Consider the following 144,179-nt stretch of genomic DNA (forward strand, 5'->3'; position numbering starts at 1 on the left):
TTTTCACATTTATTAAGTTTTAAACATTTATCCATGCTTGGCAGGAGTTTGGTGAGGAACAGCACTGTGTGTTAGTTTGCTGCTGGTGGCTGACTGTGTCCTTAAACTCTGGGTGATGCCGCTGACAGACTGATGTCATGAGATTGTGTTGTATGTGACGCCAGTTTATTGCATTTGGCATGCTATACGTATGCATTTTCATCCTTTCGTGTCCCGGCCGGCATGTCCATGTGGGCCCCAGAAGGGTTACATTTGGGCTTCATATAAGGGTCCCATTTGGGTTGGTCTGCAGTTTCCATGGTGACCCCACATATGTTTGCCCATATCAGAATCAGAATCAGAGATCTGAATATCTCATATTATTTATTCTTGTTATGATCCAAAGGTTTCAGCATATTTAACACAGGGGGCAAAAGGATTCAAATTACAAAATTCTTTATTTTTACTGAACGGTAAGAATAGATTTATCCTATTCTTTACCCTATTCTCAGACCAACCCTGTACAGGACCGTCAGACCTGGCCACATACCGCTACCCCTACCCTAATAAACACAACCCCACAACTAAAGCCTGTCAAAAAGAAACACCAAAAACAGGACATCCGGACTCACCTGGTAAAACAAAAAAACAAAAAAAAAAACCAACGGCTAACAAAAAGCTACGGCCCAGCCCACATACCGCTTCAGAAAGCAGCGCAAACCACTGGGTGCGCGCATCCGGGCGTGCACGTTCTGGAGTGGCATCGTATGGCGTCGGAGGTGGAGCAGGAGGTGAGGCAGAGAGCACAAGAGCCCAGGGCACGTCCAATTTATAGGGTCTATGCCGGCGGGAAGACCAGTTGGCCACCTATTTAAAAAATAGGACCAATGGCCCTGTAGCTTACCAGCCAAGTTAAAGACTTTGGGAAATGTATCCAAATGCCATTTACTATCACCCAGTTCTGTGTATTTATTATATTACAGAAATAGCCCATGTTTTGGTCATATTCCAATCAGATCTGTAAAAAATTCAAATTCCAACTTGATATCATTGATACTTAGTGATTTATAGGATCAATCCACTTCCTATCTGTTATCATGGGAAAATTTGTCAGTCGCACCAAATCCAGAATCAGATCCGGATCAAAATAATTTCAATACCTTGTGTTGACATCATCATACAGAAGCTGTATACAAGTTTGAAGTCAATCAGAACTGGAGTTTCAGAGAAGAAGACAATTGAATTTTTTCCCCATAAGAGCCCATGTTAAATTTTCCGTAAGTTCCCAGATCCAGAAGAAGATCCTTATCAGCATGTGGACATTATGTTTTGGTCATCTCCCCATCAGGGCTGGACTGTAGAAATTTACACTGGATATCATTTATATTTACTGAGTTATTGCATTGATCCACTTCCTATCTCTTATAATGGGGAATTTTTTCAAAGTTGCACCAAATCCAGAATCAGATCCAGATCCAAATAATTTCACTAACTTTTGTTGACATCATAAAGAAGCTGTAAACCAAGTTTGAAGTCAATCGGAATTGTAGTTTTGTAGAGGAAGACGATTGAAATTTTTGCAACGGACGACGGACGACAGACGACGACAATAGCTTACGGCCTGTCAGCTGGTAAGCTAAAAACACAATAAATACATAATATTTTAGAAAAATGTTATCAAGGCAAAAAAAATAACAGAGAGCAATAATCACCCAAAAATATAAAGTAAGAATTACAACAAAAAAAACCACAAAAGACAAAAGGGGGAAAAATAAAGGTGCGTCAGAACATAACAATTCTTCACACCATTTATCCTACGATATTTATCTTTCATGTCATTTGCGATACTTAAATTCTATGTTTTACAAATATCTTAGTTTGCAATACTTTTTATTTTTAATGTAAATAACTGTGCCTTTTACTGATATTTGTTGTTGTTTTACTGATATTTGTTGTCTCTGTAAATTCTTGCACTGAACCTGAGAGTTCTACCGCAATTTCGTTGTACTTGGTACAATGACAATAAAGAGATTCTGATTCTGATTTTGATTCTGATATGGGCAAACACATGTGGGGCCACCATGGAAACAAACCCACATGGGACCCTTATATGCAGCCCAATTGTAACCCTTCTGGGGCCCACATGGACATGCTAGCCAACATGTGTTATTAAACTGGTAGGGATTCAGAATTAGTAATAGCAACAAACTCTTTATCATACTTCAGTGTTCACACGCTAATGTACTGTCCCTATTCAATAAATCTTTGTTTGTAAAAGGACATGTTGTACAGGAACACTTTAAGGAGGATTTAAATACTATGATACTAAAGCAGAAATGCATGAGGTGTCTGTGAATGCACCTCCATATTTCTTCCACTCTGTGTCAGGCTGCCTTTGAATATCCCTGCTTCCTCCACCGGCCTCAGGGTCTCTGCGCACCACCTTTTATAGACCAATCCCCTCCCTCTGTTTGTTTATAAGCCTATTCTCTTATAATAGTATATATAAATATGTGAAACTGTGTAATGGATCGCATTAAACGGGCAGGCATATTGAGGCAGGATTTAATTTGCATGCCAGATTAGCTCACTATTGGTCGGGGCAGTGCCGTAGGGCAGCCTATTCATTAATAGGATCTAGTCTCTTCAAATCCATTAAGTCAATTGAACCCATACATAATCTGATTTCAGAGGCACCATGTAAATGTTGTGCTGGTACGCCTGTTTGAGGACAGGCCTTTGCTCTCCCTTAAGTGCAGCAGCGGAATGTGAAAAAGTGGCTGAATGCACCCGTTTCAAATCAATGAAAAAGCAAAATAAAGTCAGCACCAGTCAGTCATTTTTGGTAAGACTAACATTATATTACCCCTTTTCGGGCATGTAAATGGAACTGTTGTGCTGTTCTTCTGTCTAAGATTGTTAGGATTGTTGATATTTGTATCATGCATGTTTTGCTTGTTCGCATAAATGCATGTTCAGAATAAATCACTAAATCACAAATAGGGATGTAACAATTACCGGTATAACGATAAACCGTGGTAAAATTGCAGACTGTTTAAATTCTAATTATTATAATAACCGTGTTTGATTACTGCACTTCTAGGGGGAAAAACTGCGGTGGCCCAGAGGTGCAACAGGCCAAAAAATTATCCACTAGATGAAAAAAATTATCTACTACAAGAAAAAAAAAGAACAGCCTAAAAAAAATTATCCACTAGATGAAAAAAATTATCTACTACAAGAAAAAAAAGAGAACAGCCCAAAAAAATTATCCACTATAAGAAAAAAAAGAGAACAGCCTAAAAAAATTATCCACTAGATGAAAAAAATTATCTACAAGAAAAAAAAAAAGAACAGCCTAAAAAAATTATCCACTAGATGAAAAAAATTATCTACTTCAAGAAAAAAAAGAGAACAGCCTAAAAAAATTATCCACTATAAGAAAAAAAAGAGAACAGCCTAAAAAAAATTATCCACTACATGAAAAAAATTATCTACTACAAGAAAAAAAAGAGAACAGCCTAAAAAAATTATCCACTAGATGAAAAAAATTATCTACTACAAGAAAAAAAAGAGAACAGCCCAAAAAAAGTTATCCACTGTAAGAAAAAAAAAGAGAACAGCCTAAAATAAATTATCCACTAGATGGGAAAAAAATCCCCTATAAGAAAAAAAAGAGACCAGCCAAAAAAATGATCCACTAAAAGAAAAAAAAAGAGAACAGGCAAAAAAAATTATCTACTAGCCCAAAAAATTATTCACTATAAGAAAAAAAAAAAAGAACAGGTGAAAAAATTTATCTACTATGAGGAAAAAAAAAGAGCAGCCCAAAAAAATATCCACTATAAGAAAAAAAAAACATCATCCACCTTTTCAATTACGGGGGCGCTGTTTACTCGAAAGGTGTCTTGCTTTAAAATTAAGACCACCACAAAAAATAAAAGGATAGGCTGAAAAATTTTAAGGCTTTCGGCTAATGTGGCTAATGCTAAGGAAGTACCCCACCGGAAGTGGAGGTCGTGCGCTAAAAAATAAAGTTATTTTAAAATATAGATATTTCCATTAATATAGTTTGCAAAGCAGTTAAATTATTAAATACGGTTCCAGTGTCTGCTCAAGGTTAGGCATGGGCGTTAAATGGTTAAGGTTAGGGTTAGGGTATGGTTGGGGTTAGTTTTCAGTGGTAAATGGCCCTTGTGTGCACTGTGTGAAGGTTCGTTGCTAAGCTAATGCTAACGCGAAAAGTTGACGGCAACTTTGTGTTATTTTATTTTGAGAGGAGGAGCAGAGGAGCTTCCTGTGGAGCTCCACTATCATGGCATTGCCCATTTGTTTGCAGGTAGACCTCTCCTCCTCAACTCAAACGGAGTGTCTTCACTAACACTAGATCAAGAAGGACATTTTGTGGAGATAAAGATGTGTGCCGTGGTACCGCAGTGCCTTGGCACCTGGCAACGAGCTGAGCTGTGGTACCGAGCCATGGTACGCGGTGCCGTGCTGGGGTACCTGGCACCGAGCCGTGGTACCGCGGTACGTCGCGGCACCAGCCGAGGTGCCACGGCACCTCGCGGCATCAACCGTGGTGCCGCACCAGCCGAGGTGCCACGGTACCCCGCGGCACCAGCCGAGGTGCCACGGCACCAGGTGTCGGTGCCGCAATATGCACTTGCTGTCTCTCAACAAATGGGCGATGCCATGATAGTGGAGCTCCACAGGAAGCTCCTCTTCTCCTCCTCTCAAAATAAAATAATTTTAGAACTTCTTGTAGCGAATATTCATCAAAAATGATATTGAATGTCAGGCAGTTGAACAATTCAACACCGTAATCACACAATTTTTACTCGCACTGGTAGTTCACACAGTTGCCGTCAACTTTTCGCGTTAGCATTAGCTTAGCAACGAACCTTCACACAGTGCACACAAGGGCCATTTACCACTGAAAACTAACCCCAACCATACCCTAACCCTAACCTTAACCATTTAACGCCCATGCCTAACCTTGAGCAGACACTGGAACCGTATTTAATCATTTAACTGCTTTGCAAACTATATTAATGGAAATATCTATATTTTAAAATAACTATTTTTTAGCGCACGACCTCCACTTCCGGTGGGGTACTTCCTTAGCATTAGCCACATTAGCCGAAAGCCTTAAAATTTTTCAGCCTATCCTTTTATTTTTTGTGGTGGCCTTAATTTTAAAGCAAGACACCTTTCGGGAAAACAGCGCCACTGAAATTGAAAAGGTGGATGATGGTTTTTTTTTCTTATAGTGGATATTTTTTGGGGCTGCTCTCTTTTTTTTTCTTATAGTGGATAATTTTTTTAGGCTGTTCTCTTTTTTTCTTGCAGTAGATAATTTTTTTGTCTAGTGGATAATTTTTTTAGGCTGTTCTCTTTTTTTTTCCTTATAGTGGATAATTTTTTTGGGTTGTTTTTCTCTTTTTTTTCTTGTAGATAATTTTTTTCATCTCGTGGATAATTTTTTTAGGCTGTTCTCTTTTTTTTTCTTGTAGTAGATATTTTTTTTCATCTCGTGGATAATTTTTTTAGGCTGTTCTCTTTTTTTTCTTGTAGTAGATAATTTTTTTCATCTAGTGGATAATTTTTTTAGGCTGTTCTCTTTTTTTTTCTTGTAGTAGATAATTTTTTTCGTCTAGTGGATAATTTTTTGGCCTGTTGCACCTCTGGGCCACCGTAAAAAACCCTATGTAAAGATCTGCTTTTATGTCAAATATTTGAGTATTGTTTTAATTTATTACAATTTTGATTTTCTATACCTAATATTTTGAACCAATATTCACTTTTAAAGTCTTTGAAAAGGTTTGTCAAGTATCTTTGTGTTATTCATGCAATAAATTATATGCATTTTTCAAATCAGATTTTATATATTTTTGTGTTTTCTGGCCTTTTAGGTTTTTACAGTTGGTTAAAATGAAAAAAAATAATAGGCAGATGAGATAGATGAAGTTGTGCTGAAAAAAAAAGATACCCAACATGGGTATAGTAAACATTTCTGTATATAGTACATAAAGGCAAAATCAAAAGTACTTAAAAACAGCCAAAATAGGCTCAGACCACTAATGGTTAATACTTGAATGTTCCTGCCAACAGAAGGTACATTGTGCCAATTATTTTATTTTATTTTTTTTGTTTTGTTTTGTTTTGTTTTTTTCAAAATACAACTTGGTTAAATTATTTCAGTGTGCGTATTAGTACTTTTTGAACATTTAGCGCACAATTTCAACAATACCGCAATAATGATAACCGTGATAATTTTGGTCACAATAACCGTGATATGAAATTTTCATATTGTTACATCCCTAATCACAAATCACATATTATTAGATGTAATTCATTTTTTTATACTAAAGCTAAAATATGTAGGCAATTATGGGATCCCCAACTCACAACAGTAAACTCCTACATCTGAAGAGGAGTGCAACATGACATTAAAATCTCCCCTAAAAACCCAGTAAGAGCTTTTTCACTTTATATTTTGTTTCTGTAAAAAAAAAAAAAAAAAAAATCTATCGTGTTTCCAAAGTAAACAAATAACACTGACATTCATGCCAATAAACAATCTTCACATTCATATTTTTCTCATTTCTAGACAAAAAAATCTCATCTCACTTAAAATAAGACATAATCCCCTTGAATTAAACAAAAAAAAAAAATCTTGAATTAAGCAAAACAAAAAAATCTGCCACTGGAACAAGTGAAAATTATCTTGATAAGATTTCTTGAAATAAGATTTTCAGAATCTATTATCTAAAAATAAGTTCTTATATCTCACTGAAAAGTTACTCTTTAGGTGATTGTCTAATTTTAAGTGTGATGAGATATTTTGACAAGAAATGAGAAAAACACACCTGGTAAGATTTAGATTTTTGGAGTGCATGTATTTGAAAAATTAAACATCTTTTCAAGACTCATTAAGCAAAAAACTTTACTGAAGCATTTTTTTTACAGTACAGATTGTACCTAACATTTCGCAAGACCTCCAGAGAGATGTATGATGATATTCAAGATTGTGTGTGTTTTTTTATCTTAGTATGTGCATGCACTTATACAAGCTAAGAGTCTGTCAATCTGAAGATAACTAAAAGCAGCAGACATGCTATTATACAGTACGTCCAAGTAGCATGTGGAATGGGATATATTCACCATATATCATCTTTTTTGAACAGTAAAGATACCAGGTGACCAGACTGAATGAAATTATAGATTAATCTAAGTTTTAACATAAGTTGGAATCTTTAATATAACGTATGTTCACAATTCAGTGCAAAATATAACATACATTTAGTCATTTTTATATATTTTGATATGAAAAAATGATTATCCCTTTAAAATCTGTAAAGTTTGAATCAAAAACATGTGCTCATGTGAAAATTCAGCCTCAGTTTTAACTCCATATCATCAAATGTAATGGTAATGTATTCACTTCCTTCCCTAAAAGACAAAATATACAGCAGTGATTACATTTAAAAAAAAAAAAAAAACATTTACTGCACATATTATTAAAACAAACAGAGACTTTTCAGTGATACTAACTTTGAATGTGATGTGCTGAAAAAACACAAAAATGCACATTAACATACCTAAAATCACAACAATTTCTATCAGCATGTATTAAAAACCTGTTGGGAATGAGGCTATACTGAATATCAATGTATTCATAGGGGTATTTGTGTGAAAACTCAGCCTCAGACTGACTCGACCCACTTACTTAAGCACAAAATACTACAAAATACCCAGAGTATTAAATAAATTATGAAGCCACAAGACAAAAAAAACAGCTCAGACATCTGAAACTCTGCTTCCACAGATTGGAGGCAGTGAATCCCGGCAAACTGACAGCAAAAATAGTGTCTTTATATTGATAACTTTGAAGGTGACTGGTAAAAATGTGAATTATATGTGAAATAGCAAGCTTTAAAAGGGTCATGGGAGCTATTTTTAATGCAGAAAAATACAGAGTGTAGTTCAAGTTTTCCTTCTTCCTCTGTTAAGTGTAGAAAGAGATATAAAAAAAAAAAAAAAAAGGATGTTCTGTGTATATAGAACAGGGGCGTCAAACTAATTTTAATTCAGGGGCCACATTCAGCCCAATATGATTTGAAGTGGTCCGGACTAGTAAAATGACAGTGCAAACAAAAACACAATTACATTAGAATAATGTTTATGTTTACAAAGTTTCATTAAAAACATGAACATGAGCAACCTGAAATGTCTTAAAAAAGAATATGAGTGCAATTTTAACACTATTGCGCATCTGGATTTTTTGTTTGTTTGTTTGACAGATTTTATGGATCATAGGGAATCTATGAATAAACAAAACCTATAGTAACAGGCAGAATATTGGTTAAATTGCATTTACTTCTCTTTTTGTGAAAGGATAGTTTTTAAATGTAAGCATTTTTTAATTTTACCTTTTTTAGAGAGAAAAATTTGTAATCATTATTTGTAGGCGATTTTATTATTATTATTATTATTATTATTATTATTATTATTATTATTATTATTATTATTATTATTATTATTATTTATTTTATTTTATTTATTTTTATTTTACCTTTATTTAACCAGGAAGTCCCATTGAGATTAAGAATCTCTTTTGCAAGGGAGACCTGACCAAGGTAGAAGCCATACAAAGTCCAAACATAAAACACATACATGATACACAATGAACAATGAACAGTAACAACTATTCAACCGTAATGGCATCAAGAAAAACAGTCACATTCCTCCTTCACTGCATTCTCCATGATACTTTTAAAATCATTAATAGAAATGAATGTATGTAGTTTTACAATTTTTTGAAGATTATTCCACGACTATGGTGCGAGGTAAGTCTGTCAGAACTTGGGGAACAGTCAAAAGCAACCACTTGGGGGAATGTAAATATGAACTACTAGAGTTAACAAAAAGAAGATTACCGAGGTATTTTGGGAGTTTACCTGGCAAAGCTTTGTAGATAAACATAAACCAGTGTTTTTGTCTACGACTATGTTACTATATAGCTGTGGTTCCCAACCTTTTTTGGCTCGTGACCCCATTTTAACATCACAAATTTGTGGCGACCCCAAACATTCAAAACAGACATTTTTTTGCTAAAATTAATTTGTCTTTGATCATGTAATAGTTTGCTATAACGTTAATTTTAGATGAAATTTAGTCTATATAATGTATATTATTATGGACGGAGGCAGTAAAGCCAGGTGTAGATTACTGCTCAAAGTGAGAATTTTATTTTCCTTGGTCAGGATATGTACAGTCAGTCCAGCTTGGACTTACAAGGCTGACAATTAATACTGAACAAACAAGAACTCAAACTATGAATTATGAAAGAGCTGCAGCATCTGAAACCGACCACAATGAACATTTGACAGATAAACAGAATCACAGTGCTTCAGTTTCAGAGTTTGTCATGTCTTTTATGGATTGGGATTGTCTCTGTCAACTCATCCTATATTTTCTATTAGTAACTCTTTTTTAATTTTTATCAGTACTAGAAATTTCAGGCGACCCCATGTGGGGTCCCAACCCCAAGGTTGAAAAACACTGCTATATACTATACGATACTGCTTTAGATCAAATTGGTCTGAATGTGGAACCTGAACTAAAATCATTTTAACATCCTTGATTGTTAATATCTTCAGCGTAATTTTTGCATTTCATAAATTCATCGCACAGGCTGGATTGGATCCTGCGGTGGGCCGGTTTTGGCCCGCGAGTCGTATGTTTGACACCAAGGTTCTAATTGTTTTGGATTTTTCATTCTAGTTTAGTTTTATTTAGTTTTGACTTTTTTTTTCTCTAATTCAGTTAGTTTTAATTTGTTTTTAGAGCAGGTTTGCTAGTTTTTATTAGTTTTCATTTTCTTCTAAATGCTTAGTTTTATCTATCTGCTTAGTTTTTTATAACTTTTATCTTCCTTGCTGTCGTATTCAAATAAATCCCAGACAGGACTCTGCTGCTTTCTCCCAACTTTAGTCTCCATGTTTCCAGGTAGAGTGGGGACCAGAAGACGACTGGAAACCACAAGTGATGGACAGTTAAGTGTCGTACGGTGTCGATAGCTAAAATTGCTAGAGCGAAATAAACTAATTTCGAATCAATCCGACATTGACAAAGACGAAAACTAAGGGAATTTTTTTGATAATTTTTATGTTTTAGTTAGTTTTGTAAGCACACAATACAGTTTCAGTTAGTTATTGTTTTTTTTCCCCTTTAATTATAGTTTTTATATATTTCAGTTTATTTATTCATTTTAATGAAAATGTTTTTACAATTCTAGTTTTCGTTATTTCATTAGTTTTCGTTAACGATAATAACCTTGTTTGACACCTGTGATTTAGAAGGATTTCAATGATTCCTTTATGCTACTGTATCCAAGTGTACAGGCAGTATAAGAAACTTAAAACACTACAAAAGTACATTAAAAATGAAACCACCAGGCAAAAAACAAGTAGTGTGTGCAAACGTCTCTTGTAAACATATTAAAGTCTGGTGTCCACAGATCATCAGAGGCAGTGAATCCCATCCACGGTAACAAACTCACGGCTGATGCAGGGGGGCTGAGATGACCTAAATCCTTGTTTGTGAGGCTGGCTGGTCAGAGCTGAGGAGGGGAACACTGCTGGAGGCGCTCAGAAGACAAGACCCGACATAGTCCAGGTCATGCCTGAGCGACCCGACTAGCCCCAGATTTACACACTGTACAAACCCAGGCATCTGAGCCAACAGGGAGCCGCACGTGCACGCACACACACACAGTAACGGAGCGGATATATACGTGCACGCTGTAGATCTGAACAGAGGACAGGGACTCACCATGGGGAAATCTATACAGTTTATAATTGGGGGGAGGCTACAGAAGGAAGAAGAGCACCATAACAAAGCTTCACAAGGGTGTATGAGCCTAAATAGACCTGAATGTCTGAAAGGAGGCTAAAGTGGGACAGTTTCAGGAAAATAAATGTGATGACTGTTGGTACTTCTAGTAGATTTAAAAGGATGATTTCTACTCAGTTACAATCAAGATACTTTCATCATTTACTCCAGTATGTGTTTGTTACACATTACTTACTAGTGTATGTCATTGTGTACTTAGACAATTAAGCTATAAGGCTAACAATATGCAAAGTTATGTATTTCTCTAACTATTGTAAACATTTTGATATAATCTAAGTCTACTATATGGACAAAAGTATTGGGACACTTTGAATTCAGGTGTTTCTTTTCTAACAGGGGTCTGGACTACGAAACAATAATCGCAAATTACATTATGTAGTTTAATTTTGTGATAAATTTCATTGCATTGGTTATAGTTTTGTATAAATTGTTATCTTTGCTTCCAAATTGCCTTAGAGATTGTTTTTACTTAATTTCTCTCAACACTGATTTTGTTTTTTGTTTTTTTGTTTGTTTTTTATCCATGACTGATTTTAAATGTTCTACCTCTAAATTTCGAAAATATTTTTCATGCTTTGACTGTGAATAACAGTTTTCGACCTCAACTAACCATTTACTTTCTTCACATCTCACTGAAGAAGAAAAAATATTCCATTAAAGTTTAAGCAAATATTGATGTTTATAAACTATATGGACAAAAATATTGGGACACACTGAATTCAGGTTTTTTTTCTAACAGGGGACTGGGATGCAAAACAATAATGACAAAAGTCACAATATAGTTTTATATTGTGATAAATATCATTGCATTGGTTAGTTTTGTATAAATTATCTTTGCTTCCAAAATGCCTCAGATGGGTTTTACTTAATATCTCACAGATTGTTTTTATTTTGTATTTTTTTATCCATGACTATGATCTTAAATGTTCTACCTCTAAATTTCTAAAATATTTTTCATGCTCTGACTGTAAATAATACTTTTCTATCACAACTAAGCATTTACTTTCTTCACATCTCACTTAGGAATAAAAATCTCCCATTAAACTTGAAGGAAACATTAATGTTTACAAACTATTAGACAAAAATACTGGAACACATCATGGCTACAGTTTGTAAGATCTCTTGTTCATGCCAATTTGAGATATAAACATCAATTTTAATAATCATCAGTATGATATTTATCACAATATAAAACTATATTATGGCATTTATCATTACTGTTTTCGATCCCAGACCCCTGTTAGAAAAGAAACACCTGAATTCAATGTGTCCCATTACTTTCGTCTATCTTGTGTATGACTTGGGTAATTATGCTACGAGGCTAACAGTATTGTTTTAACCTCTCTGCACTTGCTTTTATTATTTTACCTTCAAAGTTACCCTTTTTTCTTTGTCAAATCAGTTTGTTAACCTATTAACTACGATGTTGTATAAAAAGTTTTATTTTATTCATCTCTGTCCATTTCATTTGGTCGCCTTTAAATGGTGTCATATTGTTAGGAAAACTTTATATATAATGCACATTTCAATGCAGGTGGAAGCATAATGAGCTGCACAAAGTGTGAAATCCAAATATCAGCATTTAGAAGTAAAATTGTAGACAAACTAACTGATTAGAGTAATAATTTTTAATAACGTTTCCGGAAAACAAAGTCAGAATCAAGAATAAATCATAAAATAATCATTCCAGAAACAGATAAAACAGTTGAAATTAAAAGTATATTTATGAAGCACTGCTGGTAATACAACTTCCATTTGTTTCATGAGAGTAAAATTGCACTCAACGTAATACGAACAAAATTTACTTTACCAATAAAAGTGATATCAGATAGCTTAACATCAAACTATGTTATTTCAGACTGATCTCATGAAATCGCGTTGTATGTCACGTAAATTCTTATGGCATTTGGCATGCTATACATCCACATTTTCATCCTTTCGCTTGTTATTCATCGCCATTTGATCTCATGTCAATTTACGCCAAGATTTCCAGTTTACATATCCATAACCACTAACCATGTGGTATTTGACGTAACGTGACCACACGTGGAAAGCTTATAATGCATACTGATAACAAACCAATTAAAAGTGGCGTGTTATCATGACATGCTTTATATTTACGCAGTTCATGATATCACATTGGTTATTTTGACTGAGAGACCCCTGGTGGCAGAAAATATATAATTAACCTGCTTTGAATTTTAGGGCAGATTTTTTTGCTGTTGCCCCTAAAACAAACATTCACATAAATTCACATAAGTACAAACTGTGGGAGAAAATTAAATACATCTCCTTTTCCTCCAGTCGTCAAACTGTACCTCTGTGATTTCTGTGTCAGAGGATTTGTCACCTCCACTGTGAGGTCTTCCTGCTTTTTAAAAACACACAATGGGGGAAAAATTAAATCCTTGGAGGAGGATTTGGACACTTATATAACTCCCCAATTATAAAGTTTTTTTTCCCTCCAAGAAGCCTCGGTGCCCTCCCTTCTGTTTATATGACTCACAAATATCTAATACTGAACTGTGTATAATGCCAGTATGCCCACATGACTGCAGAAAAGGCTCTTTCGCTTTCTGCCCGACTGAGTCAGGCATAATGGGAGGCTTGAAAAGCTGCAAGCTTAAACCAGCGCGGTCTTGACAAAGCCTTGGTGGCTTGCTGGGAGACTGTGCATCCCAGGAAGTTGCCAAAAAACTAATTTTCAAGAGCACTCAGCATAGTCTTAAACCTATCTAGTGGAACCACACCCAGGCTGGACGTTAAATACCTCACTCCTGCATGGACAATTTGCTGACAATGGTGAAGAAAATGACTATGTGAGCAACTATAGCCACCATTTATATTAAAGAGCAAGAATTTGAAGACATATGGTGTATATTTTAATATATTTAACTCTTGTCTGCATTTCTTCTTTAAACCATTCAAATCCATGTGTTAGGGATTCCTTTTGGGGTGATCTGACATGCATTTCTGACTTGAACAACCTTTAAAATACATATATCCTGTCTTATAAAACCATGTTAATGCTGGTCAGTAACACAGCTGAGGTAATTGTGCTTCAAAGTGTCTCTTTATACCTTTTCTCCTTGAAATTCATCATACATAATGACTTTTTTTATGCAGATCCACCTCACAGATTAATAGTTTTAAAAAAAAATAAGCACTGATAGAAACTGAACTAACCTACAATGATAAAATAGCTCAATATGTTCCATTACAACATTATGATATTTGGCTGATTGTATATCTTATTATCATCATCATTATTATTATTATCGTCATTATTATCGTCATCATCATCCTCGTCATCATCATTATTATTATTATTATTATTATTATTATTATTATTATTATTATTATTATTATTATTATTATAAATTAATTCTATATAGCGCTTTTCTAAGTACACAAAGACACTTATTACTTAAATGCAAGACTTTTTCTCGTGATAGAATACTTTTTATTTTTAGGAATGTGCACACTTCTATTCCCACTGAAACTAATGTAAAATACAAGTGTTCAGAGAACGCAAACCTCCGCCAAGTATCCCAAACGGTGTGCATGTGTGGATCAACTATTTCTTTTTAAATTAAACAGTTTCAAGGTTGTTCCATTCAGCAAAAAAAGTTGAACCTTGGTACCAGTCATGTGCATGTCAAATTAGATTAAATTCCAATCAATATTTGATGAGTTGTAATGAAAAATGTGTCGTAAATAGGATTTTCAGTGTTAAATTGAAATGTCCACAGAGTCCACATTCCACAGTGAATGTGGACAATTTTGTACCAGATACAAGATATTGTTATAAGCTACGGGTGGATCAAATTGGAGGCTAATCGGAGTCGTTTTGAATTTTTTATGAATTTTCAGAAATTGCTCAGTGATGAGAGATAGGAACATTTGAGATTTTGTGACCTTGCTGTGACCTTGAACTTTGGCCTACTTGGCCCAAAATTTAATGGGTTGGTCCCAGGGCCTAGGCCTATCTGTGGGGACAATTTGGTAAAGATGGCTGGAATAGTTTTTCCATAAAGTTGCTAACAAACAAACAAACACACAAAGCAAAGTGATCACAATAGCTCCTGGTGGAGGTAACAAGTAAAATGAATAATTTGTGAATAAAACTTCTGTCCGTGTGTAATTGTTTAATCTGTTGGCCATGTGACTGTCAATCGTACCTTTCTGCAATAAAACAGCTTATTAAAAGCATATTTATTTCAGCTTTGACACAAATCAGCGTTGACAGGACATGCTAAATTATTGCCATTTAACATAAACACACAAAACAAGATTACACAAATCCTTTATTGACTTGATGTTATAATATTGTTTGATTGTCCCATCTAATATAATACAACAACATTTGCCAAAACATCAGAGCTTCTATTCAACCTGAGATCTAATTAATGGAGGAAAAATTCAAAGACGGAACACCAGACAATTCCAACCTCAGTCTGTGGATGAACAGCTGCACCACAACTTTGCAATACTACCGCTTTAGTTGTGGGAGAGTTCCTTGCTCCTTTATACAAACATAACATGCTTTTAACTTTTAATCCTCCTCGGCCAAATATAGTATAAGATTCTGTTGAAACTTACTGCCCTATAATTTACACTAGATTGTCTTGACATAAAACTTATTACAAACATTTACATTAGAAAGTACTCATATTATAACGGCACAAGACCATTTGACCTTGAAAAAGTAGGTCAGGGTCATTTATTTTCAATAGGCTTCCGTTCCATGCCAAGATGCTTCCACAGTAAAAAAAAAAAAAAAAAAAAAAAAAAAAGAAAAATTAGTGCAGATCTCAAAGTGTTCTTCAGATAATGTGATTATGTTATTGAATGGACAGACAAACAAAACAATTACAATACCCCTGGGTCGAGGAGTAAAAATGATGCACTGTGGGTTCTTGTCTGCTAAATGGGCATAACTGACACTTTACCATAATAATCGCTTATCGTTTTACCTCTCCCAGATAAGATTTGCATTACAAAATCTCACGAGAGTTCACTGCTGAAAACGAAAAAAGACTCAAAGTACATTTACTCCTGATTTTGCATGTCTTAAAATGTTATTTCATGTCAGAATGTGCAGAAGATTTATGATCTGTGGAAAATGGGTCCAATATTTACTCGCATTTGTGTATGTATAGATCTGTGTATGAATATGTATTTATATATGTGTTATTACCTCCTTACCTTGTATTATGTGTTTATGTAAATCATATTATATTTGTTCATAATAATATAAAGCCTGAAACCAAATTATTTAATAACTATCAGTCATATTGTAGTATAGATATGCTTAGACTAAGAAGGTTATTATTGTTATTAATTATATAAGGAGAAGGGGTGGGAGTTTTTAAGTTATACTTCTTCTCACTGCTTTTCAAATGTGTAATATATGTCCTATGTCTTATGTGAAGTGTTTTATTTTCTTCCGTTTTGACATTCATATTCGAAATAAATACATCAATCAATCAAAAAACATGGGTGCCTTTGGGGCAAAAGAATTGAAATACTCCAGTTTACAGTCTTGGCTTTAGCATCAAACCTTAGCCTCAGATGCTAACAGACTTTTACTGAGGAAATAAAATCACTTCCAAATAAAATAGTTTACATCAACATATTTGGTCACATTACACTGGGTTACAAAAAAATGTTTTTTGCAAGTTGCCTAGGTTTTTTCAGCTGAATTCGGACCATTTTGCACCGCTAAATCCAAAAATTACATCTGTTTTTCTCAATCAGGTCAGGTGTTTTTTGCCAATTTGATTTTGAAAAATTTGATCTTCTCACAATCTGCGCCCAAACTTTATCTTGGTCATCAAGTTTAATACCAAAATAAGATTGGTAAGCACACTTCATGAAACTTGTGACTTGATTCCTGTAAGGTACAATGGTGTATTCACCGCAGATGTAGCAGAATACGTCAGGCTTGTTTTTGCAAGATCTTCTAGTCGAAGCCATTTCATTTACCTGTAATATTAAAAAAACACAATCATAAATTGGCAAAAGTAAAATCTTCAGAACTCGTTTATTGCAAGAAATATGAAAGAATTTTGTATCATATGATGTGAAAATGCCCATAAATGTAAGCAAAAATGTTAAAAAGCCAATATGTAGCATAGTTCAGAAAGCTGACCTGATTGAGCAAAATTAATGTGATTTTTGGATTCAGCACACCAAAATTATCCTAAATCAGCTCAAAAAACTTAAACAATAAATTTGTTGTCGACCAGTGTTATGGATTTCTTAGCTGTATAGAAAGCGGGTTAAGCTAGAAAAATAAACCTGTTAGTTTCATGTTATCCCTTACTTTTTAGTGATTTGATCTTATTGTTTGATTGTACCATCTCATATAATAATATGGTGCAACATAATTATTTGTATTTGACATACAAAAACACACAAATGAGAGCCAAATCTCAATTCTAAAACCTGACCACTGCATCAATTCTTTTCTGGGTGAGTTGGAAAACACATCTGTGTAAAGAATGCCTGGTATTTGCTGTGTTTGTTACTGTGCATATTTTATGATGAACCACAAGTCATCCCGAAAGTCCATTCTCCTTGCACGTCGACTCCAGCCCTCCCTCTCCCCTTCGCCCTCCCTTTCTTCTTATATTTCATCCCACCTTGATGTACCTGTTTGTGTCCGTGGGTGGTCCGGGCTTGCGCTAAAACAAATTCCCTTCCCCCAGTGTCCTGGCAGATCCAGGCATAGAGTACCTGTTTATCCGATTTCAGGAAACGGCTAAAGCTGCCTGCTTGTTTTGCAGTTTGCGTCCGAGGAAAAAAAAGGATCGAGGGTGGGCACGTAGAAGGAGGGGATCATTCAGCAAAAAGTCCCTCAGCCTGGCCTCAGGACCACCTAACCTGTGGCTTCTATTCCTGACCCCATTATTCGTGTGCAGGAGGGGGGGGGATATTACCTTTTTGCCGACAGTGCTTCCCCATATTCCCTGACCCCACAGAGACATTACAGTGGGCAAATATAATGCGGGGTTTCATGAAGCCTGAGCTTATCTGGGCTCTGAAAGTATGTGAGACATGCCTGGGAACAAAAGGCCGTCTCTCAGCCTGGGAGCAGGCCAAAGGGATCTCTTTCAGCGGCCACAGATTGCCCTGTGTTTTCTTAATTGACAGACCCGGCCACATTTGATAGAAATGACATGCAGCTGGCAGGGAGCCCCGGCCTTCCAGGTAGACCACCTTTCAGCAGGAAAATTGTCCTCACTCTACTTCATAAAGGAGTTCGATGGAGGTCTCGGAGTGTGCGTCATCTGCATGTTGTACCACAGCAAGTTCATCCCACTGTGGATTACACCTGTGTGGGAAAAGATGGTTATTCCATAGTGTGGGGAGTGTAGGGTGAACTCACAAAAACCTCACCAGTGATGGCCTTTATGTTGTGTCTCACTTACAACCTAGGTATAAATAGGAAAGAGTATGCACCTCAGGAAGAACTAGAGTCCCTGTTCCGGCAAGGACAGAACAGCGGTGAAATTACAACATCGAGACAGAGGCGTCTAGATCAGGGGTGTCAAACTCATTTTAGTTCAGGGGCCATATTCAGCTAAATTTGATCTGAAGTGGGCCGGACCAGAAAAATAATAACATAATAACCTATAAATAATGACAACTCCAAATTTTTGTCTTTGTTTTAGTGTAAAAAAAAAAAAAAAAAAAAAAAAACATTACGAAAATACTTTTATAAACTATCCAAAAAAAAAAGAAATTTAAATTAAAAAACAAGAAAATTTAGTGCAATTTTAACAATATTATTCCTCAACTTATCATTTCTACATGTGCATTATGGATCAGATCTACAAAGATCTGAAACACTGAGGAACAAGAAGAAAAATTGTTAAAATTGGGCTGAATTTTCTTTAGACATTTCAGGTTCTTCATATTTGTTAAGGTTATTCACATTTTAGTGTTACAGGATAGTTTGTAAGTGTAAATATTTTCATAATTTAATGTTATTTTTTGCACTAAAACAAAGAAAAAAATGAAGTTGTTAATTTTACTTTTTTGACTTAATTCAAGTTTTTTTTTGCTTAATTCAAGATTTTTTTTTTTTGCTTAATTCAAGTTTTTTTGCTAAATTTGAGATTTTTTTTTGCTTAATTGAAGATTTTTTTTTTACTTAATTGAATTTTTTTTTGCTTAATTCAAGATTTTTTGCTAAATGAGATTTTTTTTGCTTAACTGAAGATTTTTTACTTAATTGAAGCTTTTTTTTGCTTAATTGAAGATTTTTTTTTGCTTAATTGAAGATTTTTTTTACTTAATTGAAGATTTTTTTGTCTTAATTCAAGACTTTGTTAAATTTGAGATTTTTTGCTTAATTAAGGATTTGTTTACTTAATTGAAGATTTTTTTTTGGCTCAATTAAAGATTTTTTACTTGAAGATTTTTTTTGGGCTTAATTCCAGATTTTTTCCTTAATTCAAGGTAATTTTTTTTTTTTTTTTTGCTTAAATCAATTCAAGACTAGAATTTTTACACTTTGCAAAAACATCCCAGGGGCTGAACTGGACCCTTTGGTGGGCTGCATTTGGCCCCTGGGGCTCATGTTTGACACCCCTGGTCTAGATGCTTTACTAAAAAATACTAGCATCACACTGAAAATACTGTGTTTTACAATCATAATCTTATCTAGGATTGTCAGCAAAATGAACCAAAATAAGACAAATCAAAGCAAAACATTATTACACATGTTTTTGTTTAATTATACATTTGCATTAATGAGTATGTTGCAGCATATGGGACTGCCCACAAATCCAGGCTTTTTGGAGTGAAGTAATAGATATGATTTTTCATGTTACTGGTATAAAATTATTAATAGATGCCAAACTGTATCTTTGGTTTTGTTCCTGTGAATCATAACCTTATCGAGACCAACCAAGGTTATTATCACCAATGAAAACGAACGAAATGACGAAAACTAAAATTGCAAAAACATTTTCGTTAACTGAAAAAAAAAAAAAAAAAAAAAAAAAAGATAACTGAAACTGTATTGTGAGCTTATAAAACTAACTAAAACATAAAAATTATGGATAAAATTCCCTTCGTTTTCATCTTTGTCAATGTCGGATTGATATCAAAGTGATTTATTTTGCTCCAGCAGTTTTAGCTAGCAGCACCATACGGCACTACACAGCCTGTCATGTCTGGTCACTGGTGGTTTCCAGTCGTCTTCTGGTCCCCACTCTACCTGGAACATACAGACTAAAGCTGGGACACAGCAGCACAGTCCTGTCTGGGATTTACTTAAGTGATGAGTGGGGTCGGGTTTTTTTTGTTTTTTTGTTTTTTTTCTCTCCACTCACTGTGTGTGTGTGTGTGTGTGTGTGTGTGTGTGTGTGTGTGTGTGTGTGTGTGTGTGTGTGTGTGTGTGTGTGTGTGTGTGTGTGTGAGACAGAGTGGAGCTAAATGACAGTGTCAGTGTTAAACTAGCATCCAGGTAAAAACTGGAGCGTTTATCGCCATGAAAAGGCCTTCCAAGACCTTAACTGCACAGTTTAGAAGAGGAGAAAAGAGGAGGATGCAAACTAATCCAATTACAGAGGTATGGAACCTGTTGTAATGTTAAAAAAAAAAAAAAGTTTGACATTACTAGCTACAGGTAGCTGAACTGAAATGAAGCCAAGTTGGCTAATAATGGAACTGGAGATGATTAAGAAATGAGATATCTGCTAAGGTGTGGTTTACTGATGAGGAACTGGGTTATATATGTTTATAAGTGGTTTATATATGTTTGTATGTGGTTTACTGCGGGTTAGCTGGTTTATATATGTTTCTATCTGCTTTAACTGCTGATTAGCTGGGTTATGTATGTTTCTATCTGGTTTACTGCTGGCTGCTTTGTGCATCTCCTCTCACGCTTTGCACATCTTCACACTGTTTTCACGTAAGTGACGTTGTGTATGGATCATCCCCCCCAACCTGCTATAGGGAATTTATACATTGTACTGTACATGTGTTTGTGTCTCTTCTCAGTCAATGAGCTGCCCTAACCCGACCCCTAAATAAAGTGTCCAGAGTAACCTGCTGATTCGCACCTCACTAATTTCTTTGAATAGGATGGTGAGGAAGATAAAATATATGAAATAACTAAAACTAATACTAAAAAACTAAACTAAACTAAAACTAAGCATTCAGAAAAAAATGATAATAAAAACTAGCAAACCTGCTCTAAAAACTAATTTAAACTAACTGAATTAGAGGGAAAAAAAGTCAAAACTAATTAAAACTAAACTATAATTAAAAATCCAAAACTATTATAACCTTGAGACCAACAAATGTATGATCACCTTATGTATGCTACAAGCTAAATATACCATAGCCAAATGTTGGAAATCCACTATTAAACCAAGTGTTAGTGCATGGCTTACAGGACTGTTGAACACTACCACTGGAAAAACTCACCTTTATGTTAAAGGGTAAATCTCTCATCTTTGAGATAATGTGGAGATCTTTTATGGTGTTCTTAAAAGGGGAGGAAAGTATCGGAGGCATGCTCTTTGAATATGTCCATCAACAAACGAGTATTGCAATGTATTTAGTATACGTCTGTTTTGTTTTTTGTTTTATTTGAAACGCGTCTCACTCTGAGACCACTAAGTGAACTCTTGTACCATCAGTGACCTCTAAGGATGATAAAAATGATTTATGTCTTGGACTGTACCAACTATAATGCATGTTACTGCCCTGTCATGTTTGTTATATTGAATATGAGCCTTACAGCGATAATTATGTTTTGCACCTATATCATTTTTTGTATATTAACTGTATTAATTATTTGTTGTAAAGGGACTATTTTCTTTGAAAAAATAAGTACACTTGTGGGGGAAAAAAAAGGGAAAAAATGAGTATGTTGCATTTTACTGCTGTGCATTTTTAACCCTTTATAGGCCACCCAAATACTCTTCTATCTTGTTATTGGAGAACAAAAGAAAACTTTATTACTTGTGAATTTTTTTCAAAATTTTCTATTACCATGTAAAAAAAAAAAAAAAAAAAAAAGAAAAATTAAGGTCAAGGGGGTGGGGTTTAACAACTTCTTCTTCCCACTCCTTTTTGAGCAGTGCAAATTGAATTTATTTTGTTATTACAAGTGTTCATGGCAATTACTATTTTGTCTTGATCATCTTTATTAATGTATTTGCTCAGATATTAGTTCCTAGTACACAAAAAATGTTAATTTCTTTCTTCTGCTCAAAACAAATGAATGCATGAATGAAGTTGCCATATTTGGTTCCTTGCCCATATGTGGAAAAAAAAAAAAAAAATCCAAGTAGTATATATAAAAATACAAGAAAAACACATAAGGTGAAAGGAACATGTATGTTGGAACATTATACTGGAAAAAATGCCCCTTTAAGAACAAGTTTTTTTTAAAAAAAATGAATACGATATTTTTGTTTGAATTAAGCCAAAAAAAATAATAATCTGCCGACAGAAGTGAAAATTATCTTTTTAAAAGTTCTTGAAATAAGATTTTCAAGATCTGTTGTCTACAAATAAGTTCTTATATCTCACTGAAATGTTACTTTTTAGGTGATTATGTCTTATTTTAAGTGTGATGAGATATTTTGACTAGAAATTGGTGAGATTTTGATTTTATCCAGTGTAGAACATCATAAGTGCTGATCCACATCATCCCTTTGAATATCATTCCTTACATTAGTACCATTACTTCATGGTACCGAACAAAGCAGGTACACTCACTGTTCATGCAGAGGTGGACCTTACAAACCCTGGAGACCACAATGGACCTGAGATTGTTGACTCACTGTAACTGTTGCTGTCAGTCTTATGTGTCCAGAAATGACCAAAAATAGTCACTTGCCTGATAAAAGGGTCAAGGTTGGTGCTCTATAGATCATATGTTTGTAGTGTTGCTGTCTTGTAAGAATCACATCCCTGAAAAGTTTTGTGTAGAAAGACAGGCCGGTCAAGAGGGGTTTTATTGACTTCAGGTAAACTTAGGAACAAGAAGGATTTGAAACTCAACCCCTAAAGGAACCCTTCATCCTTTAGTTTCACAAACACTCAAAATCAACACAATTGGAGATATGGTTTTTGATGGACAGGAAAAGTGGAGTAAAAACAGTAGGTTTTGCCCCCAAGATGTAGAATAGAATTATAAAGTTGTATGATGGAAATTATTTACTGAGATCATTCATCACTGGGTACGAACGGATCACTACATTTCATATATTCCTGTATGGAAAGACCCAAAACAGGCACTTTAGGCAAATGATTGAAACAGTACATGATACTAATGCAAAGTAAATGGTAAAAATGCCAAAAATTTTGAGCCATATAAGTGGTTTTCCTTTACTGGGAGAAACAAACAGTGACAATATTGGGTGAATAAAGGATGAAATAAAAATATCTGGATAAGGACAGTGGACATATTGTGCAAACTCCAAAGTCACTTACAAGATTGGACTATATAGAATCAGTTATTTGATATGCTGTTGACTGTATGTTAATTTTCATAGCATGCAGGTACATTAATATTCATATACTTTTGCTTCGTGACCTGAAAGCAAAAAAAAAAAAAAAAAAAAAAAAAAAAGGTTTCCTTATCTGCATCTGACCAACATCAAATTCACTTTGTGGGAGGGAACCAGGCTAAAAAGAATAAAATAAAAAACAAAAGGTGGTGTTTACAGAAGATGACAGGTCAAGGCTGTTGCTAATACTTGTGTAATTACATACAAAGCCATTCATTTGTCTCCTTAAATGTAATTTAATTCTGTCATATTTCTAGTGTAAACACATTAACAGTATATATAGCTTAGTACATAAAGAACTACCACTCCAATTTTTCTTAATTAATATGCGATATCATCATTTATTAGTCTATATAACCCTTCCTTGTTTGTGGTCGGTGCATAATACATCTACATTTAATGCAAGTACTTCCTGATGGGATAGAGTGGTGTGTATGAGGCTTCATAAAACCATATATTCTGCTTCCAGTCTGAGGAAAGCATGTCCTCCACTGGCCATAAGTAGTACTGCACCTTTCTGTTTTGTTTTTTTTCCCCCTCTTTAGATGGTCTGTCAATCAAACCAGACTTACTTTATCTCTGCACTAAACCACTTTCACATAAAATACAAGTGTTTTTAAGCAAACGCAAGAGCAGGTTGTTATCAAATCTTAAAAAAATAATAATAAAAATATAAAAAGATTATACTCTATTTTCACAGCTCATTTTTGTCCAGCAAAAGGATGGAAAAAGACTGAAATTACACACTTATGTCAGCCTAAATATGAGACAATCCTTGAAACGTTCGCTGGTAAATAAAATAGTATCCATACATTTTGATGAAATTAGTACAGCTTGCCCAAATTTTGATCAATATTAAGTCATAAGAGCTTCCCTGCATCTACACACCACAAGGGTATGTGGGTTAAAGGCGGTGTCGGCCGTGAAGTTGATGACCTCTAGCTGTCTGGGGAAATACACTTAGGACTACAACTCCCATCAGGATAAAAAAAAAAACCTGCATTTATTTAGGGCCATTGCATGAGGTGTGAGGGTGTGTAAACAGGAGTGCAAAGAATGACGGTAGTTCTTTGATTTGCATAGATTTACTAGGTGAATATTCTTAATCTTGTAAAATCAACTGGCTTAGGTAGTCTTGAGAAAAGTGCATTATTCTTTAATTTAAGACAAATTTTTAAGAAAGGGAAAATTTCAAGTGACAATCTGGAGTTTTTGCAGTGTATCCCAAATTAAACTGATTTTGGCGCATCTTCAGGGTCTGAATGATCGTACATGGTGGCAAGTACCTGCTTTTTGTGAGCTTAATTTTATAAAATACAACCACAATCCCTTGCTTCCAAGTATTTAACAGTGTGTTTATGGTAGGGCGAAAACACACCAACTCAATTTTCGGTGGTCAGACATCATCGGGCAGTCTGGCGAGGTCGGTGACATGGGTCTGTTTGGTGTGTTCGGAGCAATCGGCCATTGTTAATGCCATCACCATTCTTTTCAGCAGATTCACCATGTGTAATCGGCCGTTACCCGGTTGTTCAGTCTGACCAATCTGATTGGTGGAGCGATAGCCCTTGACTAGCGAATCCGTGAACGAGAAGACCAGAAGGGACAATGATAAACAGCAAGGCACAGACATGTCAACATACAACCTCAACACATCATTTGGGCAACTTTTTTGGAAAATTTTTGGATCATGGATCTGTGGAGCAAAGGACTCGAAGAGCAACTTATCAGCATGGTGGAGGAGAGGTCGACGCTGTTCGCTGTTGCGAGTAAGAAGACCAACTGCTGGTGTCAGATTAAGGAGAAACTGAATATATCCAGTAAGATTTTCTTCTACTTATTTGTCTGTACATCCCACCTTCGTACAATGCGTAGGGCAAAAGGCAAAATGCGAGAGACAGGAAAGAGACGGTAGGTCGAAACATTGCCTCTTTTAATCATATAGCCTAGCTTAACCAATGTGTGGACAATAGCCTGCTTCTATTGCGTTGAAACAGTAGGTGGCAGTGTGGAGGGAATTCTGTTGCTAGCCAACAAACGCGGAAGTCAGAAGACAAACCCTTACGTCATCAACCGAGCAAATGTTCTGTTCATTTGTCTACAATGGCGGCAATACTTGTCTGTTAGCCTGTTTGAGGCAAGGTGAAGAAGAGTGACTTTAGTTGTCCCTGATATAACACCGAGTGGTTCAGTCAGTAAGGCGAGCCTGTACCATACAGATCTGAAGCTTTTTCAGGAGACGACAGGAGCGCAGTCTATGGTCTCGTGGCAATTACTTAACTTCCGTTGTCGGTGTGGTGTTTAGGCCACATCCGTTGTCAGGCACAGATCGCTTTCACACTGCAATAGAGGGAATGCACATACGACAAAACGATATGGAATTTAAGGTATGATTTTACACAAGAACACAGCATAAATTAACGTTACCCGACAAAATGGCAACCACAAATCCAGGTTTCGTTGCCTGGATTCCAGTTATTTCTGTGAATTGCAGCGATCCATTTGCTTCTTCTGTCTTTGGCTTTAGGTCGCCGCTAAAACGATAGCTCCGAGTGCTTTTTAAACCTATTCATGCAATCAATGGCACAACAGCTCTTCCCCAATTTTTAGAATGTTCTAAAGTTTTCACAGTAAACTAGCCAAAGCCGCTACTCATCTCCCTCTTTCTCCCTCTTTCCGTCACTCAGTGGACGTAACCGCGGTGACGTCACATGCATACCCTCTATTTACCGGACTGAAGTCAACGCAGTATGTACCCAGGACTACCTTCTCAGCTGGACTTGAGTACGGTACTTGAGCATGTAACGTTTGCATTTACATTGATAAAATTAAGTGGACTTTGGGTCAAACATGCACAGATACGGACTCAGATACGCAGCGTGAAAGCACCCCAAGTGTTCTTGTGTAAATGCAGGCCTTGGTGGTGTTATTGTGTTGGTTGATACTGTTGTTAATTTAACGTTTATTTATCATATTAGGAGGGGGACAGGTACAGAGTCTTTTTACATCCATTAAAATAGCCAAAAGTACTAAACATTTTCTGTAAAGGACTTTACCAACGCTCATACTGCACTAATGTTGCTTCAAGTGTTGCATATCTTAAAGCTTCAGCATTGTTAGGTTTCCCATATACGAAGTGAAGGTTTGGGACTGAATTAAGGGAAACTAACTGGAAAAACCCCACACAAATACTGGCCAGAAACAGGTTCTAAAAGGTGGTTTGGGTAAAAACCACCACCCACTGACTATCAAAAGGATAGATTTAAAAAAAAAAAAAAAAAAAAAAAGGCACTGGACCAAAAACTAGAGGGAATCCAGGGATCAAGAAGGAAAAATAAAGTCAATAACGACACTGGTCTTTTCTTTAAAAGGTATAACACATGGGGCCCCTTTATCACCTACTTCCACAACTCAAAAACCCTCCAACTTCTTCTGCAAACCAACACTCACTTCATTTTTTGTATCATGTGGGGCTCTAAAAGCAGTAAATCAATGGTCCTTGTTTTGCTCTTTTTTTGAGGGGGGGTGGGTCCTTTTTTTTTTTTTTTTTTTTTTTTTTTTTTTGCTTTGGTTGTTAGGAGTCTGACATTTTTTTCCTGTATTGAAAAATCTTTAATTTAACATGTATTATATCTCTTTGCCCCTATGTAGCTGGGATCGGCTCCAAGCGACCCCCGTGACCCCTAGTGATGATAAAGCAGGTTCAGAAAATGAATGAATGTATCTTCATTCATGCCAGAAAAATCAATAGAAATATTTGATTTAAAAAAGGTATAATACAGGGGGATCAAAACAGAGCTGTTGTCTCCACAGAGGTTAACAACCAAACTGAGCTGTGAGTTTCCTCTTCCTTATATCCACACCCCACACCTGATCGTCTTCAGCTGTGATAGAGCCTCAGCTGCATCCATTCACACCTAATGAACCGAACCTGCAAACAGGATCTACATGGAAGAATCGTTTAGTATTTTCATAAAGTGCTAAAATCTTAACATTAATCTGCAAAATGACAATAATACAGTAGCTTGAGAAGCAAAAAGTTATCAGATCCAAAAGTACAAGCACTAATAAAACAATATGAAAGTCCTGTACGTCACTAATTCTGCATGAAAAACCCAAGTAAAGGAAAAAAAAAAAAAAAAGTACCAACAGCAAAATATAGTAAGTAAAAGAACTGTTTGGTCCTTCTGACTGATACCTAATAATGAAGCATTTTATATCCATTTTCATAAACAGTGATGCCAAATAAATCTAAGGGCTCATCCCTCGATTAATAAGAAAGGAAACAAGATTTTTTTTTTTTTTTTTCTCCGAGGCTTGTTTTTTGTTAAAATATTTGATTTGAAAAGTTATGTGAGAACACTGAGAAAACAATCATGATTTTTTGGAGCTGTTAACAACTGATAGACTGACTGAGCGTTGAAATGATGTTATTCATGTTAGAAGACAAAAAGATGGAGATCACTGGTTTTAATCTTTAAAAATGTGTCATACGTATCATCCATTGTGTTGAATCTCATGTGAAAAGCAACAAAAGCTGTCAGACAAATATAGTGTTAAGAAAAGTATATAACTTGACTGAGATTTAGTGAAATAGAAGTAAAAAGCTGCATAAAATGGGAATATGCAATAAAGTACAAGCACCTCAAACCTAACACACTGCAAAAATCAAAATCTTACCAAGTGTATTTTTCTTATTTCTAGTCAAAATATGTCATCACACTAAAAATAAGACATAATCACCTAAAGAGTAACTTTTCGGTGAGATATAAGAACTTATTTTAAGACAATAGATCTTGAAAATCTTATTTCACTAAATCTTACCAAGATAATTTTCACTTGTTCCATTGGCAGATGTTTTTTGCTTTATTCAAGTAAAAATATCTTCTATTCATTTTTTAAACTTGTTTTCATACTACTTGGATTTTTTTTTTTTTTTTTTTTTTTTTTTTTTGCCACATATGGGCAAGGAATCAAATATGGTAACTTCATTGACCTTGATTTTCTACATGGCAATAGAAAATTTTGACAAATTCACAAGTAATGAAGTCTTGTTTTGTCCTCCAATAACAAGATACAATAGAATTTCTGAGTTCCTGAGATTTTTTTTGCTTGAACTAAGCAAAAAAAAATCTTGAATTAAGCAAAAAGAAAAAAATCTGCCAATGGAACAAATGAAAATTATCTTGGTCAGATTTCTTGAAACAAGATTTTCAAGATCTATTGTCTAAACATAAGTTCTTATATCTAACTTACAAGTCACTGTTTAGGTGATTATGTCTTTTTTTAAGTGTGATGAGATATTTTGACTAGAAATAAGAAAAATATGCTTGGTAAGATTTTGATTTTTGCGATGTTGAAATTATGGTATTCATGTTAGAGGACAAAAGGTTGGAGATTACTGATTTTAATCTTTAACAATGTGTTATACGTATCATCCATTGTCAAATCTCATGTGAAACGCAACAAAAGCTGTCAGATAAATATAGTGTTGTAAAAAGTACATAATCTGACTGTGAGATTTAGTGAAATAGAAGTAAAAAGTTGCATAAAATGGGAATATGCAATAAAGTATAAGCACCTCAAACCTAATAAATACATCTGCCAGTCTCTGTAGGTTTTGTATTATATTTAATTGTCCTGTTTATCCTCAAAAACCACAAGTCGTACTTAAATTTGAGGGTTTGACCACTTCACAATAAGGCCAGTGTTCTGATCTCAAGCCTTCTTTTACCAGAGGCCACATTTTGTGGTTATGCTCAATTTGCCAGCAATATAAACACCACGATTTACGTAACAGAGAATGCATACATAGTAAACATGACGAGGATTCGTAGTGGCAGGAGCATTTTGCCCCCTGACTAATCTGGCTGGCTAAATTGTAAGTAACTGCGTTGAACTTGTGTCCTCCAGCCAGCAGAGATCAGAGTTCAGCATTGTGCCATAATCACAGATCAGATCCTGTTATGCTTAGCGGACGCTGAAAGATACTAGGCTGTCTTATCGTTTACTTTGCAGGGAACAAAGATCTCAGCCAAGACAATGAAAGGCGTCTCTATGACAAGCTCCTTTTTAGCGTTTCAGAGAAAAAAAAAAAAAAAGACTAGTGAACAGTTAAAGTACAATTACAACATCGAATAAAATGAAAGTACTAGCATCGCACTGAAAATACTCAGCTACAAGTCAGTGTTATACAATCAAAATCTTACTTTTATTTAAGTATTGTCAGCAAAATGAACTAAAATATGTCAAGTCAAAGCAAAAATTGCAGTTAAATGGTCCCTGTCACTATTAGACATAAGACGTTTTTGATTAGTTTTACATTTGCATTAATGAGCATATTGAATTGTACTGCTGCGCATATTTAAGGGGGGGTGTTTTAGAAGATCATCATATGTTTATAGCAGTGTTTTTCAACCTTGGGTTCGGGGCCCCTCGTGGGATCGCCTGGAATTCAAATGGGGTCGTCTGAAATTTCTAGTTGATTTTTTTTAATTGATAAAAAGAAAGGAACAAAGGTCCACTAATGAACGGGATCAGGGGCTTGCTGCCCCACACCCTAACCCCAAAAAAATTTGCGAACGGGGTGGATGCATTATCATAAAAGTAATGCAACAAACCTGTATGTGGAGGACGTGGTGGTGGATTATACACACTATATTGCCAAAAGTATTCACTCACCCATCCAAATAATCAGAATCAAGTGTTCCAATCACTTCCATGGCCACAGGTGTATAAAATCAAGCACCGAGGCATGCAGACTGCTTTGACAAACATTTGTGACAGAATGGGTCGCTCTCAGGAGCTCAGTGAATTCCGCCGTGGAACTGTGATAGGATGCCACCTGTGCAACAAATCCAGTCGTGAAATTTCCTCGCTCCTAAATATTTCACAGTCAACTGTCAGCTGTATTATAAGAAAGTGGAAGTGTTTGGGAATGACAGCAACTCAGCCACGAAGTGGTAGGCCACGTAAACTGACGGAGCGGGGTCAGCGGATGCTGAGGCGCATAGTGCGAAGAGGTCGCCAACTTTCTGCAGAGTCAGTAGCTACAGACCTCCAAACTTCATGTGGCCTTCAGATTAGCTCCAGGACAGTGCACAGAGAGCTTCATGGAATGGGTTTCCATGGCCGAGCAGCTGATTCCAAGCCATACATCACCAAGTGCAATGCAAAGCGCTGGATGCAGTGGTGTAAAGCACGCCGCCACTGGACTCTAGAGCAGTGGAGGCACGTTCTCTGGAGTGATGAATCGCGCTTCTCCATCTGGCAATCTGATGGACGGGTCTGGGTTTGGCGGTCGCCAGGAGAACGATACTTGTCGGACCGAATTGTGCCAAGTGTGAAGTTTGGTGGAGGGCGGATTATGGTGTGGGGTTGTTTTTCCAGAGCTGGGCTTGGCCCCTTAGTTCCAGTGAAAGGAACTGGGAATGCTTCAGCATACCAAGACATTTTGGACAATTCCATGCTCCCAACTTTGTGGGAACAGTTTGGAGCCGGCCCCTTCCTCTTCCAACATGACTGTGCACCAGTGCACAAAGCAAGGTCCATAAAGACATGGATGACAGAGTCTGATGTGGATGAACTGGACTGGCCTGCACAGAGTCCTGACCTCAACCCCATAGAACACCTTTGGGATGAATTAGAGCGGAGACTGAGAGCCAGGCCTTCTCGTCCAACATCAGTGGTTGACCTCACAAATGCGCTTCTGGAAGAATGGTCCAAAATTCTCATGAACACACTCCTAAACCTTGTGGACAGCCTTCCCAGAAGAGTTGAAGCTGTTAAAGCTGCAAAGGGTGGACCCACGTCAGATTGAACCCCATAGACTAGGAATGGGATGGCACTGAAATTCATATGCGAGTCAAGGCAGGTGAGCAAATACTTTTGGCAATATAGTGTAGCTTGCGGGTCTTTACGTGGGGTACCGCCCCCATTGAGAAACACTGTAATAGTCCAACCGCTTGCGTTTCAACATGGGGGGAATCTGCTGCATCTACTTTGTACGAATAACCAGTGAGTCTGTGATTTTTCGCGATTTTTTTTTTTTTTTTTTACTCTCCCATCCTGTGCTCACGCCCTCCAGGAGAGTGTCCACATTTCCCTGGGGCAGCTCCCCGGTTGAGAACCACTGGTTTATCACAAACAGTCAAAATCAATACATTTGGAGATGTGTTTTTTTGCTGGACAAGAAAAAAACACCACAATTTCTCAAATCTAGCTAGCTAGCTAGCTAGCTAGCTAGCCAGATAGTTAGCTAAAAGTGAGCTAAAAGCTACCTAGATAGCTAGCTAAAAGGACAAATAATTGAAATGTGAAGTAACTAAACTTGTCACACATATGTAGCGGATTTATCTTTTTTATTTATTTTATAAAATTATTCTTATGTGGTTTTATTGCACCCATTTTATGTACAGCACTTTGTGATTTTTATCTGTGAAAAGTGCTTTATAAATAAACTTTATTTACTTACTTACTTACTTAGCGGAATAAAAAGTACATGAATTGCCTCTAAGATGTAGTGGATTTGAAGTATAAAGTTGCATAAAATGGAACTTCCTTGATGGGTAAAGTTGATCACTAGAGTCCATATTTTTTTCTGGTATGAAAAGACCCAAAACAGACACTAAATTGAATTCAGGAGAATTATTCAAAGGGGAACAAAGATCTCAGCCAGGACAGTGAAAGGGAACTTTTGACAAGCTCCTTTTAGCTATAACAAATAAGATAACACAATATAAATATGACTAGAGTACAGTAAAAGTAAAATATAGACATCATTTGTGACTCTAAAATGTAATATCAAGGCCTCAGCAAAGTGTTTGACAAATTTCTACATTTTCCACTAAATCAATGTTTATTTTGTCATATACGTTACCTGCCCTGTTTGATTTCTGCTTTGTTGCTTCCAGAAAGTCTTGCAGAGAAAGCATTCGGCATTAGTTTACAAATGGAGCGCAAACAACAAAATATGTGTTTAGAGCATGTCTCGGCCTGTAGATTAATGACATTAACGAAGTTTCCATTAGCACAGCGATCGGGGAAGACAGAGGCGTCCATGCGTAAATCCACATGACTGAATCACTGATAAGAGAAAATGAAACACATCTCTATGGGCCAAGAGGGGCCAGGAAACGCCACTCCAAATTAGCCTACAGCCCAATTTGTTGTTACTTCATTAACCGACCAGCATCTGTAGAGCAAGGGAGGGAACTTGTGACCCATCTTTTGCCTAAAAATGCCCTTTTCTGTCCTATTTGGGCCTCCTGAGGACATTCCTTAAAATGGAGAGTTTACTGTCCTGGTTTAAGATTGAGGTGAAAATGGAAAAAAAGGATCATCAGGTTGTGAATCGACATCATAAAGTAATCCAGAGCATGAAGAGATGTGTGTGTTCTTTTAGGTCAGAATTGTCACATTTTCCTATTATGGGCCAGTGGTGGAACTATGTAAGTATTTTAAATATAGTACAAATCAGCCAAAAATTATTTGTACAACAGTCAAGTATTCATAGCAAGTGTGAAATCACTATGTTTTCTGATTTGTGGGAATGAAATCTGAATAAATAAGACATTATTTTTTATGTCAGCAAGTTGAAAATTGCTCGCACATTTCAGAAATCTAGACATTTAACATCTTTGAAAATTATAATATCAGATAATAGATGATTTCCCACAATAGTGAGGTTTAAATCAAATAAACCAAATGCATCAAACTGTCATGTTACTTAATAAATCTGAGTGCAGCAGGATACAAAAAGATAGCAGAACATGTGAAAACTAGACATGTACAGGTTTGTTTCTATGATTTAATAGTGCTCTTAAAAGTGGTGAAATTTACAGAAAATATCTTGTAAATGAGTAAAGGATACATACTTATATCACAACAAATGCCAATTCACTGTCATTCGAGTTAAATACCTGATTTTTGGGAGTGAATGCTGATGTGAATTGTGGTTTTACTCTATTCTTTATTCTTTATGTTTCAAACTTGAAAAACAGTGAGACATTTTAGTAAAACCTGACATGCAACATCCTAGAAAACTATAATATCAGATTATAGATTATTTTGCAAAAACAGTGAAGTATAAAGAAAATAAAATCAATGCAACAAACAGTCATATTACCTAATAAATCTGACTATAACAGAGTACAAAAAGGCATCAACATGTGTAAAAACCAGATGCAAATACAGATTTGTCGCCGTAATTGGTGAAATTTACAGCAAATTTCTTGTAAATGAGATACATATATCACAGCAATTGCCATTTGAGTTAAATACCTGATTTTTGGGAATGAAAGCTAATGTGAATTGTGGTTTTACACTATTTTTTATGTATAGAACTTGAAGAACACTTCCTACATTACAACATCCAAGAAAATTATTTCAGATTATAGATTATTTCCCTAAACAATGAGGTATAAACAAAATAAAATGAATGCTCTCATATTGCCTAATAAATCTGACAAAACCAGTATACAAAAAAACAGATGCAAGTATAGGTTTGTTGCCATAATTGATGAAACTTACAGCAAATTTCTGTTAAATGAGAAAAGGATACATGTACATATTACAGCAAATGCCAAATCACTGTCTTTTGGGAATTAAAAGCTAATTTTTGTGAGTGAAAGCTGAATAAACTAGCCTTAAATTGTGGCTGTAAACTAAAAACACCTTCTAGAGTGAGACATTTCTAGAATAAAGACATACAACATCCTAGAAACTTATTAGCGATTATTTCATATACAGTGAGGCATTAAGAAAATCAAATGACTGCAACAAACTGTCATATTACCTAATAAATCTGACTACGCCAGAGTACAAAAAGGTAGGAACGTGTAAAAACCAGATGCAAATGCATGCCATAGTTGCTGGAATTTACGGCAAATTTTTGTTAAATGAGTAATAGATGCATACATATATCACAGCAAATGCCACATCACTATGTTTTTAGGGTTTAATATCTCATTTTTGTGAGTGAAAGCTAAATAAACTAGCCTTAACCCTGTAAAGCCTGAACCATTAAATCATTGACAGAAAATTCCAGTTCTTTGAAACTAGAGCCTTTATTGGTTCTTCTGAACAACCAAAAGCATTTTTTTCAAATATCAATTTCCATGTATGAGTTTCAATTTTGTGTCATATTTGATACATCAGGTCTCAGTGCTCAAATGTTATTATTTTTGAATAAACAAAAACATAATATAACACAAACATGTCTAAAAAATTGGTAATTCCTTTTCGAAATTGTCAAAGTTCTTCCTCCTTCCTCATTAATGACAGTCTTGTAGTGTCACTGGAAAGGCCTCTGGCGAATGAATTCCTCCCCCTGGTGGATTATCTGTGTATTGCATGTATCTAATTGTATACATCAGGTTTTCAAGAAAAAAATATGACACTGATCACGTAGAGGGCTTAAAAACTCATGTATCAAATATGATACGTTTGGCGTTATAAGGTTCAATTGTGACTGTAAACTAAAAACACTTGCCAAAAAATGAGACATTTCATAAATCTAGTCATACAGCATCCTAGAAATATATAGTATTACATTAGCAATTATTTGACATAACAGTGAGGCGTAAAGAATATTACATAATAAATCTGACAAAAAGGTTGGGCTTTTTTTGCCTTGATTGGTTTAATTTACACCAAATTTCTTGTAAATCAGTAAAGGATATAAATACCTTTTCTGCCACCCTTCAAGTTTTCACCTTAAAAACAGCTTTAGTGTTCACATAGAGCAGTGCTTTTCAACCTTGGTGTCGGGACCCCACGTGGGGTCGCCTGGAATTCAAATGGGGTCGCCTGAAATTTCTAGTAATTGATTAAAAAAATTAAAACTTACTAATAAAAATTTACATTACATAGCAGTGATTTCCAACCTTTTTTGGCTCGTGACCCTATTTCAACATCATAAATTTCAGGCGACCCCAGACATTCAAAACAGAGACATTTTTGGGGGCTACAATTTATTTGTTTTTGATCGTGTAATAGTTTGCTATACTATGTTGCAGATAAATGTTAATTTTAGACAACATTTAGATTATATAATGTAAATTTTTATTAGTAACTTAATTTTTAACCTTTTTTTTTTTTTTTTATAAATTATTAGAAATTTCAGGTGACCCCAGACATTCAAAACCGAGACATTTTTTGGGGCTAAAATGAATTTGTTTGTGATCGTGTAATAGTTTGCTATATGTTGCAAATAAACATTAATTTTAGACAACATTTAGACTATATAATGTAAATTTTTATTAATAAGTTTTAATTTATTTTATTTTTTTTATATATAAATTATTAGAAATTTCAGGCAACGCCAGACATTCAAAACAGAGACTTTTTTTTGGGCTAAAATTAATTTGTTTTTGATCATGTAATAGTTTGCTATAATATGTTGCAAATAAACATTAATTTTAGGCAACATTCTGGCTATATAATGTAAATTTTTATTAGTATGTTTTCATTTTTTATCAATTACTAGAAATTTCAGGCAATCCCATTTGAATTCCAGGTGACCCCACGTGGGGTCCTGACCCCAAGGTTGAAAATCACTGTTATATAGCCTAAATGTTGCCTAAAATTAACGTTTATTTGCAACATAGTACAGCAAACTATTACATGATCAAAAACGAATTAATTTTAGCAAAAAAAAAAAAAAGTTTCTATTTTGAATGTCTGGGGTCTCCAGAAATTTTCAATGTTAAAATGGGGTCATGAGCCAAAAAAGGCTGGGAACCACTGACATAGAGCAATAAAACATTATTAACAATAAAATATACATGTGACATCCTCAAAAGCACATCAGAATATTACTGAATTTACTACATATTTGTGCAGAAAACCACCCACCCTATATTCCATGAGGTGTGGAGTCAGAACATGAGGCCTGTGGTGGATCAGTGGAGGTTCAGGTGGAGGCACAGGGGGCCTTTCCGCTCTTATCTGCTGATGGAACTGGCTGTCTGGGATGGCTAGTTTCTTATCTTCCATGGCCCACTAATATCCACAGGGGACCAACACCGTTTGGCACCCTCAAATCCTTTTTCCTCCACCGGATGGAAAATCAGCCTCGGTGGATCACTGGGGCTCCAGACATAGATGCCATATGGCCCCTTTTTTATACTCAGCGGAGTTGAAGCCTTTGGGATGCACAACATTTTAATGGACACCAGAGGATTGACAATGTGGCTCGTGACAAAAGCAGGCTTGGCAGTTTGTGTTGTTACTGGCACATCACAGGGTTGTTGTTTTTTTTGACACAGAAAATACCCTACACTGTAAAAAAAAAAAAAAAAAAGGGTATTATTCCAGCAGCAGGGGTGCCAAAAAAATACTGTTAAATAACGGAAAATAACCATCTCATAAAAATACGGTAATATTCCATAATTAAAATACAGTTTTTTGCCCTAACTTTACATGAGATTTTGCTTTTTTTTTTACTTTTTAATGTTTAATAAAGAATATTTACATGTATTAAAACAATCAAATTACCTATAAATATATATAGAAATAATTTTCAATGAGAGTAAGTTGTACAACCCACTGATAAAAACTGTATTTGGACAGTTTATCAGTGCTTGTACATGTTATACATTCACAAAAACACATTTATTCAACATTTTTGTTGTGAAACCTTCCATAATTACACAAGATATTTGTCAATTAACAAACAAGTCTTGTTAAACTTACAGAACAAATACTTCTTTTATGGTTAATTGTCAGTAAATTTATCTTGTTTTATTTTTTTATTTTTATTTTTTTACAGTATTAAACTTTTTTAAAAAATTGAAATTTTTGGGTTATTCACAGTTACAGTTTTTTCCTGTTATTTTACATTTGACATGTAAAATCACAGTCTATTTTTGTAATTTCATTGATATTTTCCTGTATCTTAAAAATACAGAAAAAATCTGTAAAATAAACAGTGGAAATTCTGTTAAATTATAGATTTTTTTTACAGTGTAATTTAAACAAAGAGAAGAGGGGAAAAAAAAGTTTTAAAGGCATGATGATGATTTGATTCTGAGTTTCCTTTTGCTCATAAACACCACCTAATCAGATTAAAATTATTACTAAGTACGTGCTTCAATGTTTTTTTTTTTTTTATTTTACTCTTAAGAAATGAAATCACTCCTATACTTCTTAAACTAACTTGTATCACTTATATTTATTTTATTTATTGGATCTTGGAGGGAAGGGTGCAATATATGAATATAATACCTAATTGTGATTATGCTGACTTTAAGATTTTGTGACTGAATTGTTTTGTGATTGTATGTGTCCAAATGTGAATGCAGCAAAGTGTAGCACTGTTGTCCAAAACAAATTTCCCATATGGGACAATAAAGTTTATCCTGATCCTGAATTCATAATTAACCCAAACAGATCCAGCGCTACTTTTGTGTCAGTTCCCAAATGAAATTTTCTCTATATCTAACCTTTCTTAAGTGATTTATCACCATTTATTAGAATATTATCCTCTGTATTTTTGCATTTTACCAGTATAAATCAGGTGTTTTCCGATATTTAATTTACTGTGGAATAGTCTGGAGCAAAATTTAAAAATGTCTTCTTTAGTTTCAACAAAACATTAATCAAATACAAGATCATTTCCAGATTTAATACAATATTTAATCACATTAGAATGCATAATTATATAACATTAATATAACTTAAATTTTGATATTTTATGTACATTCATCTTTCAGTTCTTTATACTTTAAGGTTTTCATATCTTTTTTTTTTTTTTTTTTTTTTTTTTTTACATTGGTTTAAAGCAAAACCAGACAAAATCCCAAACTCATATGCATTTGCATAAAACCTTATTAGATCCAATGCTTTTTTTTTTTTTTTTTTACTACAGCCTGTTTCCCACAGCAGCTTGTCACATAATGCACAGTATGTTGGAAAGGTGTGATACTGAAGTGTATTAGAAAAAAAGGAAAATTTAGATGTTAATTTTTGTTCCCTAAATAACCATGCAGTTTTGCAAATTTTTATGGCAAAAGATGGCACTATATCTTTTGTTTCTTTTATGAGCTTCAAGTACTAGTTAATACCTTTAAAACGATGTATTATTCATGTCTCTATCTTAAACACTTTTTGAATTACAGTATAAAATGTAATCTGGCACTCCCTACAGAACTACGTGACTTGACCCATATAAACATATACAACATCATATTTTCACAGTGTTTCTCAAAAACACAAGGAATATTCCAATATTCATGTTTTTATTTATTTATATAGTGCTTTTAAAGTTACAAAGTACTTTTTTAACACATTTAGGAACAAATTAAAAGATTATTATGATAAAAATATAAACTATGAGTCTTTACTTTCGGATGTTTTGTACTTAATGTCCTTAAAACATGAAGTAGACATCATGTCATTTCATTTATTAATTTATTTGACCGGGACAGTACTCATAAATCAACAGAAGCATAAAGAAACATGTAAATGAACCAGAGTTAGTAAAAAAACAAAAAAAAAAAAAAAAAAAAACTTAATATTGTCTGCTGTCCACGGTCAGGTGTTGAAAAAACACATATAGGAATGAAATCTGTTAAAAGATAAAACAATCCAAGTAAAATTACGATAAAATGCACTTGCACTCTCTTTTTTATGATTGTTTTTTTATGTTATATACCTGTTATGAAGCACTTTGAGTCTGCCTTGTGCATGAAATGCGCTTTAAAAATAAAGTTGAATTGAATTAAATTGAAATTAACTCCTGCATTACTGTGAAAATTTGTATTAAAAATGTGTGAAGTTGTATATATTGCCAATAAGACAGTACTATAATCGACACCGAAAATAAATGTAATTTCTAATTCTGTAATAAACGACTTTGTTTTATTTCTTTTCCATTAAGGATTGTGACTTTGATGCCAAATACAGCATGTTTTTGTGACTTTTTGTGACTGTGACACTATCATACAACATCATAGCGAGACTAAATTGGGTTTAGTTTTGTTCTGATGGTAAATGGTGTTCAGTTGGAGCCCATGACACAAAAGTTTTTTGACTGATGCAAACATCTGTATGTTCTATACACACCTAGAGTTAAGTTTGTCAAAAGGAGATTTTTTGTCATTTAAAGTGATTTCTGCCCATGCACCTTCAGGAAATAGCCTTAGCCGCTTTACAAAACGGTCTGACCCTGACAATATTATCATGAAATTAAAGGAATATGAGCATAACCTGTAATTTATTCAATCAACAGATGGGACATCCATCAATAAAAACACATTTTAATGTATTTTTTACAGCATACAGTACGTTTGAGTCCTGCCTGAGATTCAGAGTGACAGTTTTATTGACATAATTCTTACATAATATGAAATTTTATCCTTTTCCTTTTCCTCAATGCACACACCTTGTCAGTCTTAGCTGTACTGACCATATAACAGCCTAAATGAACTTAATGACCTCATGAGTCTAATAACGGATCTCAAGAGCCTCTTAAACAACACGACTAAGCCGTTCTGCAGCCAAAGGTGACATTAATCACAGAGCAATCACATAAGATCTGAAAATGAAGTGTTGATTGTGTGAAAAAGTACAGGATACTTTATTTTATTTTATTTATTTTTTCCAACTGAAACACAAACTTAAACATGTACAAGGTTAAAATTACAGCTTTTGCAATGATATACAGTCGCGGCAAAAAATGATTAGACCACCCTTGTTTTCTTCAATTTCTTGTTCATTTTAATGCCTGGTACAACTACAGGTACATTTGTTCAGACAAATATAATGATAACAACAAAAATAGCTCATGAGACTTTCATTCCAGAGCTGATATCTATCCATTTTCCATGTTTTCTTGATAATAACCAAATCACTTCAGTTCTTACATCAATATCTATGGCATTGTACTGACAAAAACAGTGCTTTTAGGCATTCAATGTTTTCTTTTGTCTGTTTTAGTCACATGATACACACAGGAGTCAGTACTTGATTGCATAACCATTGTTTTTGATGACTTTTGATGGTCTAATAATTTTTTCCGCGACTGTAGTTCCTGTATTTTTTTCTGGATCTGAGGAAAAGAGAATGAGAAATAAATACATTTGTTCATTTCAATCCTGCAAAAACAACAAACCTATTTGCTCAGTACTGTATATTTTCAATAACATGTATAAAATCGCTCATAAGTGGCTTTTTGTCAATTCAAGATAACAGTGCAGTCATGTGGAAACACTAGTAACATGGTCATGTATGCATTAATTCAATTAATTGGTGATTTGGGTCAGAAAGTTGTTATCTTCAGAAAAAGAAAAAAGGCTCTGTAAGGTTATTTTATAAAGGTTCTTTAATTTTCTAAAACATCTATAATATTTTCAAGGAGAATGAAGTGTTAAATTTTAATGTTTTTAATGTAAAAATAACTGCAAAAAAAAATGAAAATGCATATTTCTTGAAATGTGTTTAGTAAAATTGGCTGTTAATGTTTTACCGTCTTGTGTCATACACACAGGAGTTTGCACTTGATTGCATAACCATTGTTTTTGATGACTTTTGATGATCTAATATTTTTTTCTGTGACTGTAGTTCCTGTATTTTTGATGTATCTGAGGAAAAGAGAATGAGAAATAAATATATTTGTTCATTTCAATCCTGCAAAAACAACAAACCTATTTGCACAGAACTGTACATTTTCAATAACATGTATAAAATAGCTCATAAGTGGCTTTTCGTCAGTTCAAGATCACAATGCATTCATGTGGAAACACTAGTAACATGGTCATGTATGCATTAATTCAATTAATTGGTGATTTGGGTCAGAAAGTTGTTATCTTCAAAAAGAGAAAAAAAGTTCTGTAAGGTTATTTTATAAAGGTTATTTAATTTTCTAAAGCATCTATAACATTTTTGAGAATGAAGAGTTAAGTTTTTAGATGAAATGTAAAAATAACAACAAAAAATGAATAAATAAACTGAAAATGCATATTTCTTTAAATGAATTTAGTAAAATTTGCTGTTAATGTCTTACCGTCTTGTGTCATACACACAGGAGTTAGTGCTTGATTGCATAATCATTGTTTTTGGTGACTTTTGATGGTCTAATATTTTTTTCTTGCCTATTTGTAATTCCTTTATTTTTTTATGTATCTGAGGAAAAGAGAATGAGAAATAAATAAATTTGTTCATTTCAATTCTGCAAAAACAACAAACCTATTTGCTCAGTACTGTACATTTTCAATAACATGTATAAAATAGCTCATAAGTGGCTTTTTGTCAATTCAAGATAACGATGCAGTCATGTGGAAACGCTAGTAACATGGTCATGTATGCATTAATTCAATTAGTTGGTGATTTGGGTCAGAAAGTTGTCATCTTCAAAAAAAGAAAAAAGGCTCTGGAAGGTTATTTTATAAGGGTTCTTTAATTTTCTAAGACATCCACAGCATTTTCAAGGAGAATGAAGAGTTAAGTTTCTAGATGAAATGTAAAAATAACAACAAAAAAAACCCCAAAAAACTGAAAATGCATATTTCTTGAAATGTATTTAGTAAAATTAGCTGTTGTACTTGATTCCATAACCATTGTTTTTGATGACTTTTGATGGTCTAATAATTTTTTCTGCGACTGTAATTCCTTTTTTTTTTTTTTTTTTTTTGTGTCCGAGGAAAAGAGAATGAGAAATAAATACATTTGTTCATTTCAATCCTGCAAAAACAACAAAAAAATGAAAATGCATATTTCTTGAAATGTGTTTTAAAAAATTTGCTGTTAATGTCTTACACACAGGAGTTAGTACTTGATTGCATAACCATTGTTTTTGTTGACTTTTGATGATCTAATAATTTTTTCCACAACTGTACTTATACAGGCTAATGATTGTACAAATGGTGCAACTCTTTTGAACACATTAATAGCATTACAACTCCTTTTCACTGCACGTAATCCCTCTTCCCCCCTTTTTTTCTGTCTAATATAAAAAAAAAAACCCACCCAAAACAGACGCTGACCCTGAATGCATCACACTCTCTGTATAGAAGAACTGGGCCAACACATTCTTCACCAAAGCACTGAATAGTTGGCAGCGGTGCTCTGTTCATTAACAGCAAATGACAAAAAAAAAAGTCCTAATAATGAGATAAACTTCCTGTTACGCAGGTGCTGGTTTGTGGAGTTAGCTGACCATGTGTTTCCTGCCCAGTCTGGGCTTAGGAGAGCAGTAATTATGCAGATGTTAATGGCTCTGACAGTTACGAGTCCTTGGAAAGCTTCGAATGTCACTTCAATTAAACGGCACCACCAAGACGTCCTGGGTGGCATCGTCATTCACTCCACTCACAGGCCGAAAACACAACTGGATCTCCATATAATTCATATAATAGCCTTTTTTTGCCATCACAGACACACTTATAAACGCTGAAAAGGTAGTTAGGACGCCACTATCTTTACACAAGTACATTAACACCTTGAAAATCCCTCCCATTTGAGCCCCTCGTTCTGAAATGTTTATTCATGCAGATTTTAAAATCCAACATTATTTCCTGCTTGATTGATCGACATTTTGATGGCCGCGCTCACAAAGCCACTTTAATGTGTCATTAGTTATGCTTCTCTGGTGGCCAAAAGATGGATCCTTAAGTCCCAGGATCCAATAAGGTTGTATATGAATGGTTGGGGGAGATAAACTACATCAAATAAATGAAAGAACGACTCATTCACTGATGGAAGACGGTTAGGAAAAGTCTGTTAATTAAAAATATGAAAATGAACTAAATCTCTGACAGTTTGGGCTCATCTCTGAACCTCTCTGAGCAGCTGCAGTAATTCTCTCCTCACTTTAGATCAACTTTATTTAATTATTAAGAAGATGAAAAGTAGCTCCAGCCAAATTTTCTGCTTTTTATTCTTTTTAAGCATCTGATATATATTACGTTGCTGGCTGAAGCATAGTTATATTTAGTTGTTCTGGGTTTGCAAATGTATTTAAAGCTTCCATTTGAGTAAAAGTCAAAGCAAAATGTACCTAAAGTTTGAGAAGTCAATTAAATATTTTGTCATATTTTCCATTTAGCAGACAAACTAGTATAAAAAGTATAAAACAACTGTAGTGGACAAAAAAGTGCAATACTTCTCTCAAAAATGTACAAAACACTAGTAGATTTCATAGAGAAAATCTTTAAGTCAAAAGAATTTAATCATCAAAATGTACATAAATAATTAAAAGTAAGTGTTCCTTATGCAGTAAAATGGTCCCTATTGTATATACATGATATTTTTTTTATTTTACAGCTGCATTCACGTGTATGTTGCATTTTGAGCTCATTTTTACCATTTAATGTACTGTTTCTTATTTTAATCTATAGAAATGCATCATATTCTATAAGATAATAACATGTCAGATGGTCCCTTTCATTATTTTACTGTAATATATATGACATTTTTTATTTATCTTATTGCTGCATTCATGTATACGTTGCATTTTGAGCCCATTTTTACCATTTAATGTACTGTTTGTTATTTTATTCTACAGAAATGCATCATATTCTATTAGATAATAACATGTCAAATGATCCCTTTCATTATTTTTTTATAATATATGTGACATTTTTGATTTATCTCATTGTTGCATTCAACTATATGTTGGATTTTAGGTCATTTTAACTATTTAATACACAGTTTTGTACTTTAATTTATAGAGATGCGTCATGTTCTATAACATAATGACATGTCAGATGGTCCCTTTCATTATTTTACTGTGATATATATGACATTTTTTATTTATCTTATTGCTGCATTCATGTATACGTTGCATTTTGAGCCCATTTTTACCATTTAATGTACTGTTTCTTATTTTATTCTACAGAAATGCATCATATTCTATTAGATAATAACATGTCAAATGATCCCTTTCATTATTTTTTATAATATATGTGACATTTTTGATTTATCTCATTGTTACATTCATCTATATGTTGGATTTTAGGTCATTTTAACTATTTAATATACAGTTTTGTACTTTAATTTACAGAAATGTATCATATTCTATAGGATAATAACATGTCAAATGGTCCCTTTCATTATTTTACTGTAATATATGATATTTTTTATTTATCTTATTGCTGCATTCATGTATATGTTGCATTTTGAGTGTATTTTAACTATTTAATGTACAGTTTTTTACTTTAAATTACAGAAATGCATCATATTCTATAAGATAATAACATGTCAAATGGTCCCTTTCATTACTTTACAATAATATATGACATTTTTTATTTATCTAATTGCTGCATTCATGTATATGTGGCATTTGGGCTTATTTTAACTATTTAATATACAGTTTTGTACTTTAATCTACAGACATGCATCATATTCTGTAAGATAATACCATGTCAAACGGTCTCTTTCATAATTTTGCCATAATATAAATGACATTTTTGATTTATCTTATTGCTGCATTCATGTATATGTTGCATTTGGGTTCATTTGAACTATTTAATATACAGTTGTTTCGTACTTTAATCTACAGGAATGCATTATATCCTATAAGATAATAACATGTCAAACAGTCCCTTTCATTATTTTACTATAATATATGACATTTTTTGTTTATCTTATTGCTGCATTCATGTACATGTTGCATTTTGAGTGCATTTTATCTATTTAATATACAGTTTTGTACTTTAATCCACAGAAATGCATCATCCATATGATCACACTGCAAAAAAGGCCCATACAAAATAAGAAAATTTGATTCATTATTGGGTTAAAATGTCTTATTTCAAGTAGAACTATCTGCCAGAGCAATAAGAAAATTGCACTTATGAAGTTTTCTTGAAATAAGACAATGTTATCCAAGGATTATAAAATGCTAAAATTGTTATTTTAAGCAGAATATACTTGTTTCAAGTCTTCATAGTAAGATTTTTTCATACTGTGGTCGTATGAAGATGTAATGACTCAATAGGTAGGTATCGACAAAACTGCATAAAATAGCTAAAAATTTCTTGAGGGCAAACTCATCCGACAACAATGTAGCTTGTTTTGTTATGAATATTACTTAAAATTAGTTGTAGTATCTAAGTGGGGGTTAGGTTAAAATTCTTGGAACAAGCCAAATAATCTTAACAAGATTAAGTCTCAGTAAGTAAATTTAAAAAAAAGAAGATATTTCAAGATACATATTTGATATTCAGGCCAGTTTATCGAAGTCAGATGTTCCTTTTTTGCAGTGTATCATATGTTTATAGCATTGAAAAGCAACACGTTTCGATACACATGGTTTTCGTTGCACTTAAAATGGATAAACAACTAAAAAAAACTCAAATATTTGTCATAAAATAGAATACAATACAATACAATACAATACAATACAATACAATACAATGCTGTTACGGCCATTATACAAATGTACAACGAAATTGAAAGAGACAACTCTCTTGTGGTGCATAGTGCAAAAAAATTTAAAAGAAAAAAAAGTGTAAATATATACAGTATATACAGAATAAAAACAAGCATATCAACCAACCAAGAAACGGTATAAATAATATACATTGCACTTAAATGTACCTCAAATGCATATCTGAGTAAAAGTACTGGAGTTTTATACAGACGACAAATGGCAAAAGTTGTATTTTAATGTAATTTATTAAAAGTTATCAATAAACACATACATTTTTTATATATATTCAACAGTATAGAGTATGTTGTGAGTCCTGCCTGAGGCCCGGAGGGACATTTTTATTGACATACCTGTTATATTATACAAAATTCAATCATTTTCCTCTTCCTAAATGAACACACCTTGTCAGTCTTAGCTGTAATGACGACCGTATAACAGCCTAAATGAACTTAACGACCACATGAGTCTAATAATGAATCTCAAGAGGCTCTTAAACAACACGACTAAGCCGTTCTGCAGCCAAAGGTGAAATTTAGATTTATTCTTAGTTTTAATAAGTATATTACATGCTGCCAGAGGCTGAAACTGCATGCTGAATAAATCAGATAAATCACCTAAGATCAGAAAAATAAAACGGAGCGACTGGTATAAAATGATCACTTGGTATTGATCAATAATTTAGACAAGTGCCAGATTATTGACAGGAAGACAAAATATGTAAGGCCAGCGATGTTAGAAAAATCCCCCCATACTCAATCACTGGAACAGAAATTGCTCCATGGTATATAATAACACAGCGATGTTTCTTTCCCCCCCTCCAGATCAATGCTAATTGAGGTCCTACATGATGAATGTGGTCTGAAACGCTTTTAACCCGCTGACTGCCGACCAGTAGCACGGCACAAACTTTATATATTTATACCAGAACTCTACTGAGATCTAATACTGAGGCTCTTTCACTTCAGTTTGTTATTTTTTACATCAATTCTACTGTATTTCAAAGCACTTTTTGTACTCTATGTTTCGACCCAGCACTTTTATTTCAGTTCCTAAATGACATTTCCTCTATATCTAACCTTTCTGAAGTGATTTATCACCATTTATTTCTAATATTTTCTTCTTTACTTTTTATTTTATCAATATATTATCAGTATCCGTATGAATCAGGTATTTTTCTGTATTTAATATACTGATAATGTAAATGTTCACTGCAGAAATCAAAATCTGTGTAAAAAAAAAAAAGTGTATTTTTCTCATTTCTAGTCAAAATATCTCATCAAACTTAAAATAAGACGTAATCACCTAAAAGAGTAACTTTTCAGTGAGATATAACAACTTATTTTTAGACAATAGATCTTGAAAATCTTATTTTAAGAAATCTTACCAAGATAATTTCCATGTGTTCCATTGGCAGATTTTTTTTACTTGAATTAAATAAAAAAAAAAAAAAAAAATCTTGAATTAAGGAAAAAAAATCTTGAATTAAGGAAAAACATCTGCCAACAGAACAAGTGAAAGTTATGTTGGTAAGATTTCTTGAAATAAGATTTTCAAGCTCTATTGTCTAAAAATAAATTCTTATATCTCACAAGTTACTCTTTAGGTGATTATGTCTTATTTTAAGTGTGATGAGATATTTTGACGAAAAATGAGAAAAATCCACTTGGTAAGATTTAGATTTTTGCAGTGTTCATAAAAGCTCAGGTTAAAGTTTCGGGTTTATTATACCAAAAACAGAAAAAAACAAAAAAAAATTTTAAAAAGTGAATTTTTCAGCAAATATATCACTGACTAAATATAATCCCAGTGTCTCCATCCACTGTCATTGATCCAACTCCATGGGTTTTATGGGTGAATCAATGTTGTAGAAGATGACAGTGTTTCCATGGTAACTACAGAGCCTCTGAACGTCCAAATGGGTCGTATCTGATGACCATGAAAAGATGACAAACTGTATTTTACACCAGTAATTTACATGTATTGATAGGATTAGTGGATCAACAGGTATTAAACATTTTAAATCAGTAGATGGTTTTGGTCAGTGATAGATGTTTGGGTTTTTATGAGTTAATAGTGATTCCTCAGATTTTAATTTAAAAAAATATATGATACATTGTTAGTAAGTATGTAAATGAACCATCACTGTTTCATATCATTTTAACATTATTGCTCAAATAGATAATCTAACACTCTGCATTGCATTTATAATACTAATATATACATTTGTAGGTTAAGAATATATGTTTTCTTTATTAAACTGCTGTCTATAAACTAGCATTAGATGCTAAAACTATAATTATCACAAGGTAAAATGTTCCTACTTTTCATGTAGACAGGTAAAATACAAAATATTTAAATGTATAATTTTACTCATGCATATGTTGATGTTGCAAAGATTTTTTTTTAAAAATCACTTTTTAGTGTTCTACCTCAAGATTTTGTATTTTTCTTAACATGCATTTTATTAATTTTACATTTTAATGAACATATGATCATAAACACAACAATACAACGGTCCAAACAAGCAAAAAACCCTTCTAACCCCCCTTCTCCCACCCTCAATAAGATCTACAGTGAATAAAATAAAATACTGATAATAATATCAGTATGTGCATTACATACTAAGCATACACACATTTCAGTGAACATTAATATGCATACAGACACATATATCCAATGCATCATAAGTCCATAATTCAGTATACTTCAAGATTTCTGAATTGTTCCTGTTACATATCAGTGTCTGTTATAGTCTGACCATAAAGGATAATCTTCAATTTTCACACAGGACTAAAAATCAGAATTTAAACTTTTAATAAATCATGGTTTGACATCAATTCTGAGCATTATAAAGGTTTTTATAGCAGTATTTTTTGTTGGTATCATACAATCCTACTTTAAAATACTTAATACCGCCCATAAAGTTGAAATAATTTTTTCAGACACATTCCTCTTTTTATTCCAATTCATACACATCCGTAATCACCTTTGACCTTATACAATGATTACACACCGAGTCCCACTTTATCTATCAAGAATATATCACATTGTCACGATCATTTCAAGAGAAGAGGGAACATATTTTATTCACACTTAATGGGCAACAGTGTATGTTCATTATTTCTTTTTCCACCAACTACAGTTGCAAAAAAATTATGAGACCACCCTTATTTTCTTCAATTTCTTGTTCATTTTAATGCCTGGTACAACTAAAGGTACATTTGTTTGGACAAATATAATAAAAACAACAAAAACACTGGTCTACAAGGAAAATACTTCCAGAATAAAAGTAATGAAATTTTACCACATGAGAGTCACTGATAAAGAAAAATCAAGTCAAAAATGCTGGTTGGCTGAACTTTCCAAGATACAGCCTTGGGTCAAAATGTGAAATTCAAGAATTAACGAGAGAATGGGTTTGACTCAAAAGGAATATTTGTCTCAGAGCTACAACATCTACTTCAAAACACTGTCTGCACATTAGAATACATTCACTTTACAGGTTCTATTTAGTGGAAGATTTATAAAACTATTATATAAATGTACATAAACCAATATATATGTGTAATAACACTTTATCATATACCTCGAAAACATCAGCAAACCGGCACTTTTGTCATTTATTTTCCAATTAATCTTATTAAAATACGTAACATTTAGCACATTTAATGTCTGAAGCAAATCATTTCTAAAAAAAAATTGTAGACCAGTGAAATAACTCAGTAGAGTTTAATTTCAGAGCTGATATCTATCCATTTTCCATGGTTTTCTTGATAATAACCAAAATCACTTAAGTTCCTACATCAATATCTATCTATCTATCTATCTATCTATCTATCTATCTATCTATCTATCTATCTATCTATCTATCTATCTATCTATCTATCTATCTATCTATCTATCTATCTGTATCAATATCTATATGTCCACAGCAATGATCTCAAAAGTCCTTATTAAGTCTGTTTTAGGCAGTTGCAGTCTGAGTTCCCAGATACTCCAGCACTTTGCCAAGTTTTGCTGTAAAGACGTCCTTCTGATCATTAATAGAAAATCTTAGTCTTTCCAGAGAAATATAGTCTGATATCAAATACTTCCACAGATGTATTGAAGGAGGTTCTTCTCCTACCCATTTGATCTTAACAGCCTTTCGGCCGAGCATAAACAATTTTTTTTTTTTTTTTTTTTTTAAATTATACATTTATTTAAACATGTACTAAGACATAAGGAACCACACAGACACAATACAAAAAAATATATACAACAAACCTACAGACCTATTAAACACAAAAAAGAGAGAAAAAAAAAACACAACAGCAACAACAAAACAATAACAACAACAAAATAAATATTATCAACTCCTCTTTGCAATGCTCAGGGCGGATTAAGAGTTAATATAATGTATACTAACAACTTATTTCATTTCATGCATAAGCAAAAACTTAACAGTATTCTTATGTGAGCTCAATGATTCAGGGACACATCCCAATAGACACAATAATGGATTAGACTGTAATTGGTGCATAAACATTGTTTTTGATGACTTTTGATGGCCTAATAATTTTTTCCACGACTGTATTTTCTCTGTAATTTATTGATATTTCAGTCCAAAGTAAATAACTAAATCATTATAGTTTCAAACAAGAATGAGAAAATGTGGGATGAACACTTCAAGAAAATCTAGGTAGTCATTTTCTTGTTAATTTACAAAGATTTCAGCTTTAATTTTACAAAGATCTAAGTATTTTTAACGTTTTATGTTGTTAAACCACACATCATATATACAAACTAGACCAGACTATTCACTAAAGACATTTTTACCTTTTCAAAACAGTTATTCTAAAAGATCCACAATGAAATGTAGTGAGTGAGGAGCATCTGAGGAACTGTATACTTGATAATGATAATATAATAATATAACAGAATGATTTACAGGTGACAATCAAAAGTTGTGGTTCTTAAAGTTAGAGGACAATCACTTGTCAATCTGTGGGAAATAAAAACGTGTCACATTAACGCTTCCTTCTTTAATTCTTACTCATCCATGCTTAAAATCCAAAGCCCAGTTTGGTTAAATATCTTCCTTCTGCCATGTGTGGCCGCATGAATTGAAATTTCAAGATTTCCTTTATAACTAATGACACTGCGATGTCTCCTGCGAGGCACAGCAGTGCGATATGATGATCAGCAGAGCTAACAGAAGGATGCCGGTCGATCCCTGAAGCCCTCCAAACACAACTCTCTGCTGGTGCACATTCAGCGTGTGGACAGCCCACAGCAGATGGGGGAAACCATGCCATCAAGTGGAAAATAGACCTGTTGTGTTGTCACAAAGACAAGTTACAAAATAGTCTGTTAGTCATACCACAAGAGAAAACTATAAGAGGAATGTTTAACACTGAGCTGCTGCAACAAGGGGAAGAATAGAGTCCTTTTTGTGTGTGTGCATCTGTGTAAATAAGACTGTAGGATGTTATCTTATTATAATTAGCTTAACAAGTTACACAAATAGAGTCTGACACAGTTGAGGGTATCTGGATGTGTTTCATACTGTAGACTCCTATAGTGTGGATGTACTGGAGGTCTGCAGTTTTCCCACACAACACATTTTAATCCTGACTCATTGCTGCCACCTTGTGTCAGAAACAGTGAACTCCTGTCACTAACTACACCATGACAGAGCTGTGATAAAAACAATTATGTTTGACAAGTGTAAGTGAATTACAGGAATTAAAGGAATCTGGGTAACACTTTATAATAAGTACACACTATGAACCATTAGTTAAGCATTAACAGATACTGAATTCATTATTTATAAAGCATATTTCTGATATGAATACTCATTAATATATGGTTTATAAGCACTAGGCCTGTAACGGTACACAAAATTTTCGGTTCGGTACGTTTTCGGTTTTCAAAGCCATGGTTCGTTTTTTTTCGGTTCGGTATGGGAAGAAAGAAAACCCCTCAAAATGTCTATTAATGCATTTATGAATTTTTAAAACATTTTTCCCCCAATTTTTGGAGACAATAGAATATAGAAAAACAGGAATAATATAATTCTGCTGCTACAAATCAAATAGAAAATAAAATAAATTATTAATATTACTAAATGTATTTTAAACATTAGTATTGTACTTTTCCCTGAAAGGTAGTTTCGAACAAACAAGAAAAATCTAATCACAGTTCTGTCAGTTCACATTCTGCATAAAAATAACATAAAAATTCCACATGAAGTGTAACATTAACAAGAGGGTAAACTGGTATTCTGTTTAAACAAACTGAAGAGAAACTCTGACAACACAATGAACCAAATTATTTATTTTAGGACAGAGAACAAACTGTTTAGGACACTGTGTGTATTTGTGTGTGCCTGTGTGCACGGGGGATTTTTTTTTTTTTTTTTTTCGGAGCAGGGGGGTAGGGGGGGCACGCAGTTATATACCTGGGGGTGCGGTCCATAACTAACATAACGAACGCTGTCGTGAAACAAAAGTGAAACTTTACATACTTTCAACGTTCTATTTATTCCTCTATTATACAGCGTGACAGACAGACAGACAGACAGACAGAGCTAGTGTCAGTGTTTTAGAACTACCGTAGTTCCTAGGGGCCAAACAACGTCCGTCTTATTAACATCTCTTTCCTCGTTGTTGTCTTTCACCTGAACCTGAACTGATCCAAACTGGACTGTATTGATGGTGGAGGGTCTTCAGTCTCTTCCTTCCAGGTTCACATCATATTTGTTGTTGTTTTTTTAACCTTATATCAGCTGCTATTTCATATTTCAGGTCAATGTGTGCTCCTTTTTAAGTCTGTGTGAAACTTGCGCGGATTTAAAGTTCCGCGTCAAACGACGTCTTTTGTTCCTTTTTCTTTTTCTCATCATACTGTACCGTTTTGGTACAGCTGTGTACCGAACCGAACAAGTGCGTACCGAAACGGTTCGGTTCGGTACATGTACCGTTACAGGCCTATTATTTTGTGACTTGGCTAAAAGCTCCAGGTAGGTTGTGATCCAGCCTTTGCTCCAGAGCATTAATCAGCTCTTAGTTGAGAACAGCTGATGTAGTCCTCCTGTTCTCAGATACTCGTCATCTGCAAGTCATGGCCGAAACTGAAGACATCCAGTTGGAGGGGAAGTCCAAACGGCCACAGTTCAATGAGTAATGAAAAAGTACAAATGCACACTGTGGCTGTGGTCGGAAGCCAAAACAGAATCCTAAGATGGAAGAACTCACTGCCAAGACCATCCTGAATATGAACAGTTCTAGTGCTGTCGTTTGATCCTGACTTAGATTTGGTGATAAAAGCTAGAAACACTGTGGTTTTCTCCACAGGACTCAGCTCTAAATGAAATGAATGGAGGTTGATGCTGACATGGCAGAATCCGTGTATCATTCGTTCATTCGTTTTTCAATTTAAAATTTGTTTTTTTTGTTTTTCATTTTCAAAACCAGAATGAAAAATGGATAAGTTCGTTTTTACATTTCCTGATTTTGTGCTCAAATGAAAAATGGAAAAAACGGATAACGACCGTTTAATCCAATTTTGCTATTTTCAATATAGTTAAGTTGTCTGACCCGGAAGTAGTCGTAACTAGGGAAAAAATAAACAAGCGGAATTATGGCCGGACTGGAGGAATATTTTGCTATAATTAAGCAGTTGTTTGATTCAGAAGCGTATTGCATTCATACAAAAAAATAAATTCAGCTCTATTTTTCTGAATTAACGAGATAAACAGCTGCTTAATTATAGCAAAATATTCCTCCAGTCCGGCCATGATTCCGTTTGTTTATTTTTTCCAAAGTTACGACTACTTCCGGGTCAGACAACTTAACTATACTGAAAATAGCAAAATCGGATGAAACGGACATTATCCGTTTTTTTTTTTTTTCCATTTTTCATTTGAGCACAAAATCGGGAAATGGAAAAACAAACTGTTATCCGTTTTTCATTCTGGTTTTGAAAATGAAAAACAAAAAAACGAGTCGTATTTTTGTTTTTTTGATTTTTGGTTTTAAATTGAAAAACAAATGAACGAATGATACATGGATTTGGCAGTGTTTCTTCTACAAGGGTGAGTTTAATTATGAGGCTTATGAAGGTATAAAGTTATTATGAATCCGTGTATCATTCGTTCATTCGTATTTCGATTTTTGTAGTCTTAAGTGTGTTCTGGTACTAGACTTCCCCCTGCTGGTGAGTGTTTGGAATATTAATATACAAGGTATCCCAAAAAATGTGACATTATTTCATCACTTAATAATTTGTTTGCTCTTTTTGCTCAAAAAGTGGAATCATTTTTATTGTTCTACTTTCAGGAATAGACATGCCGTTTACTGCAACAGAAAAGGTGTTCTGTGTATTGAAGTACGCCTAAACTCAGGGTACTACATCACAAATGGCACACACATTGAACATTAGTAATAACTTTGGAACCATATAAAATTACCATCCCTCAGAATTTTTCATTTGTACATTTTTTTGTAGAATTGTAGAAAATGTGTAGAATAAAAAACATTTTATGTCCAAAATAAATACTATTAAGTATCATTTCTCCTGACCATGTAGTCACTCCAATATGGACATCTTAAATGATGTCAATTTTTTTTGGGACAAACCTGTATTATAAAAATCCATTTAAAGCAACAATGAAAAGGTTTTTATGTGATTTGGCTGAACTGGCCCTTTATTTTTGGCACATACATGCAAAATAAAAATGTTTAATTAAAACTCAAACATTTTTAAATGTTTCAAAATGAAACACAGGATGAGATAAAGTACAATGTGAATACCACAAAGTAAAACCAGCAAAGCAACAAAGTGCTTTGGTTAAACCAATGTGGCTACATTCACACCATCAGACTTAGTGTTCAATTCTGATTTTCTACTCACATCAGATTTTTTTTTTTTTTTTTTTGCATTATTTTTCCAAAATGTGGCTCCTGAACTGAACCGCATCCACAAAAAAAAAGAAAAAAAATAACAAGTTTTCAGATCAGTCCATTGAGTATAATACACACAGTGAAGACACTCCACTATAAGTTAAAGCCTTAAACTATACTTTTAAGCTGAAATATGCAAGTATTAACTATATGTATGTGGTAAAGAGGTTTCTGTCAGTGTTTTACTATTTAACAAGACATTTTCCTATGAAAAAAAATGTATCTTTCAACACAACAATAACTATTTCCAATTTCTCTTCAATATACTTTTAAATTATAGTATCTGTAATTTCAGATACTGATTATCAGCCATACAAAACAAACCATTCAATCTTAACATTCCTCTGTTGCTGGGCAGCTCAGACCTGATTCAGTCCCATTTCAACCCTGATGTTTTTTGTTTTTTTGTTTTTTTGTCCGTCTGCCAAGTACATTTTGCTTGACTGGTTCTTTTTCTCCAGAGCCATAACCCGGTCCCTGCACCGATTCACCCAGTGATGTCTCTTTGAGTTGAACTTCCAAATGGCTAATTTTACTTACAGTCAAATAAAAGGTGATGTTACAGTTGAATGAGTATGTTTTGTTTGCCTGTTCAATATCAAGTATTTTTTTTTTACATCAGGATGTGACCAACATTAAAATAAGTCAATATTTAAATGACATTGGAAACAGCAACAATTGGTGGATGCCTAATGTGACAGAAAGACTGGATTTTTACATGTGACACGACAATGCAAACCTTCTCAGTCATACATGTTACATACATTTTCCTGCCTTGCAGTTTTGAGTGTATGCTGTATAAGAACTATTTTACAGCCTGTGACTCCCTTCAGTTCAGAGCTGTGACAAATCTTCTTCTAACCCTAGACCAGGGGTGTCAAACATGCAGCCCAGGGGCAAAATGTGGCCCACCAAAGGGTCCAGTTCGGCCCCTGGAATGTTTTTGCCAAGTGCAAAAATTCCACAGTCTTGAATTGAATTAAGCCAAAAAAAAAATTTTTTTTCAATTAAGTAAAAAAAAATCTTCAATTAAGCAAAAAAAATCTTCAATTAAGTAAAAAAAGTCTTCAATTAAGCAAAAAAAAAAAAATCTTCAGTTAAGTAAAAAAAAATCTTCAATTAAGCCAAAAAAAATCTCAAATTTAGCAAAAAATCTTGAATTAAGCCAAAAAAATCTTCAACTAAGTTAAAAAAAAAATCTTGAATTAAGCCAAAAAAAAATCTTCAATTAAGTAAAAAAAAATCTTCAATTATGTAAAAAAAAAAAATCTTCATTTAAGCAAAAAAAATCTCAAATTTAGCAAAAAATCTTGAATTAAGCCCAAAAAAAATCTTCAATTAAGTTAAAAAAAATCTTCAATTAAGCCAAAAAAATCTTCAATTAAGTACAAAAAAATCTCAAATTTAGCAAAAAAAATCTTGAATTAAGCCAAAAAAAATCTTCAATTAAGTTAAAAAAAATCTTCAATTAAGCCAAAAGAAATCTAGAATTAACAACTTACTTTTTTCTTTATTTTAGTGCAAAAAAATACCATTAAATTATGAAAATATTTACATTTACAAACTATCCTGTAACAATAAAATGTGAATAACCTGAACAAATATGAAGAACCTGAAATGTCTAAAGAAAATTAAGCACAATTTTAACAATTTTTCTTCCTGTTCCTCAGTGTTTAGTGTCTTTGTAGATCTGATCCATAATGCACATGGAGAAATGATAAGCTGAGGCATAATACTGTTAAAACTGCACTAAATTTTCTTACGTTTTTTTTAATTTAAATTTCAGTTTTTTCGGGGGTTTTTTTTTTTTTGATAGTTTATAAAAGTATTTTCATAATTTAATGTTTTTCTTTTTTTTTTTACACTAAAATAAAGACAAAAAGTTGGAGTTGTCATTAGTTATAGGTTATTATGTTATTATTTTTCTGGTCCGGCCCCCTTCAGATCAAATTTAGCTGAATATGGCCCCTGAACTAAAATGAGTTTGACACCCCTGCCCTAGACTGTATATAATTAGCAAAATGTGACAACACCCATTGACTTCTAAACTGCCATTTTGATGGTAGTAGTTTGCAATTTGGCTATTTTCATGGTAGCTTCTGGAGCTAGAAGAGACCATATTTGGACAAAAGCAGCAGAATTGCTGGAAGCTGAGGGGTAATAGGTGAACTAATGCTAAACAGAAGCTAATGCTAATCTGTAAAATAGGAAACTTTATCTAAAACTGTGTAAGACAGTATTTTTACAGGCTTGTTATGTTTTTTAAATAAACCAAAACTCCTAAAGTCAGACTTGGCAGGTGGGTGAGCCATCATACAGACCTGCCAATCAAAGCCAGACATGGCAGACATCAAACCCTCTTCACCCTGAGATCTGATTAACTGAGGATAAATTTAAAGATGGACCAGATCACTTATAAGAAATTGAAAATAAAATGGATGAGACCACAATGAATCCTGGGGGAATGAATGATTGACTTTGGGAGCCTGCATTTTTCTGCAGTATCCGGTGGCCGTTACCGATATCTATATTATAAAAGCCAAGTGGCCTCTGTGTGCGTGTGTGTATGTGTCTCAGGATTCACGTAAAATCCCGAGAGAGCTGACTGCTGCAATTTGGCATACTTTTGAATTTTTGGTCAAGGAACAGACTAGCGAAAACGGCAAGTTGATAGGACCAATATTTGGGGATATATTAGTAATTTTGGAATACAATAGCCTTACAATCACATGGCTATACCTAAAACTCTTTGGCGGTGGCTGCTGGACAAATGCGGTACAAGATGAACGAATACACAACAGCAGAAAAACTACCACATCTAGAACCCATGGATACCCACAGGTTAACGCACTAGTTACATTTTAAGACGCTGCCACGCCAGCTTCATTTCGGAAAAAAAGTCCTTTCCTCATGATTCAGACTGAGGTCACGTTGAAAAATCTCAGACCAGTATCTGATTAAGGACCACATTGAAATGCTAACATCAGATTCCATATGTTTGTGCACCGATTGAAGTTGCAGAAGACTGGAAAAAAATCAGATTTGGTCACTTTCAACTGCAGTGTGAACGTACCCCAAGAGCGATAACAAATCAGACATTGTTTGGACATGAAGCAGCTACTCTTAAAAGTACATGGCTTTCTTCAGTCGTTTGCAAATGAACCGTTGTCCGTTCCATCTTAATTAAGCCTCTTTTGTCATGACACAGTTTATCGCTGTACAAACTTCAGTGCAACGTATCCACGTCTTGTTGAATTGTCTTAATATTGCTCCGATGTGACGCAGCTGAAAAAACTAAAAGGAACAAAGGAAACCAAGCACTGACTATCAATGCTTGTCTGCTGTTAAAAGTCTCTGCTAGAAGAGTTTGTGCATTTATTGTTACTGCTTGTTTCAAAATTGCCAAAATCTAACACATACTACACATATATATATATATATATATATATATATATATATATATATATATATATATATATATATACAACAGATGTGTGGGTGATCTGGTCAAAAGATCAGACTGTAACTATCTGTGTGTTTGAACTAAACTCTTTCTGCTCCATTTTGAAATGTACAGACGATGGATTAAAACACAACATTAGAGATAGAGCTATTACCATTTTACATCTCAATACCTGAGTTTATGAGATAATTAAAATTAAGACTTAATGAGTACAGTCGGCACGGAACAATAACTTAGTATCATAAGATAATAAAAATTCAAGTATTCTTCTTTAAAAGGAGATTCATAAAGTTTGCACTGGTCAAATTCTGACACTTAATGGGATATTTCGTTTGCATATTACGTTACAGTCAGGTCACCCTCTTCACCAAACAGACTGAAAATTATGTTACGACTGACTTCGGCTCGACCCTATCACTGCTTATGACTATAGCGGTCCTGTAAATAATGAACTAATTATTTGTTTTGATTTTTGTCTCCATAAAATTTTATTTGAGATTAAATGAAAGGCCAATTAAATAGGGGATAAATAGAGTTCATCGCATGTCAATTCTCCTCCAGTCTTCTGTCAATGGAGTGGATCTACAGCCTAAGTATGTTTAATATCCAGGTTTCTATCACTTTAAACAGTATCATGTATTTTGGTAAAATAAAAAGTAAGTGCTCCTACATTTGCTACCTCGATAATGCTTTGTCAACTTCTCCATTGCTTCACTCAGCTGCAATTGTTTTGGTTTCTTAAGAAGACCTTTATCCACTAAACTGCTGCTTTTGAGACCATACATCACAAACTATCAAAAACAGACTTTTAGAGCTCAAATGCATTGTTAAAGTAGCATTAATCTACATTTTCTCCTATGAAGTTATGATTTGAGGTTTGGTACGACATAAACTAACGTGTGTGCGATTCACTGAAATGCGAGGTTGCGGACATCTGTAAGACCAGACCACCCACCCCTAACAGCAGATAAGACCTCTCTGTGTGCACCGTGAGCTGACACTTGGCCTTTTGGCTATATCTGCAGATTGATAAAGGGAGCAAATCCGAGCACATCCTGAAGAAGCACCAGCGCTCGCTGTAGAGGCGGCTCTACATCGATCACGACGTTGCGTTTCCGTAGAGGATCCAGGCTTGACTCGGTCACATTGTGACAGTGATTCACCTTGAGGGACTGCAGCTTGGGGCAGTACTCTGCAAGAGTCCTGTGAACAAAAAGAATGTTACAGGTGAGGTGGAAGTGGCATGAAGAGAAACCCTAACAGTTAGCTGGAATATATTAGATTAACCCATAAAGACCCAAACCACTACTGACAACCAAAAGCATCTACTGATCTAGACTTGTTAATACCTGTTGATCCATTAATCCTATCAATACTTGTAAATAATTGATGTAAAATACAGTTTGTCATCTTTTCATGGTCATCAGATATGACCCATTTGGACGTTCAGAGGCTCCGTAGTGAACGTGGAAACACTATCATCTTCTACAACATGGGTGTTCAATCCTGGCCCTCGAGAGCTACTACCCTCCATGTTTTAGATGTTTCCTTCTTCCAACAGATCTGATTCAAATGATAAGCCTATCATCAAGCTCTGCAGAAGCCTGATAACGACCGTCAGGTGTGCTGGAAGAGGGAAACTTCTAAATCAGGGATGTCCAACTATGGTCCCTCAAGGGCAGGTATCCTCCATGTTTTAGATATTTCCCTCTTCCAGCACACCTGACGGTCATTATCAGGCTTCTGCAGAGCTTGATGATAGGCTTATCATTTGAATCAGTTGTGTTGGAAGAGGGATTCATCTAAAACATGCAGGATACCGGCCCTCGAGGACCAGGATTGGACACCCCTGATCTAAATCATGCAGGATAGTTGCTCTCAAGGACCAGGACTGGAAATCCCTGCTCTACAACACTGATGCACCAGTAAAACCCATGGAGTTTGATAATTGACAGTTGATGGAGACACTTGTTTTATGTTTAGTTATTAATATATTTGCTGAACAATTCACTTTTTCTTCAGTTTTCTCTGTTTTGATATAATAACCTATGAATTTACTAGAAGTTTTCATAAATTATACTAAATATAGGAAATTAAATACAAGAAAATAAATGATTTACAATGAAAAATGCAAAATGCAGAGAATAATATTGTAATAAATGGTGATAAATCACTTAAGAAAGGTTACATAGAGACAAAAATTCATTTGGGAACTGCCAGAAAAGTAACACTGGGTTTTCATGGGTTAAAAAAACAAATAAAAGGGGAGATATCGGATGATGTACCTGATGGACTGGTCCCTGACCCGCAGGCAGCCTGTCAGGTCCAGCTGCTCCAGGCCCCTGCAGTTCTTGGCCACTTCTTCCACCGACTCATCAGTGACATTTGCATTAACTGCCAGAGAAAGCGACTTCAACTCCAAACACTTCTTGACCAGGTAACAGATGGCGTCGTCCTTGAGCTGGCGACAGGCTGTGAGGTCGATGGACTGCAGCGCCCTGCAGTGGTCAGCCAGGCTGCGCAGGGACAGGCTGTCCACCCACTCGCAGTGGGCCAGGCCGAGGTGCTGCAGGTGTGTGCAGCTCAAGGACACGGCCACCAGGGAATGGCGGGTGAGCCAAAGGCAGCCATGCAGGTTCAGTCTGAGCAGATGCTGGTTCTGGCCGATAACCGGCAGCAGCTCGTGGTCGGTCATCCAGTCTGAACAGTTCTGGATTGACAGATTCTGTAGAACTTTGTTGTCCTTCAACATGGAGCAAAATGCTTCCCTAGGAACGCATGGTCCAATCTGTGAACATCACAACAGAGGAGAAGGCAGCCTCTGCTTTAAGAACTTACAAATAGGTTTTCAAAATTAATGCACAGTCACAAGGCAAAGATTATTATTGTTACCTCCGCCAAGGAACGGTGGAGGTTATGTTTTCATCGGGGTTTGTCTGTCTGTTTGTTTGTTTGTTTGTTTGTTTGTTTGTTAGCAGGATAACTCAAAAAGTTAAGGACAGATTTGGATGAAATTTTCAGGAAATGTTGATACTGGCACAAGGAACAAATGATTAAATTTTGGTGGTGATCGTGGGGGGGGGCTGACCTGCCTTGACGGAGGTCTGCGCTCTCTGAGTGCTTTTCTAGTTATTACCTCCGCCAAGTGTAATGGCGGAGGTTATATTTTCATTGGGGTTTGTCTGTCTGTCTGTTTGTCTGTTAGCAAGATAACTCAAAAAGTTATGAATGGATTTGGATGAAATTTTCAGGAAATGTTGATACTGGAACAAGGAACAAATGATTAAATTTTGGTGGTGATGGGGGGGGCTGATCTGTCTTGGCGGAGGTCTGCACTCTCTGAGTGCTTTTCTGGTTATTAATTATTTAAGGAGAAGGGGTGGGAGTTTATAAGTTATAGTTCTTCTCACTCCTTTTCAAATATGTATTGTATGTTTTATGCTTAGATGTTTTCTTTATTTATTTTATTAAATACATCAATCAATCCATCAAAGATTATTTGAGCTGTTGTGATCTTATAATAACTGAACAGATGAATGAAACTAATTGAAATTACACATTTTATTTACTATTTCTACACATGACTAGTGCACAAAAAACTCTTTGGAAATTATGGCTGGTTCAGATGTGTTTTATTAAATTTAGTGGAGACATAGGTGCTCAAATACAACTTTACATGTAACGTTCCTAGACTGCCCAAATTCTATGCAGTTTTTGAGGAGCAGTATAGAAGGCAAAGGGGCTGGGCTAAGCTACCATGAGAAATTAATCTGATTAACATTGTCAAGTGTATTCCCTCCAGTGTTAGAGTGTGAAACATGTATAGGCTCAATACGTCACAGCAGGGGATTAAATGACTGTAAATACAAAGGGTGAAGAGGTAAAATGACAGGACTTCTGACGCAGATTGAGTTTCTAATGCTAATCAAAGGTGTGGCTCACAAGAAATGGTCTGCTTACAGTGACTTTTAGTAAATGCACAGAAGTTCTTACTTATAGGTAGATACAGTACATTATATTTAAATTATCAACATCATCTTGAGCTAAAACATTGTGCTTCCTTGTAATTTAAGGTGAACAGGCTGGATTTGAAAAGTTTCTCTGCTAATTGTATTCACTGTGCTGCTCAACAGTTACCTACTACATGAGTAGGGGTTGTGTTGGGTCTCAAGACATACGCTTCAGTGATGGCTCAAACTTCAAGTCCTTATGCATAAATATATGATACTATTATGTTGCCTATTTGTAATTAAATAACTAATACAGACTATCATAAGAAGATATATCACATTTATTAATGATTGCATTTGTAGTAAATACTTAAAGTGCATATAAATATTATAGTTTATATTAAAAAAAGGTTAATTATGCAAATCTGATTGTGTGTGAGGTAACTAAAAATGTGTATGTGAATAGTTTGTACGGATCCTTTGTGTTATTGTAAAAATATATAGAAAAAAGTGTGTTAAAGCAAAGGAAGCAAAATTAATGTAATTATTAGCTTGTAAAAAGGGGGGTGGGTGTCTATAAGTTACACTTCTTCCTACTCCTTTTCAAGCGCCGAAAAATTTTGTTTTGACCATGTTGTGTGGTTCTTTGTTATCTGATGATTCTATGTGCTTGAAATAAAACTAAACTGACTAACTTAAATCATGATTATGGATTTGTACTCTATTATGTGATCTGAACATCTTCTATAATCTTCTAAATAATAAGAGCTGTCTAGTTATGAGCAGGTCCCAAACTTTAATGCCAGGTCTGAACAAGTCCAATTACTACTGTGAATTGTTAATTAATTACTGTATTGTTATTATTATGCTCATGTTCTACCTGCTGCTGTATTTGTAGTGTGTAGTACTACATTTCTGCAGAATTATCATGTCTTTCTGACTTGTGTACGTACCAAAGACAGGTCAAAGGTCCTGCAGTTGGACAGATACACCTGGATGAGGCTGTGAAACTGTTTGCTGACCCTCTGCAGGCTGACAAGGTGTTGTAATGGCAAATAGCACAAAATATGTGGGACTAGTACATCTTCCCATGGCAAATCCAAAAGATGACATCTGCAAAACACACACAAAGGATCAATAATCAGCTGTAATACTGTCGTACATTTATGATAGTGTTAAATAGTATGTGATTGTTGTTACACTGAAAGCTTAACCCTTTAATGCACAGTGGTACTACAGAGGACAGCTGTTCCGTTGCATATTCATGGGTTTTGTTGTTTTAGTTCTGTATCAGCCAATACAGTGGACGCTTATGCATCATCCCAAACACTGCAATTCATACCATTACACTAACTTTACTGTTCTTGATAAACCTGATCTGCACTAAATCAATTGCTGATTGTTATTAGACTGTAATTAACAGTTTTCTTATACAAAAAGATTTTTTTTTTTTTTTTTTTGCATATTTTCTCCATGAAGTAAGTAACAACTAGTATTAGAGTACGCTAACATGTGAGAAAATGGCATTAAAAATGTTTTTATTTCATACTTTTCACATAGAATATCACTTTCTAATGATGGGCTATAAATAAATGTTTCTTTGCTTCAAAAACTAAATGCATGGTGTCCAGCTGAGTGGACATTTTTGTAACACCATGAAAAACAGGTTCATAAAAAAATTTCAATCACATTGTTTTTTTCACACCTAAAGAGAAATAAAATCACTCAAGAAAAAAATATTGACTAAGGTTCTCATAATTCATGAATGAAAGGGTTAATTTATAGGAATATTAAAGCAATTCTTCAAACATTAAGAAAGCTATGCATGCATAAATACAAAATTATAACCAATATGAAGTTATTTTAATGTTTTTCAACTACATGAATTCACTGCAGCCTTAACCCTTTCATGCATAGTGGTCACTCCAGTGGACAGTTATTCTACAGCTGTTCTCTTGTATTTTCATGGGTTTTGTTGTTTTAGTTCCAAATCAGCCAACACAGTGGACGCTTACGCATCATCACAAACACTGCCATACACACAATTATTGTAACTTTGCTGTTCTTGATAAACCTGATCTGCAGTAGCATGTTTTAGTTTAAATCAATTTCTAATTGTTATTAGACTGTCATTAACAGTTTTCTGAAACAAAAAGGTTTTTTTTGTTTGTTTGTTTGTTTTTTTGCATATCCTCCTGAGACCCAGCAATGAATTTTGTCCTCTATAGGGGACAAAAGTTTGACAGTTTAACTTAAATGATGTCCATTGCAAAGGGCATTCCATTAAAAAAATCAATCAATAAATAAAAATGATTTTAAAAATGCATCTGAAAAAACTGTTGTATCATGCAGTTTCCAAACAAGACAATTCTTTAGTGTAAAAAAGCTAAAATTGTCAATTTCCTAGGTCTCAGGAGGATATTATCTCCGTGAAATGTGTAACAACTAGTATTTGAGTATGATAAAAATGTGAGAAAACATCAGATTAGCAGCATTAGAAATGTTTTTATTTCATAGTTTTCACACAGTATATCACTTTCTGATGATGAGTTTTAAAGACATGCTTCTTTGCTTCAAAAATTAAATGCATGGTGTCCAGCTGAGTGGACATTTTTGGAACTCCATGAAAAATAAGTTCATTAAAAAAATTCAATCGCATTGCTTTTTTCATCCTTAAAGAGGAATAAAAACACTCAAGAAAAAAATATTAATTAAAGTTCTCATAATTCATACATGAAAGGGTTAAAAATGTCATATCAGGAATTAACATTAATTTACTATTTACATGTCCTTTGAATTTTCTGCACAATAAACATATAATTATGTTTCATAAGGTCAGTTAACTCCTAAAATGAAGTTAAAAATCCTTTTTTTTTTTCCTGTAAATTACATTAATCCCATACAATTGAATGTGACTGCATGTGACAGTCATAACCAGATGTTGCACCCAGTGACATTTAACCCTTTAAACATCAGAATGACATATAATGTTTTTCAATGGGCACATACATGTAAACATAAATGGTGTTTCTTTTTTCATGCATTTAATCCTTTTAGATCAATAAATGGAGTCGGACAGAAAATTAAGTTATCGCGATAATACAACTTTGGTTTATTTCACAACACATAGGCAACTTTAACTCTTGAACACTTCAATTTAAGTACAATTTTCGGGCAAAATGTACTGCCGAAGTTACAAGATAAAGTCCTAAAATTATATTATGTCATAATATTGTGTTGTCGTTGGTGTATATGACGGTTATTTTCAGGTGAACGTTAAATATGACATTTTTTAAATGAGGTTTAGCTAGTAGAGGTCACCGGAGTTGGTCACAAATTTGTCAATAAAACAACACTTATCAGCTTAGAGAAAATTGACATTAGCAGTCTAGGTATTCGTTAATATAGATATTAGTATAAAATATGTAATATATATGTTATAATAATATACAGTCCGGTTACAACGACTGGACCAGATACTGCACTAACAGCCAATTCTTCATGCTAACGCTGTTAGCCGACGAGCTAGCTCCCATCCGTCCGCTTTCCGAAAACAAACACTTCTTTTTAACCCGTCTTACTTTTGCATCTTTGCTTCGTCTTCCATCTTGACTTGTTGATATTATACAGACTTGATACGGACGTGTTGTTCTTCACATAGTTGCCAAAACAACATACAATCCTTCAGCATCTTGGAAGAGGAGGAACCCAGACACACTGATACGTTCAGGTACCGTCAGAAAAAAATAACAGGTCAGACTGTGTCATATGAGGATAAAATTATTGGCATAGGTTACCTTATGAATTCTGTATTATGAACAAAATTAAAATAATACTTCTCAAGATCTTACACAACATATATCCCTCTAGCGCTATTTTATGTAGATTTTCTGGCATATGTAACTTTTGTAATTCTAATCCTGAAACCACTTTACACTTATTCTTTCTTTGTGTGCATTCTTCTGACTTTTGGTCTAAAATTAAAAACCTTCTTATATTTAGGTGTAATGAAAATATAGTTATAATATCTCAAAATGTACTTATATATTTTGAACATGACATACATAATTTGGAATTTATTGTTAATCTGATCATTTTATTTGGAAACTTTTACATACACAAAAGTAAATATGCCAAAACACACCCAAATTTTAAAGTCTTCATGGTAGAGTTTGAAAAAATATATTCAATCACTAGGATTTATTTAGAAAAAAAAAAAAAAAAATGCACAAACACTTCGACAATTTGTAAACAATTCTTTAAAATGGAATGAATTTACTCTGTTGTAATTTTTTTCTCAGATCTTTACATTTTAAGTTATTATTATTATTATTATTATTATTATTATTTGTCTTTTCTTTTTTGTGTCTGTTGAACGATTTTTCTTTTTGACATGTTGATGTTTTTTTTTTAATTTCTCTATGTTTTGTATGCATATACATTTTCAATAAAGTTGGAAAAAAAGAAAAAAAAAGGTTTCCGTTGGAGAATAGGAGCACATAAAGCTGGATGTGGAAAAGAAAAGACTGAATTTAGTCATGACATACAGTACATTTTCACATATTTATCTGGATACTAAAATTTCATCCATGCTGTTACGTATATAACATATTTATACAATTACTATAACTATTTTATGTCACCGTATATACTATTTTACTGTTTTTAGCCATTTACATTTAAACATATATCACCATAAATTTTACCTTTAGTTCCCTTCTATTGAGTTGTGTCTATTCTTTTCTATTCTATTCTATTCTATTTTGGCATTATGTATTTATTCTCCTGTATATCATCTTATTATTTATCCCTGTTGAATGTACTCACACATTGTTGTCGTCTGTTTAGATTATAACCCCCTAACATATCACATAAACCTGTGTTATGGGATGATTTTAGGAATACTGAAGCAGACACATTTTTACCATAATAGGTTAAAATGATCAAATCTTTTACAGTAGTAAAAAATGAGACCTTCGTTCTCTGCTTTTTTAGGAATAAATGCGCTGATAAGAGATGAATCCACTCAGACATACATGTTTATGCAAAGGTGATACATTTTTAAGCAGCGTTTTAAAATCTGGGTCATCTCTGCAGTTTATTTCTGTCATATTCAAGCACAAAACAGCATGTAAGGCCTTTTAAATTGCAGATTTAAGCTTTTACGAGATGTACGTGAACGCACCAGTGTCATTTTTCCGGGTTCGATCCAGTGTGTCTTATTGAGTTACACCAGGCCCAAACATCTGAGACTGACATGAAATAAGTAATACACAACTCAGTCCTGTTATATTTTTATCCACTGAGCCAATTTAATTATATGCAGGGATTATTTTTAGCTGTTTTCTCTCATAAATGATCTATTAAAATAACCTGTGAGCTACAAAGTGCAGAGATATTATCAAAAAGGAGCATAAAGTTGGCCAAAGAGCAAAGTACTGTGTAGACTGGAAGAGGCAGTTATGCTACTCAGCAACAATAATGCAAGGAAAAAAAAAAAAAATATATATATATATATGTATATATATATATATATATATATATATATATATATATATATATATATATATATATATATATATATATATATATATACACACACTTATTTATTTATTTATGTAATTATTTTTATATTTATTTATTATCAAAAAGGAGCATAAAGTTGGCCAAAGAGCAAAGTACTGTGTAGACTGGAACAGGCAGTTATGCTACTTTGCAACAATAATGCAAGGGAAAAAAATAAAATAAAATAAAATAAAATAAAATAAAATAAAATAAAAATTAAAAAAAAAAAAAAAAATATATATATATATATATATATATATATATATATATATATATAGATAGATATAGATATAGATATATATATATAGATATAGATATATATACACACACACACACACACACACACACTTATTTATTTATTTATTTATATTTATATTTATATATTTATTTATTAATTATCAAAAAGAAGCATAAAGTTGGCCAAAGAGCAAAGTACTGTGTAGACTGGAACAGGCAGTTATGCTACTCTGCAACAATAAAGCAAGAAAATAAATAAATAAATAAATAAATAAATAAATATACTGTATCCTGACCAAGGAAAATGAAATTCTCATTTTGTGCAGTAATCTACACTTGGCTTTTCTGCCTCCATCCATAATAATATATATTATATAGGCTAAAAAATGTCGTCTAAAATTAACGTTTATTAGCAATGTAGTATAGCAAACTATTACATGATCAAAAACAAATTAATTTTAGCAAAAAAAAAAAATCTTTGTTTTGAATGTCTGGGCTCACTAGAAATTTGTGATGTTAAAACGGGGTCACCAGCCAAAAAAGTTATGGAACCACTGCTATAGGATTTACTTATATTTTTTATTTAGATTTTTTTTTTTTTTCTCTTTGAGGTGCTATTACATCATTAAATGCGTGACAACGACACAGAAACATCTCCAGTGGCTGAAGGGAGTCTGTCCTCAGAGTGAATGCACTGAAGCTCTGAGTCCTGCTCCTCTTCATCAGATCCAGCTCAGGTGCACGGGTGCATTTACCGAGGGATCGTCACTCTGCCACTCTGTCCGACACATTGAAGACAGTTCAGGTGAGCAGCTCTGCGATGCCCCTCTCCACCGTTTCCATGGGACAGTGAAGTTCGAACCTGTGACGAAGAGTGAAGCCTGATTAGAACCTTCATACCCGGGTCAGTGTTAGACCAGATGGAGGAGGACTCACCTTCTGAAGGGAACACCGTCTGCAGTGATGAGGAACCTCTCAAAGTTCCAGCGGATGTCGTTGACTTTTATCGGAGACCAGTAAAACTTCCTGAGGTCTCCAATAACGGGATTTACAAATGGTAAAGATTCCTGAAAATAGAATAGAATAGAATAGAATAGAATAGAATAGAATAGAATAGAATAGAATAGAATAGAATAGAATAGAATAGAACAGTAGAATAGAATAGAATAGAATAGAATAGAATAGAATAGAATAAAACAGAGTAGAATAGAATAGAATAAAATAGAATAGAATAGAACAGTAGAATAGAATAGAATAAAACAGAGTAGAATAGAATACAACAGAGAATATAGAATAGAATAGAATAGAATAGAATAGAATAGAATAGAATAGAATACAACATAGAATAGAATAGAATAGAATAGAATAGAATAGAATAGAATAGAATAGAATAGAATAGAATAGATCTTTGTCAAATTCACAGGAACAATGGAAATTGGTTTAACAGTTCTGTTTGTTGTTTAACAACAAACACTTAAAGTACAAAAAATTGATTTTTTAATTTATTTATTTATTTATTTTTTACCAGTTCTGTTTTTAGACTTGTAATTTATTCTGTATAGTGTGTTTGCTCATGTGTTCTATTTTTTTATTCTTGTATAAAATTTTCAAGTTTTCCAGTTTGGGATAAATAAAGTCTATCCATCTCTCTCTCTCTCTCTCTCTCTCTCTCTCTCTCTCTCTCTCTCTCTCTCTCTCTCTCTCTCTCTCTCTCTCTCTCTCTCTCTCTCTCTCTCTATCTTTAAAAAATATCACATTAACCCTTTCATGCATACTGGTCACTACAGTGGACAGTTCTTCTCCAGTTGTTCTCTTGTATATTCATGGGTTTTGTTGTTTTAGTTCCATATCAGCCAACACAGTGGACACTTATGCACATGTAACTTTGCTGTTCTTGATGAACCTCATCTGCAGTAACATGTTGGAGTGTAAATCAATTGTTATTAGACTGTAATTATCATTTTTTTTCTTTAACAAAATGGGTTTTTTGTATATTATCCCCATGAAGTGAGTAAGAACTAGTATTAGAGTATGTTTAAATATGAGAAAACATCAGATTAGCAGCATTAAAAGTGTTTATATTTCATAGTTTTCACTGTATATCAGTAAATGCATGTTTCTTTGCTTCAAAAATGAAATGCATCGTATCCATTTGAGTGGACATTTTTGCAGCTCCATGAAAAATAGGTTCATAAAAAGCTGTCAATTGCATTTTTGTTTCATGCCTAAAGAGGAATAAAAACAGAGGAGAAAAATCATGATTAAGGTTCTCATAATTCATGCATGAAAGGGTTAAATTATACTGAAAAAATATATGGTCACAAATATGTGCCTTTTCACATCAGTCACTATAGACAACTAAAAAAAAATGCTTAATGAAATGATGCTCTATCCATTCATGATTCTGTACATTATTTTTCACAAATTAAAGGTTTTAAAATTACAAAAACATGTAAATAAACCAAAAATATTCAACTTAAAATGATAAAAAGCAATGAGAAAATCAACATATCCTTAAAAGTGAGAGACTGAACTAAGTAAATATATGTATAATATATATATGTTGATTAATCTATCAACTTGAACATTTTAACACTGTAACAGACCATATATTACCTTTAGATATGTGAAGAGTGGCTCCTCATTTAACCCATTCACCTCCACTTTGGCAAAGACAGGAAACTTTGGTTCAAACCCTCCTCCGGGTCTCACATACTTCAGAACATTGAGGGTTTCATGATTCACCTCTGCCAGACAAAGACATAAAACATGTAACTGTATCATTCAGAAAAACTGACATAACAGTTAAAAAAAAAAATGGAGAAGCAGGTGCATTTAGCTTCCATAACTAGAATGATGATGATAAAAAAATGCAGGAATAAAACTGAATACATCATAAATGAATAGTTACTTCTTTGAGATATTTCAACAAATGAAGAATCACCAATACATCAAAATTAAGTACATTCAAATTATGCAAATTTTAAACATTTGTCCTGAAAATCAAAATGTGTAGAATGCTTACAATTGATTTTAAATGTCTGACATATTGTTGTAGATTTGGAGAACAGTGTTGGAAAAGTCATCAGATGTTTAACTTCCCTAATAGTAATATATCAATGCAAAAATACTTTAAATAATCATACTTAACAAGCGCAAATACAGACTTTTTAGCCGCCAAATGTGCTTGAAGTGTTGAAATTAAAGCACTGGAAATGAAGCCATTTTAACCACTTCATATCAGGTTTTATAAACTGGAACACCAGGTAAATTTAAAGGCTCATCTCATGATTATTGGGAGACAAAAGAAGAAGTGCTGATATATAAATCTGTTTATACATCATGGGCTTTTTCTAAGTTTTTATTTGGTGACATATTGAATGATTCAAAGGTTTACTAAAATAAAAAGGAGCCAACGACATGCTGCTAATATAAGACCACAGACGATGAAAGGAGAAAAGGTTATTGTAATTAATGAAAATTGAAAGTAGTTGTAAAAATAAGGTTGTTAAGTGATTAGTACAAAAAATTACATAAAAACCAGATTGAACTTGGCAAGCACAAGCTAAATAAAATAACATTGCAGGTCAAATAAGCTTAACCCTTTCATGCATGAATTATGAGAACCTTAGTCAATATTTTTTTTCTTGAGTGTTTTTATTCCTCTTTAGGCATGAAAAAAGAATGCATTTGAAAAAATTTTTATGAACCTATTTTTCATGGAGTTACAAAAATGTCCACTCAACTGGACACCATGCATTTAATTTCTGAAGCAAAGAAACATGCATTTAAAACTCATCATCAGAAAGTAATATACTGTGTGAAAACTATGAAATAAAAAGATTTTTAATGCTGCTAAAAGCTAAATTGCTAATGTTTTTTTCACATTTTATCATACTCTAATATTAGTTATTACTCATTTCGTGGAGATTATATCCTCCTGAGACCCAGGAAACTGAAAGTTTTAGCTTTTTTACATTAAAAAAATTGTCTTGATTGGAAACTGCATAATGCAACAGTTTTTTTCAGATACATTTTTAACATTATTTTTATTTATTGATTGATTTTTCAATGAAATGTCCTTTGCAATGTATTGCATTTTTAAAGTAAAACTGTCAAACTTTTGTCCCCTACAGAGGACAAAATGCATTGCTGGGTTTCAAGTGGATATGCAAAAACAAAAACAAAAATCTTTTTCTTCCAGAAAAATGTTAATTACAGTCTAATAACAATTAGCAATTGATTTACACTAAAACATGTTACTGCAGATCAGGTTTATCAAGAGCAGCAACGTTACAGTAACTGTATGAATTGCAGTGTTTGGGATGATGCATAAGCTCCACTATGTTGGCTGACAACAAAACACATGAATAAACAATAGAGCAGCTGTAAAATAGCTGTCCACTGTAGTGACCACTATGCATGAAAGGGTTAATTTTCCCAAGTGGTGATGGTTTTATTACAAATTAATTAGTAAAAATTAAATTATAAATTGAGATCTTTAACAAATTATGATGTCAATGTCATATTTTTTTTTTCTGCCAACATTTTTAAACTTGTTAGTTTGTGCTTTCCTTAAAATATGCTGAAACTTAACAAAAATAATAACTGGACTTCCTCAAAAAACTAACTAAAACTACACTGAAATTAAAAAAAAGACTGAATGAATTTTAAACCCCAGTTTAGATGTTGGATTTTAAAACCTAATTTTAAAAATAAATAAATAAATATTATCCATTGTGTAAAATCATTGTAAAATTAAGTATAACTGCAAAATTAAACATGGAGGAGTAACTAGTTCAGTATTAGTCTGTGAGTATAAATTTGCATAAAATGGAAAATAGAACTAATGGCAAATAAATACAGCACATTAGTAAATGTATGAAAATATGTGAACATACGATCAGGTAAAAAATCAGAATAAATGGTCAAATCACTCATAATTAAAAAGCATCGCAGTTCGTACCAGGTGACTGAAGACCAAACTGGTTGCAGGAGAATCCCAGGACAGTGAAGTTGAGGTCGCCAAACATTTCCATCAGTGCATTCAGTCGGTGGTACTGAGGAGGGGGAAAGGACATACACTCAAATGTCTTTTATAAAAATGACTCCACTCTTTATGAGATAATGTGACCTGGCTACAATCAATCAGTGCTCCTGCAGAACATTACCTCCTCTATTGTTGACCCTCAGAAGGTGGCAACGTTGACGATGAGAAGCACCTTACCCCTGTAGTTACAAAGCGGAACCAGCTGTCCATCCAGGGTCTCAGCAGAGAAATCATAGATTGATTTATTCGCCATGCTTGTACTTAAGCTTGTGTATGGGATTGTAGTCAGTCAAGAATGAGTATTCACTCAGCTATCCTGTTGGCTCATCTCATTCAGTGAAACATAACTCATGGGTCAGCAATTGTTCGGCATGACTGCCTTCATTGTTCTTCTGCCCAGAGGTGAATTGGCAGGGTGGTCGTTTGTTCGACACATATATTGCAGGAAGTGAAGCTGTAACAGCAGCGGATGGTCATTTGGCTTAAATAAAATAAATAAACATTCATGGCACATGATCGTTTGGTGTCATGCTTCAGGTGACACTGTAAAAAGTGAGACTAGGGTGAACTGAAATACAACATTTACTTAATTAATTGGGATAAATGTGGTTTTGACAAATTTTAGGCTGACTTAAATATATCTTGATCATTCAGTCAACAATTTTGTCTAATTTACCTTTACAATATAACACTGAAATGTCAGTTAATGTTGAGAATTACAGATCAAGCATATAAAATGAATATATTGTAGTCATTTTACAGACAGTTTAAGACCCAGCTTAAGACTTATTTATTCAGACAGGCCTACTCAATTCCATAATTTCACTTTTATCTACTGCCATTTTATGTACCTATGTGTTTCATATATGTATATATGTAATTCTAATTGTGTTTTATTTATTTTTAACAACTTTGTACGGTGACCTTGAGTGTCCTGAAAGGCACCTATAAATAAAATTTATCATTATTATTATTATTATTATTATTATTATTATTATTATTATTATTATTATTATTATTATTATTATTTTAAATACAGTAGTTGTATGGGAAATCTCCCTTTTCCTAAGTCAAATAAACTCTTAAAAGAACCACCTTGGAAAATGTAAATAAAGCTGAAACTATTTTATTCTAAGCTTGAAAAAAATTGGTAATGCATTGTAAATAAAACCAAACAGTATAAATCATTGAAATGAGCCCACCCTTAACCATCCACAACTGTAAAATGCAACACACACATCAATTTAGGCTGAAATATTAATCTAAAACATGATATATAATAGTTTAACACAAACAGGGACTAGTTTTCATTATTAACCCTTTCATGCATAGTGGTCCCTCCAGTGCACAGTTATTCTACAGCTGTTCTCTTGTATTTTCATGGGTTTTGTTGTTTTAGTTCCAAATCAGCCAACACAGTAGACGCTTACGCATCATCACAAACACTGCCATCCACACAATTATTATAACTTTGCTGTTCTTGATAAACCTGATCTGTAGTAACATGTTTAGTGTAAATCAATTTCTAATTGTTATTAGACTGTAATTAACAGTTTTCTGAAACAAAAAGGTTTTTTTTGTTTGTTTGTTTGTTTTTTTTGCATATCCTCCTGAGACCCAGCAATGAATTTTGTCCTCTATAGGGGACAAAAGTTTGACAGTTTAACTTAAATGTTGTCCATTGCAGAGGGCATTCCATTAAAAAAATCAATCAACAAATAAAAATGGTTTTAAAAATGTATCTGAAAAAACTGTTGCATTATGCAGTTGCCAAACAAGACAATTCTTTAGTGTAAAAAAGCTAAAACTGTAAATTTCCTGGGTCTCAGGAGGATATTATCTCCATGAATTGTGTAATAACTAGTATTTGAGTATGATAAAATGTGAGAAAACACCAGATTAGCGGCATTAGAAATGTTTTTATTTCATAGTTTTCACACAGAACATCACTTTCTGATGATGAGTTTTAAAGATATGTTTCTTTGCTTCAAAAATTAAATGCATGGTGTCCAGCTGAGTGGACATTTTTGGAACTCCATGAAAAATAGGTTCATTAAAAAAAATTCAATTGAATTGCTTTTTTCATGCCTAAAGAGGAATAAAAACACTCAAGAAAAAAATATTGATTAAAATTCTCATAATTCATACATGAAAGGGTTAAAGTACATTTAGCTGAATAATTCATGCATATTTTAAAGAAACGAGGTTTATATTGCAGAATTTTACATACACTGGAGTATCCTCGCAGTTGAGTATTACTGTAAATACTGTATTTTTTAGCAAAAATCTGAGTAATTTGTCCCATCACTATCAAAGGCTAAATTAATAACAAACTGTAGGGGGCAGTAATACGCATTTATACCGTCTACTCTGCCTAAACAATGAAGAAGACTCTCTGCGCATGCGTGTTAGTGTGTCTGTAAGCCAGCCGCTGTAAACATGGCTGGTGTTGGTTTCCGACGGTGGGCCCAAACCCTTACTAAAGGGAGAGGCGTTGGGATTTCAGCTCTTCTTTCGGGAGCTAGAGCAGGTCAGTGACACTGTAGCCTTTCAGGGTTCTATAAGACCAACACATTATTGCGAAAAGTCTCAGAGATGACAGTTTAGGTCTTTGGATGGACGTAACCTTGACATGCTAACATTAGCCGATGCTATATGTACTGTTAACATTGCTGCTTCTTCGCTGCCAGTCATTTGTAGTGTCTACTCGAGTGTTATAGTTTTAGCGTGTGCAGTTTTTACTTATGCAATAACAACTTGTGTTCCAGCCTCCGGTGCGTCTAAGGGTAGTCTCCCCGGTCCCTACCCTACGACCCCCGCGGAGAGAGCGGCTGCAGCAAAGAAGTACAACCTGAGGGTGGAAGACTATGAGCCATACCCAGACAACGGTCAGGGGTAAGATCCACTCTGAGCCTCTCATTCACAGCTTACTAAATGTATGTGGAAAAAGATTAAAGCAGACAAAATGAGCATTTGTCAAATTCTTATGTAAACAGTGTAATTACCCAGATGAGTAGCCTATATACAGTACATATACAAATATCAGAGGTGACTGTCAAAAGATAGATAGATAGATGGATAGATAGGTACTTTATTGATCTTTTGCAGGAAATTGTTTCGTTACTACAGCAGCAGTACAAGAAAAACACACTGACCCATCACGATGAACATCCCACAGACAACCAACAATGGAACGAAGAAGTAAACAGAATAAAAGATATATAAATAATATGTACAATACAAGTAATGTAAATAATACAATAACCCAAACACCTAAGTATGCACAACATACAATAATTTATCGCACAGTGATATTAAAAAGTCTAATGGCAGCAGGCAGGAAGGACCTTCTACTGTGTTCGGTCCTGGACCGAGGGGGAATCAGTCTGTGGCTGAAGGTGCTCTCCCTGAGCACCTCAAGGTGGTGCAGTGGGTGAGATGCGTTCTTCAAAATAGAGTCCAGTTTCCTGAGCATTCTCACCCCAGCCACCTGCTGAACTGTGTCCAGTCCAGTCCCAATGATGGAGCTCGCTTTCTTAATGAGTTTGTTCAGTCTGTTTCTGTCAGAAATGCGAGCTCCCTCCCCCCAACAGACCACACCAAAAAACAGGGCACCAGCCACCACAGTCTGGTAGAAGCTGCACAGAAGAGGCTTGGAGATCTTGAAAGACTTTAATCTCCGTAGAAAATAAAGTCTGCTTTGCCCCTTCTTATGCAGAGTCTCCATATGACAGGACCAGTCCAACTTGTTGTCCAGTTGGACTCCCAGGTACCTATAACTGGAGACAGACAGCTTCAACTTTGGAATAGATTTGTCTGATCATAGAGCAGTGGTTCTGAATCTTTTTCTGTGGGGTCCCCCTTTTGGAGGACAAAAAATCTCCAGGCCCCCCTCAACCCCTACAACATTGTAAAAGTGGCACAATTATAACTTTTATTGACAGAAACATCAGTATTGTAACAGTACTTTTTTGCTTTTCCGTGAATAATTTGTTGTTCAAATTAAAAATAACTTAGATTTTAGCTTGAACAATACAAATAAACTCAACAAGACTGCTCCATGAGACAGTATTTGTCCAAATAAAAATATGAAATGTGCAATTATCTTACAACTATGAAAATAAAGTAACTTTTTTTAGAACAACAAACAAATTTTGGTAACAAAGATGAAAATTTTCACAATATCAGTGGCGGCAATGAGCCTGTTTACATTGAACACCTCCGAACATTAAAGTGTAATTTGTACAAACTGTGCAAAAACAGAAACATTGCACATTTTTCTTTTCCAGTCCAGTCCTTGTCCGTTGTCCAAACATAAACTCTATGTCTAGTCTAGTGACAGATCACCATGGCAGTAGATTTGTTTGTTGTACGTCTATAAAATGAGTCCAGGGTGCTCTAACGCTAAAACATTAGTTCCACCTGCTACATGTTCTATCCTGAAAAGAAAAAAAAACATGCAGGAGAGATCCCATGCCCCCCCTGGCAAGCCTGCCCGCCCCACAGTTTGAGAAACACTGTCATAGAGTCACTTAAAACATCTTTAATTGGGACACTTTACATGGACATCCCTAGGCTGTAGATTACGTAGTCATATTTACTATTAAGGCAGGCGCAAAATATTTCTCATGAATAAAGAAAATTCTCCAGTAAAATGTGGTCTAAATAAAATGGGGATGTAAAGGATTCATATGTCCATCACTAATGTTTTTGTGATAATTGTTTTGCTTCAGGTAGGGCCAGTTTTTGTATCAAATTATGTGCCAATTTTGAAAAAGAAGTGTATTGCCTTTTACTGAACTCCAAAAACTGTCATGATGTCTAACCACTGGAGCTTTATCTTTTAGTGTTTTGCAAACAAATGACGATTGGGCATTTCATCTGCATGACATAAAATAGGGTAATTATAGAAGAGCTGGAGCCAAATTATCCTAAATAGATAGTTTATAAAATGTCTTAACAGTGCAGATTAATTGGCCAAACTGATTCTAATATATAAGTCTTGCTGAGATTAAAATCTGTATATCCTGGTCAACAGAGCAACATAAACATAGCTAGTTAGTTGGTAATTTTTGACACAAAGAAGTAAAAAACTTGACTCCAAATAATATACAATAGGTTCATATAAGTACTAACCTCATTTGGAAAAAAAAACCAATAATAAACACAAATGCAACTCTCACACACACACAAAACAATTAATACAAAAGAGTTCGTATCCAGTACTACAATGATCACAAATCATGTTCGCCAAGTTTACTGTTTCCTCAACCTTTTTAAAAATGACATAAATCTCCCCATAGTAACCAGCACAACCCAGGGAGAAGAAGCGGTTTATTTAAGAGATTTTAAGTAATATATTGCAAGAGCAGAATCTATATTAACACACCTGTATGGTCACAGATATTAAGGAACTAGCCCAGCACGACATTTATACAGTCCTGGCCAAATGTACAGCTAACAGATCTGAATATATTTACCTCTTTTTGCCTCCAAAACATGATTTAATTTCATGATGAAACATGCAAATAGTTACTCTGAGCTCAACAAATATTAAATGAAGTGAGTCCTACAGGTTTGTCCACTTTAAATTTATATAATGAGCAGGATAGGCCTTGTATATTCAACACAATCACTCAGCTGTGTCCTAAGACTCTAGAATCACCATCAGTTTAATCACGATCACACCTGACAATGGTCACATAAGGAATTTGGATTATTTTGTGAAGGAACATGATTGTGTGACATTAACAGTGAAACAGACCCAGCTAAGGAAAATTGCCTAAATCTCCCTCTGTGTTATTTTTTATAGAGCATAATGATGAATTTGTACATGTCATTTGTTTTGTGTGTACCAGAAGCATACGGACTACAGTGGTGTTTGCAATTTCCACAGCCAGTAATAAAGCACAATGATATAAGGTTAAAATTGTAGTGTTATATATGTCATGTTTATTTTATTTTGTTTTGTTTTTTTTTAGCTTTGGTGATTATCCAAAACTACCAGACAGATCTCAGCATGAGAGAGACCCCTGGTATCAGTGGGACCACCCCGACCTGAGGAGAAACTGGGGAGAGCCGGTAAGAAACGATTTCCAGTTCATTAACTATCAATAAGTACAATTAATTGCCATTTGTCCTGTAAAACAGAGACAATACTTGAAAAGATTAAAGATAAAGATTCATTCTCTTATTTAAGACAGATTTACAAATTTTGACCTGTTTACATAATTTGTTTACGACTGATAATGTCTGATCAACATACAGTATATACCTGGGTGGAGAGGGCGTAGTCTGACTACAGCAACAGTGGGAATATTGGTCAATTAATGATCTAGCTACTACTATTTACAGCAAAATTGAATACTTACTATAGTATTTAAGTTGACTTCTATCACTGACAAATTCTTTGCTTCATCAAGTAGCAGAAACTAGAGAAATGTGATAAAGATGGAGTATGCATCTTACACAGTCTTCTGAGTACATTCTAGTCATTTCTATTTGTTTTCTGCCTCTTTAGATGCACTGGAATTTTGACATGTACATCAGGAACAGGGTTGATACCTCTCCTACTCCTGTGTCCTGGAATTCAATGTGCAAGCAGCTGTTTGGTTTCATCGGTTTCATGCTGTTTATGTTCTACATTGGGGAGGTGTTCCCCGCTTACCAGCCTGTTGTAAGTCCAGCACAAGAACGCAGTGATGAATTGTTTATGTGAGAATCTAGTTTCAAGGATGACAAATTGCCCCAGTTCGAAAAGATAATGTTTTTCTCACTATTGTTCATGTACTGGTAAAGAATCCCTGTTGCAAATATGCTTTATCTCAGTCTGTATCTGTTTCCACTCTACTAGCCTGTGTTAATTATGGCATAAGTTTGGGGCAACAGCTGGAGCCATCGTCTAAATGTTATCTGTTGGGGATGTCACTAAATTTCAACTTGAAACTCGGACCATACTGTTATATTTATCATATTTATATTTATCACGAGGGCCAGCTCCAGCTCGTAGTGCCTAAGACCAGACTTAAAACCAGGGGGGACAGGGCTTTTTCTGTGGTCAGCCCCAGACTCTGGAACACCCTGCCCCCCAAATCCGAACAGCCCCCACGGTGGAGTGTTTTAAGTCTCGTCTTAAGACCCATTTTTATTCTCTGGCTTTTAACACCGCATGAGTTGTGTAGTCCTATATGTCTTTTATTTGTTTAATTACTTTTAACTATTTGATTTTATTGTTTTACTTATACCATTATTGTTGCTTTATATAGTTATTTATTCTTTTTAGTGTATTTTCTTTTATTTGTTTTATAGTTTTTACAATTCTATGTAAAGTGCTTTGGAAACGCTCTTGTTTAAATGTGCTATAAAAATAAAGTGGATTGGATTGGATTATCCTTTCAAATTCTACAGGAAATAATTATGTTCTGAATGATGAATCTCTGAAATTACTCAATTTCTTCAATCAGCATGTGTTTTTAAAACCATGTATTAAAATGAGAGACAAGTGTCTTTAATATATCACCTGAATTTAAAATTTCTGAACTCTTTTACCTGTTTTGAGCTTGTTCTTAAATTTGTTCATCTCTATCGACATTAGCTTATTTAACACAAATTTATTTGCAAGTTCATTTTTAATCTGTTTTAATGACATAAATTATAATATTGTTTGCTCATTCAAGGTTTTGTTTCTCTTTCAGGCACCCAAACAGTATCCTTACAATAACCTGTATCTGGAGAGAGGAGGAGATCCTGAAAAACAACCAGAGGAAGTCAAAAATTATGAAATCTAATGCTTCAAATCTGCTCCTTCTCATGTATATATGTTTTCTGTCAAGAATAATAAAGACTTATGTAAACAGTTTTGTCTCTTGTCTGATGTGTCTGTGTAGATTCTCAGTCATCCAGGAGATGTTACTCCTACATACTTTAGTTGTAAAGGATTTTAACACCATTCACATCCTGATTTATAGATGTTTCAAATGGGTAACAACCCCATGTGTGTCAAAGTAAACATTTCAAGAACCAAAAAGAAGCAATTGTTTTACTTAATGATTTTGTGGTGTTTAAAAGTTATCTTGACAGTGTGCTACGGTTTTCAGTGAGAATAGGTATATGTTTTATTTTGAGGCCTCCCTAATTTGTGCAGGACGAGTATTCAAAGGTTAACTCAGGCCACTCGCGTATGAATTATGTCCCTGTCGGCCACCGTAGCGTAGTGACAACACGGCAAAGCACTTTGGTCGGAATCCGCCTGTAGCTAAGCTATTAGCTTGGCCGATAAGTAGCTCTGCTGTGAGTTTTGGATGAGGACGCTACGGCTGTGACCAACATTTGACGTAAGTTATGTGAAGCCTTTTCGATATTTTAAGCCGTGTGTGAAACCGTTTGATTTACAAGGTTTATTTTGTGCTGAAAATGAGTAATATGGGTGGTAACGTTAGCTAGCATGTTTGCTAGCAGTGACATCGGCCCCGGTTATGTGCTGGAGCTAAGTAGCAGACTCACTACCAAATGAAGCTCTGATATGTTTCAGTAGTCTGAATACACATTTAATGAACAGGTATATACTGACAGTTTTAGTCATGGTCATGTATGAGATTCCTACAGGTTATGATTGTAATTGCAAAGCTAAGTGAGTGCTAACATGCAGTTAGAAAGATGTTGCAATCCGTGATTGCTGAGTGGCCACACCATTTCACTTTAAGTGATATTAAGTTAATTTTAAGTAATTTTTTTTTTTAAAGCTGATCCATCAGAGTCCATATATTATGCATAACGCGGTAGTGTCTAGCCAAGTGTGTCTTGTTAACTAACAGCAGATGAATAGATAAGCTACGTTAGTGATTGCTTCAAATTTCGGGAAATAGTCGGTGACTGTCTTCGCTGTGGGTGCCTCCCTTTTCACGTTCAAGTCCTAACAGGTGACTTAATGTTGTACTTTGCAGCCGTGGATCATTTTATTTGACTCAACAGTAGTAATCCGGGTAACATTGCTCTACAGGAATGGTTTCGCATTGCTATGTTGGTTTATTGGAACCTCTTCGTCTGTTCAGGACTTGGAAATTGTCCACCTGTAGAGGAAGATGAGGCTGAAGGAGATCCAGAGGACTGCCCACCAGGCGTGGAGTCCTGCCGGGCACCATCCTATCTACCTGGCCTTAGGTACCTGTACATGTTATCTCGAATTATCCGTCTGCGCCTTTGTAAATATACAATATATGAAGCGATTTAGGTACATCTACACACCGCACCATTGAGGAGATATATGATGGGTGTGGTCTCTCCCAAGAAAAATTATGTTTTGGAAGGATCATGTTCATTCCTCTAACAGAGAGCATGCATTTGTAGAATCAGTGCCAAGACACGTTCATGCTGTTCCAGACCTTACAAGGACACTTTATGTATGCTGTCCTTCAATGTCTTAGCCATCTAGCGCTAAAGTGCAATACATATACAGAAACTGACCAACTTTATGCATTATTTTATGTCTGTCAGCAATAGATCCTAACTTTATTAATGTAATATTTATCAGAGGTTGGATCCAAGCCCTCTCATAAGTAATTCATTAAAATGTGTAAATGAGCCACAGATGACCAACAAGGCTCATTTTCATATGTTGTCACTAGATGTTACAATGACACCATAGCAAATTAAAATAAGTGAATAGCACCAACACGAATAATGATAAACATCGACAAAATTCCAAGACAATTCAGTGTAATTTTCAGAAATCCAAATCAAATCAGCTGAAACAAATACACTTCAAGCAGATAGAATATTGTATATATGAATACACAGCAGTGACTTCTCACGATATTTAACATAAAGGCTTCTCTCCTGAATTTCAATAGGCACATCAGCACAACAGCTCGATGCCTCGTTCAACACCACAGCTGCTCTAGAGATTTTTGAGATGGATTTTTCAGACCCCTCATTGGACATGGAACTCAAGGGGTCATTACCCACCTCAAACAGGTAAAGTTTTACATATGTGACAATGAGGGAAAAGTAAGACTGTGTGCCATTAACCTGCCTCCATTTTTTAATGTAGGTGTAGTTTTTTTGTTTGTTTTTTTTTTTCTTTCATTTAGATCATTAACAGTAACTAAAGGTAGGCTACTGTAACTCGGTAACAGTATGCCATTGTCACTCTTTCTCTCAGCCTGTATGGAAACCTGAGGCAAGCTCTGTGGTTTAAGGAAACACATTTTCTATTACCTTAATTTAACCCTCATATGTGTCACTTCAAAAACAATGTTAACTCAGCACTTTAATAAAGATCCTGTGAAACATGTAAGTCATTGTAATTGTATACAATGCATTTGCTGATCCGTCAGGTGTGGGCATTTGCTTACAAGTAAAATTTGCAGATGTGATCTAGAACACGTTTGTTTCTTTAAATATTGGCTCTGTAGTAAAAGATTCCAAATTATATATTCGCTTGTGTCCTATATTTTTAATTGGCTGCAAATCCCTGAACTCACAGCACCTTCTTTCATTTTCCAGGTTGCACAGTATAGTATGGGTGAATTTTGGAATGGGAGCAGATGGAACAGGAGGGAGACTGGTTGGTGGCAGTGAAAATGGCACATTAACGGTTTACAACCCAGAGGACATAATGACCTCAGGAGCAGATGCAATAGTTGGACAGTCTGACAAACACACAGGTCCTGTTCGGGCTCTTGATTTTAACCCTTTTCAGGTAAACTTGTCCAAATTTCCTCTTCTTTCTTAATCACTACAGACAGTTATAGGTTGTTTTTCCACGTGATTCTTGAAGTAATTATTCTTTCTAAAATTGTTTCTCCCCCAGAATAACCTCCTTGCATCAGGAGCAAATGATTCAGAGATATATATCTGGGATCTCAACAACTTCAGTAGTCCAATGACACCAGGAGCAAAGACACAGGTGGGGGTCTGTTTTATGTACTCAACTTCACAGATTTCACTATTGGGGATGGGATGATGTGTTGTTTTAATCCTAGCTCAGTCAGAAACACCAAAAGCAATAAACACAAACCTCAACAGGCTGCTTTTTCCTTTCTTTTGTTTCCCTTTATGGTTTATGTTTCAAGTTTGGAGTGAAACCTTTCTATTTGATGCATAACTGTGGAAATGCTTGGGATATATTTGAATATAAAGCACATATTGTGTAGTTTTATACTTGATACACTGTATTTTTTGTATTTCATTATTATTTCATACAGATTTGGCATTTGATGTTTGATGCTGGTCAAATGTCACCATTAGCAGATTGCTTTGCATGGTAATTTGAATAGTCCTAACAGCACTCCATGGCGCAGGTTATTTATAGTCATACGCTTTAATATTGTGTATAGTAACTATTTGTTTCAGCCAGTTTTAACCATGAGAGCCTGCTTTGTTTCTGCTTTCAGCCTGCTGAAGACATCAGCGTTGTGTCCTGGAACAGGCAGGTGCAGCACATCTTGGCCTCTGCCAACCCCAGTGGAAAAGCAGTTGTTTGGGACCTGAGAAAGAATGAGCCCATCATCAAGATCAGTGACCATAGCAACAGGGTTAGTGCCTGTAACAGTGAGTCCTAAAATAAGGACAAAGGGTGTGATTTGATATCACTTTGTTTTACCTTCAACAAGTCAAAACCAGGGTTTACAAGGAGGATATTGTTGCTTCATGTTTCAGAAATGGGCAATATAACAAATATGAATATAATTTATGCCCAAGTTGACAAAACAATACGAGCTTGAAATTAGTTTGGCTATTTAAAGATGGCGTAATGAACAAGCAGCAATTAAAATAAAAGGTTTTTACAAAACATTCTGCAGCCTGTTCAAAAAAGGTAAAAAATGTCATCCATCGGCTACCAGGTAACATTTACTTTCCCCTCAGTCAACACTTCATGTCCAAAGTGTTTACTGACCTTTTCAGCTACACCTTTAGCAAATTTCTGAAACACTGAAAGGATGCCTCATGTTTTGAGCAGAAAAGTCTTGTAAAAGACTCTTTTGCTGTTTAAACGCACCCTTCATGTAGGGAGGTAATTTTCATCATAGCTGTGCTTGCTATATGCTTAGTATGAGAATTATTTTGGGTACTTTATTATATGTAAGTTTATGGCAAAAACTAAACAATAAACATGTAGAGTAATCAAAATTGAAAATGTATCAGCTAAGATTGAAATGCAGTTTTAAAGGATCCTGTACTGTGTCAGAATATTGTGCTCTTTAGCTTAGTTCATAGATACACTAAAAATGACAATATTGCATCCTAACTATCTGTTCAGTAACCTGTGTATGTGATACTTGTTCAGATGCACTGTTCAGGGATGCTCTGGCATCCTGATGTGGCCACTCAGCTGGTGTTGGCCTCTGAAGACGACCGTCTGCCCGTCATCCAGATGTGGGATCTCCGTTTTGCCACATCACCCCTCAAAGTCCTCGAGAAACCACACGAGGTGAAGCTTGCAACAGAATATACATGATTCTGCTGCTGGTTTTGGGTGCTGTAAATTGAATTCTGTGTCTTTTTATTTCCCTGCAGAGGTATTCTGTCCATATCCTGGAGCCAGGCCGACCTGAACTCCTCCTCAGTAGCGCTAAAGACAATCGGATCCTCTGCTGGAATCCAAACACTGGAGAGGTAGAAGATAATATGTTTTCCTTTTCATTCCTGATTTACGTAAGATCATGGCAGTGTTTTGTTATGCATCCTCATGTGCATATTTTCTATTTTGTAGGTAATTTATGAGCTTCCAACAACCAACCAGTGGTGTTTCGATGTCCAATGGTGCCCAAGGATCCAGCTCTGCTTTCAGCAGCTTCATTTGATGGTAGAATCACTGTCTACTCAGTGATGGGAGGGTAGCTTAACTGCTCAACAGCAAAGCACAGTTGATAAGTAATAATGCCTAGTCTTATTTATGGTCTTTTTACAGGCTTGAAATTGCTCTCGTTCCTTGTGAAATGTGTTGTTTGTCCACTAGATGGTGCTGTTGTGAAAGACTGACTTATAAAAATGGGTTATTCAATGCTAACAATATTCTGAATTCTATTTCAAATTATTTCTATGTTAGAATGATGAAGTGCAAGTATTAGTAACACCTTTAAATGTTGTGAATATCTGTGTTGATTAGTAACACTCCCCCATAAAAAGTTAAAGGAAATTCAAATAATTCCTCTTGGGAAAATACAGACTGAGAATAATTTAAGTATTTCTTTTTCAGCTCTGAAGCTATATCTGTTAGTAAGATCTATATACAGAACCAAATAGCTTTTTTTTGTATCATAAACTGTATTAATACTGCAAAAAATCAACTTTGTTTGCTAGAAAGTGGGGAAAATATGAAAAATAATTGAATAAAATAGAATGACGTAGGTTAAAAAAAAAAAAAAAAAAGAAAAATGTTTGTTTATTACTGTAAAACCAATCAGAAACACTGTTTATATTAATACGCTTTCTAAATTAATCTTTGTGTTTCTTGAGCTAGAGCTTTAGGATTCTGCAAGACCTTGAACTTAAGAGAAGTTTTCACATGACTAGCTTAGTAGATATGGAATGTGTAAGGATGTAGGCAGAGAATAAAAGATTTCCATAGTTGATTGTCATGTTTATCAATAAATAAGTCATTTAGTTTTGTCCTTTTAGTAAAAATATGCCACTTTTAGCTTAACTTTGTATTTGTTTCATGGCAGTAGACTAATCTTTGGCTTTACTTATAGTCACCTAAAGCAACAAAATTGTCACTTCTTGATTAATTTCTGATATTTTCAACTGATTGATAAAACAACTAGTAAATGAATTGTTATAACATTGAATTTTCTTCCTGAATAGATATCTTCGTCGTTTGATGCAATGGATCCCTTTGGCACAGGCCAGACACTCCCTCCCCTGCAGGTTCCTCAGCCTACAGCTCAGACAACCATCATCCCCCCTCTGAAGAAGCCGCCTAAGTGGGTTCGCAGGCCCGTCGGGGCCTCATTTGCTGTAAGTGCATAATAGATTATTTCTAAAGCCTGTAAATAATTGTTATAAATAAATAATGTTGTCAGTATTTATCGCAGCTTTGTTAATGTCTGTGTGCTGTTTGTTTCTTAGTTTGGAGGGAAGCTGGTAACCTTTGAGAATCCAAGCCGCCTCCAGTTCAGAGCCCGCAGCCCGTCCCCAAGACACGTGTTTATGAGCAGGTTACCACGGAAACAGAGTTCCTCCAACGCTCCAGGGAGCTGCAGGCGGCGCTGCAGTCTGGTTCCTTCAACAACTACTGCCAGACCAAGATCAGACCGCCAAGTCAGATGCCGAGCAGGACATATGAAGTTTCTTTTGGTGGGTTCCTGTGCAATTTCAAACAGTCTGATTAAATCATCAGTTGTTAAAGACGTGTTCAGTTGGACTGTAGTATTCCCCAAATAACTGAATAATGACTCAGTTTAGAGGATGGAGATTCAGAAGAAATTACCAGTTTGTTCGAGAGGTGGTGTTGTAGACCTGTGATAATCCATTCAGTAGTAAAATATATCTTCTAATAATCATATAACTTTGATTGTTTCTGTCAGGATGGAAGTAGATCATTATTTCTTAATCTTTGCTGATGTGATAAGTTTTCAAAAACAACAGAATTATGCCAATAGCCTCACTAGTGGACTATTAAGATAGGTTAAAGTTTTGTTTAACATTTTTTTCATACTCAATTATTCAGTAACTCCATAGGAGCGACTCAATTTATACATGTCAGACATATTCATTGCTTTGGCATAAGTAAACACACATCTTAATGAGTCAGTTTAGTAAGTACTGATGTAAATGGGTCAATGTCTGAATAGAATTATTTTTTGTCCATGTTTCCACAGCTAACTGTTGTATTCCGCTGCTTGTAATTCCAGGTTAATTTTGAGGATGAAGCCCGCATTAAATCCTCAGGCTTTTTGGGATTCAGCAAAGATGAATTGGAGACTAAGGTATTGTAACTGTAGCCATCAGCTTATTCTTATATGTAGAAGGAGAATATTTGTGTCTAAGTTGTAACATGTGTTGTGTAAATTCAGATTTCAAAATTGCTTGGGGAAGAATTTCCAGCCCAATGGCCACGGAGGTAGATGCCAAAGATTTGGCTGAAAAAATGCTGCAGCTTTCCACTGCAGGTCAGCATTTCTGCAAACAAACACTCGATTAAAAATATATATATAGTCTTTTTTTTTTTTTTTTTTTTTTTTTTTTTGATTCTAGTTGTGCTGACATGTAAGTGTTATATTTCCAGAGATCTGATGATGCGACTGGAGCAGCTGGAACCTCTGGCTCTGTTTCACCGTCGACTTCTTCAGCCAGGACCCCAAAGGACAACGCCAACTTCCAGATCCCTGTTACATGTGGTAAAACCCTCTTATTTCACAGCAAATAATCATGGGGACTTTTTCTTGTCATTATTGCAGCAAAAGCAGGAATTCCTTGGTTGCTCATGTGGTTTTGCCGTTCCTTTTTAGATACTGACGGGTTGATAAGTCAAGCGCTACTGGTCGGTAACTTTGAGGGAGCCGTGGATCTGTGTCTGAATGATGGTCGCTATGCTGAAGCTATTCTTCTGGCCATCAGCGGAGGAGAGGAACTGCTGAAGAAGACTCAGCAGAAATACCTGAGCAAGCAGAAGAACAACATTTCAATGGTTAGAGCTGTTTCTTATTAATTCACTTTGAATCTCAATCGGTATAATGACACGTGTAGGCCTACAGTCGTGGAAAAAAATTATTAGACCATCAAAAGTCATCAAAAACAATGGTTATGCAATCAAATACTAACTCCTATGTGTATCGTGTGACTAAAACAGACAGAAAGAAAACATGGAATGCCTAAAGCACTGTTTTTGGCAGTACAGTGCCATAGATATTGATGTAAGAACTGAAGCAATTTTGGTTATTATCAAGAAAACATGGAAAAATGTCTAGATATCAGCTCTGAAATTAAACTCTCATAAGCTGTTTTTGTTTTTATCATTACACGACCAGGCAAAAGTTTGGACTCACCTGGTTTTTCTTTATTTTTATGACTATTTCCCATTGTAGATTTTCACTGAAGGCATCAAAACTATGAATGAACCCATATGGAATTATGTAGTTTAAAAAGATGTGACAAAACCTCAAAGCATGTTTATATTTTAGATTCTTCAGAATAGCCACATTTTGCTTTTATTACTGCTTTGTGCATTCTTGGCATTCTCTCAATGAGCTTCATGAGGTAGTCACCTGAAATGTTTCCAAAAGTCTGGAAGGAGTTCCAAATGGATGCTGAGCACTTGTTGGCCATCTATGGTCCATCTCATGTCATTTAAATAAGAAGGTGAGTCCAAACTTTTGCCTGGTAGTGTATATTTGTCCAAACAAATGTACCTTTAGTTGTACCAGGCATGAAAATGAACAAGAAATTGAACAAAACAAGGGTGGTCTAATCATTTTTACCACAACTGTACGTTTGGTTTAGCTGGAAATTAACTCCAAACTGTCCCCAACTCCAGCTTATATCATCAGTGGTTACCCAGAACTGGAAAGACATTGTGGAGAGCTGTGAGTTGGACAACTGGAAAGAGGCCCTCGCTGCTTACTTACATACGCTCACCCTGAAGATTGTGCCCGTTTGTGCGGTACCGTTGAAATCATGCCTGACTCGTTTTGCTTCTAGGTAACTTAAACCGTTTTATTGTTTTCAGTTGACACTGACGCCCTCCACCTTTTTTTGGTCTTTGGTCTGTGTCTGTCTGTTAATAGACACCCTTGGAGGCCGGTTGGAGTGTGAGAGGACAGAAAAGCGCTGCTGCAGGCCTGTCTGTGTTACATCTGCTCGGGGAACATTGAGAAGCTTGTGGAGTGCTGGGCTGTGCATAGAGACTGCTCATCCCATCTTGGTTTATGAGGTACAGTTTTCAACAGCTTTAAAGGAGTGATATTTTGCTTTTTTAAATGGAATTATGCATTTTAAAACATTTCCCTGTGTTTATGTAAACTGTAAATACTATGCTTGGTCTGAATTCTTCATTAATTCAACCCCACAGGTCCATCTTCAACAATATTTTCTGACTAATGACACGAGAAAGGTCGTTTTGAGCGCTGGCCCTTTAAATGAAATGAGCCACTGCACTCCCCGCCCCCTCCAGGTTGTTAACCGTGCTTTCTGTCCCTTCTATACCACGTGTGTTTCATTAATACAACAACAACTGAACATTTTAGGTAATCGGCTTGAAGTTTGGACCTATTTTCAGTTTTTACTACAATCGCTGCTGCTGACAAACAATTATGACATACTTGGAGAAATGTTCGTTGGAAGTCTGGACCTTATATGTGCAAATGTCGTGACGTAGCTAGTCATAAATTGTAACAACTTAAGCAGGAATTGAAGCAGGTGTAGAAATCTACTCAGTTTTTGCCAGAATGAATATAAAGATAGCTTTGCAGCACCTGGAGGGTTCAAATTCAACTTTTTGAACTATTAGGGTCCAAATACACAAATAAATGTCCCAAAGATTAACTAGAAGCACTCGGAGAGCGCAGACCTCCGCCAAGGCTGATCAGTGGCCCCCCCCGTGAGCCCCCCCACGCCAAGGAGGTTATGTTTTTGCCAGGGTTTGTTTGTCTCTGTCTGTTGTCTGTCCGTTAGTGTGCAACATAACTCAAAAAGTTATGGACAGATTTTGATGAAATTTTCAGGGTTTGTTGGAAATGGGATAAGGAAGAAATGATTAAATTTGGTGGTGATCGGGGGTCACTGATCAGCCTTGGCAGAGGTCTGCGCCCCCCCCGGGGCCCCCCCACCCCCGAATCACCACCAAAATTTAATCATTTCTTCCTTATCCCATTTCCAACAAACCCTGAAAATTTCATCAAAATCTGTCCATAACTTTTTGGGTTATGTTGCACACTAACGGACAGACAGACAGACAAACAAACCCTGGCAAAAACATAACCTCCTTGGCGGAGGTAATAAAAGTGTATTTAACAAAATATGACCCCTTTAATGAAGCTTGCACTTCCTGTTTTCACCATCAACAATTAATCAGGGAGGTGGATTGTATTTTTAAAAACTATGTTATGTTTTTCAACATAATTTCACTCCAGGCCAACTCTGTGAGCTTCAAAATTTCAGTTGGTAAGATCTAGTTGGAGAAATTTTACTATAAGGGTTAAGAAATACATGTGCAGTCAGTCAAAATATACCAATCAATAATAATAATCAATCACAATAGGTGAACAAGAAAATTTTATGTGGTTTTAGAAAAGGTAATACTAATATGCCTGTTTTTCAGGGAACGCAATAGGTTAATTTGAAAGTTATTGAAAAAGATCCCAACATGTTTTCAATCTAAATAAAAAACTTACAAGCCCTTTTGTACTTAACTGTTGGAACAGAATAGGCTATTTCACCATCTGAAAGCATTTTTTCACACTTTCATGCCAGCATATTGCTTATACTATCAGTGATTCATATTTTCATTAAATTAAATTAAACTTAAATAAACTCATAGAATTGGGGGGTCCCTCAAGATCCGACTGGTAGTTTGTCTCAAATCTATTAAGTAACTACGCACGAATGTAATTATTTCAGTAAATGTTTGAGGACAAAAGAGAAGCCATATGTTATATTCATATATTTGATGTATGTTATTATATTATTTGTCTTTTACTGAAGTTTAAAATACTTGTCTCTTACAAAAATATCATCCATACAAAACAAATCAGTTCATTTTTTTTTCTTCCTGTACAGTGATGCAGTAGGGGAAATATTTAAGAAAATAATATAAGCTTCAGTACATAATGTAATCAAATGTGTTTCAGGATCTTGTCGAGAAAGTAATGATGCTGCGTAAGTCAATTGAGCGCCTTCGTAACAGCGAGGTGGCCGTCCAGAGTCCGATCCTGGCAGAGAAGCTGACTCGCTATGCCGGTATCCTGGCTGCAGAGGGCAGCCTGTCCACTGCCATGTCCTACCTACCTGAGAACTCAGAGCAGGTAAAAGGCACATCATTACAAAAAATTATTCAAAATACTAATATATATTTTCCTCCTGGTAATAAATCATTCTGTCGTCCTCAGCCTGGGATCTACGATGCTGAAGACAGGCTGTTTCACGCTCAGGGAGAGTCCTGCTGTTGGACAGCAGCCTCCAAACTCCTACAACCGGCCTAACGTGTCACCGCTAAACCCACTCCTGCTGCTCAGACACCTGCACCAAAAGCACAAATTATGGTATTTAATAATTTTGTTCAGATCATGTAATGGTAGATTGATTCTGTTCCTGTCTGATTCATATTTGTTTTTGTTTTTGTTTTTTTTTTGTCTGGTGAGCAGAGTCAGTACCAGCCTCCTGCTCCCTCCCAGGTTGCTCCCCAGCAGCAGCCTCAGGTGCCCTCACTTTTCACATCCACAAGTTGTTCCAGCGAACACTGGGCCCGGTCTGCCGCCTTCCTCTCAGTGCTGCCGCCCAGTGCACCCCCCGCCCAACCATGAGACCCTCCTACCCCCAGCACCCTGCCCCTGCTCCAGGTTTCATACCGACTGTTGTTGCACAATATAATGATACTAGAAAGATGCTGAACAGTAAAATACTTATCTTATTTGCATTGGTGGTTTAACAACAGACATATTTATTTCCTGTGAGTCAATGTGTGATCATGGGGTTGTATTTGTGTGCCTCCACTCCCTGCGGTCAAAACAGTCATGCCAGACACCTTTGGTGTTCTATACTCGCAGCAGGTTTCATGGTGACAAAATGAGTTGCATGGCTGCAAATACACATTTGCCCCTGTAAGGTGCCTACAGCTTGTAAACAACACAGACACATGAAACAAAAGTAATCTTGCTATTTCACTTTCATATTTGACAGTTAAGGCAATCCCAGACACAAGCTATTAAAACCCACATATTAAAGATGATGGACCAAGTGCATGACTATTTAAATAAATTTCAGAGACACATACTTACTGGTAGAGTGGCAGGATTGAGGTTTAATGTCCATAAAATCATGTCCTCAAATATATCTGAGTTTGATAAAGCAGTTACACCAATTATAAATATTTTCCAATCACTACAAACCAAAATTCTAACATTGACTTTAATGTTAACTTCAATTATTTCTTGCCAGTTGTTAAATATGAGGGGTATACAAGACAATACACATTAATTTTATTTATTAATTTATTTATCATGGAGACTACAATGAACCATATTGGATGTATAGTACATCTGATGCTCTGCACAAAGTGTAGAAAACATGTAGGTCATTCATAACTCCCATCTCTGGTTGGACTTTTCAAGAAAGGTATCATGTACATGTACATTATAAACAACAGCTCACATATGCTAATCAATAGCACATTTATCAATGATCAGGAAAATATACCTATCTGAGTGATGTGTCCACACAAATATAAGTTTTTCTACTGAAGAAATCACACTGACTGAAGTATAGTGAACACATTCAGATTCCAGCCTGCATATCATGATTCTCCATGGCTACCAATTACATTCCCTAGTCATCTTTTTAGTCAAGCACTGACCATTTGTGCTGTCTAGATTATTTATATACAAGTGTCCTGCAGGGTCTTGAAAAGTCTTAAAAGTTTTGAATTTCTGGATCTGCATTTAACACCGTAAAGTCTTTAAAAGGTATTAAATTTGATATGGTAGGTCTTAAGTTATGTTACTTAACTTGTTGGCTGTATTGCGTTTAAATGTGTCTGGTAAACGTCCAAACTGCAAAGAAACTAACATTAGTCGACTCAGCTCCACCTGTTCCGACAATTTATATTGAAATTGGGAACCAGTTATTGCTAACTTTACAGCCCCCGGTAAGAAATGACTCAGAATGGTGGGAATCAACGCCTAAATCAATACATTTTCATAAATTCTAGGAGTCACAATTTTTGCTTATATGGCCAAGAAATAAACATTAATTTCTGTTCTAAGTAGTCTTAAAAAGGTCTTTAAGTTAACCTGTACAAACCTGTAGGAACCCTGTATATAATTATTTATATTATACTGTAGGTCATTTTTTTTTTTGGTTTAGTGGTAAGGGTTTCTTTTTTATTTCCCGGTCAGGCTTCCTTCCTCATCAGCCATTCCAGCCCCAGCCGATGCCTGGCCCCTCCGCCTTCCCTCCTCCTGGTCCTCCCATGTCAGCTGCTAATTTACCAGGACCCCTACTACAGTCTTCGACATCACCCCCCGGCGGTATGCCCCCCATGCCCAGTCCAGGGGTGCCACCAACAAGCTTCATGCCCTCTACCTCTTTACCATCAGGACCCATGCCACCCAGCTCCCAGCCTGGAGCCCCGGTTCCCATGTATCCAGGGGGCCTCCACAGCCAGGGTCCCGTGCCCCCAATGGCAGCTGGTCCTTACAATCCAATGGGATCGGGCTATCCACAGGGAGGCCCTGGAGCTCCTGCTGTGAAGCCCTTTCCTACCACTGCGGTTCCTCCACCTCCATCTACAGGTAGGCATTTCCCACCTTTTAGCCCAAAAATCATCATTATCATCACCTTTGTCCATTTATCTTCTTATGTTCAATAAAGTTTATATAGAGGAGTTATTACTCAATAGAGACAGAATCAGAATAGGTTGTTTGCATATGGGTTGCTGTGGTGCATGATGCAGATGAAGGACAGGAAGTGATTTACACAGGAAGTTCTCACAAGCTTATGTGTTTACTTGGTTGTTAAACTGACTAAAATGAGAAACCACAAAATCTTATCAAACACCAACGGGTGAAAGTGGCAAGAAGGTGATTAAAAAGTACTTCGATATATTTTAAAGTCTGTCAGTGCACTATGTTTGCATAAATTGGGAATAAAATAAGGGTTTATGCGGGTCATTAAAAAGCATTAAAAGTCATTAAATAGATTTTGTGAAAATTAAGGCCTTAAATGGCATTAAAAAGCATTAAATTTGATGTCCAAAGGCATTAAAAAATTAAATACATTGATGGGAAAAAAAGCATTGTTATTCACAATTTATTTTGATTATATAGCTAAACATTTAGTAATTTTGATCGGAAGTATAGTGTGATGATTAACAGGTGGAACCCTTTAATTGGCTATTGTTTATGACTGATACATGAAATCACAACACTGGATGCTTGGAATGAAACGTGCTGTGAGTGTGTTCATACTGCAGTGAAAGAGTGGACGGAATATTAGTAAATGCTGGAAAAATGGGAAAATGCAAGTGTCAACAGAAGTGGTTGGAGGAGGAACTATTCAGAACCTGGTTAAAGCCTATCGAGGGTAAACTATCGTAAAACTGTATATAAAACTGTATATGTATGTTGGACATGGGCATTAAATTTGTTTAAAGTGGCATTAAAAGGGGCATTAAAAAGCATTAAATTAGATTTGCTGATACCTGCAGAAACCCTGAAAATGCCAGAAACTGAAACTATACACCTTCCATCTGAAGCTGTTCTCTTTATCCAAAACAAAACATTAAAGATCAATGATATGACGCTGTTTGATGCCACTATGGAAATGCAAAACCAAAATCTTATAGTTATAGAAACTGCCATGGTGCATCTGTAAGGACCCGCAGAGTACAGAAATAGTCATACCTGATAGAAGTGAATTATTCTTAAGCTGAATTGGCTGAAGAGTCTGGTCTGAGCAGCTCTAAATGTAAAGTGTCTTGATATAACTTTTGTTATGATGTGACACTAAATGGTAAATGGACTGCACTTATATAGCGCATTTTCAACACCTTCATGCTGCCCAAAGCGTACAAAGCCTCACCTTCACCCTTTCACTCGTACACCAGTAGGCAGCTGTTGCCGTGCAAGGCGCTGCCAGGTCCTACTGGGAGCAATTTAGGGTTCAGTGTCTTGCCCAAGGACAATTCGACATGTAGACAGTCAGAGCCAGGATTTGGTCGTTGGACAACCCTCTCTACCAACTGAGCCACAGCCACCCCACTATTTAAATCAGGGGTCTCAAACTCATTTTCTTTCAGGGGCCACATTCAGCTCGATTCGATCTCAAGTGGGCTGGACCAGTAAAATAACAACATAATAACCTATAAATAATGACAACTCCAAATTTTTGTCTTTTGTTTTAGTGCAAAAAAACGCCCCATTAAATTATGAAATACTTACTTTTATAACTATCCGAAGAAAAAAGATGTGAATACCTGAAAAAACGAAATTTGACAGAAAAATAAGTGCAATTTTAACAATATCATGCCTCAACTTATCATTTATGATGTAGATCTACAAAGACATTAAACACTGAGTAAGAGGCAGAAAATATTTAAAATTGTGCGTAATTTTCTTTAGACATTCAGATTGTTCATATTTGTTCAGGTTATTCACATTTTATTGTTACAGAATAGTTTGTGAATGTAAATATTTCATAATTTAATGTTATTTTTTGCACTAAACAAAGACAGAAATTTGAAGTTGTCATTATTTATAGGCATAATGTAATTTTTTTTTTGCATCAAACCGAGAAGAAAATATGGACTCATTATTTTTGTAGGTTATTGTGCTATTATTTACTGGAGATCATATTGGTCTGTATGTGGAACCTAAACTAAATGAGTTCGACAGCCTTGACTGTGGAATTTTTGCACTTTGCAAATTCATCCCACGGATGGATTGGAACCTTTGGCGGGCCGCATGTTTGAGACCCCTGATTTAAATAATATGTGATTGATTGATTAAAGCCATGTCACGTATTAAGCCCCTGTTTTAAAACAACTTTAATAAGTCCTTCATTTTTCTACAGCCTGTATACACATGGTCAAGAGCATTAGAAGTCTTTTTTTCTTTTAGTCCAGTGAATAACATTATGCTGGAAGATAATTAGGGAATTTTGCTTAATGATGTCAAAAATTATCATGAACTGAAGCTTTAAAACAAGAGCTACAAGCAACAGCACTTTAAATCAGGTTTTACCGTTACAGAAATAATGAGCTACAGTGACTTTTTTTGTCTTTTTTCTGATAATCCCTGGAGTTTTGAGGGATAGTTAAGCCAACCATGTGGGTAAGGTTGAATGTTGGTTACTGAGTTAATCCACGGGACACTTAAAAACATAAGGACACTCCACCTCAGTACTTTTTTAACACTTCCTTTTGTTTTCTCCTGTAACTTTTCAGTCTGTCTGTTGAAAAATCAGTCCAGCATATGTTTTGATTTTCTGTTTTTACCCCAACTAACACAGCACTATCTTTCCTCCATCTCATCCATTCTGCTTTTCACTTCCTGCCCTCCATCTGAATAACCAGCATCATCAGGAGCACACGACTGCAAACAAGCTATTGCAGGAGTCTGTTGTTAGCTGCCATGTACTTCTACTCAGCTGTCCCTTATTTGACTTGCAGGATTCTTTCCCTGGCTGAATTTCCAGTATGGCGAGCAAGGTGACAGGGTTAGGGTTGGATTTGGAATAAGAGTGCTATAAAACATACACTGGGTGACCATAAAAACAGAACCCATATAAAACAGCGATGTAATAAACATTTCTTGCTCCTTTAAACAAACCTCACGTGATTTATTTTGAGAATATAGTTTATAATGACGTTAAACTAGACTCAATATGAAACTCTAAAATTCTTGTCTTTGTCATTTAACCCATAAAGACCCAAACATCCACCATCGACCAAAAGTATCTACTGATCTAAACTCTTCATCCACTAATCCAAATAATATGTGCAAATAACTGTCGTAAAATACAGTTTGTCATCTTTTCATGGTCATCAGATATGACCCATTTGGATGTTCAGAGGCTCCGTAGTGAACGTGGAAACACCGTCATCTTCTACAACATTGATTCACCAGTAAAACCCATGGAATTGGATCAATGACAGTGGGATACACATGGTTTATGTTCAGTTAATGATATATTTTACTGGAAAAAGTCATTTTTTTCTTCAGTTTTGTCTGTTTTGATATAATAACCTTTGACTTGACTCTGAGCTTTTATGAATATCTACATGATCAGTCAATTAAACACAGGAAAATAGATTATTTTCACTGGAAAAAATGCTAAATTCGGAGGATTATATTATGATAAATGCAGATAGATTACATAGGAAAGGTTAAATAGAAGGAAAATTAATTTGGAAGCTGCCACAGAAGTCCACACTGGGTCCTTATGGGTTACATGTTGTTACGTCTTTTGACACAAATGTTAATTAAAGGATCGCTGTATTTGCTGACGTGACGGTATGGGTTTCTGTATTTTTGTGGTCACTTTTATGTGTGTGGTGGTGTTTGCTTGCGCCGACATTTGCTTGAGGGAAATGCAATAAGGGCGAGGATGTCACATTTACGCAACTGTTATCTTCACATACAAAATGACCGTGTTTTTATTATAGAATGACGGTTCCATACCCAAGATTAAAGATTTAATTGTGTAATGATGCACACATACACACAAATGTACATGATACATGACGTACAAGAGTAAGATGACAAAATACTAAGTTATCGACGCTTGAGGAGTTTTTCAGATGCTGCCTGAACATTTTGCATCACTTGCACTTGTGTTTTTTTTTTTTTTTTGTCATACCGCTGCTGTCAAACACACGTTCATCAATTTCTCCTTTTGTTTTTGTGCCTTAACCTTTGCTTTAAAAGATATGACCTTTGGCTGCTCGAGTGTGATGGAAAATTTGTGGGAAAAGTAGGATTTTCTAAGTGTGACTGTTCTTGTTCAGGACCTCAGGAAGGCTGGAATGACCCGCCAGCAGTGAGAGGTGGACCCAGGAAGAAGAAGGTATTATCACGCACCATGATAGAGATATTGGAACCAAATCCTCCATTATTTATTTCTTTTCTTTATTATTTGTATTGAAGTAGGGATGCATGGATCCGATACTAGTATCGGGCATCGGCTCTGATACTCAGTGTGTGTACTCGTATTCATACTCATAAAAGTAATCCGATACAAATGCACCGATACCACTTACGGCCATGTGACATTCACAGCTCGGTGCAGCAGGTATGCGGCGGTGGAATAATGTGTGGAGATTTTGCAAAATAAATGACGGTGATAAAAGTAACGCTGACTGCAAGTAACGTTAAAGACACAGATGGATACAGACGCAGTGTTCTGTCCGTCCTCTGCGTACATTCCATCCGTTTTCCAGGTGCTCGCGATGCGTACCCAGACGGAGAATACCACCGGGAACCATGGTGGTAGAGGATCTGTTCAAAGAGCGACTGTGTGAGTTAGAGAAAAACTACTGACAGATTTATGACAACTACCCAGGGCTGGGCCGGGGGGTACGGAGCAGTGCAGACCGCCGCCAGCAGAAGTGAAAACAAAAATTATTGCTCATTTATCTTTTTTCTACCTGCGAAGCTTCACTTTTAAACCTTACCAGCGAAAATGCTGCAACATTAGTATCCACATTAGTGTTACCTCTGTTGTCTCCATGTTTATTATTGACTTTCTTCTTCTCAAAACTTTCCTCTTCTTCGTGGTATTGTCCAGTATGGTTAATTAACAGCAGCGCCCCCTGGAGGATTAATTGAGAAACACTCATTCCAACAAATTAATGTCAGTAGTAGCAGCTTGTTCCAGTCAGACTAATGACAACAACAATAAAAGCACATTTACAAAAGGAACTAAGAACTGGAATGGGATTATTAATACTCGTATCGGTACTTGGTATCGCAAGTACTCAAATGTAAGTACTCTTACTCGGTCCTGGAAAAAAGGGTATCGGTGCGTCCCTATATTGAAGCGTAAGAGACACAACATCTTCCAGTCACATTAATTTGTTACATATTCTTCACATTGTACATATTTAAAAACACATTCTCATCAGACAAGGTACAGTGAGACTAATACATTTCTGGTCGTCTCCGTCCCACTTTCTTAGGGATTAGACCTTATTCTTTTTTCTTTTTTTATTCCATTATTTATTTTCATGGTATGTCCTACAAATTTCACAGGTTTCACTGATTATATCTGACATCTGCTCGTGTCACAAATAGCCACTTCTCAATATATTCATCAGTTAAATAACGATATAACATTTCTAAAGGAGTACTGAAGAAACTGGGGGAAACACCGGTTGTTCGTTCAGTCAGTCTTCTCATTGTATTTGTTTTTTGTTTAATTCCCCGGGGATGTTTGGTGACGTACAGTAGCTGACGTATGTTTCCAGGGACAAAAGAAAGATGATGATGGGAAAATAAGACTGTACTCTGGGTGATTCTACTTATTTGTTAGAAACCCGAAGAGACGTAATGATTGTGAATGCCTCTAACCAGGCTTCCATCAAGTTTTTAACTGAAGAAATTCCATATATTTGTGGCAGATTAGACCTCTTAGTTGGTTTAAAAAAACATTCACTCCAGGCCATGTAGATAGATCTTATTGTACCATTTAATTTAGTGTCTGTGTCAAATAATAGAAATGTTTGTCGAACTAACTGTAGCCAATGCAAAGTATTGAAAAACCTGCCGTCTCTATATTGGTATCAAGGCACAGGTGTTGAGTTCAATGACCGTCTTGTGTCTGGATGCGTCTATAAGCAGGTGTTTGTTGGTGTGTCAGCTGTAATTGTAAAGAAAGGTGTTGGAGCTATTTATTAATAATTTAATATTTATAATTACTCAAATTAATCTGAATTAGTTCAGTTTAATGTTTATTTTTGTTAATTTGAGTAATGGTTGATTCTCTATTTTGAAGGTATTGGACACAGGTTGGTTTATTTATATGGGTAGACAGTGATAGTTAGGGGTGTGTATTGGCAAGAATCTGGTGATACGATACAAATCATAATACTAAGATCAGGATACAATATATCACGATATATCATGATACTGTTAACAAGGTAATTTTGTTTTTTAATTGAATAACACCAGAAATACACACAAATGCTAAACACATTTTTATTTGATCAGAACAGGATCTAATGCTATATCACAAAATGTTCCTGTGTTAAAACTTCAATTATGTTTTACAGACATTACAGTTTAAGAGCCTGTTCAAATGTTCATATTCTGTTAGTTCATAACTAACATTGTAACATTATTTTTGTAATATCCCAACAAAGGAACCAACATCTGCCTCTCAGACAGTAAAAAACTGCTTTTAGGATGCTTCAAATAACCATTATTTAATAAAACAGAGTTGAATAATAATAAATAAAATATAAACAAAAAACCCAAAAATGAACCTCCACCATATCTGCATTTGAATAAATACCTATAAATATCGATACATTACTTTTTAATATCGATACAGTGTTGTGAAATGAAATATCATGATATGCTGCAGAACCGATATTTTCTTACACCCCCTAGTGATAGGACAGGAAGACACTATGGACTCCACAAAACTGCATGACCTGGTTTTAAGTTGTATCTAGTTAGTTTGCAAACAAATCGCTGTTACATAAGGTCATGGATCAGTTTATCAGGGAATGTGTGTCTATTTGGTAGAAGTTATACTATGTAATTTGCATCGTCCCTCTCAAATAAATTTAATAAATAAAAAATAAAAATACATTTGTCATGAAATCCTCTCCTGCACAAATATTTTTAACACCAAATCTAAGCCTTGAAACTAGGGATGTAACGATTACCGGTATAACGATAAGCCGCGATAAAATTGCAGACGGTTAGTATTACCGTTCAAATCCTTATTATTCACTTTTAGGGGAAAAAAAAACCCACATAAAGCTATGCTTTTATGTCAAATATTTGAGTATAGTTTTAGTTTATTACAATTTTTATTTTATATACCTAATATTTGGAACCAATATTCACTTTTAAAGTCTTTGAAAAGGTTCATTAAGCATCTTTGTGTTATTTATGCAATAAATTATGTAAATTTTTCAAATCGGAATTTTTTTTTGTGTGTGTTTTTTTGTCTTTTTGTGTTGATATAGTAGGTTAAAATGAAAAAAATAATAGACAGATGATATAGGTGAAGTTGTGCTGAAAAAGAGACACCAAACATGAGTCTAGTAAACATTTATTTATATAGTATATAAAAGCAAAATCAGAAGTACTGAAAAACGGACAAAATAGGCTCAGACCACTAAGGGTTAATATTTGAATGTTTCTGCAACAGAAGGTACATTGTGCGAATTATTTTATTTATTTATTTATTTTAAATACAACTTGGTCAAATTATTTCGGTGTGTGTATTAGTACTTTTTGAACATTTTGAGCACAGTTTCAACAATACCACGATAATAATGATAATCGTGATAATTTTGGTCACAATAACCATGATATGAAATTTTCATATCGTTACATCCCTACTTGAAACACTTACCATGTTAAAGCTCCATTTTACTGATTAAATGTTACTGTTGTGCGCCTGCAGGTCCCTGATAACTACACTCCCCCAGCCCCTATCACTGCTCCGTAATGGCTTCCCAGCGGAGGCTCCGCAGCACCACGACCACGCCCAGGTCCCCCCCGGGGCCCCGCAGGAGCCCAGCGTTCAGGTAAGTGTGAAACAAGAGGCTCTCATTAGTACCGCTGATGCCAAACAAACATGTCACCGGTGTGTTTGGTGTGTCCTTATTTTCCTCAGCTCCTTCAGCAGCTGCCAGCAGAGCGGGTGGAGCAGAAAGAAATCCCCGCTGAACACATGGTGCTCAAGTCTACCTTCGACAGTCTGGTGCAGCGCTGCCAGCTCGCTGCAGGAGACCCAGTAAGACTCACAGTGTGACTATAGCTCTGCCCAGACCGAGCTGCGACTAACAGAGAAAGAAAAGCATGTAGTAATTAAAGGAAATCTGTAGAGCCATTCACTTCTGAAATAACCTCCAATGTTTCCCTTACAGCAAACTAAAAGGAAACTCGATGATGCAGCCAAGCGTTTGGGATACCTGTATGACAAGCTGAGAGATCAGTCGGTAAGGAGCTTTTTTATGAAAGCCAGACCATCAACAGGGTGCAGAGAGAAACGAAAGCACAGCAGACTGGTGCACAGGTTTATTTCACATTGCCAGTTTCTCTCAGTTGCACAAATTTTATCCACCAGCGTTTCTTTTAACTGAGCTGCAGCTAAAAGTCATTTCTATATCTGATTATTCTGATTTGGCCTAAACCATTATTATTTATAACCTATATTTAACAAGGAAAAAAGCTCACTGAGATCAAAAATCTCTTTTAAAGCACATCCTGGCCAAGACGGCAGCAGCAGTAGAAGTGACACAAAATGGAAATCACAGCCATACATCTACACTAAAAATATACACAAACACAATGAAAGGCAGAAAAAAACAAACTTAAAACTGTTAAGAGCATACATATAAAACGTCACATTTAAAACATACTAAAAACTAGAAAAGCACTCGGTGAGCACAGATCTGCACCCCCCCACCCCCCCACGTGATCACCACCAAAATTTAATCATTTGTTCCTTGTGCCAGTATCAACATTTCCTGAAAATTTCATGCAAGTCCGTTCGTAACTTTTTGAGTAATCTTGCTAACTAACCAACAAACAAACAAACCCTGGCGAAAACATAACCTCCTTGGCGGAGCTAATAAAAAACTTTCACTATGCTAGGCCAGGCTACCACATATTTGATACTATTACTTCATCACTTCACTGGTTAAACACTGTTAATCCATTAAAATCTTGTCACTTCCAGCCCAAGTGTCTTTTAGGCATATCCACACTATATCTAGACTGATTCTGGAAAATCTGAACAACAAACACCACATGAAATGGGACGTTTGCTACAAACCACATTTGGAGGAGGTTTGTGATTATTCATCCAGTCAGGAATCAGATTGCAGTCTTTTGACCCACTTGAAACACAACACACAACAGAAATTGCAAGTAGCACAGAACAGAGCTGCCAGGTTAGTTTTACATTGTCCCATAAGAACAAGCACCGTCAGGATGCACCGTCAACTCTCATGGTCAACGGTAGAGAACAGGCTTATGTTCAACACAGTTACAGTTTTCAGTAAAACTATCTTTTCTACTCAACCTGTTTCCTTTACAAACAAATTGTCAGATGCAGTTCATTTTCATTTTACTAAGTCAGCAGATGATCAATCAATCAAATTTTATTTATATGGCGCCAAATCATCACAAAAGTTATCTGATGACACTTTACATATCGAAAACCAGACTCTAAGCCAATTTACAGAAACCCAACAGAATCCTCCAGGAGCAAACTCTAGTGACTGGTGACAGTGGCGAGGAAGAACTTCCTTTAACAGCAGAAACCTCGAACAGACCCAGACTCCTGCAGGATGGACGTCTGCCTTGACCAGCTGGGTTTAGAGATGGATGGTAAAGGAGAGGAAAAAAGAGAGAGCGATAGAGAGACCGGGGGAGAAGGGGGAAGTAGGGGGAGACGCATGGATGCAGTTGGTGTACAGAAAACCAAACTAGAACTGTCAAAAGTAGATTGGCTGTTGTTAGTATAATTACTAAAAACCAGATGGCTAGGTTATGTTGCCACATCTAAAATGAAATGCTTTAAAGAGGACAATTACACTGGGTTACAAAAAAGTGTTTTTTGCAAGTTGTCTAGGTTTTTTCAACTGAATTCGGACCATTTTGCACCGCTAAATCCAAAAATGACATCTGTTTTTCTCAATCAGGTTTTTTTTGCTAATTTGATTTTGAAAAATTTTATCTTCTCACAGAATTGATGACATTTTTGTGACTTTATCAGTTGTTTTTTTATATAGTTCTCACCCAAAATAGGTTTTAAGAGAAAAAAAATCATTTTCTAACAAGATTCCTGTTCCTGTATTCACTGCAGATGTAGCAGAATACGTCAGGCTTAATTTTGCAAGATATTCTAGTCGAAGCCATTTCATTCACCTGTAATATTGAAAAAAAAACAATCATAAATTGGCAAAAGTAAAATCTTCAGAACTTGTTTATTGCAAGAAATATAAAAGAATTCTGTATCATATGATGTGAAAATGCCATAAATGTAAGCAAAAATGTTAAAAAGCCAATATGTAGCATAGTTCAGAAAGTTGACCTGATTGAGCAAAATGAATGTGATTTTGGATTCAGCACACCAAAATTATTCTAAATCACCTCAAAAAACTTAAACAATAAATTTGTTGTTGACCAGTGTTATTTATCATGCCATCAATCATTGGAATAATTGCCCCCTGAACATATGTAAATTGAATGGTACATCATCTGTCAAGTACCATCTGAGAAGGTGCTATTTAAATATCTGAGCAGGTTCTGTATGGAGGGGAGTGTTTGTTGTTTTCTTTGATGGATGGAACTCATGAACGTAGTAACTAATCCCATATTTTTCTGATGTTTTATGTTTTTAATGATGTTAATAATGGTTATTATTTTTAGATTTGCAATGTTAATGTGAATTGTGATCGTCATGCATATCATGTATTGTTATGTTCTGTGTTTTGTGTTGTCCTTCTGTGTGGACCCCAAGACGATTAGCTTGTCACTTAGGTGGCAGCTGATGGGGATCCTTTTAAACATTAAACAGCCATGTCAAATCCAGACGCAGAGAAAAATCCACTCTGAGCTCCATAGAAACCAGTCTATGCTAAAAAAAAAAACTGAAATAAACTGTCTTATTTTACTTTGAACGGGGGTCTCAAACTCATTTTCTTTCAGGGGCCACATTCAGCGCGATTTAAACTCCAGTGGGCCGGACCAGTAAAATAATAGCATAATAACCTATAAATAATGACAACTCCAAATTTTTGTCTGTGCTTTAGTGCAAAAAAAACCCTATTAAATTATGAAAATACTTACTTTTCTGAACTGTCCAAACAAAAAAATGTGAATAACCTGAAAAAAACGAAATTGCATAAGAAAAATAAGTGCAATTTTAACAATATTCTGCCTCAACTTAACATTTCTACATGTGCATTATGGATCGAATCTACGAAGACACTAAACACTTAGTAACAGGCAGAAAATAGTTAAATTGTGCTTAATTTTCAGTGTCTGATTTCAAGTTGTTCATATTTGTTCAGGTTATTCACATTTATTGTTACAGGATAGTTTGTAAATGTTAATATTTTCATAATTTAATGGTTTTTTTTGCACTAAAACAAAGACAAAAATTTGAAGTTGTCATTATTTATAAGCATAGTGCAATGTTGTTTTTTTTTCACATCAAACCCAGAAGAAAATATGGAGTCATTATTTTTTGTAGGTTATTATGTTCTTATTTTACTGTAGATCATATTGGTCTGTATGTGGAACCTGAACTAAAATGCCTCGACTGTGGAATTTTTGCTCTTTGCAAATTCATCCCACGGGCCGCATGTTTGAGACCCCTGACTTTGAACCTACCCTAAGTTTATTTTCTCAGATAGCCCATTAATTTTCAGCTCTGTTCTCCTTCTTTGTCTGTGTTCCAGCTCTCTCCCAACATCCTCAACGGGCTCCATGAGATCAGCCGCTGCGTGGCGAGCCAGAACTACCAGCGTGGCCTGGAGGTCCACACCCAGGTGGTCAGCAGCAGCAACTTCAGCGAGATCTCAGCCTTCATGCCCATCCTCAAAGTGGTCATGACCATCGCCAACAGGCTGGGCGTGTAACCACAGGGAGGGAGGGAGAGGGGGGGCGTGCTCCGAGCAGACTTCAGTGTTAACATATTGTTCATATGTATTTATTTCTTTTTGACCCAATGACGTACTTTGATAATGGGAATAATTACCAATAATATTGCAGATTGTGGTTTTCATCGCTCCATACATATTCCTTCCTAAAGACTCGGCCGATTTTTGGGAAGCCAGGTGGATTTTTTTTGTAGAGATTTGTGAAATGTTGCTGTGGTAATTTTAAGATGAGATGAATGTATTCTGGGAGTTGTGATTCTGTGTAAATTCAAGAATCGATGTAACATACGAATCTAATTAAGACGAGGCCGTGGTTTGTACAAATAGGTGCGTTTTCAGTCCACATCACACATATTTCATAGTATTGCAGAGCTCCAACTGGAGACAAAAACACCTTCGTTATCCAGGATTTTTTTTTTTTTTTTTAGCTCCTACACGTGGACTAGGAGTGGAAATCATGAGAATAAAAAACCTGGGGCGCACTTCAGATCTGTCGGTGTACTTTGTGAGCAGACAAACGGACCGATACCGTCTTATTTATCGACTGTGATCCATGAAAACGCTGTATGTAACATAAATACTGATTGTTTTTCACCTGCTGTAACAGATTATGTCCAGTTAACTGTGCCATGAGGGGTTTTGGGCCAAAGCACTGCAGAAGAATGTCATACGGTAAATTTTGTTCATTTTTTTATCCCCGTGTTTTGTTTATTTTAGCCCCGTTCTCTCCCGGTAGCTTGTGTGAATGTGTGATTTTCTTTTAATTGTAACGCACATGTTTCCTCTCTCTGACTGCTGAGTTCACATGGCAGCTCATGAACACAAATGATCTTAATTTATGTTGAATTGACAATGAATTTACATCCTCTTTGCATCTTTCCACCCAACCTATACTCCTGCCCCATGTGAACTTTCTGTTTTTTCTTTTTTTTGTTTTGTTTTTTTTAATCATTCTAGTTTTAGATGATACCATGAATTTAGTGAACTGATAAATCTGGTTTTTCTGACGTCTGTAGCTGGACATAAGCTGGATAGTTGGGTGTCTCATGGCAGCAAAAGGCAGTAAAGTGCCTCAGTGCTCACTTTGGTTGCACAGATATTTATACAATCCATGTTGCTTACTTTACTCATTTCAGTATCTTTTTTCAAATAAAATTTTACTTCAGATGTCTAGAGAGTCACTGTACTTATTTATACATTACACCGGGGAACAATTTGAAAAAAAATTTCTGTTGAGTTAGATTTTTATGCTGATTCCAAAATTGCAGTCAGTTTTTTTTTCTAGCACGTCAAGTTTTTTCTCCACAGCTTACCCTCCAGATAAGCAAAATTCCACTGATTAGCTGTAGTAAGACTTGCCAGCTGATTACGATTGGACTCATCTACAGCTACGTGGCAACTTGTTTGTGCAGTCACAATTGAGACAGTGCAGTGGGAGGTGTGTGCAGCTCCCAATAGATCAGTACTATCAATATCTGCAAACAGAAAGCTAGCATAGCAGGAATTAAGAGGATTTGTACTGGCTTTTCTCTTAACCTTGTAACCATGGGCATACCGTTGTAAGTTCTATTTCGTTTTGTGCTGTTTTTTTTTTAGTTTTCAAAGCTTGTAACTATTCCATCTTAGTGTTTTATTTACATAGGGGTCATTCCACCTCAATTCAACAAGTGCCTCCTGCTTGACCATCTTAGATTTGCTTGAAATTTTTACCATATAAAGTTCAACACTAAAAAACACCTCAGCCAAAATTTCAGATTGGTATATCAAATACATTTGAAGAAAAAAATTCATGAACAAGGTACCCCTCTTGGCATTTTTGGTACATTTTGCGATCGTCTTAAAATGTTGCAAATTTTAGAGTGCAATATCTCAGTAAGTTTTCCAGCTAAATACATGAAATTTTCAGCAAAGAATGACTACCACATATAGATTGCATATGTATATTCTCAATAACATTGTCTTTATTGGGACTGTGGTATGACCTTGTGAAATCTGGAAAATAAACTAGAAACTTTTACAAACCCCTATATTTATTGACCAATTAAACACAAACCAAATATGATATATTGCAAATAATTACACATCCTTTTACATAAGTATAGAGTAATCAGATCAGCATTTATTAATGGTTATGATCCTTTTTTGTTGTTTTTGTCATAATAAAATCACAAAATAACATTTTTCATTCATTTTCACTTTCAAATACCACAGATAGACAAGGAGTACCAACCAAAAGAACTTATTTTCTGAAAGATCATCACATATGCTTACAAAATGGAAAATTTTATGATGATTCCAGGACTCACGAAAAAAAAAAAATTCATGATAGTTCTAGGACTCACGAAAAAAAAAAAAAAATTCATGGTGGTTCTAGGACTCACAATGGTTCTAGGTTGGAGTCCTAGAACCATCATGAAATTTTACATTTACATACATACACACAACTATTTTTCGCTCTAAAACATGGAGAAAAATTTGGAGTTGACATTATTTACAGGGTGGGGAAGCAAAATTTACAATATTTTGAGGCAGGGATTGAAAGACAGTGTTTGACCAATTAGTTTATTGAAAGTCATGAGAATTTATTTGCCGCAAGAAAATTGACATAATAGAAAATGTTTTTATTCTATGTGTCCTCCTCCTTTCTCAATAACTGCCTTCACACGCTTCCTGAAACTTACGCAAGTGTTCCTCAAATATTCAGGTGACAACTTCTCCCATTCTTCTTTAATAGTATCTTTAAGAAAGTGAACATTGCTGTGTGATGTTCTATTGGTAGCATGTTCTAAAACGCCCCAAATAACAGAATCCAGAGGGTTTAGATCTGGGCTAGAAGGCGGCCATAAACATGATTCCCAAAAATTGCTAAAGTTGGATTTGTTGCTGTTGTCAAGAAGTGTTTTGGTGTTCTTGTGTAAGATTTTAACTTCAAATCATATTTTACTGCATTTCTAACGCTCTTGTTGTCTACCTCAAGTTCAATTGCCATTTTTCTCATGGATTTGGTTGGATCCTTTAGGATTTTGGATTTGAGAGCTTTAATAAAAGCTTTGGTACGTTTTTTGTTGCTTCCTCCACTTCCAGACTTTCTCGTGATAGTTTTGCTCATAGTCATTCTCTTCTTTCCATTATAAACAGTCTTTATGGACACTCCAACTATTTTTGAAATCTCCTTTGGTGTGACGAGTGCATTCAGCAAATCACACACTCTTTGACGTTTGCTTTCCTGATTACTCATATGGGCAAAAGTTTCTGAAAAGGTATGGATAATAGTGTTAGGTATGATTATGACATCATCAGTATATGTTTGGTTTCAAAACAATTGATGTAGTGCCTGCTGAGAAAAAACAACTAAATGTTCATTGTACATTTTGCTTCCTCACCCTGTGTGTATATATATATATATATATATTTATATCTATCTATCTATCTATCTATCTATCTATCTATCTATCTATCTATCTATATATATATATATATATATATATATATATATATATATATATATATATTACAAACAAAAAGTTAAAGATATTTCTTTTTTTGTTTGTTTTTGGTCTTCTTTTTGGTCATTTTTGTCATTTGTAAATAAAACTGTGTCTGGTCATTTAAAAATGTGTTTGAATTCAGGCACAACAGTTGTTCTTTTTTTCTATTATTTGATTTTTTATTTGTGTATTGTTTATTATTATTTTGTTCTTCCATATGTTTGGTATTATGTCTGTGTCTAAAATAAACTAAACTAAAATGTAAAAAAAAAAAAAAAAAATGTAAAATTCACACACAAAAAAGTAAAAAGTATTGTGCAAGAACCCAACTGAAAAAAAAGCGCAAAAATTAAAAATATCCTTAACTTTTTCTTTGTAGTGTAAATCCAAAAATCTCATTTTACAACTTGAACACATGTACAGTTTCCATTTCCAACAGTAGATGGCGCTGCTTACGTTAACTCTCCTCCTTTACTCAACTCAGACATCTGAACTCTCTCTTCTTTTCTCCGTGCGCTTTTACGCAACAGCACCTGGCGCGTCCCCGCTGCGCGCCCCGTACTTCCACGCGCTCTGACCACTTTAACGACCTGCTGGACCCTTTACGGTACAACAAGTGCTGGCAGCTGCCCTCGGGAGATCCCCGCTGCGGGTTTGGCACAGGTGATCCGGCCTCTGCTGGTCTCGGAGGATCTCGGAGCCGAGCCCTGATTGGCCGTCAGGAGTCAGACGCTGTGGTGCGCGTGGCGTGGGGTGGGGGGTTTTCGGGGAGTTGAACTGTAGTAACCTCGTATAGTCTGGGGTGATGTGATGTGATGTGATGTGATGTGTAACTTTACCGTACATCACACCAGGAGGAGCTCTGCGTCATGCGCACCGTGGAACGCTGAATCAGGTTTTAATAAAACTGGTATGTGCCGGAAATAAAAGTGGCACACCAGTGGAGATGACTGGACACGGAGAAGAAGACAAGTGGGAGAAGTACTCAGATGATTAGTCCAGTAAAAAGTACCAAATACACCATTAAAAGGCAAAGTAGTACCATTACGCATTAATATTTAGTTACCCAAAGGTGGAAAAACAGCTAGAACTTTTTGGGGAAATTTTGCGTCATTTGAATATTTACTCATATTCTGAATTAAAATAGTACAATAGTTTGCACTGGAAAAGTTTAGAAGTAAGTACTGATATGTGATGTAAAAAAAAAAACAATATAAAAGATGTAAGAAGATAACAAAACTGAATAACAGAGTAGCAGAGGTGGAAGAAATACTCAGATCCAGATACTCAGATCAAGTAAAAGTACAAAAAGTCAAAGTATTGTTTCTATGCATCAGTGTTTAGTCCAGTAAAAAGTACCAAATACACCATTAAAAGGCAAAGTAGTACTATTACGCATTCATGTTTACTTACCATAAGGTGGAAAAACAGCTAGAACTTTTTGGGGAAATTTTGCGTCATTTGAATATTTACTCATATTCTGACTTAAAATAGTACAATAGTTTGTTCTGGAAGAGTTTAGAAGTGAGTACCAATATGTGATGTAACAAGAAAACCAATATAAAAGATGTAAGAAAACAAAAAACTGAGTACAATGAGTAGCAGAGGTGGAAGAAATACTCAAATCCAGATACTAAGATCAAGTAAAAGTATAACATACACCATCAAAAGTCAAAGTATTATTATTACGAATCAATGTTTAGTTTTCCAAAGATGGAAAAACATAGCTCTGAGGCACAAATCTCTTGACTTTTTGGTGAAATGTTGCATCATTTTAATTTTTACTCATATTTTGGATTCAAATGGTACAATAGTTTACTCTGAAAGAGTTTAGAAGTGCTTACCGATATGTGATGTAACAAGAAAAAAACAATATAAAGTATGTAAGAAGACAAAAAACTAAGTACATAGAGTAGCAGAGGTGGAAGAAATACTCAGATTCAGATACTCAGATCAAGTAAAAGTACAAAAAGTCAAAGTATTGTTACTACGCATCAATGTTTAGTTCAGCTCTGATGCACAAATCTCTTGACTTTTTGGTGAAACTCAGATACTCAGATCAAGTAAAAATACAGAATAACCCATAAAAAGTCAAAGTATTATCAGTATGCATCAATGTTTAGTTACTCAAAGTTGGAAAAATAGCAATAATTCACAAATCTCTTGACTTATTGGTGAAACATCGTGTCATTTTAATATTTACTCATATTCTGGATTCTAATGGTACAATAGTTTGCTCTGGAAAAGTTTAGAAGTGAGTACAGATATGTGATGTAACAAGAAAAAACAATATAAAAGATGTAAGAAGACATAAAATATGTACATAGAGTAGCAAAGGTGGAAGAAATACTCAGATTCAGATACTAAGATCAAGTAAAAGTACAAAATAACCCATAAAAAGTCAAAATATTATTATTATTACACATCAGCTCCGATACACAAATTTCTTAACTTTTCAGTGAAACGTTGCATCATTTTAATTAAAGAAAACAAAATCGCTATTTACTGACTTTTCTCTGTTACTGACGCAGATATCCGGAATAAAAGCCTGATCTTGCACACAAATTAATTTTCTGGATTAAAATAGTTCAATAATGTCCTCAGGAAGAGCTCATACGTGCGTACTGATATGTGAAATGCAGAAGTAGGACACAGAAGAAGTACCAGATCCTTTTTTTATTTATAAGGATTCACAACTGCACAAAAAACTGCACTTGAACTGTACAGAAGCTGAAACTGTGCCTTTATATGTATAGAGTTTATGTTTATACAGTTAGTTCTTGTCTTAGTTTGCTTTTCCTACAACTTTATTACACCCCCCCCACCCCCCACCCCCGGAGAGGCAAGGCAAGGGGTATTGTTTTTGGTTCGGTTTGTATGTTTGTTGGTTAACACTCTAGCAGCAAAACTATTGGTTGAATTCATACCAAATTGGGTTCATAGATTGCCAGTGACCAAGAATAGATGTGATTACATTTTGGGAAAAGTAGGTTAAAGCTTCAATTTTTTATGAATTTTTAAATCTTTTTTTTTTTCTCCCATTTACTTATAATGGGCGAAATTTCAAATGTCTGTAGTAGCAAAACTATTGGTTGAATTCATACTAAATTTGGTTTATATATTGCTAGAGAACCAAAATAGATGTGATTACATTTTGGGAAAAATAAGTCAAAGTTCAAATTTTTCATTAATTTTTAAAAATCTTTTTTTCCCCATTTACTTATAATGGGTGAAATTTCAAATGTCTGTAGCAGCAAAACTATTGGTTGAATTCATACTAAATTTGGTTTATATATTGCTAGAGCAGGGATTAAAGCAAAAATTTTTCATCTGACTGAAAATTTTCTTCTGGTCAAAATCATTGGCCACTATTAAAAACTAGAAGCACTCGGAGAGCGCAGACCTCCGCCAAGGCTGATCAGTGGCCCCACCCGTGGGCACCCCCACCCCCACCCCCGATCACCACCAAAATTTAATCATTTCTTCCTTATCCCATTTCCAACAAACCCTGAAAATTTCATCAAAATCTGTCCATAACTTTTTGAGTTATGTTGCACACTAACGGACAGACAAACAAACAAACAGACAAACAAACAAACAAACAAACCCTGGCAAAAACATAACCTCCTTGGCGGAGGTAATGATGCAATACAATACTACTATAGCATACAAGTTTATAGTTAAATTTGGCAATACTGTAAAACACACTGAATGGGAGAGTGTACAGGTGTAGAAGATTAGTAACATGGAGAGGAAAAAATGTCATGAGTGGTATTGGTGGGGGGTCTGGGGGTCCTCCCCCAGAAAATTTTTAAAGCTTCAGGTCAATTTTGGTGCTCTGTGGTTAATTTTAAAGGGTATGAAAACCTTTGAAGCAAGTGAAAATAATAACTAGAAGAAAACCTTACTGCAAACTAGAAGCACTCGGAGAGCGCAGACCTCCGCCAAGGCTGATCAGTGGCCCCCCCCCGTGGGCCCCCCCACTCCCGATCACCACCAAAATTTAATCATTTCTTCCTTATCCCATTTCCAACAAACCCTGAAAATTTCATCCAAATCTGTCCATAACTTTTTGAGTTATGTTGCACACTAACGGACAGACAAACAAACAAACAGACAAACAAACAAACAAACCCTGGCAAAAACATAACCTCCTTGGCGGAGGTAAAAATGAGTGAAAAACTTTTTATTTAACAATTTAGGAACTCCTAAAACTTAACTCGAACTCCAACAGCACATGAATTTTGGGGGAAATGTCTGTGTAAATGTAACCCTAACCAACTAATCTTCTATTTTTCTGCTTTTTTGGTACTGAAACCAAAAGTTTCAAGCTTGGTCATCCCGGATGTACGCTTCTGTTTTTTTCCAGAGACACATGGCACATTGGTAGAACTTTTCACTTTTGTTGTTGTCACTGCGGTGCCGGGTAAACGCCATGTGTGTGCTGCAGAGACCTCACAGCTGCCTTATGTGAAGCTTCCATTTGATGGCGGATCAGGACTTTTTTACCATTGGAACCATACAGAATTTTCTTGTAGCAAACTCCGCACATGCGCGCACCAGGCTGCTTCATTTTTTTGCACCATGATCTAATTGCAGTTCCATCGTCTCCCTTCTCATCAAGCCACGCCCACCTCCATCTATTTTTCACGCATCTCTCAATAGTTCCCACTTCAGCATCTTCCTCTACAAACGTGTCCATGATGTCTTATATGCTTGCCAAAATAATCTGTACGTCGTCAAACCTTCATCCACGCCCCCCCCCCCCAATATCATGTTCTCTTCTGATTGGAAGAAATTACGTCAACTGAAACAGAAATTCTATTCCCTTCCAGATCCTCTCTGAGGGTATTTAAAATACAGTGGCTTTGTAAATACCAAGGGTGTTACTCATTCATTCAGTTTTCTCTTCGTACTGTACCACACAGATAGAAAGAAGATGCTAAACGGGTCCAAATAAAACACTGATGCAGTCGGGCGCGTAACCGCGTAAGGCCGCGGCGCGCACAGCCGCACGCACGGGAAGGGCACACACACACACACACACACACACACACACACACACACACACACACACACACACACACACACACACACACACACACACACACACACACACACACACACACTAGTCATATACCGGCAAGAGGAGAAAAGCTATGAACCCAAACATGAAGGTCCATGTAGATCAGTTGTCTTCTTCCCTTTTCGCTGTGGTTCTTTCAGAATGAAAGCTCCTTGTTCGCACTAAACTAAAGTTAGCATCTGGAGGCTGAACTTCAGTAAAGCTGAACTGGTCCATGTGTTTCTGAGGCACAGAATGAGCAGCGTTTCCTTCCAAAGAGAAATAGTCATCAATCTGTCCTCCCGACATAAAAATAAAGAAGTCATCTTATTATCACAGTTAAACCTGTCAGCCCCCTGTACCTGGGTTCAACACCTGCAGACCCGGGACCCGGGACCCGGGACCCGGTGCCGACTGGACTCTGCCAAACACGTGGGGAAGTGACTTCAATATGACTTTTCCCCCCTCTATTTTTCCATTTGACGGAAATCCTTCGTGGTGACGGAGAACTTTCATCCCTGTGCTAGAGACCCAGAATAGATGTGATTACATTTTGGGAAAAATAAGTCAAAGTTCAAATTTTTCATGAATTTTTAAAATCTTTTTTCCCCATTTACTTATAATGGGTGAAATTTCAAATGTCTGTAGCGGCAAAACTAAAAGTTGAATTCATACCAAATTTGGTTAATAAATTGCCAGTGACCCAGAATACATCTCATAAAATTTTGGGAAAAGTAGGTCAAAGTTTAAATTTTTTATGAATTTTTGAATCTTTTTTTTTCTCCCATTTACTTATAATGGGCGAAATTTCACATGTCTATAAAAACATCCATTTTGTTTCAATTTACTTCAAACTTGGCACATATATAGACATAATTAAACTTCATCCTACCATGACAGTTTACATACAAAACTTACCAAGTGGGGTCTTTTATGACCCCAGTCTTATTTTGGATGCAATTCAGTATGAATTGAAAAAAATTGTCATGATATGTCACTTAGTCAAATAGTTAGTATGCAGCAATGTAACCAAAGTATAAAAATACATTTTGTACTGATGTTTATTGTAAAATGGTCAATGGAACAATCAACAAACAACTAATCTGACAAATGCTTGTGCAGCAGTATATCGAGCAGGTCTACCTCTCAAAGCCATATTTCACTGTAAAGGAAAAGAATATCATGTTACAGATAGATTATTACAGGTAAGTATGTTAGAAAACATATGTGTCATCAGACACATACTGCCAATTTGGGAAAAAAATGTTGGGGTCATCCATGACCCCGGACACTCAGTCCATCATAACAAGTTCAGTTGATGTGATGATCCAAAACTTTTTACAATACAAACACCAGATGACACCAAGGAACAAACTCCTGAAACCATGAAAAAATGTTTCAGTTTAACACACAATGACACACATGAAACAACGTCTGGGGTCATAAATGACCCCGCTTGGTAGGACGAAGGTTAATATGGTGACATCAGCACATGCATAGACATGATGACATCAGCTGGATCGATGACAAAATAAGATACAACATGTGTGAGGGGCGGAGTTTGTTGTGCCTGGAACCACGTTATATCCTTTGTTTTTAGTTTTTTTTTAATCAATGTATTTTTATTCAGCTGTACAAACATACAAAAAGTAAGACAAATATTGAGACATAACAGTGGTATAAGACGCAACAAAAAAAGATATATATACATATATATATATATATATATATATATATATATATTTTTTTTTTTTTTTTTTTTTTTTTTTTTTTTTTTAATTTGTCACCATTTATTGCTCTGCATTTTACATTTTTACTGATGATGGTGATGTTCATAAAAGTTTGGTGTAAATTGAACCCATATAGACCCAGTGCTACTTTTGTGGCAGTTTGCAAATGAATTTTTCTCTATTTCTACATTTCTTAACTGATTTATCATTAGCTTTTCTTACAATATTATCCTCTGTATTTCAAATTTTTTGGTGTAAATCATGCATATACTATATTTAATTCACAGATCATGGAGATGTTCATGGAAACTCAGAGTAAATTCAAAGTTAATTATATCAAAACAGAGATAAAATAAGAAAAAGTTACTTTTTCAGCAAAGCTATGGCTAACTGAATGTAAAAACATGCATTTCCATCCACTGTCATTGATCCAACTTCATGGGTTTTACTGGTGAATCAATGTTGTAGAAGATGACGGTGTTTCCACATTCTCTACGGAGTCTCTGAACGTCCAAATGACTCATATCTGATGACCATGAAAAGATGACAAGCTGTATTTGACTTGAATTATTTACATGTATTGACTGGATGAGTAAACCAGGGCCCGTATTCCTAAAGATTCTGACAATCCTCTCACAGAGCTCTAAACTTCACCTAAAAATTCCTAGCAAGGAGTCTTAGCTTAGGAGTGATTCCAGAACACTGTCAGAGAACTGTTGAGCAAGGACTGGACAGAAATTCTTATCTTAGTGAGGAGGTGTGGTTGACCACGTTGCTAGGTATGAGTCATCATTTCAAAAGCTGTGACTGGTTGATCATAAAAGCTGGAAAAAACTATACTTTTGGTGATAATGGGCAAGGGATGGACCTTCAAATCGATCAACTTAATCGTAGAATCTAATCTTATGAAGACTGTGTAATTGTAAATAATATTTCACATAAAAGAAAATATCTGTTCAATAAATAGTAAGCTATACTTTAAAATTATCCGACAAAATGTGTGTAAAAACTCAGGCCCACTGGCACAGTATTCACATAGTGATAGTTATATTTATTTGCTCATATTAATAAGCACAGTGTAAAAAAAAAAAATCTGTAATTTAAAAGAATTTTTGCTGCTTATTTTACAGATTTTTCCTGTATTTTTAAGATTCTGGAAAATATCTATGAAATGACAAAAATAGACTGTGATTTTACATGTCAAATGTAAAACAACAAAAAAAACTGTAACTGTGAATAACCATAAAATTTTCATTTTTTAAAAGATTTTTTTTTTTTCTCCACAGAAAAATACAGTTAAAATACATTTGCAAATGTATCATAATTTCACAAATATTTATTTTCTATTCATGAGATTAAACTGTTAATTTAAAGTTTAATACTGTAAAAAAAAAAATAATAAAATGAGATAAAATTACTGATAATTAAGCGTAAAAGAAGTATTTGTTTTGTAAGTTTAACAAGACTTGTTTGTTAATTGACAAATATCTTGTGTAATTACGGGAGGTTTCACAACAAAAATGTTGAATAAATGTGTTTTTGTGAATGTATAACATGTATAAGCACTGATAAACTGTCCAAATACAGTTTTTATCAGTGGATTGTACAACTTAGTCTCATTGAAAATTATTTATATATATATATATATATATATATATATATATATATATATATATATATATATATATATATATATATATATATATATATATATATATATATATATATATTTATAAGTAATTTGATTGTTTTAATACATGTAAATATTCTTTATTAAACATTAAAAAGTCAAAAAAATATGCAAAATCTCATGTAAAGTTAGGGCAAAAAACTGTATTTTAATTCTGGAAAATTACTGTATTTTTATGAGATGGTTATTTTCCGTTATTTAACAGTATTTTTTCGGCACCCCTGCTGCCAGAATAATAAAAATTTTTTACGTTTTTGTTTTGTTTTGTTTTTTTACAGTGCAGTCTGTAGCGTTTAATTAATTCACTGTCATCCAGTGTTTGGAGAATATCCCTCCTGCCTCTTCCGTCGGCCATTTTGTCTTCTGCTTAAGGAACTCCTCTTCCCCTTAAGTCCTCTTCCCTGCTCTGAACAGATCTCACCTCACTCAGTTAAGGGCTAAGATTCTTTAGGAATAGCTTTTATTTTTACAAGGATCTACTCTTCATTTTTAGGGGAAATTCTAAAAAAAAAAACCCATCAGGATTCTAAGAATTTTCTTAGAATTTGGCCACTAGGAGCAACTCTTTGCACTAAGAATCTTTAGGAATACGGGCCCAGAACTTATCACACATTTCAGCTCAGTAGATGCTGTTGCATGAATGTAGTCACGTTCCACTAAAGCAGCGCATGGACTCAGGATCTTTCCAAATACTGCTGGTCGGTGTCAGAAGGAGGAGTGACTGTAAATAGTTCAGGGCGGTGCAGTTACACAACCCTGAGGAGCTTTATGAGAGTAGTTCTACCTTATACAACTGTAAACTTCACTACAGTTCAGTCAGTGTTTCTGGGACCTGCACATGCATATATGTGGCTGAAAAAGTCACTTTTACTAATACTGTCTACATGTTACATTCATGCAACCTGTCGAATATGACATGAACATCTCACAATCAATTATTTATTTCGGTATTAACCCTTTCATGCACACTGGTCACTCCAGTGGTCAGCTATTCTACAGCTGTTCTCTTGTATATTCATGGATTTTGTTGTTCTTTTCATTGTTGTTTTTTTACACATATCTTTATTAAAGTTTTAAGACATGACATATTTTTTTCTGGCATGAATTGGTAACATTATGTAGATCTGTCCTGAGCATAAAGCCCCAGAATCACAAGCCCTCCCCATAGTTTTCACACAGTTTGTCAGTAAATACATATTTCTGTGTGTCAAAAATTAAACGTGTGGTGTCCAGCTGAGTGGACATTTATGCAACTTCATGAAAAATAGGTTCATAAGATTTTTTTTTTTTTTTTCATTATTATTTTTTTAATGTATTTTTTAATTTTTTTTTTTTTTAATTATTATTGTTATTTTTTAAATTATTATAAATTATTTTTTTGAAGAAAATTTTTAATCGCATTGTTTTTTTTTTTCATGCCTAAAGAGGAATAAAAACACTCAGGAAAAAAAAAATTTGATTAAGGTTCTCATAATTCGTGCATGAAAGGGTTACAAAAAAAAAAAAAAAAAATTAAAGGGTTCCACTATGTAATGACCTAATCCAGTGTTTTTCAACCTTGGGGTCGGGACTCCACATGGGGTCACCTGGAATTCAAATGGGGTCGCCTGAAATTTCTAGTAATTGATGTAAAAAAAAAAAAAAAAATTACTAATAAAAAATATGTTGTAATGATTCAATATTTATGTCATTATAATTAAAACGCTGCACACTTTTCCTTATAATTTTTTTAATATATATATATTATATTATATATATAATATTAATATAATATTATATTATATATATATTATATACAATATATACATATATATCATATTATATATATAATATATATTTAAATATTTTTCTATGTATTTTTAATTTTTTTAAAAATTATTATTGATATATGTATATATATATATATATATATATATATATATATATATATATATATATATTTTTTTTTTTTTTTTTTTTTTTTTTTTTTTTTTTTTAATTTACTTTTCAGAAGAAAATTTTTAATCGTGTTGTTTTTTTCATGCCTTAAGAGGAATAAAAACACTCAGGAAAAAATTTTGATTAAGGTTCTCATAACTTGTGCATGAAAGGGTTAAACCCAAAAACAATAGTAATCTGTCCTAAAGTTAGTTAGTTACTATAGTTCCTATAGTTAGTTAGTTCCATAGCTATTAGAACAGCCATAAGAGGTCATGATGGTCATTACGTCATGGACATTAAACTTATATACACATTTATTTTGCAATTGAATCCGTCGCAACCTGTCGCTGAACATCATGTCCTCAAACTAAAAAAAAAGAAGAAGCCTGATGACCAACACACAGGTCCTACATTCCACCGTGTGCTGTGTAAACTCTGTAACACACGTTCATTCATCTGCAGGAGGAGCTCCAACCTGCAGGAAAGTGGTGCCGTCACACTCTGCAGGATTATGCAAAAACTGCTGCAAGTATTTTTATGAAACAAGGTGGAAAAGGAACAGCTGCAACTGATCCACGTAGAAGAAGCGATCAGACAAAATGAAACATAAAAGTAGAAATGTTAATTTAGCTGCAGTAAAAGAGGAAGAAGTCCAAGCTGTGAAATTCACTCAAACAATACACTGTAAAAAAAAGAAAAATTGTAATTTAACAGAATTTTCACTGTTTATTTTACAGATGTTTCCTGTATTTTTAAGATACAGGAAAACATCTATGAAATGACAAAAATAGACAGATTTTACATGTCAAATGCAAAATAACATGAAAAAACTGAAACTGTGATAATCCAAAAAATTTCAATTTTTTAAAAGAAATTTTTTCTTTTTTCACAGAAAAATACAGTTAAAATACATTTGCAAATGTATCGTAATTTCACAAATATTTATTTTCTATTTATGAGATTAAACTATTACGGTAATTTAAAATTTAATACTGTAAAAAAAATCAATAAATGAAATGAGATAAAATTACTGACAATTAACCATAAAAGAAGTATTTGTTCTGTAAGTTTAACAAGATTTGTTTGTTAATTGACAAAAATCTTGTGTAATTACGGGAGGTTTCACAACAAAAATGTTGAATACATGTATTTTTGTGAATGTATAATAAGTATAAGCACTGATAAACCGTCCAAATACAGTTTTTATCAGTGGATTGTACAACTGAGTCTATTTGAAAATTATTGATATATATATTTATAGGGAATTTGATTGTTTTAATACATGCAAATATTCTCTATTAAACATTAAAAAGTAAAAAAAAAAAAAAAAAAAAAAAGCAAAATCTCATGTAAAGTCAGGGCAAAAAAAATGTATTTTACTTATGAAAGATTACCGTATTTTTATGAGATGGTTATTTTCCGTTATTTAACAGTATTATTTTGGCACCCCAGCTGTTGGAATATTATCATTTTTTCACGGGATTTTTTTTACAGTGTACAGAAAGTATAATCATTTCCATACAATTAAAGTATTCTAACCACAAGTAAAATAAAACCTGAAAATAAAGGATCTTTGCTACAAAATGCAAATCAGTCGTCCATGTCACAAACGTTCAGCCTGAAGAATATGTTAGTGAGTAAAATGTTATTAAAAACAGAATATAATCATGCTTAATATAAAGTTAGAACAAAATTAGGTAGTAGTAGTAATTTATTTGTCCATTTAACAGAACACGATATGTACTGTATATACATACAGTTTGGATTTCTATATTAAACATGGACGAAAAGGCGTAGGCAGAAGCAGCAGCCTATTTATGCCGACCCTATTTATAAAAAGGAAAGAAACAAACAAGATAACAAGATGGCACAGTTTTAAACAATAATATAAATAAAAGAAATAATATAATCAAAGCAAAATTTGAGACTTATACTGATAATTGGCTTACTTTATCCTAATATTTTTATATTTATTGAATACCTTAGTTTTAAACATCCTTTTAAATGTAGTGACTGATGTGCATGTTTTTAATTCTTTATCAAGGTTATTCCATAGTTTTACTCTAATTACAGATATACACCCTGAATAACTCTGTCAGCAAATTTAACAAAATATGGGAGCTTCTTTTACACTATGTCACAGGTATCAAACATGCGGCCCGGGGGTCAAATCTGGCCCACCAAAGGGTCCAATCTGGCCCACAGGATGAAATTGTGAAATGCAAAAAATTACACTGAAGGAATTATCAATCAATGGTGTAAAAATCATTTTATTTCAAGTTCCACGTACAGACTAATAAGATGTCAGTTGGGTCAGACCGGTAAAATATTATCACAATAACTTATAAATAATGACAACTGCAGATTTTATCTATGTTTTAATGTAAAAAATATGTGTGCTATTATTTTATGTAGGTATTTTAAAGTTTAATTTTAGACGTATATTTTACTGATTTTAAATTAGCCTTAGTTTTAGTCGTTTTTAATGTATTCATTTATTTATTAGTTATTTATTTTATTCATATGGCAAATACGGGTCCTCAGAAACCAGTTTCGTTCTTTTCTTTGTGATGGAATGACAAATAAAACTCCTTTGAATCCTTTGAAAAAGTAAAATTACATGAAAATGTTTAGATTAACAAACTATCCTTTTTCAAAAAAAAAAAAAAAAGTGAATAACCTGAATATGAACATCCTGAAATATCTTGAGTGAAGTAAATGCAATTTTACCAAGATTCCTGTTACTAAATGTTTTGTGTATTTGTAATTGTCATGTAAGTTGTAATGCACATGTGTAAATTATTAATTGATAAACCGAGGCAGAATATTAATCAAATTGCACTTGTTCTTCTTAAGACATTTCAAGTTGTCCATGTTATTCAGACTTTTAAGGAAACGTTGTAGATGTAAACATTATCATAATGTAATTTTACTTTTTTCATTGTTCTTATTTTACTGTTCCGGCCCACTAAATGAGTCTGACACCCCTGCACAATGTGAATATGTTACCTGGCCTGGAACTGTAAATATATTTTAGTTGTTTTCATTGTTACTGACCTGCTTTATTTATTTATTTTCTTTCCTTAACCCTTAATAGGTAACCATGGTGCCCCCCACAGCTACAGGTAACCTGGGGTCCAGCTAGACCCCAGGTTACCTACGGTGATAAAAACATCTAAAAATGTTATTTTTTAGTCAGTTACAATACTTTATTGCTTATAGTATGAAAGGATAGCAACGAAACGAAAAAAATATAACAAAATTGTGCTTTATTTTCCAAATAAATTCTCCTTTACTGCGTGAAGTATTTCCTTCACTAAAGTTAACAGAAAATTTCAAAAAAGTTTCACATGTTACAAATAAACACATTACATTGCTATAACACATTTGCAATACAGTTTCAATAAAGTTTCTCTAAAAACTAAACTATAACAAAAAACTAAACTAACTACACAATTGGGTAGTATGAATAGGTGCTCACAAACAGTCTTCACAGAAGGAAAGCTGACGTCATAAACACTATCAATCGATAAATGGTCATCATCTGATTCAGATTCTACTTCTAAATCTGCGAGCTCTATCCTAATATCTTCATCACTTAGAGTTTTCCTCTTAGCCATGGCCTCACACGATGTTAAAATTACTCAAAAAAGATTAAAGCACTGAAGGTTAGCGTTATTAGAAATTTATAATATCAATTATTGATCATATTCTGAAATACCTGAAATGGAAAAATAATAAATCAATATACGTTAAAGGTAACCTGGGGTCACGGGCGACCCCAAAATGTCTGTACTGCCTATATTATTCTACAAGTTAATTTTTTGGTTCCATTTTACTTTTCAGATCCCTATACTAGGAGGGTAAATGAAGTAACACGCACGAGCTTCAAATAAAAACATAGAAAACATAAAAAATTAAAAACGTGGGGTCTGCTGAGACCCCAGGTTACCTATTAAGGGTTAAATGTACCAGAATGCACTGTCTTGACTGTCATGTTATGCGTGTTTTCTTTGTATTGCCTTTTTTTTCTCTCTCTCTAGGGTTCTGTTCGTTTATCATGTCTGATGTCAATCTTTGTATTATTAGCACATTACTTGAAATTCTAAATGTCGTATTTGTTGAATGTTGAAAAGTTCTATAAATGTTGACAAGTAAAAAAAAAAAAAACCTGAATATGAGCTGTGATTTTTTTTTATTTTTTTTTTTATAAACCACACTGTAATCACAAGAGAAGAAAAGATTCCCCACTCCACCAAAATCTACCAATATTTAACCCATAAAGACCCGGTGCTATTTTGTGGCAGTTCCCAAATTCATTTTTCTCTAGATTAAACCTTTTTTTAAGCAATTTATCACCATTTGTCATGATATTACCCTCTGTATTTTGCGTATTTTTCAGTGAAAATCATGCATTTTCCTATATTTAATTTACTGATAATGTAGATGTTCATTAAAGCTCAGATTAAAGTTGAGGGTTATTATATTAAAAACAGAGCATGTGCAGTGACGTCTATTATGTTGTAAAGGTACATCTGAAATAAAATGAGCAGTCAAGTTCTGTAACTATATGGAATGTTTTTGTTTTTTCCTTTTGGACATTTAATGTGGTCTGATAATACAATCACGGCAAGTGACGTGTTTTTTTTTTCCAGGTAATTACACAACAAACAGCTATTATCTGGAAAATTGCAGCTGAGCAGTTCTGAGGTTGAAAGCATGCATCATAGTAGCTTTCATCTATATTATTTTGACTGTAGGAAGAACTGAGTCACAGATATTTACAGTAAATATCCATTTTACCTGTAATGTTTCTAAATATAATATAAATATTTCTAAGATTAGCACAGTCAACACTATGTTGAAGTTCATTTTCTAACAGAAATACTGCTGTGGAAGTCTCATAACCTATCTACTAGTAAAAATACACTTTTGATAAGGAAAGATACTTTTATGGATGTTGAAAATGCCATAATTATGGAAGAGGATTAGGGCCACTGGAAAAAAAACTTAAGGTCCACTACATTTTTTAAAAATTATTCTGAGAAGAAAGTCAGAATGCTGTGTTTAATCTCAGAATTCTGACTTTTTTCTCAGAATTCCGACTGTTTAAAAAATAAAAATAAAAATAATTGTTCTGAGATTAAAGTCAGAATGTCAGAATTCTAAATTTTTTTTCTCAGAATTCTGACTTTAATCTCGGAATTCTGACTTTAATCTCAGAATTCAGATTTTTTTTCTTCTCAGAATTCTGACTGTAATCTCAGAATTCTGAATTTAATCTCAGAATTCAGATTTTTTTTTCTCAGAATTCTGATTTTAATCTCAAAATTCTGATTTTTTTTTAGAATTCTGATTTTTTTCCTCAGAATTGACTTTTTTCTCAGAATTTTGACTTTATTTTCTCAGATTTCCGACTTTAATCTCAGAAGTCCGACTTTTTTCTTAGAATTCTGACTTTAATCTCAGAACATTAATTTAAAAATATAAATATTTAAAACATTCAAAATTCTGAGAAAAAGTCAGAATTCTGCGATTAAAGTCAGAATTCTGACTTTTTTCTCAGAATAATAATAAAAAAATATATTGGACCTTAATTTTTTTTTTTTTCCAGTGGCCCTAATCGTCTTCCATAGTTAAGGCATTTTCAACATCCATAAAAGTATCTCCCATCAAAAGTCACTTCAATCTCATTTTTTCTCAGAATAATAATTTAAAAACATATAACGAACCTTAATTATTTTTTTTTCCAGTGGCCCTAATCCACTTCCATACTTCACAGATGATAATGTGCTTTGATTAAATGATTTTGTATCTGACTCACACTCTGTAATAAACTGAATGATCCTAAAAAAAAAAAAAAAAAGATGTGTCTTCAGAACAAAATCCAACGGAATAAAGTTGCACAACAGTGAATGGAATTACCAGTGTATTGAAAATATTGGGAACTTTATTTTGTAATAGAATACAGTTCAGATTTGACATACAAGTAATCATTCAGACTGACAACCGTTTGATCCACCTCGTCTTTGTGAAATGCAGATTTTGGCGCTCTGATCTGAACAGCTGCAGTTATTTGCATGGCTTGTGATGTTGTTGCGTTGGGTACAGTAGGTGCTCGGACCATGTTCTAACATTCTTTACAACAGCTAGAAGCACCTCTGTTGGACGTTTTCATACCGAGATGCCGCGAAACAGCTTTGAAATAATTGGCGCATCCGTCCGGACAGGCCCAGAGGTTGCTAGTTAAAATCTCTCTGGATAAAACATTGGACGTAAATCTCTAGTACAGTACTCTGATGTTGTCTTGCTACCGTTTGCTTGCCTTGTACGGATAAAAACACCTGCCGCTTCAGCCTGTAAGCATCACATTTGAGTTGTGGTACCTTTTTTTTTTTTTTTTGTCTGACAGGATGTGAAGAAGATCAGAAATGGATGCAGGTCATAAGGCATTAGGTAGTATCCTGACTTCTGGGAAATAATAAACAGGTGCTTGATTTCAATACATTTTGAGACCTGCCAAATCTGAGATCTGCAGAAAACTTGTTCTGGCTTGAGCAAATTTTTTTTTTTTTTTTTTTTTCAGCAAAAAAGAAAAACAAGACATAAATAATAGAATATAGGCATTCCACACACCAGAATTGATGTACATAATAAACACCAATGCGCCTGAAGGTTTTTTTTCTTCGTAGGAGGGCAAAGGGAAACCAGACTCCATCTCAAAAATCACGAAGCAGCAGTTGCGTTGATCAAAAGCTGCCTCGCACACAGTACATTTTTACAAAAATAGATGCAGTTCTGCCATCGGACGAACATCTCACTACAACACCTACAGTACATCATCATGCATGGATGACATGTTGCTGCGTTAAAAACCACAACTGTCACACGACTGGCTGCTACATCCACCTGTTCTCTGGCGCAAAAGGTTTTCGGGATGGAAGGAGATGGAATGTGAAGCAAAGCACTATGTTTAAAAAAAAAAAAAAATAGAAACAATCATGAAAAGGTAAAACTGACTGGCTGTGCTGCAGTCTGTAAAGATGGTTCAAAGGTGACATCTTGGCACGATGATGCAAATATTAAAGCACAGCAAAGTCAGGTTTTTTGTCATTTTTCTATTGTCTGCTGTTAACTTTCAGTGGCAGTATTGTCTTAAATATGCTGTCCTGAGAAGGCCTTATGCAGGATTTACCCGGGCCAAGTATCAACCCTGGTACTGAATCATCAATAGTCAATAAATATTCAATAAATAGTCAGAAAAGATGGTAAACTATGACTACGACTAACTAATGTTTTCAATTTATCTCCCAATCATTATGTTGATTGATAATTTCTGCTGCGATTAAGAAAGAATCTTTTATATATATATATATATATATATATATACTTTTTTTTTTTTTATTTGACCGACAACAATGATTTTGACACATATAAATATAAATAAATATATAGAGCATCATTATTGTAATGATACTTGATTCCCGGGTGAATATTTTCGCAACAAGCTAAAACTATTTTAGTGTTTCCTGTTTAACTACTTACTGATTCAGCTTTTTCCCCTTAAAAGAGGCAGTTTATTTTGCAATTAAAATAATATTTTCTTGCCACTGTTAGCCTTTAATATTTAGTCGACAGCTTTTTTTTTTTTTTTTAGAAATGCCGCGCCTTTTATAAAACAATAAACCTCGAAGTGATGAAATGTAACCCAAGTATTTTCATGAAACTAGCGTCTATATTTTTTCCAACCGTGATTATTACACAGACTAGATAAACGATGCGTCTATTTCGTACAGTCGATCTAAATCATACACACCGAAACACACTTAAACCAGGTTTCTGTGCATTTTTGGCTCACTGGTCGTCTGGACAGTCATGGGAAGAAGGTCTGGGGTTAGCCTTTTCTTTTACATCGTGTGCCATATTTCTTAAAAGCCAGCATGAAAATGACTGATATCGCTCACCCCTTTTCTATTAAATCTAAAAAACACTCCAAATGTATTTTTACCAGAACTATATAAGAATTCACCGTAAACTGTGACAATGTCAAAGGCAACAGTCTCCAATCGGTCACTCTAAATCGCAGTTCCTCGCTCTGTGACATATTTGATTAATAATTGAGTAATACTTACAGAAAAATGGTTGGCTACACGACTGACTTTGCATGAAAAATGCACACCAAAATAGCAAAACAGCGGAAAATGAAATCGACTTTTAAATTAATCTACTTCAAATCTAAAACATCTTGTATCATTGCAAGACCTTGGCCTGGTCTGAGTAATCGGAAACAAAGGCCAAGGGCTTAGCAACACGTCAATTTTTTATTTTTTTTTTAATCCATCTTGAACAATTTCTTTAGTTACAGCTACAAAAACCACAAAAACAAGCAAAATGTGGTCAAGGCCCTAGTGAAGTTGACTCTTATCCATAGGGCATGAGAAATGTATCGCTGTCAAAGGACTGTGAGGCTTCTTCTTTTGTCTTGGAGTCTGACAGTCTCAGCCACTTCGGTGGCTGCCGTCTCCCGTGCGTTGTTTCCGGGCCAGGACCTGCTCTCGGGACACTCTTTTGCGGTCCTTGGCCAGGCCCAAGAAACACATGAAGTCGATGAACGCGGTGGTGAGGTTCAACTTGCAGCCAAACTCGCTGGTTGCATAGTCGTACGGGAAAGTGTGGTGGTAGTTGTGAAATCCTTCACCTGTGAGGAAGAGAAAACACTGATCAGACATTTTTCAACCGTACTGAAGTTTTTCCACTGATGCACTTCGAAGTTAAAGGGGTCATATTTTGCTAAACCCCCTTTTATTAGTCTTTGGTTCATTTATTTGTGTATTTGGACCCTTATAGTTCATAAAGTTTGAATTTGAACCCTCCAGGTGCTGCAAAGCTATCTTTATATTCATTTTGACAAAAATTGAGTGGATTTCTACAACAGTGATGAAAGTGAGGAAAGAAAAAAAAAACTGAACTTTTCTGAATGACTTCAGTGAGTAACAAACCTGGTTTACTTGTCTTCCAGACATACTGCGACAGAAAATTGCCATTTCTATCAGTTTCCTTGAGCCAGGACCACTTGAACTTATTTTTAATTCCTGCCTCACACTTCAGTTGGTCCCCACGCTGAAGGACAGCGGTCTCAAACTCAGATCCTCAAGGGCCGGTATCCTGCATGTTTTAGATGTTTCCCTCTTCCAACACACCTGATTCAAATGATAAGCCTATCATCCAACTCTGCAGAAGCCTGATAACGACCGTCAGGTGTGCTGGAAAGGGGAAACATCTAAAACATGCAGGATACCGGCCCTCAAGGACCGGAGTTTGACACCTGTGCTGAAGGACAATGAATTCCGACATGATTTCACAGAATATTTAGACAAAATACATTGGTGGTAAAATACTCAAAGAGAATCCGCCATCTTATCTCCAGAGATGCGAAACAGACCACATGCCTTCAGCAGACCAATCAGAGCCGTCGATACAAGTTCTGCGTTGTAAACGAGAATCTCATTGGTTGAGACGAATGGAGAAGAAAGCAATATGGCCGCGCCCATGAGACAGACCCAAATAAACATAATTTACACTTTCCGGAGCAATTTATGCGTAATTTTCTGGCTGAAATGTTGCCAAACCAGACAGAAATGATCCAGACACATTTAATTTACCGGAACATATGCTAAGTTTTCGGAAAAAAACAGATGTCTGGCAAAAAACGGAACACTTTCATCACTGTACAACCTGTTTCAATTCCTGCTTTATTTGTTATGATTTATAACTAGTTATGTCACGACATTTGCACATATAAGGTCAAGACTTCCGATGAACATTTCTCTGAGTACGCCATAACAGTTTATCAGCAGCAGCGGTTGTAGTAAAAACTGAAAATATGTCCAAACTTTGAGCTGATTACAGAAAATCTTCAGTTGTTGGTTGTATTAACAAACATACGTGGTTGAACAGGACAGAAAGCACAGTTGACAACCTGGAGGGGGTGTGGCATGAATTGGCTCATGTGCATTTAAAGGGCCAGTGCTCAAAACAACCTTTCTGGTTTCATTACTCAGAAACAGGGTTGAAGATGAACCTGTCGAGCTGAATTAATGAAGAATTCAGACCCAAGCATAGCATTTACAGTTTATGTAGACCACAAGGAAATGTCTGAAAATGCATAATTCTATTTAAAAAAGCAAAATATCACTCCTTTAAGTTTGTGCTTATTGTTGAGGTTAACTCGCTTTATTATCCCTGTAGGGAAATTCAGTCTCTGCATGTTAGCCATCTGAATACACACGAACAAAGCCTGCCATTAGCATTAGTAATTAGCATTAGCACATAGCATATTAGGAGTAATGAGCTGCCACTGAAGAACCTAAGAGACCAACTCCAGATCTTCCAGTACCACAAAAACAGGGGAATTAAGCAACAAATGCCTGTTTTTAATAGAGAGGGAACTATAGGAAATCTCAACAAATTGCTATTACATTGACATCAACCTGTATTCTTTTTTCTCACATTCCCATAAAGACCTGTACAGTAATATAATGACACACTCTATTGTGGCTCTTTATCCGGTGGAAAGACCAGAAACACCAGTTTTTAAAAGGCAAGTTGCAAAAAACTCTGAATCAGCACTAGCAGTGAAAATAAGGGAAAATAAATGCAGGATTGCTGGTAGAAATGCTGAACCTCCAACAAAACAGTGCAGCATCATCTTGGATACACTGCACTGGCTGAGCAAATGCATTTCCTCTTTATCCTTCCTTCTGAATTACTTTGAAAAAGCTGTTGTACTGAGTGCAGATCTGTAGTTTTTGAGTATTTCTGACACCAAAATTCTTCAAATATATTGTCTTCAAAACCTGTTAACATCCATAAAGGTACTAGTGACCCATTTTGGCTTCAGTTTAGGTTATATTCCATTTCATATAAAGTCTGACATCATCTTTGTGTTCTAAAACTAATCCTAATCCTACTTTCTTGAATTTTCATTTAGGATTACAGTTCCATGAAAAGGGTGGATGTTAAAAAGGTTAAAGATTAAACTAAGATGTAAGAATACAGATTTACTTGACACACTTTCAACTCTGTTTTGTTAATTCAAAGTTATACTATTATGTAACTGGACAGGTTAAGACTCATCATGTTCCTTTGTATAAAAAAGTCAGTTCTTGCAGAACTCAGAATGTGACTTCATTTAACCTGGGCCATTTGTTTCTAGTAGGAATCATTTCAAAGTAACACAAAACAATGGATTAGCTGATAGAAGTTTCTGTCATATAAATGCAAGTTGCGATCAGAAAACAGCAAAGGTGAGAGCAAAATTCATAATCATCACAACATAAGGCAACCTTTGTTTTTTACTGTTTTTTGGTTTGTTCAGTGAGTTTTTGTGGAAGAGAAATTATACTTCTGCTGGATCTGCTTAGTTTTAGCTTAGCACTGCAAAGTTTGTTGAATTGGTCTGTTTTATTAAATTATTCATGACATACGCTAATCTCAGACTGTTAGCTTGTATTAGATATTTGCACATTTAACCCTTTCATGCACAGTGGTCACCACAGTGGACAGCTGTTCAAAGGTGTTCTCTTATGGATTTTGTTGTTTTAGTTCCATATCAGCCAACACATTGGATGCTTATGCATCATCCCACACACTGTAATTCATAGCATCACTGTAACTTTAATGTTCTAGATAAACCTGATCTGCAGTTACATGTTTGAGTGTAAAAAATTAGTAATTCTTATTAGATTGTAAAAGTTTTATTTATTTATTTATTTATTTATTTTGCATATTATTTCTATGCAGGTATGTTAAAATGTGAGAAGACATCAGATTAGCAGCATTAAACATGTTTTTATTTCATAGTTTTTGTGCAGTATATCAGTAAATACATGTTTCTTTGCTTATAAAATTAAAGGCATTGTATCCAGCCTAGTGGACATTTTTGTAACTTCATGAAAAATAGGTTCATACAAATATTTTCTTTTTTTTTTTCATGCCTAAAAAGGGATAAAAATACTCAGGAAAAAAAAATCTTATTAAGGTTCTCATAATTCATGCATGAAAGGGTTAAGTGTTTGTAGTTTGAATTGTGTTTTGTTTTCTGAAGACGGTTTTTGTTGAGCTTTTAGCTAACGTTCTTCTGGAAATGTTGATGTATAGCATGTGTATATAGTTACAAGCATCGTGTAGCATTACCATGGCAACACAGACAGAACAGCTTAAGAGGCTTCAACAGTAATGATCTGTCACAGAAGGTGTTGTGCTCACTGTGATTATGATTTTGATGTTTTATTTATAGTTTGTTTTAATTAGAGACGTCTTTTCTTACCTATTGCACTGAACGTGACGAACCTATTCTCTCTGGGGCTGATGTTCTTGTCATAGGGTCTGTTCCCCCACATGTGAGCGGCGCTGTTGACCAGCCAGGTAGCGTTAAGCACCAAGGTGTACCTCAGCACAGCCGGGATGAAGTAGCCCACCCACAGGGATTCCCCCCACAGGTACCAAGGCACAGACATGGGTATGAAGAAGCACATGAGCAGCACAGACAGCTTATAATACCTGTGACAGAGAGGGAAGGAATGTTTTCTCAGTTTGAGAGATATAAAAAGCTCAAAAGGCAGGGGTGTGTTCTCAGTTTCTAGCACATGACACAGTTCTCACAGAGGCCTGGCCAAGTGAAAGTGAACATCAGGATCAATTTCTTTTTTTGTCTAAATCAATATTTTTGATTATTCAGCATTAAAGACTTATATCTCTAGTTTCTAAAAATGTGTTTATTTAATTTGTACCTGAATTACAACCCGATATATACACGAAAATATATGAGAATAGAGTGTAAATTAAGAACAGTGAAGGTTGTAAATTAATGTATACAGCATAAATTCAGAATGTAAATAGCAATGTGTAAATAAATATGTTCAAAATATATGCATGTGTCTAGTATTATATTTCATAATAATAAAATACTGTAATGATTTTGTATGTTATTTATTATAAAAAAAAAAAAAAAACAGCAGAAAGATGTGCAATAAATATAGTAAGGGAACCTAAGACCAAAGACTGATCATTTTATCAGTATCTTAATAAAATCTTCAATTATCATTATGGTGCATCTCACTGAACAAATCCCTCACTCCATTACTTTTTTTGGATTCTCACTCTGTTTCCATGAATTAATGTCTTTTAAAATTAAAATAACAAAGATATCAGTTTCATTTTTGGTTATAATGTACTCTCATATATTAAGAAAAGTGTGGTATACTAAATATTTTCACTTTCCTTGACTTTTTGGCAATTTTTCCAAACTTTGAATAACTGCTGTATATTTTTCCTCACTCCGTTATTTTGTCAATGATGATAAATTGATGTTTTTAGTAAATATTTTGTTATTATTCCTTAAGGGCATGTTCACGTACTTGCTTAGACCTACAATTTGAGCTATTAGGGTTGCTGCTCAATAAATTTTTAAAAACATATATGGAATGATTAGTATTGCTGCACAGTGCTTTCCCACTCCGTTACTTGCTTGGCCAAGCCCAGTACATGCATGACACCTTTGCAGAACCAGACCGAAAAATCCAGCCTTCATACAATGCAGGTTTTGCAGCAAAGGTGGATTATCCTATTTTTTTTTTTTTTTTTTTTTTTGATCAGTTATCCTAAATTCTTGCACGTAAGCAAAACCTTCTTTAAGCATTAAAAATTCCCTGGCTATTATTAATCTGTATCATGTGCAGATTAACTGAAGCTACTTACTTCCTTTGAAACATCACAACTTTGTCAGCCATCAGGTCTTTCAGCTCCAGCTTCCGTCCTTTTGTGATGACATCAGGGTGTTTGCGCACCAGGAGCCACCCGATGTGAGCAAAGAAGAACCCCCGCACGGCGTTGTGAGGGTCAGCGTCTGTCTCTGAATATTTGTGGTGAACCCTGTGATCTCTGGCCCATTCAAAGATATCATTCTGCGGGATTAAGTAAACACTGAGATTACACACAGCGCGCGCCTAACGTGATACTTAACGCAGGAATGAAAACTATTATCATGCGCCCAGCTGTAAGTCTGTTAGGTACCTGGAATGCCATGGAGTTAGCGATACAGAGAAAGATCCTCAGAGGTAACGAAGCCTTGTAGGATCTGTGACTCCACAGACGATGAGCTCCTGCAGTGATTCCTAAAGCACTTAGCACAAAACAAAATAGAGCTGTGGGGAGAGAAATGCATCAGCAAATTAGTATGAGCACATTCACTGTATATATCAGTCACAAACACTTTATTGCTCTAATTCCGGAGTCTACAAAATCCAATGAGTGTAGTAATGTCCTGTCCTCAGTGACTAAAGGTTCCTACAGACTGAGAAGTTTATTGCAGGACACACTGACAATGAAAGCCAAATGACAACAGTGCAAGTTGTTTATCTGTGCCGCTGCAGTTGTAAACAATAACGCTAAGCTAACAATCACACCGTCACATAACAAAAGTATGTTTATGGAAGTAATTTAAGTTGGACCTGGAGGAGGACTTTCAGACAGAACATAGTACTTTTAAGTTCAATCTCAAGTTTATTTGTATTCCTTCTATCTATACCTGTGAGTACATATACAGCAGAGAGAAATAGCATTTTCTAAAGAGTAAAAACTGCGCCCCTTGCATGTATCGTAGCTTATTTTTGCATCGATCCAGCTGATGTCATCATGTCTGTGCGTGTGCTGATGTCAGCATATCAGTTGCCCCTATATATGTGTCAAGTTTGAAGTAAACTGATGTTTTCATAGACATGTGAAATCTCAGCCATTATAAGTAAATGGAAGAAGAAAAAAGATGTAAAAAATTCATTAAAAATTTGAACTTTGACCTACTTTTCCCAAAATGTAATGGGATCTATTGTGGGTCACTGACAAACTATCAACCAAATTTGGGATGAATTCAACCAATAGTTTTCCTGCTACAGACATTTGAAATTTCACCCATTTTAAGTAAAAGGGGGGAGGGGGTATTTGAAAAATTCATAAAAAATTTTAACTTTGACCTACTGTTCCCAAAATGTAATGAGATCTATTCTGGGTCACTGGCAATATACTAACCGAATTTGATATGAATTCAACCAATAGTTTTGCTGCTAGAGAGTTAACAAACAAACAAACAAACAAACAAACAAACCAAACCAAAAATCAATACCCCTTGCCTCCCCTTTGGGGGGCAAGGTAATAAAAATTAAGATTTGATAAAAATAACTGAATACTGATAATAAAATCACAGTTTTATGGGACTGACAAATCAAACATAGGCAACAAAATGGGCAAAATAATTTATGTTGTGTCGCACTGATAAATGTCTAATTCCATGCTTATGCTCTAGTGGTTGTTTAGTGGGTGTAGGTTTTAGCAGCAGTCACATTGTGAAATGATCATCCTACATTTCTAACACTGTCAGAAATTTGTCAAACAACCTCCATAGTGCCATCTAAGACCAAAACTATTGCTACATTTTCTCATTTGTTGTCTGTAGCAGCCAAAAATCTAGAGGTGATGTGAAAAAACTGCATCTCAGCTCTTTTTTTCTCTACTGTTAAACCTACGCTCCTCATCTAGTCTAGTCTAGTCACTGTGAGCCATCTTTGAGTCTAAACCAACAAATTAAAGGTTTTGCTAGTTATCTCCCACCATATAAACTGTTTAGTCTGATCCTGTTTCCACCATCTGAGAAGCATTGCTCATTTCAGGACCATGTGTCTATTAATGACTCATGAATCACACTTCATTGTTATTGCAACATGGACTGAACAGCAATGCAATGATAAAAACTAATCAATTTGTCTATACATGCCAAAAAAATGTACACATCTGACCAATCAGATGAAGCCCTGTCAGGTACATTTAGAATAATCGGTGTCACTTTGGTGGATACAAGGTAAGACAGCAAACCTAATGTGGCTGATGAAGATTTTGTGGTGATAAATAACAACAGACTGAGACCCATTCATCCTCATATAAGACTCACTCACACAAAATTAGCTCATAAATACCAGTGACTGAGGAGAACTTGTCGGATTTATTTTCATTTGTTGGAGGCATGAAAATCAACAATAGGCTCAGACTTGTAGGAAACATGTATAACTAGTTGGCTATGTTTTTCACCAGATGACTATATAACATCACCCTACATATCTGACAGCCTTTAAGGTGTGACACAGGAAGTGGCATTTTTCATGTTAATGTAGGTCATGTACACAATTTATGAAGTTATGAGTGTTGAATGTGGCGTGACAGCCCATCACACCTTGAGTGAAGCCCAGTATTACAGTACTATGTAAACCTCCAGAGAAAACCCATCTAACAATACCTTTAACATAACGACACAACGCAAACAACTCTGAACCAGCCAAACCACAAATGCCAAGTACATTCAAACATCGGCACATACAGTATGTTAGTAGACATTTTAAAGAAGAGAATTGCAAGTTACGATATTATTTAACAATGTTATCCTAAATTCTTAATGTGTGCTGAAAGGAGATTGTTATACATATCCCATACTGCCTGTATATATCCTTATATGTTGTATATATTACTTTTATCTGCAGTATACAGTTGGCTTTTTGAATATTTTAGTATTTATTGGTAATTTTTTGTATATTGTCAATACTTTTCAGTATATATTTTCAGGATAATTTTGTGTGATATTTTCATACAGTCTCTTTGCACTTTAAGTATTAATAAGGCTATGTTCAGACAGCAGGTCTTAATGCACAATTTGGATTTTTTGTGAAATGTGATTTTTTTTTTTGTGTGCTCATTCATAATACACATTAAATGCAACTTCAATCAGTTTTGAGTATGAACTGAATGCGATCCTGAAGTGACCCGCATGCTCAAAAGAGGTCCTGATGTAATACGTAACCACGCAAGGACACACTGTGTTTACGGAAGTAACACACTTGGGATGCAGAATTGTGACGTTTGTCGCATTTCAATAACGTAAAGGTCGGATTAATGCGACCTGGCCATTCAGACTGAAGTTGCATTGCAAAATATCAGATACGTATCAGATTTAGGACCACATATGAAAGTGGCCTGGGTCTTTTGTAAAAAAATTGGATTTGTGCTGTTCAAACTGTTTTTAACAGATCACATACAGGTCAGATATGGACAAAAAAATTGGATTAGGGCCACATTTGCCTGCAGTCTGAATGCAGCCTAAGACACAGAGCTGCTCAACTGATTTTCATTGTTCCAATAACAGTACCAATAATGATCTATTCTATTATATTATATTATAAAAGTGGCCCAAAATGCTACCTAGCTTCTGATTAAGTTCTCCAAAAGGTTTTGTATGACAATAACCTCGGAGTGTTTTGCAGGATCAGACTCCTTCCTAGGTTAAAGAGAAACCTGAGGACTTCTAATGAGGGTTTGTCAGGTCTGCGCTTCAGAATTAAGACAAAATGACACTGTGCTTTTGAGATTGTGGCTCATAAACACCCTCGATCATTTACCAAGAAGCTTTAGGGTCATGTGTTTAGTTTCATCTGCAGTCTGTACTTACTGTCTTTTATTTACTTTTTTATTTTATCTGTGACCTTTGCTTGAGAATGGTGCCTCATAAATAAACTCAATCATTCATGTATTATGGACCAGTCATGTGTTATGCACCATGATTCCTTTTAACTAAAAGGTACAACCAAAGCATTTATTCACTCTGGTACAATACCGACACTGTTTTCAATTTTATTACATTTGTTACGCAGCGTTGTTTACAATTCAAGTAAATACATTTTCCTGTCTTTTCCACACATTATTGCCAAAGGCACGGACCTGAACATGATGACGAGTTTCCTTTGACTGATCGTGTTTTGCACTAGCCTACTTGTCTTGCAGTATGAGAAATTACATTACCACAGAAGAAACAGGGCACGCTGCTTTGAACTGTGACACCGACTGGATAATGAAATTACGTCACAGTTGATGATGATTGGATGGGAAAAACAATTTGATGATTGCTTGTATGTCAGGAGGCACAGGAACATAAAATTCTATTAAGAACTGCTATTTTTGTTGCTGCGTGAAGCACTTGGACCGTTGAAAAGATTATGTATTTGATTAGTCTACTGACAAAAAATGGATGACAATAGAACCTCTGAACTGCAGTTTTAATATCTTTTATATTTCACTATAACGCCACTTTTCCACTACACAGCAGTGGAATACAATCTTTATATCTGCCTCTTCTCTTTTTCTATCAATTCTGCAACAACTTACACTAAAAAACCTGTATAACTCTGGATATAGGATATATCACATTCACACTCGTGCACATACTTTGAAACATCCATGTTTTTTAAGATATGTCTATATTTTGTGCAGCCTCTGTATATGTTTACATCTACGTCGAGTGAATGTGCTTAAGTATGTGTATTATTTATCTGTTTTTGCTGACTGAAACGCTGCTAAATAAATTGTTGCTGCTCACCACTGCGGTGTTTCCTCACACATATACTTGGGTGGGCTGACCAGGTACATTAACAGCCACTAAAAGGATATTTACAGAGCAATTTTACATGTTTAAGTTGGAATAGTGACAGGTGTGGAGTATAACTGAGGTGTTTAGAGGCTACCTCTCAAACTGTGGCATCCTTAGATGAGCTCATAATGGATAAATCAGTCTTGTGACGCCAAATGACACCGGAGCATCGCAGTCTGTGCATCTCAATTATTTAATTTTTCATTAACTGATAGCACTGTGTGTGACATTCACTTTTAAGTACTGAAAAATGTCTTCCTGTCTCTGTTATTGTTAGTTAAATGTCATTGTGGTTGAAATCATGACTGGAAAACAAGTCCATGGATTTATTCGTCAAAACAATTAAGACAAAGAGGTAGGAAGAGTTGAAGTCAAATTTTCATAATTTGCTGATAGTGTGACTCCCTTGAGACAAAGGCTTAGCCTAGCACCCAGAGGGAAAATCTAATTCCATGGGAAACACTAACAATAAAGACGTATTCTGTCCTCTTATTCAATTTTCTTAATAGAGTTGCTGAGATGTGAGGTTCTTTTTTTGCTGCTTTTTTTCTTCCACAATCTGATTATCTCTTTGTTTGTGACAGAAAGATACTAAAAGGGTAGTTAAAACTGCAGAGGGAGAAAATTAGGTGAAAAAAATACATCTCTGCATATGAAGATAGATGGTATGACGTGGTTTCATGGTGCTGTAGATGTTATCACCATTACAGCAACCGCCATGTTGTTTTTTTTTTTTTTCTAGCTATCTTCAATCACAAAAACGAAAATGAAAATTGACAATAATAACATAATTCACTAAATATCTTCTCTCTTGCTGAATGAGAAGTGAAACTCTTTAAATGAACTCGCCTGCTAGTTTGACTTATCGGAGTCCATACATAACATACGGTCCTGATATTATAATGCAGTGAATGCAATACAAATGCCTTGTATTCACCTTCGTAGGTGTATTTTTTCCTTATCAGTCACACAGATAAAGTGATGATCAAGTTGAAGAACTGCCACATTATGACATCATGAATCTGGGCAAAGGGTCATGAGTCGATGACTGACTAGCACCCCTGACAGATTAATGGAAAAAACATCACATTAAATTTAAAGATAGAACTGATCTCAGTATTTGAGCTGCACTGTTAAATTAGTTGTCCCATATTCAATAAATCTGCAAAATTCTCTTGATCCAGTTGATGAAATGTGAATATTTTCTTTTTTCTTCATTCCTCTATTACACGGGTCTACAATTTTTTAGAAATGAGTTGCTTCAGAGATTAAATGTGCTAAATGTTATGCATTTTAAGATTAATTGGAAAATAAATGAGAAAAGTGCTGGTTTGCTGATGTTTTCAAGGTATATGATTAAGTGTTATTACACATATATATTGGTTTATGTACATTTATATAACAGTTTTATAAATCTTCCACTAAATAGAACCTGCAAAGTGAATGTATTCTAATGCGCAGACATTGTTTTGAAGTAGATCTTGTAGCTCTGAAATATTCCTAATATTCAATACTCAAATATTCCTTTTGAGTCAAACCCATTTTCTCGTTAATTCTTGAATGTCACATTTTGACCCAAGGCTGTATCTTGGAAAGTTCAGCCAACCAGCATTTTTGACTTGATTTTTCTTTATCAGTGACTCTCATGTGGTAAAATTTCATTACTTTTATTCTGGAAGCATTTTCCTTGTAGACCAGTGTTAGTGAGTATCACTGCAGATGTTTAAGTATGTCATTTTAGGCTTATATTTCCCCCTTCTCTGACATTTTATAACCAAACAACTACTCTATTACAAAATAAATCCACACATATTAGTCACAAGTCTTCATTTTTTGCTTTTCTGCTAGTCTCAGTGCTTCTTTCCTATTGTCATAGAGCAAAACGTGCAGTATTTCCCTGCCACACATGAGCTTTGTGACATTAAATCTCTGTACATATAGACCTATTCCCTAATCTATAAATCCCCATTCATGTTAACTACTGGAAGGGATCAAGTTCCAGTTGTGGGATCAGCTGTCTGATATACCAGCTGTGATTTGGGTGAAATATCTATTTTAATAACACATAAGACTAGCTGAGGGGCAAAGAACAGGTTGCCATGATAATATTGTTTTACTTACACCAAAGCAAGGTCAAAGGAGATGCTGTGGGGATGAGGAAGATGCCGTACGCTGCACCTATATGCAACAGAAGCATCAGGAAGACGTTTCTCCATACGATGATCCTGGGAGGTTTAGGGCCTTCTTTCTCTTTGTATGAGGAATCAAACGCATCTTCTCTGGTGGCCTCTGGAGGAACATTGCTGCCGTTGCTGGACTTGTGCTCCTTCTCCACCGTCTCCGCCTCCGTCATGGTGACTGGCTGCTGTTTGGTGATGCTCTAAGCGGCAAAACAGGACATAAATCCCCGTCTTTTTAACACCAAATACCAAATTATGACACCTTCAGAATACGTAGATGTCTTTTTTTATGCAATAGCTAGCTTACAATGCTAGCTAATGAGGAAAAGGTAACAGATGATGCTGACTTCTGGCTGACATAACACGTCTACGTTGCGTAACATGTAACACGTTACATGCTACGGTGAAAATAATGAAAACATAACTCACCTAATTGAGCAGAAATTGAAAGGATTGGGGTTAAACAGCGACGAAGCACGAAAAAAAACTACAGGCGCAAACGCAAAAAGGCAGAGTGATAGTCCGCTCCGACTGCAGCGAACGCATCAATGAGAGCAGGAGCTCGAGGCGCTTCGGTGGTATCCGACCAATCAGCGTGCAGGAGTCGGCTGTACTCGGCCTCTGATTGGCTGCCTGCTCATCTGCTGTTCACCTTTTATTCATTCTCCTGCCAGATGTATATTTTTATTTACCTCCCCCGGAGAGACGCTGCAGCCGTCTAGACACGTATAGATCGGGTTAAAAGACAAGACGTCCTAAAATGGGGTTAAATTAAACAATAAATCTAAAAATTAGTTATACTGTTTTCAAAATCCAACGGCAGGTTAAGAAATACCCCGCCCACACTAGAATAAAAAGCACAACCTGCTACATAACATCTGCATTTCTTTAAAATTCTCTGTGTATTTAGAAACTGAACAGTTATTGGAGCAAATAAAAATGTATATAAGTTTCATCTTTCATTCACTTCCACACAAATTGTGTCATAAGCAATAGAATTATAGGTAAAGCAAGTTTATTTGTATTGCATAATTCATTGACATGGTAATTCAAAGATAAGATTATAGATACATAGAGAAGAATAAAGATTAAAAACTTAAACATTCTCTAGCAATCAATAACATCTATTGATCTAAAATGATGAAACCTGCTGTAAAACATCTGCATTTCTTTAAATTCTCTATGCATTTAGACACTGAACAGCTATTGGAGTAAATAAAATGTATATAAGTTTCATCTTTCATTCACTTCTACACAAATTGTGTCATAAGCAATAGAATTATAGACAAAGAAAGTTTATTTGTATAGTACAATTCATACACATGGTAATTCAAAGATAAGATTATAGATACATAGAGAAGAATAATGATTAAAAACTTAAACATTCTCTAGCAATCAATAACATCTATTGATCTAAAATGATGAAACCTGCTATAAAACATCTGCATTTCTTTAAATTCACTATGCATGTAGACACTGAACAGTTATTGGAGTAAATAAAATGTATATAAGTTTCATCTTTCATTCACTTCTACACAAACTGTGTCATAAGCAATAGAATTATTGGTAAAGCAAGTTTATTTGTATTGCATAATTCATAGACATGGTAATTCAAAGATAAGATTATAGATACATAGAGAAGAATAAAGATTAAAAACTTGAACATTCTCTAGCAATCAAAAACATCTATTGATCTAAAATGATGAAACCTGCTGTAAAACATCTGCATTTCTTTAAAGTTCTCTATGCATTTAGTCAATGAACAGCTATTGGAGCAAATGAAAATGTATATAAGTTTCATCTTTCATTCACTTCTACACAAACTGTGTCATAACCAGCAGAATTTTAGACAAAGCAAGTTTATTTGTATAGCACAATACATACACATGTAAATTCAAAGATAAGATTATGGATACATACTGTAGAAAAGAATAAAGATTAAAAACTTAAACATTCTCCAGCAATCAAAAACATCTATTGATCTAAAATGATGATACCTGCTATAAAACATCTGCATTTCTTTAAATTCACTATGCATGTAGACACTGAACAGTTATTGGTGTAAATAAAATGTATATAACTTTCATCTTTCATTCACTTCTACACAAATTGTGTCATAAGCAATAGAATTATAGGTAAAGAAAGTTTATTTGTATTGCATAATTCATACACATGTAATTCAAAGATAAGATTATGGATACATAGAAAAGAATAAAGATTAAAAACTTAGCCCTTTCATGCATAGTGGTCACTCCAGTGGACAGCTATTCTCCAGCTGTTTTCTTGTATATTCCTGGGTTTTGTTGTTCTAGTTCCATATCAGCCGACACAGCACCATCCCATACACTGCAGTTGATACCATTATTGTAACTTTGCTGTTCATGATAAACCTGATCTGCAGTAACATGTTTAAGTGTAAATCAATTGCTAATTGTTTTTAGACTGTAATTAACAGTTTTCTTTAAAAAAAAAAGTTGTTTTTTTTTTTTTTGTTTTTTTTTTGCATATGATCTCCATGAACTGAGTGATAACTAGTATTAGAGTATGATAAAAGATGAGAAAACATCAGATTAGTGGCATTAAAAATGTTTTTATTCCATAGTTTTCACACAGTATGTCACTTTCGGATATTACAATTTAAATACGTTTCTGTGCTTCAACAATTAAACGCATGGTGTCCAAATGAGTGGACATATTTGTAACTCCACAAAAAATAGGTCTATTAAAAGATATTCAATCACATTCTTTTTTTCATGCCTAAAGAGGAATAAAAACACTCAGGAAAAAAAATCTTGATTAAGGTTCTTATAATTCATGCATGCAAGGGTTAAACATCCCCCAGCAATCAAAAATATCTATTGGTCTGTAATTATAAATAATTGTTGAACCACTAATCCTATTAATACATTTGACTTATTCAGGTAAACTTCAATTTTCCCATTTTTTCCTGTTAAAACCCATATAGTGTGACAAATATCAGTGGTTGTACATGCCTGTTATTAGGCCCCCTATGAATATCTACATGATCAATAAATTAAATATAGGAACATTCCCTGAA

The 144,179-nt window shown here is 34.8% G+C and overlaps 4 protein-coding genes, 1 long non-coding RNA gene and 1 pseudogene across 6 annotated transcripts; 2 read left to right on the forward strand and 4 right to left on the reverse strand.

Annotated features, from left to right (window-relative positions):
* Positions 1-54,714: 54,714 nt before the first annotated feature.
* LOC115410708 (uncharacterized) lies at positions 54,715-58,174 on the reverse strand. Its single transcript, XR_003934123.1, has 2 exons — positions 56,748-58,174; positions 54,715-55,621 (listed from the first exon to the last, which is right to left on the reverse strand). It is a non-coding gene; the product is annotated as an uncharacterized LOC115410708 (long non-coding RNA).
* Positions 58,175-58,238: 64 nt separating this feature from the next.
* On the reverse strand, positions 58,239-65,894 carry LOC115410707 (F-box/LRR-repeat protein 15). Its single transcript, XM_030122471.1, has 4 exons — positions 65,753-65,894; positions 63,125-63,284; positions 60,507-61,009; positions 58,239-59,424 (listed from the first exon to the last, which is right to left on the reverse strand). Exons 1-4 carry the CDS (start codon positions 65,776-65,778, stop codon positions 59,235-59,237), a joined length of 879 nt encoding a protein of 292 aa, XP_029978331.1. The 5' UTR covers positions 65,779-65,894; the 3' UTR covers positions 58,239-59,234.
* Positions 65,895-68,533: 2,639 nt separating this feature from the next.
* Positions 68,534-73,329, reverse strand: gpx9 (glutathione peroxidase 9). The gene is made up of 5 exons (XM_030121868.1): positions 73,145-73,329; positions 72,940-73,033; positions 70,590-70,720; positions 68,910-69,040; positions 68,534-68,835 (listed from the first exon to the last, which is right to left on the reverse strand). Exons 2-5 carry the CDS (start codon positions 73,010-73,012, stop codon positions 68,775-68,777), a joined length of 396 nt encoding a protein of 131 aa, XP_029977728.1. The 5' UTR covers positions 73,013-73,033; positions 73,145-73,329; the 3' UTR covers positions 68,534-68,774.
* Positions 73,330-75,412: 2,083 nt separating this feature from the next.
* On the forward strand, positions 75,413-80,863 carry LOC115410731 (NADH dehydrogenase [ubiquinone] 1 beta subcomplex subunit 8, mitochondrial-like). The gene is made up of 5 exons (XM_030122511.1): positions 75,413-75,553; positions 75,792-75,918; positions 79,005-79,104; positions 79,544-79,699; positions 80,718-80,863. The coding sequence occupies exons 1-5, from the start codon at positions 75,463-75,465 to the stop codon at positions 80,808-80,810; spliced, it is 567 nt and encodes a 188-aa protein (XP_029978371.1). The 5' UTR covers positions 75,413-75,462; the 3' UTR covers positions 80,811-80,863.
* Positions 80,864-81,209: 346 nt separating this feature from the next.
* LOC115410392 (protein transport protein Sec31A-like) lies at positions 81,210-107,699 on the forward strand (annotated as a pseudogene).
* Positions 107,700-126,808: 19,109 nt separating this feature from the next.
* On the reverse strand, positions 126,809-141,673 carry LOC115410413 (acyl-CoA desaturase-like). 2 transcript variants are annotated; one of them, XM_030122059.1, is made up of 6 exons: positions 141,551-141,673; positions 141,063-141,321; positions 134,495-134,625; positions 134,180-134,385; positions 132,750-132,982; positions 126,809-129,119 (listed from the first exon to the last, which is right to left on the reverse strand). In XM_030122059.1, the coding sequence occupies exons 2-6, from the start codon at positions 141,292-141,294 to the stop codon at positions 128,920-128,922; spliced, it is 1,002 nt and encodes a 333-aa protein (XP_029977919.1). In that variant the 5' UTR covers positions 141,295-141,321; positions 141,551-141,673; the 3' UTR covers positions 126,809-128,919. The 2 variants fall into 2 exon arrangements, with proteins under 2 accessions (XP_029977919.1, XP_029977921.1); XM_030122061.1 differs by having other exon boundaries at positions 141,063-141,325; positions 141,554-141,650.
* Positions 141,674-144,179: the final 2,506 nt, after the last annotated feature.

The sequence above is a fragment of the Sphaeramia orbicularis genome, chromosome 19 (genome assembly GCF_902148855.1).
Source record: "Sphaeramia orbicularis chromosome 19, fSphaOr1.1, whole genome shotgun sequence".
In the NCBI taxonomy this organism is placed as follows: domain Eukaryota; kingdom Metazoa; phylum Chordata; class Actinopteri; order Kurtiformes; family Apogonidae; genus Sphaeramia; species Sphaeramia orbicularis.

Coding starts and splice junctions, on each gene's coding strand:
- LOC115410731 (XM_030122511.1), top strand. CDS start 75,463: ATGGCTGGTGTTGGTTTCCGACGGTGGGCCCAAACCCTTACTAAAGGG. Junction 75,919..79,004: donor TACCCAGACAACGGTCAGGG/GTAAGATCCACT, acceptor GTTTTTTTTTAG/CTTTGGTGATTATCCAAAAC. Junction 79,700..80,717: donor TCCCCGCTTACCAGCCTGTT/GTAAGTCCAGCA, acceptor TTTCTCTTTCAG/GCACCCAAACAGTATCCTTA.
- LOC115410707 (XM_030122471.1), bottom strand. CDS start 65,778: ATGGAAGACGAAGCAAAGATGCAAAA. Junction 63,285..65,752: donor GACGAAGCAAAGATGCAAAA/GTAAGACGGGTT, acceptor TGTGTTTTGCAG/ATGTCATCTTTTGGATTTGC. Junction 59,425..60,506: donor GTCAGGGACCAGTCCATCAG/GTACATCATCCG, acceptor TTTTGTTCACAG/GACTCTTGCAGAGTACTGCC.
- LOC115410413 (XM_030122059.1), bottom strand. CDS start 141,294: ATGACGGAGGCGGAGACGGTGGAGAAGGAGCACAAGTCCAGCAACGGC. Junction 132,983..134,179: donor GTTGTGATGTTTCAAAGGAA/GTAAGTAGCTTC, acceptor TCTCTGTCACAG/GTATTATAAGCTGTCTGTGC. Junction 129,120..132,749: donor CGTCACGTTCAGTGCAATAG/GTAAGAAAAGAC, acceptor TCTTCCTCACAG/GTGAAGGATTTCACAACTAC.
- gpx9 (XM_030121868.1), bottom strand. CDS start 73,012: ATGGAAATGTTTGGCGACCTCAACTTCACTGTCCTGGGATTCTCCTGC. Junction 69,041..70,589: donor CACTCTTCACATATCTAAAG/GTAATATATGGT, acceptor TTCTATTTTCAG/GAATCTTTACCATTTGTAAA. Junction 68,836..68,909: donor GACGGTGTTCCCTTCAGAAG/GTGAGTCCTCCT, acceptor TCTTCGTCACAG/GTTCGAACTTCACTGTCCCA.